Source organism: Syngnathus scovelli, chromosome 10 (assembly GCF_024217435.2).
Source record: "Syngnathus scovelli strain Florida chromosome 10, RoL_Ssco_1.2, whole genome shotgun sequence".
Lineage (NCBI taxonomy): Eukaryota > Metazoa > Chordata > Actinopteri > Syngnathiformes > Syngnathidae > Syngnathus > Syngnathus scovelli.
In genome coordinates this window covers 3,145,264-3,268,257 of record NC_090856.1, presented here as the reverse complement: position 1 = coordinate 3,268,257, position 122,994 = coordinate 3,145,264, and the positions used below count along the sequence as shown (strand labels likewise).

The 122,994-nt window shown below is 45.4% G+C and overlaps 16 protein-coding genes, 3 long non-coding RNA genes and 1 other non-coding gene across 39 annotated transcripts; 14 read left to right on the top strand and 6 right to left on the bottom strand.

Moving 5' to 3' along the window:
- Positions 1-5,374: 5,374 nt before the first annotated feature.
- nrl (neural retina leucine zipper) lies at positions 5,375-9,881 on the top strand. 3 transcript variants are annotated; one of them, XM_049764170.2, is made up of 5 exons: positions 5,375-5,653; positions 6,549-7,269; positions 7,343-7,621; positions 7,981-8,196; positions 8,300-9,881. In XM_049764170.2, exons 2-5 carry the CDS (start codon positions 6,691-6,693, stop codon positions 8,456-8,458), a joined length of 1,233 nt encoding a protein of 410 aa, XP_049620127.1. In that variant the 5' UTR covers positions 5,375-5,653; positions 6,549-6,690; the 3' UTR covers positions 8,459-9,881. The 3 variants fall into 3 exon arrangements, with proteins under 3 accessions (XP_049620127.1, XP_049620109.1, XP_049620118.1); XM_049764152.2 differs by having other exon boundaries at positions 5,377-5,653; positions 7,343-7,630; XM_049764161.2 differs by lacking the exon at positions 5,375-5,653 and adding an exon at positions 5,694-5,805 and having other exon boundaries at positions 7,343-7,630.
- Positions 9,882-10,488: 607 nt separating this feature from the next.
- LOC137840694 (uncharacterized) lies at positions 10,489-12,648 on the bottom strand. The gene is made up of 5 exons (XR_011087601.1): positions 12,500-12,648; positions 12,021-12,143; positions 11,614-11,698; positions 10,738-11,517; positions 10,489-10,630 (listed from the first exon to the last, which is right to left on the bottom strand). It is a non-coding gene; the product is annotated as an uncharacterized lncRNA (long non-coding RNA).
- LOC125994732 (GTP-binding protein REM 2) lies at positions 10,620-13,124 on the top strand. Its single transcript, XM_049764186.2, has 6 exons — positions 10,620-10,714; positions 10,862-10,922; positions 11,236-11,560; positions 11,635-11,708; positions 12,018-12,195; positions 12,430-13,124. The coding sequence occupies exons 2-6, from the start codon at positions 10,869-10,871 to the stop codon at positions 12,723-12,725; spliced, it is 927 nt and encodes a 308-aa protein (XP_049620143.1). The 5' UTR covers positions 10,620-10,714; positions 10,862-10,868; the 3' UTR covers positions 12,726-13,124.
- An 826-nt stretch (positions 13,125-13,950) lies between these two features.
- paics (phosphoribosylaminoimidazole carboxylase, phosphoribosylaminoimidazole succinocarboxamide synthetase) lies at positions 13,951-20,445 on the bottom strand. The gene is made up of 15 exons (XM_049764126.2): positions 20,236-20,445; positions 19,236-19,673; positions 19,109-19,168; positions 18,507-19,040; positions 18,350-18,427; positions 18,004-18,134; positions 16,533-16,572; positions 16,255-16,452; positions 15,561-15,739; positions 15,295-15,474; positions 15,044-15,157; positions 14,884-14,967; positions 14,602-14,782; positions 14,331-14,489; positions 13,951-14,253 (listed from the first exon to the last, which is right to left on the bottom strand). The coding sequence occupies exons 1-15, from the start codon at positions 20,288-20,290 to the stop codon at positions 14,087-14,089; spliced, it is 2,598 nt and encodes an 865-aa protein (XP_049620083.1). The 5' UTR covers positions 20,291-20,445; the 3' UTR covers positions 13,951-14,086.
- Positions 16,717-23,503, top strand: ppat (phosphoribosyl pyrophosphate amidotransferase). Its single transcript, XM_049764141.2, has 12 exons — positions 16,717-16,882; positions 17,091-17,355; positions 20,937-21,003; positions 21,071-21,277; positions 21,346-21,458; positions 21,523-21,668; positions 21,743-21,815; positions 21,884-22,035; positions 22,135-22,262; positions 22,328-22,549; positions 22,852-22,972; positions 23,033-23,503. Exons 2-12 carry the CDS (start codon positions 17,228-17,230, stop codon positions 23,203-23,205), a joined length of 1,530 nt encoding a protein of 509 aa, XP_049620098.1. The 5' UTR covers positions 16,717-16,882; positions 17,091-17,227; the 3' UTR covers positions 23,206-23,503.
- Positions 23,504-24,103: 600 nt separating this feature from the next.
- Positions 24,104-28,549, top strand: aasdh (aminoadipate-semialdehyde dehydrogenase). Of its 2 annotated transcripts, XM_049764114.2 has the most exons (12): positions 24,105-24,478; positions 24,552-24,923; positions 24,997-25,189; positions 25,279-25,624; positions 25,700-25,872; positions 26,098-26,314; positions 26,377-26,489; positions 26,908-27,427; positions 27,492-27,655; positions 27,744-27,869; positions 27,942-28,079; positions 28,155-28,549. In XM_049764114.2, exons 1-12 carry the CDS (start codon positions 24,237-24,239, stop codon positions 28,527-28,529), a joined length of 2,979 nt encoding a protein of 992 aa, XP_049620071.1. In that variant the 5' UTR covers positions 24,105-24,236; the 3' UTR covers positions 28,530-28,549. The 2 variants fall into 2 exon arrangements, with proteins under 2 accessions (XP_049620063.1, XP_049620071.1); XM_049764106.2 differs by having other exon boundaries at positions 24,104-24,478; positions 27,744-28,079.
- Positions 28,550-28,682: 133 nt separating this feature from the next.
- On the bottom strand, positions 28,683-37,659 carry cracd (capping protein inhibiting regulator of actin dynamics). 4 transcript variants are annotated; one of them, XM_049764086.2, is made up of 10 exons: positions 37,335-37,659; positions 34,386-34,470; positions 33,363-33,510; positions 33,167-33,299; positions 32,933-33,091; positions 32,647-32,859; positions 30,547-32,563; positions 30,275-30,465; positions 29,984-30,158; positions 28,683-29,893 (listed from the first exon to the last, which is right to left on the bottom strand). In XM_049764086.2, exons 2-10 carry the CDS (start codon positions 34,444-34,446, stop codon positions 29,733-29,735), a joined length of 3,258 nt encoding a protein of 1,085 aa, XP_049620043.1. In that variant the 5' UTR covers positions 34,447-34,470; positions 37,335-37,659; the 3' UTR covers positions 28,683-29,732. The 4 variants fall into 4 exon arrangements, with proteins under 4 accessions (XP_049620043.1, XP_049620041.1, XP_068508304.1 ...); XM_049764084.2 differs by lacking the exon at positions 34,386-34,470 and adding an exon at positions 35,048-35,163 and having other exon boundaries at positions 37,335-37,458; XM_068652203.1 differs by lacking the exon at positions 34,386-34,470 and adding an exon at positions 35,048-35,163 and having other exon boundaries at positions 32,933-33,088; positions 37,335-37,458.
- Positions 37,660-38,306: 647 nt separating this feature from the next.
- Positions 38,307-39,834, top strand: chst14 (carbohydrate (N-acetylgalactosamine 4-0) sulfotransferase 14). The gene is made up of 2 exons (XM_049764181.2): positions 38,307-38,704; positions 38,800-39,834. The coding sequence occupies exons 1-2, from the start codon at positions 38,465-38,467 to the stop codon at positions 39,628-39,630; spliced, it is 1,071 nt and encodes a 356-aa protein (XP_049620138.1). The 5' UTR covers positions 38,307-38,464; the 3' UTR covers positions 39,631-39,834.
- Positions 39,835-43,682: 3,848 nt separating this feature from the next.
- On the top strand, positions 43,683-51,411 carry LOC125994654 (centrosomal protein of 135 kDa-like). 2 transcript variants are annotated; one of them, XM_068652202.1, is made up of 30 exons: positions 43,683-43,794; positions 43,945-44,069; positions 44,174-44,334; positions 44,393-44,560; positions 44,641-44,756; positions 44,831-45,043; positions 45,115-45,180; positions 45,361-45,469; positions 45,535-45,710; positions 45,786-45,911; positions 45,985-46,215; positions 46,278-46,415; positions 46,477-46,605; positions 46,693-46,830; positions 46,915-47,052; positions 47,155-47,283; positions 47,368-47,505; positions 47,596-47,733; positions 47,820-47,948; positions 48,059-48,169; positions 48,293-48,426; positions 48,532-48,647; positions 48,710-48,864; positions 48,949-49,110; positions 49,173-49,283; positions 49,438-49,614; positions 49,711-49,902; positions 50,112-50,314; positions 50,375-50,467; positions 50,590-51,411. In XM_068652202.1, the coding sequence occupies exons 2-30, from the start codon at positions 43,957-43,959 to the stop codon at positions 50,732-50,734; spliced, it is 4,155 nt and encodes a 1,384-aa protein (XP_068508303.1). In that variant the 5' UTR covers positions 43,683-43,794; positions 43,945-43,956; the 3' UTR covers positions 50,735-51,411. The 2 variants fall into 2 exon arrangements, with proteins under 2 accessions (XP_068508303.1, XP_068508302.1); XM_068652201.1 differs by having other exon boundaries at positions 49,693-49,902.
- On the top strand, positions 49,343-49,414 carry trnap-cgg (transfer RNA proline (anticodon CGG)). The gene has a single exon. It is a non-coding gene; the product is annotated as a tRNA-Pro (tRNA).
- cep135 (centrosomal protein 135) lies at positions 51,027-57,590 on the bottom strand. Its single transcript, XM_049764094.1, has 25 exons — positions 57,318-57,590; positions 56,942-57,059; positions 56,493-56,671; positions 56,254-56,421; positions 56,038-56,179; positions 55,881-55,965; positions 55,675-55,803; positions 55,393-55,599; positions 55,243-55,308; positions 55,004-55,154; positions 54,728-54,936; positions 54,515-54,655; positions 54,303-54,443; positions 54,155-54,232; positions 53,906-54,057; positions 53,708-53,823; positions 53,476-53,630; positions 53,297-53,352; positions 53,062-53,230; positions 52,872-52,982; positions 52,621-52,806; positions 52,333-52,542; positions 52,012-52,214; positions 51,841-51,945; positions 51,027-51,655 (listed from the first exon to the last, which is right to left on the bottom strand). Exons 2-25 carry the CDS (start codon positions 57,052-57,054, stop codon positions 51,523-51,525), a joined length of 3,405 nt encoding a protein of 1,134 aa, XP_049620051.1. The 5' UTR covers positions 57,055-57,059; positions 57,318-57,590; the 3' UTR covers positions 51,027-51,522.
- Positions 57,591-57,842: 252 nt separating this feature from the next.
- Positions 57,843-59,320, top strand: srd5a3 (steroid 5 alpha-reductase 3). Its single transcript, XM_049717945.2, has 5 exons — positions 57,843-58,100; positions 58,181-58,329; positions 58,421-58,606; positions 58,695-58,820; positions 58,987-59,320. Exons 1-5 carry the CDS (start codon positions 57,877-57,879, stop codon positions 59,244-59,246), a joined length of 945 nt encoding a protein of 314 aa, XP_049573902.1. The 5' UTR covers positions 57,843-57,876; the 3' UTR covers positions 59,247-59,320.
- Positions 59,321-59,673: 353 nt separating this feature from the next.
- On the top strand, positions 59,674-62,166 carry tmem165 (transmembrane protein 165). Its single transcript, XM_049717957.2, has 6 exons — positions 59,674-60,026; positions 60,256-60,481; positions 60,569-60,744; positions 60,879-61,067; positions 61,375-61,480; positions 61,608-62,166. The coding sequence occupies exons 1-6, from the start codon at positions 59,880-59,882 to the stop codon at positions 61,682-61,684; spliced, it is 921 nt and encodes a 306-aa protein (XP_049573914.1). The 5' UTR covers positions 59,674-59,879; the 3' UTR covers positions 61,685-62,166.
- A 173-nt stretch (positions 62,167-62,339) lies between these two features.
- Positions 62,340-70,658, top strand: clocka (clock circadian regulator a). 6 transcript variants are annotated; one of them, XM_049717936.1, is made up of 21 exons: positions 62,340-62,676; positions 64,061-64,121; positions 65,503-65,673; positions 65,742-65,831; positions 65,996-66,201; positions 66,323-66,414; positions 66,503-66,592; positions 66,665-66,785; positions 66,894-67,007; positions 67,354-67,475; positions 67,549-67,631; positions 67,716-67,822; positions 67,901-68,048; positions 68,131-68,206; positions 68,273-68,408; positions 68,479-68,579; positions 68,680-68,748; positions 68,839-69,135; positions 69,230-69,378; positions 69,445-69,628; positions 69,754-70,658. In XM_049717936.1, the coding sequence occupies exons 4-21, from the start codon at positions 65,788-65,790 to the stop codon at positions 69,883-69,885; spliced, it is 2,271 nt and encodes a 756-aa protein (XP_049573893.1). In that variant the 5' UTR covers positions 62,340-62,676; positions 64,061-64,121; positions 65,503-65,673; positions 65,742-65,787; the 3' UTR covers positions 69,886-70,658. The 6 variants fall into 6 exon arrangements, with proteins under 6 accessions (XP_049573893.1, XP_049573876.1, XP_049573886.1 ...); XM_049717919.1 differs by having other exon boundaries at positions 68,812-69,135; XM_049717929.1 differs by having other exon boundaries at positions 68,677-68,748.
- Positions 70,659-71,153: 495 nt separating this feature from the next.
- Positions 71,154-73,280, bottom strand: nmu (neuromedin U). The gene is made up of 8 exons (XM_049717881.1): positions 73,079-73,280; positions 72,233-72,288; positions 72,135-72,176; positions 71,944-71,997; positions 71,825-71,854; positions 71,580-71,654; positions 71,418-71,471; positions 71,154-71,345 (listed from the first exon to the last, which is right to left on the bottom strand). Exons 1-8 carry the CDS (start codon positions 73,212-73,214, stop codon positions 71,292-71,294), a joined length of 501 nt encoding a protein of 166 aa, XP_049573838.1. The 5' UTR covers positions 73,215-73,280; the 3' UTR covers positions 71,154-71,291.
- A 3,464-nt stretch (positions 73,281-76,744) lies between these two features.
- On the top strand, positions 76,745-83,020 carry exoc1 (exocyst complex component 1). 6 transcript variants are annotated; one of them, XM_049717823.2, is made up of 21 exons: positions 76,745-76,858; positions 77,306-77,437; positions 77,520-77,650; positions 77,722-77,881; positions 78,069-78,086; positions 78,553-78,740; positions 78,829-79,056; positions 79,134-79,266; positions 79,338-79,447; positions 79,673-79,741; positions 80,007-80,156; positions 80,277-80,385; positions 80,670-80,714; positions 80,831-80,994; positions 81,053-81,160; positions 81,353-81,432; positions 81,516-81,744; positions 81,813-81,996; positions 82,056-82,255; positions 82,315-82,509; positions 82,599-83,020. In XM_049717823.2, exons 2-21 carry the CDS (start codon positions 77,314-77,316, stop codon positions 82,749-82,751), a joined length of 2,778 nt encoding a protein of 925 aa, XP_049573780.1. In that variant the 5' UTR covers positions 76,745-76,858; positions 77,306-77,313; the 3' UTR covers positions 82,752-83,020. The 6 variants fall into 6 exon arrangements, with proteins under 6 accessions (XP_049573780.1, XP_049573790.1, XP_049573802.1 ...); XM_049717833.2 differs by lacking the exon at positions 78,069-78,086; XM_049717845.2 differs by lacking the exon at positions 79,673-79,741.
- Positions 83,021-83,244: 224 nt separating this feature from the next.
- kdr (kinase insert domain receptor (a type III receptor tyrosine kinase)) lies at positions 83,245-92,595 on the top strand. 2 transcript variants are annotated; one of them, XM_049717805.2, is made up of 30 exons: positions 83,245-83,473; positions 83,965-84,058; positions 84,136-84,338; positions 84,413-84,534; positions 84,605-84,773; positions 84,888-85,027; positions 85,135-85,318; positions 85,380-85,500; positions 85,564-85,730; positions 85,809-85,965; positions 86,763-86,883; positions 86,948-87,059; positions 87,123-87,470; positions 87,746-87,892; positions 87,956-88,087; positions 89,061-89,167; positions 89,471-89,606; positions 89,773-89,877; positions 89,935-90,048; positions 90,130-90,218; positions 90,286-90,430; positions 90,498-90,589; positions 90,663-90,785; positions 90,864-90,975; positions 91,051-91,150; positions 91,229-91,334; positions 91,416-91,540; positions 91,624-91,699; positions 91,834-91,907; positions 91,983-92,595. In XM_049717805.2, exons 1-30 carry the CDS (start codon positions 83,419-83,421, stop codon positions 92,206-92,208), a joined length of 4,002 nt encoding a protein of 1,333 aa, XP_049573762.1. In that variant the 5' UTR covers positions 83,245-83,418; the 3' UTR covers positions 92,209-92,595. The 2 variants fall into 2 exon arrangements, with proteins under 2 accessions (XP_049573762.1, XP_049573768.1); XM_049717811.2 differs by having other exon boundaries at positions 83,246-83,473; positions 84,608-84,773.
- Positions 92,596-93,154: 559 nt separating this feature from the next.
- On the top strand, positions 93,155-95,609 carry LOC125967125 (uncharacterized). The gene is made up of 2 exons (XR_011087534.1): positions 93,155-93,397; positions 95,158-95,609. It is a non-coding gene; the product is annotated as an uncharacterized lncRNA (long non-coding RNA).
- A 459-nt stretch (positions 95,610-96,068) lies between these two features.
- On the top strand, positions 96,069-116,346 carry LOC125970940 (uncharacterized). The gene is made up of 5 exons (XR_007482298.2): positions 96,069-96,243; positions 96,316-96,593; positions 113,189-113,520; positions 113,597-113,675; positions 113,752-116,346. It is a non-coding gene; the product is annotated as an uncharacterized lncRNA (long non-coding RNA).
- Positions 101,595-116,489, bottom strand: kita (KIT proto-oncogene, receptor tyrosine kinase a). Of its 2 annotated transcripts, none has more exons than XM_049723724.2 (21): positions 116,341-116,489; positions 113,205-113,459; positions 112,379-112,663; positions 112,169-112,308; positions 111,673-111,865; positions 111,382-111,571; positions 110,907-111,022; positions 110,722-110,833; positions 109,019-109,203; positions 107,581-107,687; positions 107,387-107,513; positions 106,178-106,282; positions 105,801-105,911; positions 105,581-105,722; positions 105,287-105,390; positions 105,091-105,221; positions 104,641-104,763; positions 104,425-104,536; positions 104,257-104,356; positions 103,709-103,814; positions 101,595-103,638 (listed from the first exon to the last, which is right to left on the bottom strand). In XM_049723724.2, exons 1-21 carry the CDS (start codon positions 116,396-116,398, stop codon positions 103,426-103,428), a joined length of 3,015 nt encoding a protein of 1,004 aa, XP_049579681.1. In that variant the 5' UTR covers positions 116,399-116,489; the 3' UTR covers positions 101,595-103,425. The 2 variants fall into 2 exon arrangements, with proteins under 2 accessions (XP_049579681.1, XP_049579691.1); XM_049723734.2 differs by having other exon boundaries at positions 111,673-111,844.
- Positions 116,490-122,994: the final 6,505 nt, after the last annotated feature.

Genomic DNA, 122,994 nt, shown 5'->3' with positions numbered 1-122,994 from the left:
ATTTCGTTGAGCTGATGACCGCTACGCATATTCCTCTTAATCATCAGCCTTCTTCACTGGTTGCCAGGCAACGTGAGGGAAGGAAGCTGGGGATAGAGAATGAGTGGGTAGCGCTAGAACACAAATGGATCCGTTTGCCTTACAGGTCAAATTAATTTGTTTTTTTGTAACGGCTGTGGCAAAAAATTAAATTACATATGTATTTTTTTTTAAATAAAAACATCAAATAAAATAAAGGCAAAAGTAACACCTGTCAAAGTGAATAAAAAAAAAAAGTCACTTTACTATTTTATTAAAATCCATAAAAAACAATTTTTCACCAGCAGACCACTCTAAACGCATTTTCCCCATCACGCCTGCAGAAGGTCACAAGTGGTCTGCTGGGCTCAGTCGCCATGGGAACCGTCTCCTTAACGGGGACGGCGTAGAGTCCCCTGGAGGATCTGGCAGCTGTGAGCACCATGATGTCGTTATAATACAAAAGAGCAGTACGCTGATCTTTCTTTAAGATAGCTAGGAAAGTCAAAATAGACAACTGATGTGGTTGCACAAGTGCACACACCCTCTTACAGCAAAAAAAAAATTAATGTGGCTGTGTTTAGAACCACCCAGTCGCATTCCAACTCCTCCATCCGCCATTTCCTTTTGATGACGGCTAAATCGATTTAGAATAAACTATGTGCTTTGGATCATGACGTTTTTAATTGATGATTGAATAAATGGAATGATAGATCGGATGGGACGGTCATGATGTGATATTCTTTGGAACGAATTCTTATGCTGTTTGTTAAAGTCAAGTAATAAAAATATATGAAATTGCCCCCCCCCCAAAAAAAATAGTAGAAAAAACTTGCTCAAGACAGAAGAGTTGGGGGGGTAATGGTGAGGGGGGGCTGCGCAACTGGGGGGGGGGTCAATTAACAGATTTAGTGTCATCTCTCAGTCTGGGAGTATCGACCACCTTAATCCCTCATCATCCCTCTCTTCCTCCCCCCCCCCCCCTCCCCCACCTCCTCTACTGTCTACCAGCACCCCCTGATTTTCCACCTCTCTTTATCCGTGTGTTTTTCTCCATACCTTCAGATTAAGATAATACTTCACGTTTGTTTGTATGTGTCAGCGTCTACGCTTGTAAGCCTGGAGCAGACCCAGCAGCGTGACGCCGGGGACCGCTGGAGACTGTCAACATATTGATTTATTGGCACCGAGGACAACCCGTCAATTATTGCAAGTGACATCATAGCCCGTTTTACTTTTTTATTGATTGACCTGCAGGGGGTGCCACTTTGCGCTTATGAATCGATGGGACCGGGAGCTAGGCGAGCGAGAACTCATCGATCCGAGGTGGGCAAAGGCGCGAGGAGGGCGAGCTAATATCCTCGGCGGCTTATGTCTTCACTGCAGACGGTTTATGAAGACGGCGTTGCTATCTGTTAATCCGACACCCGTTTCAAGGGGGACAATCAGCGCTAATCCCATGACTAGCCTGATAATACCACTCACAATAAAACCCCACGTGTGGGCAACTCACAACGCATTCATAAACAATCAACAAGGCAGCATTGGGGCGGCTTGGAAAAAAAAAAAAAATCGATTAAAACCAAAAACAATAAAGGGAATTGTTTCAGTATTGGACATTGGAATTTCAGATATAATACAAACAATGATTGGTACAAAATATGTTGCCACTTACCTAAAATGAAGATTTTGCCATTTCTTCAAAAGATGAGAAGCAACTGAGTTTGCAGTTTCTGAAAAAGAAAACACACTTTTAATATTGGACTTTACTAAAAAGAAGACGTGATGCTAACTTAGCAATTTCTGAAAAAGAAAATAATTTTTGATGTTGGATTTAACTTAAAGGAAGACAAACCTGTTATGTATAAATAAATAAGATACTGAGGTTGAAATTTCCCAAAAGATAAACTACTCGGTTTGCAATTTCTGGGGAAAAAAAAACCTAAACTCGTAAAACAAAGACAAACTTAAGAACTTTCCTTAAAAGAAGATAAACTATTCATATCTCCTAAACAACAGAAAAGATTTTCAGTTCCTAGTATATCCGAAAAACCAACAAAGTTTTGATGTCACACTTTCTTGAGACACAAAAGACATATTTAGCAGTTTGCTCAAAATAAAATATATTGTATTTCTTTTTTTTTTAAATAAAAAATTTAATGTTGAATTATTTGTGCGGCCGTTTTGTGCATGCTTGTGCGCACGTGTAGAGAGTGAAGGAGCCCACTCGTGCAGGGCACGAGGGCGGGAGACGGCCCCTCGCGAGGTGAGACGTGTAAGCCTGACGCTTGCGCTGGCGTTAGCGCGGATTAGGTCATGTATCTCTGGGATCAGGCCGCGTTAGTGGAGACCCTGCGGCCCCCTGACGCCTTGCCGCTTCACCCCGAGCGTCACCGCCGCCGAGCACCGACGCGGCGGCGCTCGCCTCACATCCTGTCTGTCCCCCCGTACGTCAAAAAACAGCTTGAGATTCGCTTGGCTACTGTTTTATGACCCCAGTTGAACTTTAGAGCCACTCGGGGGACAAAGGCTGAGAGGTGACCGGGTCAGATTGTCATTGACAGCAGGCGGCGGGGAAGCCGTTCGGCAAATTTAAAGGGTCAATCTAAGGCGAGGATGGGCAACCTATGGCCCCGGGGCCACGTTGGGCACGCTCTTGTATTTAAACGGGTTTAATCAAGAGTTCTGTAATGTTTGAAATGTTGTGCTAATATGGATAGTAGCGTCGGACAATAAATAAGCGGGGTATAGTCAACAAATAAAATATCATACAATGTGTGCAGTAGCCCAGAGCTGACACTAGATGGCAACAGCAAAGAGCTACAAATACAATGATAACAGATGATTTTATCTACGACTACTTCTCATTCTTCTTTGTATTTGTTTATACAGTCTGGATGGCGGTACTGCCTCTCACAGGTCAGCCTCGGTACTACAACATACATGTAGTTTGCGGGACTCGACATGGTTGGTGAAGATATTGCACGGTAAGCACATATATATTGTAAAATTTCAGATGTTACAGAAGTTTATTACGACAATGACATTTTGGGGCTTTGTTATACAAAACAAGAGGGAGTTGTGCCAATAAAATAAGTTGACCCCTAGTTGACCCTTTTGATCCATCATTGGGTCATTTTTGACCCAACTGTTTTTAGAGTGTAAATTGATATGAAATGATTGGCTGACACGTCGCCTGATTCTTGCGAGATAAATGTGTGTGCAGACGCCGGAGGGATGGCGGTGTGCCGTGGACTATGAGGTAAGTTCCTCTGTGTGCCTCCCACTCTTTTTGTCCCGAACCCTCGCTCACCACGCCGGAGGCCTTGTTGTTTTTGCCGCTAAGCTTTCCTCCGGAAACACAAACGATTACAAGATAAAGAGGTTAAAAGACAGAACAAGAGGGAGAGGAGCAAAAAGAAGCGGGTGGAAATGGTAACTAATGGGAACTTTAAGCAGGCGATGAGTCTTTGAGAAACAGAAGTGCAGTCGCATTTTCATGACTCAGCGGTTTGTTTGTCGTTACAAATCAGATTTGTACAAAAAAAAAATCATCATTAACTGCTTAACAAGACAACGGTAAAGCGCACACAGACTCGGGATTAACAAGTTTTAGCGGGCAGAATTGCTTGTTGTGCATTTCTCGACTTAGATGGCTTTTGAAGAAACAGAATTAATTGACAGATTTGGAGTCTAACAGACAGAGGCGGGACCATGGGGGCAGGGGTGGTGGGTGGGAGGTGTCTCAAACAAAGCGCTTCATGGACATTTGAGCAATCTTCCAGAAGACGCCTCACTCATATTTTGTCTACAATTACATTTCATTAGCTTGAAATATTCTATTTGACACTGGAAAAAAAATGATCAACATTTTTTCACACTTGTGAATTATTACTGATTTAATTAGACTAATAAACAGCATTTGTCTTATTTCTAGATATGATTATATGAACTGTATAAGTATTTTACAAATTACATTACTAGCAACAACTCAGCTTTTTATTTGAATTGTACTTTGTTAGCAGAGATACAGTTTACTTGCGGCGCACACTTTTTGACTTGTCCATCCAACAATACATAAAACGTAACAAAATCAATCCCCTCACAATATTTATGAACACGTCTTGTATAAAAGCACTGCAGTCAAGAAGTAAGCTAATGCTAACATTACCGCTAACATTAGCGCTAGTGATAGCGCTAGCTTTAGCGAGAAGCTAATGATCGCATTTAACACATTATAGTGTTACCCAAGAATAAAACAGCACATACGATGCAATTCATTTGAAACAACTACTCAAAATACATCCACAGGAAGTGAAAATATAGAGCACACAGAGCTAAAATCAGCAGAAAGACTCATGCTAATGCTATAAAAACGAGGGCATTATACACACACAATAATATGAAAATGAAATAGTTTATTATTTTTGTGCCGTCTCAAGCTTACCTCTTTACTGTGTCCGTCATTTTTATAGATTGAAGGAACGAAGTCTTTCGGCAAGTGCTTCGCACAGACTTTGCCCACAGATTTGGGAACTTCGTCCTGAAAAATGAAATGTATCCAGAAACTTCTTTGAGTTTCTGATGCGGAGGAACGGTGTAATGAGTAAATAAAGATGGCGGACCTCGTTTGGGTTGTCCCGCCTAAACGGATGTGACGTCATGGTTAGGAATACGTAATAGAAAATGGATAAAATTGATAATAATATATAATATATATAATATTATATAATAATAATATATATTAGTAATGTATATAATTTTATTCATTTACTTTTGCATAATAATTTATTATTACTTGCAATTTATGTAATTATAAAACACAATTTAAAGCTATGTAAAATGAAATGTCAAATTCATTCATTTTTAAAAATTGCATGATTAGCTATATTTTACTCTTTGTATTCAAAAGGTAATATGAAAGTCTTATTTTTAGCAGGCTCATTTTATTCGATTTGGATCAATAATTGCTGTTTGAGCAATGACCGAAACACAAGATGAGGTGCAGTAGCCGCCAGTGTCCACACTGAGGCTATGCTGAGTCAATTTGCCAACGGTCCCAAATTTGCAGCCAAAACCAAATGTGAGCAACAAGTGTGTCAGGAGTGAGTGCAAGGACACATCACAGGCATCACAAAATAATTAAACTTAAAACGTGTGTGCGTGTGTGTGTGTGTGTCTGTGTGTGTGTGTGTGCGTGTGTGTGTGTGTGTGTGTGTAGTGAGGTCTGACAGGTAGCCAGATAAACTTCAAAAACAGACAAAGGGTGACAAAGGCCGATACAGAGGAGAAAAACAGTGGTGGGACGGGACGGGGGGGTTGGTTCTGGTATGGAGAGGGGGCACATGCCAGTGAACCATGTGAGGGGACGCTGTGGCTGGGTGGAGGGTGCGAGGGGATGTGGGATTGTTGCAAACAGGGATTTGCATCAGCGGGGAAAGAAAGGAAGGGGGCAGCGACACTTTAGCCACTCGCACACACCGACCGACACACTCACACACACTCGGTGTCCGCCTGTCAGTCACGCAGTGGTGCGTCCATCCTTTTGTTGTGTGTGTGTGTGTGCGTGCATGTGTGTGTGTGTGTGCGTGCCGTCATGTCGACCCCGGCTCATCGTTCATCTCTATGACGGACGGTAAGTTCATCTCATACTTTTTTTTTTTATTCATGTGTGAGTGTACAGTGTGTGATGATGGAGGCCTCCGTCGCCGCTGACGACCACCGCGGCTCATTGGAGACCGTCGGGGTCCCAACTAATGAGGTGTACCGCAGAGGCGCGAGTCAAAGGTGGATTTTTTTTCCCAAACTTTCATTTTGATGGCAATTAAAGGTTTGTAATTAGCGATCACGCTCGCTTCAACACACCCGAATGGCATTTTGTGAAAAACGTGCTAGCCAATCAAAACAGTTTAGATCCATCATAGAATCCTTAAACCTGCTTTTGCTGTGTTGTCAGGTCATTTTGACCCGCTGTGTGTTATTTTCATCATCAAGATATGAAGGGGTCATTTTGACCCGCTGAACGTGACCCACTGCAAATGTGTGATTGTACTTCTTTGGAGTTATTTGAAATGGCGGCTCGGCAAGAGCGTACTTGCGTTCCCGTTGAAAGTGTCCGCTGTGGATTAAGCATCCGACCTTAATTGGATTTGGCCTATGAGACTTGTGAATCTTTGTGTCAAAAATGATTAAGCCTGCTCAGTTATCACACTGAACAAGACATCTATGAGTGTGTCTAATCAATAGTCACTAAGACCTAAGATATCAAAGTTAATCAATTTAGTTTATATTTGTTTTGAGAATGTTTTGAGCGGGAGGTTTTCAATGGCTGACGCATTTTGGTTTTAGCAATTGATTGTTTTTGGAATTATCAAGGCACCATGTGTGGAAAAGATCTTTAACCCAGATTATGTTTGATGGGGAAGCTGTCAAACTGAGACTTTTTTGTGGTCAAATCATGGATGGATGGTCGGGCTATTATTGTGTCAGTGGACAAAATTTGTCAACTTTTTTGCCTTGACTTCCTCCAGGAGCAGAGAAGTACACGGCCAGAAGGAATCACGCTTGGAAAAAGAGGAAGATCCTCACCTGTCTTGCTTGCCGCTGTCGTCTATGAGTTGCCCCGAGGCTCTCCAGTGGACTTTCCAGCATTCCTGATTGACAGCAGACATCATGTCCTCACCCCCCCTCCCTATGAACTCCCTCCCCCCCAGCCCGCTGGCCATGGAGTACCTCAACGACTTTGACCTCCTCAAGTTCGAGGTCAAACCCGACACGCCGCCGCTGTCCGCTCAATGCGGGTACCCAAAAGCGGGCGGCTCGCCGTACGGCGCCCGCCCCCCGCCGGACTCCAGCCTGAGCTCCAGCCCTTACGACTCGCTGCCGCCCTCGCCCACCCTGAGCGACGGCCAGCCGCCGCCGTCGGGCTCGTCCTCGCTGTCCTCGTCGTCGTCCTCCATCTCCTTCCCGCTCTCCGGCTTCACGTCCGCCGTCGGTTCCGGCGGATCACAAGGGAATCCGGACGCCAGCTCGGGTCACGCCGGCCATCCTCAAGGCGCCGGACCGGCCTCGCTGGAGGACCTGATCTGGTTTGCGGCCCTGCAGCAGCAGTTTGGCGGCGAGGTCCCGGGGCCCGCCACCCTGCTGGGCGCCCTGGGTGAGCGAGAGAGGGCGCCCGGCAACGGCTTCCTCGGCTGCGAGGACGCCGTGGAGGCTTTGCTGAACTCGGCCGCCGCGGCCGTCAGCTCCCAGGTACAGGTCTCCAACATCCTTGCACAGATAGTTGAATGGACGGTTGATTAATCGAATCCATGCATCGGTTCAGTTTCCAGGTCTTTCTCAGAACTCCAGCAGCACCCTGTGCGACTCGGGCAGCGACAGCGGCGCCGACGCGTCCTGCTCCAAAAGCGGCGACCTCTGCCACCGGCCGCTCCTCTTCCTGTCCAACCCTTCCCTACCCAACGCCGCCACCTCGGCGGGGCCGGCTCCTTACCCGCAAGCCCTCAGCCCCCAAGGCCAACTCGTCCCCCATCAGCATCACCACCATCAGCACCACCTTCATCACCAAATGCACGCCGGCCTACACCATCATCATCACTCGCAAGTGAGTCAGGTGGGTCTAATGAAACAGATGAAATGATTACAATGAGATTTTTTGGGGGGATATTTTCACCTAGGGGTGTGCTCACTTTTGATGCCAGCATTACTGGCTTCTACAAAAATGTTGGATGTCTTGGTGGATGTTTCTGAGCTCTATGTGGAGCGTAGTTCCGTCTTACATTAATATCTGCTATTATTGTTGGCGTAATCCCGATAACTGTCAGGCACACTTAGGTCAGATTACGTGACAGATTATTGGACAGCCAACCCACAAACAAACATCCACCATGACACTACATACATATTTCATTATCTTCAACCGGGTAGGAAAAAATAAATTATTCTCATTTCTGTGTGCGGCAGTGCGACGGGAATGATCGTTTCTCCGACGAGCAGCTGGTGAGCCTGTCGGTGCGCGAGCTCAACCGCCATCTGCGTGGCGTCAGCAAGGACGAGGTGGTGCGCCTGAAACAGAAGCGACGTACGCTTAAAAACCGCGGCTACGCTCAATCGTGCCGCTACAAGCGCTTACAGCACCGCCACGCTCTGGAGTCGGAGAAACACGTGCTCACGCAACAGGTACGCCGATGCTGCCCGGGTTCGTTCGGCCATCCGGTTTGGACCACGGTTTCTGAGAACCACCCACAACAGTCACAACCATGATATCTTTTTGCCCACTCAGCTGGAGCAGCTCCAGTGCGATCTGACTCGGGTGCTGAGGGAGCGTGACGCCTACAAGGCCCGCTACGAGAAGCTGCTCAGCGCCAGCCACGCCGAAGCCCCGACGGGCCGCGGCGACGGCGGCGGCGGCGGCTCGCCTTCGCCCGATTTCTTCCTCTGAGGTGACCCACAGCCGCCACCACAACCACACAGAGGAAAAGACAAGAGCCGACGTGGAGCAAACATGGATGCTTGTGACTCTTCATTCGTTGGGTTTGCTGCTTGGACTCACTTTGACTACACTGTGAATGATGGTTGCACTAGCTTAGGGGACAGCAGTGCAACTGTGGACGGGGACATGCTACACTATGTGGACAAAAGTCCTGGGACACACCTCACCAAATGTTCATGTAAAATTATTATTAATATTCTAAAATGTTTTTTCCTAAAAGTACACCAAAGAAATCCATGGAATATTATCATTATTATTATTATTATTATTAATCTATGAGGAAAAACTGCATTAACATAAAATCAAGTTACAAAAAATAAATAAATAAGTAAATAAATAAATAAATAAATAAATAAATAAATAAAAGACCTTTCATTTACATTTAAAAAAAAAATTCTTTGGTCATGTCCGATTGCATTTTTCAAAATTTTGTAATGTCTAGCCGTATTTCAATTTGGGAACTTCAATTGTGATTTCCACTTTACGTCCCAATACTTTTGTCCATATATTGAATTTGATATGGATTTATCTTGCATTAACACTGCTGAGCATTTTAGTCTATGCAAATTTCACTCAGCCTGCATTAGAGGCTTCGAGGCTGAAAACGTCGTTATTTTTATATATGCCGTATCTCAAAATGGTTTACGAGGCTGCTTCTGAGATGCGAGTCGTGCAGTGGTGCTGCTGGCTAACCAAGTTTGAAAGAAGCGTCCGTGGCATGCAGTTAATATTTCACAGTTGCCTACCAAAGCGTTTCAGCTCTTTCTGTCAGATTGACGAATGTACCACGGGAATCTTCCTGCATGCGATTGTGCTCAAGCCGGAACAAGACGCACCTTTTTATTTTTTTCCTCCATTTTCCTTTTTTTGGTTTTGTACATATACAAAAGAGTTGCTGCTTGAAAGGTGTTATCGCTTTAGACTGGGATTTCAGTCCTTGGCATCAAATTGACCACAGGCAAAAAAAAGAAAAAATAATTTACAAAATTATTACATTATTACATTAAATTTCCTGTCTGGTGCTCAGGTCTTAATAATAAGTCATGATGCAGCGAAACAATCTACTCATGGAGACATGAAATTCTTTGACAGGGTGGATACATTAGAACTATTTATTTTGTTTGAGGGTAGAATAAATAAGGTGCTGTTTTATTTATTCACTTATTTATTCCGTATTTATTGATTGTTTCCTTTTTGTGCTGATTCTAATCACTCATTTGATCTTATTAGTGTGTAATTGACTTTCCTACTCTTGGTTTTTGCCCTGCGACAATTAGAAGGAAGACAAATGACGACAAAATGTGAAGGGATCTCGCTCCAACTGTAGTGTAGTGTGATTTCACGGCAAATAAACGCGACATACTTGACCATCTACTCTGACTCGCTGCCATTTTATCAATTGACACAATCAATCAGTTTTGAAATACAAAAACGACATTTGAAAGAAAAGCCACACCGTCATTTTTGTAGCTTTCCATTCAGCGCTCAGCACGCGTACCTCTCGGCCTATTCTTTCCATCCATCCCTCCATCCCTTTATCCACGGCCCTCTATGGGTGGGGAGGAGGGGGGGGCTGGGGGGGGGGGGGTCAGTGACCCCGGCTGTGCGCTGTTTGGGATGACCTCATCTTCAACGCCGCCTCCCTTCTCTCTCTGTGTGTCTCTGGCTCTCTCTCTGGCCTGCAGGATTAGGCCTATAATAGCGTCCTGGCAGTCCACTGCCGGACTCTTTTGTGCCTTTGTGTGTGTGTGTGTGTGTGTGTGTGTGTGTGTAAGAGACTCACACGGCCACACGTTGCATTCTGACTACAGGGAGCACATAGCAAATTATGATGTGCAGAGTGATCCATATTTTGATAATAATATTAATGGGTTGTTTCATCAAGAGGATAAGTGATGATGAACAGAACTACACAAAAAAATAAACACACAAAAAACAACACAATTTTGCCTTTCATTAGCTTCTTGCTAACACACAATGCAAAACACAATAGACTGGCTAGTAGATGTTTTAGAGCTGGAATAGCCTCAAAAGATGGGGAAAAAAAAACTCTTCATCATGAAGACATTGTACTTTGCTGCTCTCTAGCGGTACGTTCTTGAATTGACACAGAAAGGTCAACTCGGAGAGAGCGAGAGAGAAAGAGAGAGAGACAGAGAGAGCGCTCAGATCATCTTGTTGTAGTTGCAGAAAGCCGCGTGACAGGTGAGGACGGCTCAGGTACTCACTGAGTGGCTGCGTGAGTGGGTGAAGACGGGATTGAGGGTTGAGGGGGGATGCGTCTGTTGGATGGTGTCTTTTCCCCAGTTTGTCCCCCACCCCACCGAGTCCTCATCCAGCGTCGTGTCTCAGCTTGCAGATGCCGACAGATGTGCCCCAAGACGGACTCAAGACCCAGGAGGAGCCCCTTAAGGTAAAGAGACGATCAGCAATCAGTTAATTAGTTGCTGCTTTTGTGTGTGTGTGTGTGTGTGTGTGTGTGTTTGTTTTATGGTTAGTTTGACAGAAATATGAATTGATAGCAAAAAAACTGCTGTCTAACTGCCAAACAGCCACTCCAAATCCTTTTTCTTCTCAATATATATATATATTTTTTTCTAGAATATGCTTTCTTTTTACTAGGTTGCGACCTTTTTTTTTATCCTGACTCATTGGCAAGCAAAAATGTACGGTTTGAACGCCCACTCAAAGATGGTTCCTTGCCAAACTTCCAACATCTCTTCCAGTGTGACCCCATGACCCTGACGGGCACGCCGACCGCCCGCCGAGGCAGCACGCCGCTGCCCATCAAGCATCAGCTCAGGCGGGAAGAGGCCGTGCACGATGACTGTGATTGGTCCTCGGAGGCGGACTGTGGAGCCGCCGCCGCCGCCACGCCGCCCATCCGCTTTAGCCTGGCGCCGGACGACGTGGCACCAGCGGAAGAGGCGGGGAGCAGGCCCGACGGCCCCCTGAGGATAGCCCTTCTCGGACAGAACGGCGTGGGGAAGTCATCGCTGGCCTTCGCCCTAGCGGGGGACGTGGACAGGACGGCGTCGGTGGATTCAGACGGTTGTTTGTTTTGCTCATTCCAGATTTCGTAGTACTTAATTATCCAGGCTCACCTGTGCACTTGTTGTCTTCAGGGGAAGGTCGCGTCAGCGCCGTCACCGTGGACGACGAGGAGAGCGACATCGTCATCTATGACAACTGGAGACACGTGAGACAAACATGCAAATGAATCCTTTGTTGCACTTCTCCTGGGATCAAAATAATGGCCACATTGTGATGCTTCAGTGTGCTCATTATCCGTTTGTTTTGCGTGTTCCATTTCTCGGCGGCACGACTCAGGTGTGTGTGTGAGTGTGTGTGTGTGTGGGGGGGGGACTGCCAACAGATGTGTGAAAAAACTGCATGGTGTCAAATTCCAGAGGGAGTACTCTAAAAACATGAATAATTGGATTTTGTGTTTCTATTGTGACATTCATTTCTCGTGTGTGTGTGTGTGTGTGTGTGTGTGTGTTGTCAGGACCTGTCAGCGTTGCGTTGCGAAGTGTGCGTGCTGGTGTTCTCGGTAACCGACCGGCGCAGTTTCCATCGCACGGCGCAGCTTCGCCTGCTCCTGCGAGAGACCCAGCCGCAGACTCCCATCATCCTGGTGGGCAACAAAAGCGACCTGGTTCGCTCTCGAGAAGTCACCACTCAAGGTCAGACTAAAGTACCTCGGGAATTTTCGCCTTGCTGTTTTATAGGTCAGATTAAAACTTTTGTTTGAAGTAAAAGTAGTGCATTGGAGCCATCTTGTGGTCTCTTGGTGCTAAGGTGCTTTGTGTACTGCCATCTATTGGTTGAGAGTGGAATTACAACCGCTATAACAGACCCAATTAAAGTCTGCACACACAAAAAAACCTCATGTGACACCCCGCCCCCCCCTCCCCTAGAGGCCATGTCCAGCGCCACCCTCTTCAATTGCCTCTATCTGGAGATTTCGGCCTCTCTGGACCACCGCACCTCGGAGCTCTTGGAGAGTGTTGTACGGCTAGCGCGGGGCCAACCCCCGTGGCCCCCGGGAACCAGCCCAGAGGAAATGAGTGCCGGGGGCCAGTGGGAGAACATCACTTCACGCGCCAAGCGCTTCCTGTCCAGCCTGGTTCCTCGCTACCAGCGCGAGCGAGGGGACGCCGGACGCTTCCTGCGGCAGAAGTCGCGCTCTTGCCACGACCTGGGGGCCCTGTGATGAGGAATAACATTGAAAACTTGCTCACTTAAAAACTAGGGTACCCTATGTACAGTTAAACCACATGCAGAGGATATAATAAGTCTACACACCCCTTTCCAAAATGCCAGGTTTTTATGGTATAAAAATTGAGACAAAGTTTTTTCACCATTAATGTGATGTGTACAACTTCACTGGAAAATTTAAAAACTAATTCTTTAAGGCAGAAGCTAAGTTAGTGAGGTAATGTGGCTGCATAATTAATTTACCTAAAGTTTTAAAATGCCTTAAAATTGACACCTGAAGCGTAATGTTATATTTATCCACTCATATTTTGTACAAAATGGACAAAGACACAATACTTGTGTATAAATAAGCTGCTGTAGTGATACTTCAATGTGAATAAAAGGCTTTTTTATAGTCAAATAGTCTGCCTCGTTCATCTCCGTGACAACGAGGAGGAAGCAGCAGTGCTCCTGTTGACCGAATATTCCAAAGTCATTAACAAAGAGGGATACCACGCTGATGATTCATTTAGTCTCATTGTGGTCTCCATGGCAACGACGGTCGAGCAGGGGAATCCACTGAATAGTGAGGAAAGAGATAAAATGAGGATGGAGGAAGATGTACGCGGATGCATTGTTGCTACGTTACGGTCGTCATGGAAACGTGGGCACCATCATAACGCAATGATGACGTCATGGACGCTTACCTCCTCTGCTGCTGCGATGCTTTTGCAATTTCAGCCAGCAGCTTCTTCTTCCTCCTCCTCTTGATCTTGGCGCTCGCTCTCTCATCCGCTGTCCTCCCACGTCTTCAGCCCACACGTGCACCGTTTTTTGGAACATCACAGGTCGTTTTACCCATTGTTTGTTGCCAACAAAAGATTGCGGAGCTGTGATATATTGGAATACTCAGAAATGTTTATATTTAGTAAAAGTGGCAGGAGGTTCTGAGTCATTCCCTCGGCTGAAAACTGCTGGAAAGACAAAAGAATAAGATTCATTGTAGGTAAAGCGGACAACGAGCTCCGTCTTGTGGTTGAAATGGTGTACTGCAACTAGATGAGACGCATAATCATCCAAATACATAGAGAAAACTAGAAATGAATTAAAAACTTTTTTAAAGGACGCAAAGAATAAATACAGAAAAATAAATAAAATAGAAAAACAAATTTATAAACAGAAATAAAAAATTTAAAAAACATCACATCTTATCTAAGTTTGGTTGTATAAGATCAGAGACATTGTGTTAGAAATTATTTTTAATGGAACGAATGATGCACAAATTCATGTTAAAGATTTTCTTGCCAAGACGAGCTGAATCAGCAAACTACAGGAGGAGGAGGATTATGATGATGTCAACATCAATGTGACATTAGCTCAGAGGCTGCAGGCCTGGAGCTTCTTGTCGGCCACCTTGAGAGCCACCCAAGTGTTGAGCATGGAGGCCCTCAGCTTGCTCCACACCAGGTGATTGGTCAGACCAAAGATCTGAGCTGCAAATCGAGCAGCCGCATCAGGGGAGAGGATGGTGGAACAGCCCAGACCTGGAGCAAACGAGAGTAAGATGCTTTTCAATTAATGATCTCAATTTAAAAAAATAAATAAATAAAACATCACTCACCGCTGGGCATTCGGAGTGAGGACCACACATCCTGGGACCCCCAGTCAGGTGTGATCGGTGGGCAGTTGATGACGGGGTATGCCGTGTTACCCGACATCACGGGGCCGAGCCCGTTGCTCCTGCCGGCCACCGCCACAAACACAGTGGGAACGCCGTCTCCTGGTAAACAATAACAAAAAAAAAAGAAATAATCTGCTTTCTTGTTTTATAATGATTAAAAATATATCTAAACTATTTGCTTACGTCCCACTGCTGGAAGGACGATACCAACCTTCGTATTCCGCTTTGATACGCAGAGTCTCGTCCGGGCCTTTGTGCGCAGAGGTGACGCGCAGCACGCAAGGAATTCCATAAGACTCGCAGGCCTTCTTGATCTTCTCGCAGTGGGCCATGTCCGAAGTGGAGCCCATCAGGACCACCACCCTGCTGGTGGCTTGGGACTCCAGCAGAAGCTAGACAGGGGCAGCAAATAGCACAGTTGGTCATCCAAAGCAATGGCACCCACAAAGATCAAAATCTTCTGATAAGTGAGGATAAAAAGGTTTTGTCGCACCTTGACCCTTTCGGAGACCCACTCAAAGTTTCTCTTCACCATTTGCATGGCCTCTGGGGTCACTTCTTTGAGGTCTCTGTAAACCTAGAGAGAGGAGCAAAGTCCTTGACTTGCTCAAGTCAATGAGTTCTTCAGTGAAGACGAGAAAAAAAAGACTGACCTGCTTATCTTTCTGCTGGCTTCTGTCTCCAGCGGGCCACAGCCTCCACGAGTCGTTGTCGATCACATCGGCCAGAACGATCTCCTGAGTCTTCACGTTCACGCCGAACTCGATCTGGGGGGCAAAGAGCCTTTATAACTCTATACAGCCAGCAGGGGGCAGCAAATCAGCCAAAATCACTCACTCATCAGGATTATACTAGTTTGGGGTTTTTCATCACTTTTTTGTTCAAAATACGTACACACACGCACCTTCATGTCCACCAGCGTGCAGTTCTGCGTGGCCCAGGCCTTCTCGAGGATCTCAAAGATGGCCACGGTGCTGCGGTTCATGATGTCCACCTCGCAGCGGCCGATGGCGAGCCCGGCCAGGCAGAACTTGGCCTCCAGCAACTGCTCCTCCGACCACTGTGGGTCGTTGTTGGCGTCGTCCTGGAGAAGCCATGTACGTAATCGTTTAGGAACATTGCAAAGACTGTCCACATATCACAGCTGCATATTACAAAGCATGGACTGACTTTGAAGAACATCTCCATCTTCAGCGGGGAGAAGCGGTAACCCTCTTTCACACCCGGGTTCCTCTTCAGGAACGAACCGGTAGCCACCCTGCGACACACCCATTCAATGGGAATCATCTCGCAGTGGGCCGCCACGAAGGCCGTGTCCGAGTGCTTCCTCACAAAGGCCGTCTTGATGCCTGCAAGAATAGTACAAATTGGGGCACGGGGGGGAAAAAAAACCAAGTGTCAAGTAAGGAAAATGACATTGTGTACGTTCTGCTTGATTATAAGTCACACGGTGCTCATGTGCAAAATTTGATGGTCTCGTGAGTAGCAAACGGGTTACAGTTAGACAATTAATTTAAGCAGAGGGCCGAGTCACGCAAGAGTCCGTAATGCCATGGCACATGACAATGTTAAAGTTGGCTTTGAACGCTGCAAAATGTTATTAGAGCTCATTATGGTCATTTACAAGACAGCAGTTGGGTTGCCAGCAAAATTATGAGAAAAAAATAAGATTTTTAGATGTTTAACATTTAGATGTAAATGTTTCTTGTTTCCACTGTTACTGCATTGACGTTTCAGCACTGGCTGATTAAGTAGTGTACAATGTTAAACTCATCTTGATGTAGGATTAGTAATTTAGCGTTTTTTCTGAATTAGTCATCGCAGTAAAGTGTTGCACGCATGTAGTTTGAGTATCATTCGTCACCCGCTTCCTGCAGCAGTTCAAACACGCAGCTTGTGGTTTTATTGGCGATGGCTGCTTTGCCCTCCATTTGGTCTTTCCTCACAGCATTCCCGGCGGTGATCTGGTCCTTGGACTGCACGAGAACGAGTCCAGGCTGATCCACGATCTCGAAGATCTGCTTGGTTTTGCCCTCGTTCAGTTTCTGGCCGATGCTCAGTTCTTAAAAAAAGACCACATGAGAAGCTATTTTAAAAGTGCGACGTTTTAATGGTTGCATAATCGGAAATATTATACCCTACCTTGTGCTGAGGTCATGTTTATCTTCAACGCGCCGTATAACTGCACGAAAAATAAAACAAACACCAAAAACTGTGAGCCACGCGAAAAGTTGTCAACTGAGGACAGTCAGAAGCGTGCAGGCAGAAGACGGAAGACTGTTTCTTACGTGCTGTGAAAGCCAATCGCTGCTCTCCCTGAACTATTTGGACCAATCACAAGAGCGGATTGCCGTCACGTGCGAGGGGAGACGCCCCTGATTTAACACTGACACATTTTGTATTACATTTTGGAACCTTCTTTTTACCGACTCAGTGAAAGAAAAACGAACAAACATACAAACAGCTCAACATAATCGATTCACTCGATCGAGGTGATTTGTTGTCAACTTTAACCCACAGCACGTCGAGATGCTTGATTACATTCGTCGGACATTAATTAATGGCGCCCGAATTACAAAACTGCAATCTGTGTGTGTTTTTATAAGACCATGCTTGATCTCGACGATAAGTTATCACGCCGAATTGATTTCGTACCATTTTTTTCGTGTGGTTTTGATCGATCGTATGTTTTTCGTGTAGGAAACAGATTCTGTTGCAGCACGTGTTCTGGAAACGAGCTCCTTCGTCTTCCGCATGCGCAGATCATCCTCGAGGCCACTTAGGACCACCAGCTGCAGCAACAACACTGGGCTAGCGAGCGATCAGGCAGCGGCCAGATGGAGTTCGAGGAGTCCGGTATCGGGGAGGAGTGCGGGGTATTCGGCTGTGTGGCTGCCGGTGAGTGGCCCACGCAACTGGAGGTGGCTCAGGTGCTCACGCTGGGACTTGTGGCGTTGCAACACAGGTAACCCGCTACACTTTCAAATTACTCGAGGCACATGTTTTTTTATGCTTTCAAAATGATCCAAACGGTCCAACTGGAAACCTTTTGCTGTTATTCGTTCAATCGTTTTTACACGTGGGGTTTAACATTGACAACGAGTTCTGATCTAGCATGCAAGTGTGAAGGTTTTTTTTTTTTAGAAAGATGCGTTCAAGGACCGGCCCAAGTCGTCGTAAAACAGCGAAGTCCAAACTGGTTTGACATTATGGCAATTAAAACCAGAAGCCAAAAAATGTGAGTGAGCGTACTGTTCAGACCTGTCTAAAATGTTCAGTACGTTCTTTACTCATATAGTTGGCATTCAAGAAGAATTCTGTAGGACTTTAAGTAAGTCAGTAATGTTTCCAAACTACAATCAAAGTAACGCAAGGGGGGGGGGGGGGGGGGGGGGGGGAATGAAGTGGGGGTCCCAAATTGGTCCTCACTTGTTCAACCTAACATCAAATTTTGATTAATCAAGTATTCAGATGAATTCGCTCCACCTCAATATACTAATGAACCCAATGAAATGTCACCTCACGTGGTTGTAATTTGCTTAAATCCATATTTCCCCAAGCACTGGTCTGGTGTGACCTCCCACAAATTATGTGAAATTATTCTCATAATTACCTGCGCCTCTGGAGGTGCATCTTGATAGGCCATCGAGCAGACCGAAAGGACTTCAAATATCGGAACGTGAGTCTGCTCATCTTTAACGTTCGCGCTGTCCTCGTTTTTTTTCACCGCTGTCAGGAGATCATCTGTAGAGAGAGAAGAATTTTTAAAGAAAATTTAAGAATGCAAAAGATTTGTTTCTGTGGTTGCCTCATGAGCCTGGCCTTTTGTCCATGGTGACAAACGTACTACTATCCGTACTAATTTAATTAAGAGGCCAGTCATGGGACTCGGTCGGGCTGCACAAAGGCTTGTGGCTGTCATGTGAAGTCATTACGCAATCAGCGGACACTCTTCAAACCTTCGTCGTCCGCTTTCCTCTTCCTCCCTCGGCCAGTCGACAAAGAGTCGGCGTGGGTCAGGCTGCTCTCACAACATCCTGCAAACGATACATAATGTCTTTATTAGAGATAAGTTTTCTTTGAGATATTTTCAAGGATAAAGAAATAAAGGTGTACCTAATGAAATGCCCTGTGGGTGCCACTGGTCCAAGTGATGACTACTTCTTGTTTTCATCCCTTGTTCCTCCCGCGGCATCAGTGCGAGTCGCGTGGGCGAAACCGACTCTGAGCGACAGATTGGTTCCTCCGCCTCACTCGCTGTATGAGCGTCGTCCCGCGGCATCGCGGTTCGGCGGAAGTCCGAGCCCCTGGCCTTGCGGTTCATAATGGCGTCCACCTCGCCGTAATACCTCATGAGGCGTTTGGGGTCGGCGTCGTCCGTCTTGCCCTTTTGGAGCGAGCGGTACAGGTACTTGAGGTTCTTGTACTTGGTGTGGCATTGCTTCCAGTCGCGTTCGATGCCCTGCTGCATCAAGCGGTTGGAGATCTGGGTGAAGACGTCCCGCTTCCTGGTGGAGCTCTCCAGCTGGCGCCGAACCCGCTCGTCGGACCACACTTGAATTAGCGCTCGCACCTCCTGCTCGCTCCAGTTTCGCCCCGTGTCCGACACGGTCACCACTTGGAGCTGGTCGGCGGTGGACGGATCCCCGGCTGTTGGAATGAAACCGGGAGGGAGTCAACATTGGCGGCTCGTCGGCATGAAATATTTGAACTTTGACCTGCCGCTCTCCATTTGGAATCCATGTCGGCGTCCGGGTCGTAATGGTCGCTGTTGTCACCTGCCGGCGCAGAAAAGAAGATCTGGGTTTTCTTGGATTCCGAATTGAAAAAACACGGCGTACATACCGTTGTCAATCTCGATGACGACCTCGCTTTCGCCAGCGGCCATCGCGTTCTCCCCGTGACCCAAGCTCCTCTGCATCCCCAGAGAGCCCTCCTCCAAGTCGTGGTCCAGCAAAATGGCCTCCACCTCGTGGAAGAACTTCATGTACTTCCCCGGGTTGCTGGTGGCGCCGCCGCGGGCCGCGTGCGTGCTCTTAGCCATCTTGTAGTCGTACTTGAGGTTCTTATATTTGGTGCGGCACTGTTTCCAGTTGCGCACCACGCCGAAGGTGTGCTGCATCTGGCTGGATATCTCCTGGAAGATGTACTTGTTGTGTAACGTGCTCTTGAGGCTCTCCCGGACGCGCCGGTCGGCCCAGACGCACAGCAGCGCTCGCACTTCCTCGTCCGTCCAATGGCGGCCTTCATCTATCCCAACTGGACCCTGGTGAACCTGGACTCCTGGTTTTTGAGAAATGTACAAATGTTGACAATATAGCTGCTACTTCAGCAATAGAAGAAGAATTAGCTTGTATGCTAGCTAGCGGCTAGCGCCTCTTGCTGCGACACCACGACAAGCCGGTGGAAAGTAGTTTGGAAACCTAAGGTTGTTCCGGGTTAAGAAAGATGATGCAGACGTTGTGCGATTTAATTGGCAGCTGAGTGGGCCACGTATTGTGAATAATTTGGCGGACACGCCCACGATCTTTTGACATCGAAACAGCGGCTTGATTTGAAGCCTCATTTCTATTCTAATCAAATTTACAAAAAAGAAATTCACTTAAATATGTATTTACTGTCAATTTAATGACGAACTGAATGTTTTTTTTATGTCGTATTTAAAACATCGATACAAGCAGCAGTAGTATTCAAATAATACAATATGATGCTTTGTAGAAGAAATACTTGAAATGGATTTGAAGCAGAACAATTGAGGTGGCTCCAGTTTCTCACATGACCCCTTTTGGACAAAGTGGACCCCCCCATGCCTCCCAACCGCCCACAGTTCCCTCTAAATATTTACCTTCAAGAGCTGAGGAGGGGTAGATGGCTCTCTGCTGTGTCCCCACTTCCTCCATTGTTGTGTCCGTCTGAGGCCTCTTGTCGCTTTCAAGGCCCAGGCCGTCCTCCCAGCCACGTTCGACGCTGAGCCTCCTCAGACGCTCCGCCACCAGCTCAAATGTGACTCTGCTCTGAGCCTGGTGCTGAGCTGCCGCCTCGTCCCTCCCCCACGCCAGAGCCAGTTTGCAACCCACCCCCACCCCTCCGCCGCACTGTCTGCTCAGATCTGACGTGGAAACGCTTTCCCCACCCCCCCTCGACCCATCTGGCTCTACTGCTCAGTTCCCTAGGCAACCAGGCGGTTAAGCCCGAAAGCAACGCCCCCGCGCAGGAAAGCGGCCTCACCACTGGCTTAAGCTATGTGTCGACGGGGAGGGCCCCGAGTGTAATCTGAGAAGCAGCTTGGTAAATAGAATGCAACTGCAGCGAGGCAGTGAAGATGTCACACCCCCTGAAAGAAAGGAGAAAAAAAATACTTTTTAGGATTCCCCTTCCCGCTCTGTGAAACCTGTCTGGTTTGCCTGCAGGCTTAACGGATCATCTGCCCTTGGATTGGCTGGTGCATGTTTAATCCTGCAAAAATTCACGGGCATGATGACAGGGAATACAGTCTTCCCTACTGTTGTTTTTCCTCCATTGACCTTTGTGATTGTTCCTTCACAGAGGTCAAGAAAGCGCCGGGGTCGTCACAAGCGATGGCGCCAGTCCACCGACGTACACGACCCTGAAGGTGAACCCGGATCCCCTCGCAAATGACATCTCCGCTTGACCACATGCGATTTCTTTTTTTTCATCAGGGCATGGGCTTGGTGAGCACGGCTTTCCCCCCCGAGGCTCTCGTCAAGCTGCGTTACGGCAACCTGGGCATCTGTCACACGCGTTACTCCACCACCGGTAATTCGGAGCTGCAGAACTGCCAGCCCTTTGTGGTGGACACGCTGCACGGGCAGATAGCGGTGGCGCACAACGGAGAGCTGGTCAATGCGCTCGCCCTGCGTAAAAAGGTCAGTCGTCCGCCATTTTGATCGGTGCCTTCGTTTCATCGTACTGAATCGATTGTGCTCGCGTGCAGGTGATGCGTCACGGCGTGGGTTTGTCCACCAGCTCGGACAGCGAGCTCATCACCCAGCTGCTGGCTTTTACTCCGCCCGAGGAGGAGGTGGACGCACCCAACTGGGTGGCCAGGTTTGTGCGACAATTTTGCCGCTCATCCTGCCAGCCATCAAATTGTCTTCCGATGACTTCCTAGGATTAAAAACCTCATGACGGAGACGCCCACGTCGTACTCGTTGTTGGTGATGTACAAAGACGTCATTTACGCCGTGCGGGATCCCTACGGGAACCGACCCCTCTGCATCGGACGTGTGGTGCCCGTCTCCAAACTGCACAACTCTGGTAGTCAAGCGGGAGGAGAAGGCGATTTTTTTTTTTTTAAAGCTTCTGATGATTATCTTCACGGGCCTGTTCAGGTGGCGGCGAGGCAGACACAGAGGGCTGGGTCGTGTCTTCAGAGTCCTGCAGCTTCCAGTCCATCGGCGCCAAGTAGGTCCATACCGACTTGAACTTGGCACGTATCCCATCTTCTGACCGCTCTCTTTCTTGCCACTCAGGTACTACAAAGAGGTTCTCCCAGGAGAGATAGTCCAGATATCCCGACATGGAGTCAAGACTTTGAGCGTGGTGCCTCGTCGCGAGGGGGACCTGCCGGCCTTCTGCATATTCGAATATGTTTACTTTGCCAGACCTGACTCCATTTTTGAAGGTTAGTGTGCTTGCCTTTTGTACCTCTTTTGCTTTACTGTGGAGTCTCCAATTATCATTCCACATCCTCCAAAATATATGTCAACTCTTTATGCAACAGGACAGATGGTGTATACTGTAAGACAGCGCTGCGGCAGACAGCTGGCCATTGAGGCCCCGACGGACGCAGACGTGGTCAGCACCGTACCAGAGTCTGCGACCCCCGCCGCACTGGGTTACGCCCAGCAGGTCGGCCAGAGTCCAAATCTGCACCAAATTGTCCCCCTCGGTTCTCAACTGTAATGTTCCCACAGACAGGCCTGCCCTACATCGAAGTTCTGTGCAAGAACCGCTACGTCGGGAGAACCTTCATCCAGCCCAACACCCGCCTGAGGCAGTTGGGCGTGGCCAAGAAGTTTGGCGCCCTGACGGACAACTTTGCGGGCAAGCGGGTTGTGCTGGTCGACGACTCCATCGTCAGGGGCAACACTATCTCGCCCATCATTAAACTACTGAAGGAGGCGGGCGCCACACAGGTTTGACACAATCCAACCTGCCATTTATTCCATTAAATCAAGGTTCCACTGTATATATTATTTCTCCTCTGCGAAAAACTAGTTGTGAAACTGTATTATACTGCCCCCTGGTGGCCAAAGCGCACAACTTAATTGTAGCAATTGGGTAATTTCCTTCAGTTTGTATCGTGATCTCTCACAAATCACTAATTTGCCTCAGCACAGTAGTTAGGAATCATTAATCTAAAGAAGATTTTATTCCTGTAAATTTTAGCTGGAATTACCAATTTGACCATGTGGATTGAGCCGCACCTTTCTGACAGGTCCATATCAGAGTGGCTTCGCCTCCTATCAAGTTCCCCTGTTACATGGGAATCAACATCCCCACAAAAGAGGAACTCATCGCCAACAGGCCAGAGTTCCAGGACATCGCCGGATACATCGGTAAGCGCACGTGCCGAGTCAGCGTTTGACTTACGTTAACTTTTGCCGTGTTGCATTCAGGCGCCGACAGCGTGCAGTACTTGACCGTAGAAGGGCTCGTGACGGCCGTCCGGAAGGGAATCGCCTCCCTGCAAGGGGACAAAATGATCGATTCAACATACAAGTCCGGCAGCAAAGTGGGGCACTGCACCGCATGTCTGACTGGAAAGTACCCAGTAGAGCTGGAATGGTAAACTGCCAAAGTCAGTTTAAATGTTACGCTCAAGATCCTTCTTACTACACCCGAGTGCCTCTAGTGGTTGGCTTTATCTGAGTTATGTACATATACCATTAGAATGAGCCCAATTTTATTCAACCATATTTGTTACGTCAAGGAAAAAAAAAAAAAGCAGAAATAAGCAACCAAAGATTTTCCTTTAAGGTCATTTGAGTTTTGTATTAAAATGAGACAATGTGTAAAATGTCCCTGTGGTCCTGAGTACAATGCGTTAATATTCTGTTTTCTCACATAAAATAAACTGACGGAATTCACCTATTTGTTTTAGTCCTGTTTTTTTAAACTAACAGTAGCAGAATTCAGACTTTAAAGTGGGAATTCTCACTTTAAAGTCAGAATATTGTCACCTCGTTTTTTTTTCTTCAATGGCGCTAATCCTCTTCCGTAATACACAAATGTTAAAACATATTTTTCACGTAAAGTGCAAATTGAAGCTGCGCTATTTGAACACCTTTACAATGGCAACATTTTAGACGGCAACGTCTTCTGTTTTATAATAATATATATAATATAAGTCAGTATTTAAACATTTAAAGCAATTCTCGGTTGTCTTAACAGAATGCTTACCAAGTAAAGGATTCCTCCGGTAAACCGTGCACCTGACTGGAATCCTCGTAACTTCAAAACATGCTGTACTTGAAGACAACAGAGAGGCGTGTCAGACGCTAATAAAAGTTATAATATTTTATGTGTGTAATTATTTCAAAATTTGTCATGTCCTAGCATAAATTATCGCATTATAGGACTTGAATGAATTTTTTTTTCAGTTGCGTTGGTACGTGCCACGTCATCAAAAAAGCGACAATATTATCGCGCCGGTCGTGCTACGTCATCAAAAAAGCGACAATATTATCAAGCCGGTTATGCTACGTCATCAAAAAGCGACAATGTTATCGCGCCGGTGGATCCAAACAATCTTCAGTCCTGAATCTTGTCCGATATTAAATAAGCACGAAAAGGGAATATTTTGTTGTGGGGTGCGGTAGCATGGAGTCTTGCGTAACTCTGCAGGGGCTCGTAGCCACCGCTGCTTCGGATCATTCCCAGCGGGTGGCGGTGACTTTTGACAGCGGTTCCTCGTCGGACGGTCCGGTGTCATTGCTCTACAAGGACCTAGTGGAGCTTTCCAGCGAACTCTGCCGCCTTCTGCAACAACACTGTGGGGATAACAACGGCGTAATTGGGCTCTACTGTAGCGATGATCTCTTTATACCGGTGTGGATCATTGGGTGAGCTCATTAAACATGTTTTAACATAAGTGCAAGTGGTGCAATGTTTATGTCCTACATTTTGGTGATGCAGGATCCTGCAGACACCCGCTGCCTATGTGCCGCTTGATCCAGGAGCTCCAGGACTTGTCTCCTCTCGGGTCATGAGCAAATGTCACCTCAGGTTCTGTGCTGTGAAGAGCGACCTCCTGAAGAGATTCCAGGCAGCCTTCACCCAGCACATGAGCGTAGAAATACACGCGGTGTGGCCGAAGTTCAAACTCACTGTGGTTCGGGTGCAGCCACCAATGGACGCCGTGCAAGAAACAACTGAACCGCCGCCATCCCTCCCCGAAGCAGCTGGAGGAGGTTTGGCGTACGTGTTGCACACATCTGGAACGACGGGCTTGCCCAAGATTGTGCGGGTGCCACACAACTGCATAATTCCCAACATTTTACACCTGAGGTCAGGAACAACATGTTATATTTCTTCCAACTTTGGTCTACAATTGATCTCAGTCAACCTTTTTCTTTGTCAGACGTTTGTTTTCGGTGAGTTGTGTCGACGTGGTCTTCCTGGCGTCGCCGCTGACCTTCGACCCGTCAGTGGTTGACATTTTCCTGGCCTTGTCATCCGGGGCTCGGCTCCTCGTCGTTCCGGCCGTGCTGAAGAAAATTCCCAAGCGGCTTTGCCGGCTTCTCTTCCGCCGTCACGAGACGACGCTCATGCAGGTCATTGGCATTTCGACATTTTCTTTATTCCATAATGAACTAGAAAAGAAGCAAAGGACTATCATACCACTCATGTTTCTTTTCCACAGGTCACACCCACCTTGCTGTGTCGTTTCGGTCCGCAACTTCTCCAACAGGAGGTGCTGTCTCGCGACTCGCCGCTGCGCGTGCTGGCCCTGGGCGGCGAGGCATGCCCGTCGATATCGGCGCTGAACTCCTGGCGTCACAAAGACAATACCACAGCAGTGTTCAATGTGTACGGCATCACCGAGGTGTCTTGCTGGGCTACCTGCTACGAGATCCCGCTGCTCCGGCAGCCCGAGGACTCGGCTTCCTCCGCCGTGCCTCTTGGGAGCCCTTTGATGGGCACCAGGGTGGAGGTGAGGGGCCAAGATGGTGGCGTGGTCACAGAAGGCGAAGGCGAGGTCTTCATAGGTGAGTGCCATCCACCGAAACTTGATAAAACTAGCCAAGGGGTCTCAGAACTTACGTTATTAATGGTGGAGGTAGGCGGTGACCAGCGGGTTTGCCTCCTGGACCACGAGGACTCGGCAGTGCCCGGGACGATGAGGGCCACGGGAGACTGGGTGGACGTGAGAGGGGGACACATGTACTACCGCGGACGAAAGGATAGAAGCATCAAGCGCCACGGCAAACGGGTCAACCTGGACCACCTGCAACAAGTAAGCTTTTTAATTTTTTTAAAAAAGATAATTTAATTTATAATGCTCACAATAATAGAATCAAATTATTGTAAATAATTACAATTTCACAGTATAATATACATTATTTTGTCATTTGGATTGAATTAAGATTGATGTTTTTGTTAATTGTCAAGTGTTTTGATCAATTCATTATTAGTATTAAATATTAATCGTCAAATGTTGACTCAATTACTTTCATTTCAGCTGGTGTCGAGTCTACCTGAGGTAGAGTCCTGCGCCGCGTGTCTGCACGAAAGCGGCCGACTGCTCGCCTTCGTCGTCCGCCCCTCCCAGGAACACGGGTCCCCATCCTCCAAGGACCTGAGCAAGGACCTCCTCAATCAGCTGACCCCGCTGCTCCCCTCTTATGCTATCCCTGACACACTGGTGTGCGTCCAGGCCTTACCTCTGACCCCTCACGGTGAGCATGGATCAAAAATTTATTAAGCTGCGCTAGAATGTTCCATAGCCTCTTGTGTGCAGGAAAAACAGATATACGAGCATTGATGAAACTATACGAGAGGCAACGCTTGGATGTCAGTCAGTCCCATAAAGATGTCGCCGAACTCAAGAAAACTCTGCAAACTTTATGGCAGGTATGAAAAATGTTTCCACCAACAGAATTTATAGTTGAGTGGACATTTGAGTATAAAATGTATATACAACAATTTAGTAATAATTACTTAGAAGTAAAAGTTTGAGTTTACAAATGAACAAAATAAGCAGTGATCCATATATTACATCATGTTGCAATTAATTTTATCTTAATTAGAAAAATACTATCACTAATAGTCAACATGGACTGCTACTGCCATCTAGTGGCGGAAAAATGAACTCAACACAAATCTGACTGACTCTTTTTAACTGTATTAATGAACTAAAGATAAAAAGCATATTAATATTCCTTCAACATATTGATGATGCCTTCAATGCCACCTTGGGCTCAGTTTCATGCCAAACATATAATTTGAAAGATTAAAATTAAGATTAAAATTCCTTCTGACCTGTCATCAGACCGCCCTCGGTCTCGACGGGAACGCCGATTTGGACGAGGGCTCCCGTTTCCTATTTGGCGGCGGAGACTCCCTAAAGGCGCTTCGACTCTGCGAGGACCTTCTGGCTTCCACCGGAGTGAGCTCGCCTCAGCTTTTGGAGGCGATCCTCGACGGGACCTTTGCTGACGTCCTCCGTCTCCTCCTTGCTCCGGGGAAAAGAGAGCGCGTCGAGGCGGAAGCACCTTCTGGGGATGGCGAAGCGAGGCGGCCTGTGAAGGTCTTGAAACGAGAGGGTGAGGTGACAGAGAGAGAAGACCTCAGCGAGCACTGGTCTTCGGACACGGGAAGATGCGTGGACGCCTCCCCGGTGCTTCTGGTCCGGGAAGACGGCAAGGGAACCAGCGTGTTCATCGGCTCGCACTCGCACAGGCTGCAAGCGCTGGACCTGGACAGCGGACGCCTGCTGTGGGAGCGAGTCCTCGGGGGGCGAATCGAGGCGTCGGCCGCCGTGTCCCCGTGTGGACGCTACGTGGTCGTAGGTCGGTTTTCATCCTTTTCACCGCCGCTCCCGAACAAATGCCGTGACATGTTGGCGTGCTTCAGGTTGCTATGACGCCGGCGTGTACGTGCTGAGCACCGACTCCGGGGAGACGTGCTGGGTCTTTGAGACGGGCGACGCCGTGAAGAGCCGACCTGCTGTGGACACCGTCTCGGGCCGGATGATGGTGGGCTCGCACGATGGTTTTGTGTACGCCTTAGACCTCCAGGTGTGTTGGACTCTAGTCACCAAAGGATGGGTAACAAGTTAAATGTAAGCAAAACCTCAAGGTGCCACTGTATCCATTTTTGTTTCAGGCTCAGCGTTGCATTTGGAGGCATCACTGCGAGGGCGGGGCCGTCTTCTCCTCGCCGTACCTGGACGTCACCCGCCGCCAGCTGTACGTTGCCACGCTAGGTGGCAAGCTGCTGTGTTTACACCCAGTAAGTTTTTTTTTTAAACCCCATCTGGGCAGTGGAGAGTCAAAAAAATATGACACTTTTTTGTGGTGTCAGGACAACGGCGACGTCCTGTGGTCGCACGACAGGAAGGTCCCTTTCTTCTCGTCGCCAAAGTGTGGCGGCGCCGGCGGCCGTGTGGCGATCGGCTCAGTGGACGGAAACATCCTCTGCTTCAGCTACAATGGCACATTGGTGAGAAAACTTTCAATTTACATTTAATTGAAATTTGCGTGGCAGTAAATTCGAGATTTGCCGTTATCCGATCAGATTTGGCAGTTCCGGACAGACGCGGCCGTCTTCTCGTCGCCGTGCGTCACCTCCGACCTCAAGAGGCTCCTGTGCGGCTCACACGACAGCTGCTTATACTGCTTGAACACCGCCGACGGCTCTTTGCTTTGGACTTTCCGGACGGAGAGTAAAGTTTTCGCCAGCCCCTGCGTCTTTGACGGTGGGAAGCGAGGGGAGCTGGTGGGCGTGGCCTCCACCGACGGTACCGTCTACATCCTGGACGCTCGGGACGGACACGCGCTGTGCTCGCGGACGCTTCCCGGGGAACTTTTCTCCTCCCCGGTGGTGCGCGGACGTTCCCTGGTGGTCGGGTGTCGAAATGATTACGTGTATTGTTTACAAATAAACATTTAGCCACAACTCATGTGCTTTGTTTTTGTAAATAAATGGCGGATTTCAAATATTGTCAATTAATATATTAAAATGATGAAAAGTTGATTTTTTTTAACTGCATAAAAAGGTCTTCCAATTAGCAACATTGTCAAAGTAGCATCAACAAGCAGCCAATCAGTTCAGACCTCTTTATTTAAATTCTTCATAACATTTTTTTTTTTCATTGAACAATTCCCTTCATGTTTTTTTTTTTCGGGGGAGACCCCACCCCCACCAAAAGTGCAAATAATACCAAACTTTTTTTTTTTTGTTACACATAACATTGCGTACACCAGCAAGGTTAGAAACAGAAGGCTCCGTCTTACATACAGTACATAAGTTGCACATGGTTACGGCAGGAAGAACATTGACCGAGGAGGAGGAAGTGATGAAGATGATGATGGCCAACAAACAGGATCTACATCAGAGGTAGGCAAACCTTTGTACTCAAGGGCCACGTTTCATTTTTAAAATGGACAGCTAGATTTTGCAACCAGCCCATTTGTAAATGAATTTTAAAAAAAAATGTATACCGTACTTTGCCTACCCCCGATCTATATTGTACAGCAAGCAGGAAGTGACCGGAAGCCGAGCGTGGGTGGGTGAACCCCCCCCCACACGACCCCCACCCCCCCCTTCTGTTCCGTCACGAACACAGTGGAAACAGCCTTGCTAGCCCTTTGCGAGACCCTTCGTGACTTTTTCCCCCATCTTCCCACTGACGAGCTTTCACCGGAAGCTGCTGAGTATTTACAATCCCGGTGATTGGCCACAAAAGCGATCGAAATGTGTTATTTGTGTATGAGCTGCATGCTTGCAACTTTTTCATATCATATTTGAATATTTCAATGCAGCCAAGTGTCATGGGAGTCATTGTGCAGTCGTGTGGTCTCTCCATGCAGAGCTGGTGTGTGTGTGTGTTGCCGAGTGAGTACAGCGGCCCCCAAATTTTTTTTTTTTTTTTAGTGCCGTGGACCAGAAGCAATGTTTTAGTCATTATAATTTTTTATAACTTTTTTATGACTGTGTCAGGAAGATGCAAAGCTGTTTTAATTTAAAAAAAAAAATGTATTTTCTAATTTTGAGGATGAATTAATTTTTTTTTTTTTCAAAATCGGTCCACAGCTTGGTTGTTTGGGGACCGCTGATACGGTGAGTTAGAGGGTGATTGATGGCGGGGTTTTGTTACTTGATGATCTGAGGACAGTCACTCCAGGCTTTAGCCTTTCGCTTGGCCAGCGCCAGCCAGGCGGGCTCGGTTGACACCTGCGGCGAGTCCACGGCCGGGAAGCGCTTGGACACCTCCTTGACAGCAGGGGGCGACGGCGTAGAGTCGGCTATTTCCACTGCCAAAAATAAAGCCAAACTTTCTCATCCAAGACTAAAAATACTTTTTTTTTGGTCTTTCTTATTCCACGCAAGAATCGAGAACCTACCAGTGACAGAGCTGGGCAGCGTGTTGGCTTTCTTCAGTTGCTCTCGCTTTTCGAAGCGTCCCAGCAGGGTGTCCGGTCTCTTGGGTTCTTCGGGCGTCTGAGCTTTAGAGCTCATACTGATGCTGGCGCTTCCACCTCGGCTCTCCGTGGGGCTAACTGTCATCGCTAAGCCTAGCTGAAGACCGGCGCGTGGAAAGATGACCATTCAGTACAAAACAGGAACTATCTGGAAGTTTGCTTGTCTCTCTGACTCCTGGTTGCGGTCGGAAACGACACTCGGACTCAACTCACACTGTCTCGTTCCCGGGCTTGCTTCTCGGCCAGCTTGGCTTCCCGTTGGCTGCGACGGTCCTCGCGGTTCTGCTGCTGTTCCCGGAATCCTTTTTGCTTCTGCAACGCCAGCGTGATCCACAGAGGGCCCGTCTCCTTCTCCTGGACTCTGGCGCTGTCCAGGGAGTGCCTGCTCTGAAGCGACGGTTTCTCTGCAGGGGTATGACAAAGGAAAAAGATCATTTGGATCTGGGACAGACAAGTCCAGGACCTTAGTGGATTAGGTGACTGACCTTTTTTGATGAGCTCGGTCTTCCTGTCCACTTTGTCCCTCCAGGGAATGTTGATGGACTGGAAGAAAGACCTCTTCTCCTTGGGCTCTTCGTCCCCATGGCCTTGGTTGCCCCGCTGGAGCTGGCTGACCGCCGTGGGAGGACTCCGACCGGCCGAATCCTCCATCTCACCGTGGCTCATTTTAAGCAGCGGCGACGCAGGAGGGGTTAGAACTCCTTCGGCAGGTTTGGGCGAGGTGTGGGTTCTGCGATAGAGCAACGACTTGGAGGGCACGTGGTCGTCTTCGCATCGCGGCGTGGGGCTGGGGGATTTGCCCGAGTCTGCCCTCGGGATCACAGGGGAGGCTGAGGCGAGGGAGTACTTGGCTTCTCTCGGAGGCGACTCCGGACTGGATTGGTCGGTGAAGACCTGGGATGCGTCGGAGTCCAGATCGATGGGGGTCAAGGGTGAGGGGACGCCGTCAAAGCTGTCTCCAGCGCTGTAGCGCTTCTTCCGTTTCTCCATGGACTGCTCGCTGTGGAACCGGAGTGAGTAGTTGGTCCTCCTCAGCTTGATGCCAAACGGCGACGATGTGTCCCCGCCGTCCCGACTCGGTTCCTCGGCCTTCACCCTGCTTTCGGGCTCCGCCGAGGCACTACGATCACGAGACTTGACTCCGGAGTTGGGAACGAGGAACGACGGGAGGTCTTTGGCAAACACGCACTCGTCCGCTGCTCTTTCTGCAATGCGGACAGTCTTACTCGTCCTGTTCTGAGTTTTTCGGCTCGCGGCCGGCGAGGCGGAAGCAGACGCGTCGGACGACGCGGCATCCTCTCCCGCTTTATCATCTGACGTGCTGTAAGTGGAACATTCCGAATTCCTATTGGAATCTCCAAATTTGTTCTTGGCAGGCGTGATGGAGAACTTTGCGCTGGCGGACGTGGCCTTCCTCAAGTGCGTGTGGGCAAACTCGTGCTGGTCTTCGACTTGGGGCTGGCTCCTGCTCGGGTCTGGGTACTCGCTGCCCTCTTCCACACCTTTGAATATCTTGGACCTGATGGTGGCCCACTCAGCCAGCACGGCTGCGCCGGCAGGGTCCGTCTCAACGGACTCGGTGAGGGATTTCGTCTTGGTCTTGGCGGGTGGCGTTCCCTGGGACTTCCGGTCCTCGCCGAGACCTAGGAGGGACTTGCAGGCAGGGTCCCTGATCTGGTCCAGATTGACTGCTGTGCCACACAGCTGCGTGCCAGTCACCAAGATGGCGGTGTGAGGGACATAAGGAGAAGTCTGCCGGTTGGGGGAGTCCGGTATTTCAGAGGAGGACTTGGTCCGCTCTCTTTGATGGACAGTGGTTCCGTGAATGGCGGAGGTTGCCGTAACAGGCGTCAGGTTAACCTTCGGGAAGAGGATTTCTTTTTCTCCAGAGGAAACTTGGAAGGAGAAAGGCCGCTGGCGCTCCTCCATCTCCTTCCAGCGAAGCTCCTCGGCTCGCCTCTTCCTCTCCTGAGGATCCGAGCCTCCGTCCGCCTTTTCGTCTGCCGACAGTTTGCGTTTCTCTTGGATCTGCCGCATCTTCTCCTTCTCGGCTTCCTTCTTCCTCTTCTTGCTCTCTTCTTCCTCCAAACGTAGTCGCTGAGCCTCCAGCTCCAACTGCCTCCTCGCCTCCTCTTCCTCCTTCCTTCTTTGCTCCGCCCTTATTCTCTTCGCCTCCTCCTCTTTGCGCTCTTTATCCTCTCGTTGCTTCTTCTCTTCGTTCCTCCTCCTTCTCTCTTCTTCCTCACGGAGCCTCCTCTCTACTTCTTCCTTCTCCCGTTGCTTACGCTCTTCTTCGATCCTCAGTTGCTCTGCCCGCTCCCGTCTCTCCTCTTCCTCCAGCTCCCTCTTCCTCTTTGCTTCTAGTGCATCCTCTTCCGCTTTGTGCTTCTTGAGGGCTTCCAGGGACTCTTCCGTGGATGATTTGCGTCGGCGCTCTGTGGAGACACCTGCCACTTCCGCGTCTTCCTGCACCACGCCAGGGATGGAAACTTCCTGGAGGTCCTAGAGTAAGTCAGGTTGATTTCCAAAAGTATTTATAGGTTGTGAGGATTACGAGGTGGGCCTCGGAATTTCGGATTCCTTACCTGCGTGAACCGCCGATGCCTGCGTGAAATCCTCTGATTCTTGGGTTTGACGGACAGTTTATGCTTGGCGGCCGTGTTGTCCAGGAAAGACGCCGACTGCGGAACGGCGTCCAGGTTGACCGACTCGATGGTACCGCCGGGCGGGAGAACTCTTTTGGACCTGGGGGACTTCACAGGGGTGCCGTGTGATTTTGCTTGCGGGACCGCTTGGACCTAGAAGGTAAATAGATTTATTAAGAACTTCATCACCCAGGTGAGAATGAAGCTGGAGTGTTTTCAGGATTACCGTCGGCTCCGCTTTTGCAGGCTCCGATATTTCAACCTGGGCCGTCACCCTTAGAGGACTCTGGGGAGCTTCCTCCTCATCGGAGCTTCCCTCATCTCCTTCGCTTCTCCTCAGAGAAGGAGGCCTCTGGCCGAACTTGATAGTCTGCGCGATCTGCTTCTGAGTATGAAGAGAAATGGAATAGCGTGGGTTTTTTTTGTGCTCCTCTCATCTCTTTGCTATTTGTCAACTCACCTGCAGATTTTTCACTTTGTCCGAAACGTTTTCCTGGGACATGGCGTGATCCAGGCCGGCCTGCTTGGCCGACTCCTCCGGGATGAAGATGCTATCGTGCGAGAGGGCTCGAGATCCGACGGGTTGCAGCTCCCTACGGACAGCTTTGTTAATGCTCCATCAACACTTTCGATTTTCAGGAAACAGATCCACGGACCTTAGACTTTGACTGGCATTCTCGTCGTCGGACACAACTCCATTGCACACCTGCGCCCCATCAAAGCCCCCCTGGGCCTCCCTCTTCTGCTTCTTCTTCCCAAAGAGGCGCTTGAAAGGTTGGAACTTCCCCTGCCGCCTTCGCTTCTCTGCCGAGAAAAAGTCACGAGATAAGAGCATGATATCATTTTTTTATATATATATATATATCTTCTGTTAGATAATGAGCAAGGGAGGCGGGGTTGTGGTGAACGTGTGGTTTTGAATGATTGACAGACGGATGACAAGAAAGCAGATAGAGTTGGCTCATAGTGGGGAAAAGAAAAACCCATGGAGAAAAAGTAGGCCGGGCAAAGCAGTGAATCTCTTATCAAATGCTAAATCAGCGTCATATTACCATCGTTTGGGGGTAAAGCTCCAGCCGGAACCATAAAATTTGTTAATAAGTCATGAAATCGTTATTTTATAGATGCTTCGATAGAGTACAGGGTTTCCTTCTTCCGTTTAGAAAGTCAGCAATGAATATAGATTTAATTTTGTATAAATTCATCATCAACTAATGTGATTGCTATTTTAGGGACTAATTGTAAATATTGGGTCACACAATTTAATAATTTAATAATACGGCTTCGTACTTCTGCCTTTTTCTCTCTGGCCCAGGAAACAAAGACCTTAATGCACCGCCATGGGCACGCTCACACACTCATGCGTGAAACGAGAAAGGACCAGCTACTCTGCTCGCTCGTGTTCAAGCCCCCCCCCCCCCACCCCCCCGGAGCCTCCTGCTGGTTCCTCACGCCAGATGGACATCCGACGCAGCCGATCAGGTGGAGGCTAAGCTAGCCCGAGGGAGGACGGCGGGAAAACAGCAGGAGGCTTTTTCTTTTCTCCCTCCAAGATTCAAAACCAGCACAAGCAGCTCAAGTCCAGCTTCAACACACACCATGCAGCTCTTAAAGAGACAGAGAAGCAAAAAAAAAAAAACATTGTCTCTTTAAGGTTTTGGTTCCTTTTTTTTTTTTACCTGTGCCTTTGGATCGCTCTATAAGCATGCCGGGCTCGGTTTCCGTGGCGCCCGTCGCCATGGTTGCACCGCAGCACCTTGGCTACTATGGGATGAAGGAAGCGTGGGAATTTACTTAACTGCAGATGGGTGAGGTACATCCAACTGGATCATTGGTCCACATAAATACGTTTAATTGCTTTTTATACAGTCACCTCAATCTGGAATGTATCCCCCCGTAATAACCTGGGTTCACTGCACTATAAAATATATATATTTTTTTTTTTACAGATTTTGGGGGGAAAAATAGATATAGTGGGGCAAAACCGCCATATTCCAAAACAAAAATGGAAAAACGTGAAGCAGAAGCACTTTTCAGATGCATGGGAAGTGACAATTGGTCTTCCATCCCAGCAGCAAAACAAAAACTATGGAGGTAGATTGGGGTCAAAAGTTTTTTTTTTTTTTTTCAAGTACAAACCTTTTGACCCCAATCTACCTTCATAAAAAAATACGCCCCTAGTGGCGATGAGATGGAAGAAAGCGCGGCCATGAATGCCGGACGCAAAAGCATCGCAAAGCTTGGCACCGGTGACTACAGCCAGCAGCAAAAAAGCAGTGTTGCGGTTTTTTTTTTTTTTTTTTTTTTTTTTTTTCTTGCCAGACGGATGTCACAGTTTTACCTAGTTGAGCCGCGCAGTTCGACAGCGCCGCGCACCACTGCAGTAAAACCTTAGGGAACATGGACGGGCTCGTTTTGCAAACTTTGAGGCGGACGCGACGGAGGCCTCTGCGGCGGCTTAGTTGGAAGGAGGAAACGGTCACAAGAAACACAAAAAAAATCAGCAGGTTTCCTTTAAGTTAGTATCACGGTTTACATGGAATATGATGGTGGCGTGGAGGGGGGCGGGGCATGGAGGGGGCGGGGCCAAGCGACAAATAAAAATAATCATAACGAGGGATACATTCCAGAAACACCCGCAACAAGTGAAAGTCTTATTATTTAAAAAAAATAGTTTTTACCCTTCCACACACTTTAAACTCCTTTCAAATACAATAAAAACAGTTTTTCAATCATAAGAAGAAGCACTTGTCATCCAATAATCGCAAACTCCTACGTCATTATGTATTGAGTAGGAATAATATTGTAAATTTTTGGGGGACAGCGCGTCGCCGCGTATCGCATGACATGAGATTTTCCACTCGGCGATTAAGCGGAGCGCCGGAGCGTGCACGGAACACATTATGGAAGCAAAAATAAACAAACGCAGACAGAAGATACAAAGAGCTCGTAAGGGGGTCTTGATACGTTTTGTTTTTGTCTATTTTTGTTTTTTAACGGCAGTCTTACCGTGCAACTCTGTGTGTCGTGGGTCTGTTCCACCTGCCTGCTGTCACTGCGCAACTGGGGCATCACCTGGAGTCAGGTGTCGCGTGCACTGACGTTTGCTTGGGTGTCTGTCCGTCGGTCCGTCTGTTTGTGTTTTTATTTCTCTTTAACTTTCATTAGTTACTTTCAATTAGTTTTGATTTTAATGCATTTTCTTATTTAGTCTGGAGTACTTTTTGAGGAGTAATCACTTTCATTTTAATATTTTTTTTTAACTAAACATTTTTCATTTCTCAACTTTATAATAACTTTGGAGTGCGCGGCGGGGTCAGTGCACATTGCGACTTTATAACGCAGCTGGTCAGCTGATCTACGTCTTTGTGCGTGTTCCGATAGCGATGCTGTGTAAGGAGGAGGCACAAAGTGACACTTTGTCCGGCAGCTGGAAAGGCATAGTGTGGTTGAACAGAAGGCCATTCATCCTTGGGCATAGACCCACGCGCACAAAGCCGTCGGTTGTGTGAACAGGAGGGGGAGCTATTTGATGATGTGGCTCACCGCAGTTAAGTCATTTACACATCTGGAAGCGCAATCTTACTTCGTTTCCTCACATTGTAGCTTTGAGATAATTGGCAATTAAGAAGTGACAACTACTTGAGTGACATCCAAAGCAAATTGATTTTACTTTTTCACACAACTGGACCTATGCATGTTGACCAAATCCTTGAACCTGATGTTATTTCCCACCACATAATGAAATGTCAACATTTAACAACTATTTCAAAGCCCGTTCTTCTACTTGCGGCTACATTTGTTTTTATAATTACACAACAGCCTGACGAAACGCTCCCACTCGCCCCGTATAGTCCCCCCTCCCCACCCCCGCCTTGTGCTCAGGCATCTGTACCTGCAGGATTCCGACAACCTGCATCGGCTGTGCAATACTGCAACACAAGCACACGTACAAACATTTGCTCTTGGGCTTCATAGCAAAACAATCCGTGCTGGGTTTAAAATAACTCAATGATAACTGTGGAAGATGAATATACAGTTTGTCTATGAGAGCTCTATAAATTCAAATGGGAGCTTGTCATAATGTCATCCTGACACCACATGACAGTAATGAAGCTTCGGTTATTAATAACACACAATAAAAAAACAAATGCGTTTTCAGCAGGGGTGGGTGTGGGAGTGTGTGTGTGTGAGGGGGGGTGCAACCATCGGCCTTCCGAACCTCCATATCTCCAAAATGATGCATTGTCTTTTGGACAAACAGACGTCATTAATTAAAAAAAAAAATAAAGGCGTGGATCCATCGGGGAAGATTTTAAATGGCAAATTGATCGCGACGGGTCACGCGTGGATTGCACATCAGCACAATTTTGGGTTGGGTTGTTTGTAATTAAATAGCCGTTTGTCTGGATGTTTGGCATAACAAGCGTTCATTCGCGTACACAAAGCCGTTCGGCAATTAGGCCCGCGAACAAGGGCGTTCACGCGTCCAAAATTCCACGTTTTGACGCACGTTGCGCGTGCCCGCGTCAGAAGGGAGGATGAATGGAGGGGTGGAAGGATGGATGGAGGTGTGGGGATGCGGTGACAAGGTCATCACACGACGGTTAGAAAGCGAGAAGACTCACGGCGATCGCTCGGTGCTTTCTTCCCGTTGTGTCTTCGACGCTTTTGTTGCCGCTGAGGATGAGGAGGATGCGCGTAACAGACAGCGAGAAGCATGCACACGCACCGCTGCACGCGCCTGAAGGAGGAGGAGGAGGGTGTGGTGAGGCACACTAGGGAGGCAGAAAAAAGGAAAGGAGGAAGTCACTATGAAAACATAAAGCATGCATTTATTTGTTAAAACAGAAGTACATGATAGAGACGGTCAATAAAGATTTTTTTTTTTTTTAAATCCCAATCGCCCTATTTTATGCTCCCACAGGGGCGGTCCTATGTAATGGCTAGGGGTGGCCACTCGAGCTGGTCAGATATTAACTGCATATTTTTTTTTGCTGTTAGCTTTTGCGTTTTCTAGAATATTTTGCTTTTACTCTCCACCATGTTAAGGTTGTAAAGAATTTCTGACGTGTGAATCAAAAACATAATGTGCTCCTAGAGCTGTTGCCTGTGCACAACGGATTAATCACTTGGAATTTGGCTTTAAATCATGCTGATAGGCTTTAGGGGAGGAGTTAGAATGTAAGAGCTCAACGTAACTGGAAGTCTGGAATAATTACATATGATCGATCATACATTGTGGTTCTTAACCTGGGTTCGATCGGACGCACCTGATTTAGCGTGTAAATTCGTGACGACGCATATCTGAACTGGTCTCGCGAAGTCACACTGATTTTCAGGTATGTAATTTGTTGCGAGTTCTTGCATTGTGTTGGTTCTTTGAACAAGGTGATTTTTGTGTACGGCTCATTTTGTGCGCCAGTAAAAACATCTATGTCTTGAATTTGAAAAAATAAAATTGACTTTTCATTAAAGAGGAATTCGGTGAATGCGCATATGAAACAGCATTCATCATCACTATTGTATTATCGCCGTTTTTCGCAAACTAACTTGGGGGTTTTATTTTGAAAGTCTGACAGGAAACGCTACTCGTGGTTGTTGTCTGAAGAAAAGTTAACTATGGGTACGTGGTAGATAACGCATCCAACGGGTTTTGTTTTCTGAGCCAGTTATCTTCAAGACTGTTTTATTAGCCAGTTATCTTCAGAAACAACTTCCTCAGAGGCGGCCTGATAACGTGTCGGACGATCCGGCGATGGCTCCCCGATGGCCGGACAGGGCAAACAGAAGCGGCGACTTTCGGAGCCCGTCCGCCGCGGTGCTGCCGTCCGTGCTGACGTTCCTGGTGATCGTCGCATCTGGAGGCCTGCTGCTCATGATCGAGAAAGGAATGCTCAACGGTGTGGAGACTCCTCCACCCCGGGGAAGTAGGAAAGACGATGTCGGCCGGCACATGAGCCGACAGGAACGAGCGGCGGAGGACGTGGACTCGCAGGTAAGAGAGTGGAGCGGAAGTCGAGAGACGTGGGGGGGGGGGGGGGGGGGGATTGAAGATACCTGATGCTCACCTGCAATCCTTTTCCCGTCCAGATCCTGCAGGACATCCGAAACCGGACCATGACGTCCATGTGCAGCCAGAAGAACATGCCGCACAGCCTGTGGTCGCTGACGCCGCAGCAGAGGAAGACGCTGCTGCAGCATGTGCTGGTCAACGACGAGTACCGCTTCCTGTATTGCTATGTGCCCAAGGTGGCCTGCTCCAACTGGAAGCGCGTGCTGAAGGTGTTGGGCGGCACGCTGGAGAGCGTGGACGTGAAAATCAAGATGGATCACCGCAACGACCTGACTTTTCTGTCCTCGTTCAAGCCGGAGGGGATTCGCTACCGGCTGCAGCACTACTTCAAGTTCATGTTCGTACGCGAGCCCATGGACCGTCTGCTCTCCGCCTACAGGAACAAGTTTGGCGAGATCGAGTCGTTCCAGCGCAAGTACGGCGTGGAGATCGTCAAACGCTACCGCAAGAACCCCAGCGGTAAGAGCTCGCAAAGCGCCGGTGACGACGTCACCTTCACCGAGTTCGTTCGCTACCTTCTGGATGAAGACGTCGAGCGCATGAACGACCACTGGATGCCCATGTACAACCTGTGCCAGCCTTGCGCGCTGCACTACGACTTCATCGGCTCCTACGAGCACTTGACGCGGGACGCCAACTATGTGCTGCGGAGAGTCGGGGCGCCGCCGCACGTCAGTTTCCCGGCGAGGCAGTCGTGGTACAAACCCGTCACGGCGGACACGCTGCACTACTACCTATGCAGCCTGCCGCAGAAGCTCCTCAGGGAGCTCCTGCCCAAGTACATTTTAGACTTCTCCATCTTCGCGTATCAGTTCCCAAACACGAGCACTGAGCATTGCCGGCATTGAAAAAAAAATGAACTGGATTAGTGTTTAAAAGGCTTATTTGTAGCAAGGCCATGAGAAGGGGGAAAAAAAAATGGCGGCCATTGTGGCATATATCTTATTGTAGCCAAAATGACACGTTTTCTTCCCCACGTCACGTCAGGTCTTTCGTAAATTTGTACTGTTCTCTATTTTTCTACTTTTCTATAAAGACTCTTCACATTTTCACCCGAGACGTCTCATGACTTTTGTTGATCCGACTAAAGCGCACGGCAAACAATGTCAGCAGGTTGCGGATTATTTTCACTCAACATATCATAATTTGATCCCGTTTGGAATTTGAAGCACGTACATTGCCATGAACCGTTTCAAATGTTTATATTTGTAGATTATGGTAAGAGACTGAATATCTGTCGAAAAGGAGTACACAAATTTTTTTTGGCTTAGTTGCTACTCATTGGCAAACTTCAGGCGTGTCTGCACATGTAGCTCAGTTCTACTATTGGAGCCAAATATACACGGTTGAGTTGTTTATAAAGGCTAAGGAATCTAAAAATAAATCATATATAAATATATAGATATATATATCAAATGGGACTCTATACATTGAGTAACGGGGGTGCTCAGGAAATTCACAAGGGTGTCCACGTATGGGAATAGTCTCATTTTGCCTATTTGAATCCAAAGCCAAGTCCTACCAGACAGAAAGAAAGAAAAAAAAATACATTACCTTGATGTGTTTGAGCGAGACTGCACGAAAGGTATCCGCCTGGTAACTCACTGCTCCCCGGTGGATCCCGCGTTCGTTCGGTCGCTGGGCTCCGTCCGTCACTGAGGTACTTGATTGGTCTCCTCTCTCGCACGGTTGCAGTCGCCGCTGATAAACAGCAAAGTGTTAAAAGTGCGTTTGTAAATATAATCAAGCCAGTCAGTGGAAAAAGTATTTTATGTTCTTAGCAATGACAATTTGGCTTACGTCATATTCTGAGCTGGGGTGAGTCTGTCTCGTAGCGCCCTCAGCTTGGCTTCTCTGTCGCTGACCTTCTGAAGAGCAGCGGCGAGTAACGTCTCGAGGTTGCGCACGGTGGCCTTCTCACTCTCCAGCTCCTTTTTAACCTGAAAAAAAAATTCAACTGCTTATTAACATAATGATTTTCTTTCATAATTACCCAGTTGATACTCACCATGGCGAGCTCCACGCTTTTAGACGTAAGCTCGCAGGTGGCCAGCTCCTTGTCCGTGTCCAGTCTGGCGCAGAGCTCTCGGACGTAAGCCAGGTCGGAAAGGATCGCAGCCGGCCCTTCCTGGGCTTTGCGGAGCTCCACGCCGATGGCGCCGACAAGGCCTTCCACCTGCCGCAGCCTCTGCTCCCGCGCTTGCAAGTCCGATTGCGCCGCTTGCAGGCGTTCCACCAGCTCGAAATTCTCCTGATCCTGCCGTTTACACTTCAGTCAGATGCCAACCCAGAGAAAAAATCTGAGTTTAGTTGTGAATCGCTTACCTTTGTCCTCAGCACATCCTCGATCCTGTACATCGCATTAATATAAGAGCGCACGCTTATCTTGAGTTCATCCCGCTCACGCAAAACCACCTCCATCCCGGCTTGTGCAGCCTAGAGAAAATACAACTTGGTGTTTTGGCCCAAAAAATAAATACTTAAATATAAGGAATAAAAATGATGACTGTTATTACTTGCTTCTCTTTGGTCAGTGTGGTTAGGTCATCTTGTAACCTCATGTTCTCTCTCACGACGCTTTCTTGGGCTTCATCCAGCTGTTTTGGAAGGCCGGTGAGATCCCTTTGGCGGCTGTTTGGCGCCCCCTGCAGTTGACTAACACAAAAGACAATATTCTTCCATAAACGAAAATATAGTCTCCATCCACCAGAGTAACATTTCAAACTTTATTCACAGCAAAGATTTGGGGATCAAACAATTCAACTGAAGTATTTCAAAAATAAACCTTTGAGCACGAGTTGATTTTCTCCGCTTTGTCTCCTTCCTACCGTCCCGGTGTCGCTCGGCAGGTTCTCCATGGTGCTTTCCATCTCTCAGCAGCAAGAGCTGTTCATGTAGCTCCAACCTCTCTCGCTCCAGCTTCAACACACAACACGTCAAAACTTTTCAAGTGAATCTGATTGGATACATTTCCTTTTGTGTCATCGTTGTAATATTTCTGTGTTTCCCACGAAAAGTCCAACGGTGACAAGCAAGACATCTTAGATGAATACAATGGCTCAAATTGAAACTTAACCTTCTGGACGGCGTTTTCCAGGTCAACAATCCGATCCAATCTCAGTAAACTACTTGAACTGGTCTCAAGGGGGTCCTGAGAATACAAAAACACAAGAGGCGGAATTTCATGAGGTCGTTTCAATTCACAAGTTTTTTTATTCTTGACTTACCGCTCTGATTTTTAAAAGGTTCTCCTCTAAATCTTTAATGACTTCCTGCTGACTTAGAATGACTTCCTATGAAGATAAGGAAAATGGATAAGATTATTATTATTTTTTTTTTATCCTCTTCTCTCATTTCCTGCTTCGAGTATTCTCACTTTGGAAGCAGACAAGTTCCGGTAAGCGATATCCAGCACTCTCTTCTTATCCATCTTGGTCTTCTGCATGATGTCGTTCTTCTGCGTCAGCTCTTGACACAGTTGGATGTTCTTCAGGGAGAGGTCGGCCACTTCGGTGGAAGATTTGTGTTGCAGTTCCTCCAGCTTCTGCTCCAATGCTTTGTTGCTCTCTTGCAGGTACTCGACCTGTGTGATGAAATCATTTGCAATAAAGTCATTTAAATAAAAAAGTGCCATGTTATGAACATTTATTAGCTTTAAAAATTCAGATTGTGAACTATCATTAGATTAATAATAACGTGGCTTTACTTGAAGGGTAAGATAGGCGAAGAGTTTCTTATGGGTGTCGTTTTGAGCTTCTGAAGCGACGTCCCGGGGTCCATGAAGTGCATGATTTAGATTGTTGATCTCTTTGTCCCTCTCGGCGACCTAGAAAAAGTGTTTCGGGGGGGAACTCAGTGACAACATGAACAACTCAGAGTTATAGTAGTTGTTAACTGACTTGGGTGAGTAAGAGTTTGATGCACCCGTGGGCATTCTCCAGGTCCGATTTGACTTTGGTGATGTCTGTCTGCAACCCGTGAAGCCTACAAAAATAAAAAATTAAGCAGGGCGCAAGGACAAAAAGTAACTTCTCAACAAACCTTCCATCTGCCGGCCGCTGTCGATCATCTCCTTCCGCATGATGAGGCGATTTAGGAGGAAGAGCTTTGACTTCATGGGTCTGCATTCTTTAGGAACACCAAGCTGCTTTTCACGTGAGCAAAAATGTGACAAATGCGGTTTATTAAATATTTCATTCTACATTTTTGCAAGAAAGGGCAGGCCCCAACTTTAGAGCCCTCTGGAGGCGTGAAACGGTAGTACAACAACAACAATGTTGGCATGGTATCATCAGATTAATAATAGGGTATTTTAATTTGACCTCTGGTGACATGTTCCTGCTGCCTTTCCCGTCCCGTGTGGCGGCTCCGCAGTGACATCACTGCATTTTTCAGAATTTTTCAGGATTCCTAGTTGACAGTTCCGACGTGGGTATATTGCAAAGCCAGGGCGCCCCCGCCCCCCTAACTACTTTACACTAAAAGTGCAATTACGAAAGTATACAGCGCGTTAAATAGTTAAAAATATTGTTTTATATTACACATACGCCGTTTGAAAAACACGACGATAAGTGTTCGCCCGCAAATGAAAGCTTGGTAAATGTTTACGGTCAGCGTCGTGTGACGTCATCGGCTAACTCGCAGAATTGCGCTAGCTACGGTTTACAACGTAATAAAAGGCAGGCGCAACTGTACGGCAATGCCACTTTGGAGTAATTATTATCGTTCATGATAATATTATTTCAATATTATTATTTTTAAGAATATTATTTTGGACAGGATGTTTGCACGTTTCATTAAAATAGCAATTTAAAAAAAAAAAAAAGTCACGAGGGCAATCAACCTTGATCCTATTTAACGCGTCATAAAGGCAACCCGTCATTTTTTTCTTTCTTAAAAAAATAAAATAAATATTCACATTACAAACGCAATGATCCTAACAAGACAGGTCCAACTTTGGACACACAAATACAGTAGTTTTTGCAAAGTCTAGTTGCGGACTTTCCTCACAGGTATGTATGAAATTTTAATTTGGGTTGTCTTGAGTATTTTCGCAAAAAAAAAAAAAATGGATATCTGCCAGTAGACAGCAGCAAGCACATATATACCATTCATCAGAGCAATCTAAAAGTTAATGATTGACAATTCTTCAATATTTGTAGCAGATAAGCACCATGGACAGCAACAAAGATACAAAATGGTCCAAGCTGAGGGCTCGCCTGCACATGCTGGGTTACAACGACAACCTCGGAGAAGAGTCCGTGCAACTTGTTGAGCAACTTTTCAGGTGCAGCCATCATTTCTCCTTTCTGATCATTCTGAGATTGTCAACTGATTGTGAAAGTGACAAAGTTACGCACTTGAAACTCAAATCATCTGTATAATGTTCAGTGATTTGGTCCACACCACGGAAAGCCTGCGCGAATCTCAACGATCAACAGCCAAGTCAGAAAAAGAAAGCCAAAACACTGATGTCCGCCTGACGCGGGAGAACCAAGAGCTTCACTTTGAGCTCATGATGGTGAGGGGTGAAAGAGCCCAGGTGACCAGAGGTAAGTGTGATCATAATTATCAAGCCCTGCGGTGACCCTGTGAAACATCTCAATCCAGAGTTGAAGGTCTACATCACGAAGCTGGAAAATGACGTCACGTTGCTCAAGTCTTTGAACGAGCAGTATTTGCACGAGATGCACAGCCTTGAGAAGGACTGCAAAGAAAAGGCCAAGCTCATCCGTCAATTACGACGAAAAAATGTCAACATCTGGGTGCAGGCAGTAGGTAAAGTCGCAGGGCTTTGGGTTGGAGGGTTAGCACAGAAGTCTTGATTGAATAATTAAACCTGTTCTGTCCTTCCTTAGATAGAAACAATCTATGTGCATCACCTAATGCTGATGATCTTCTGCACGAGGAACTCACAAACTTAAAAGCAGAGCTGGAAAATTCTCAAGAGAGCATACAACACTCAAATAATCAAGTACAATAATCAGAAATGAAAGTAGTTCCCTCTTCAGATATTTCTTTTAACGACATGTTTCAATGTCTCACCAGACACTGATGGATGAACTCCAAGAGACCAACATGGCCCTGGAGCAGAAGCTCAAATCAGCGCAGCGCAAGTCCTCGAGTAAAGTGATCGAGCTCACCTCAAAGAACCACGAACTGTGTCAAGAGATCACGGACATTCGCAACCTCGCCAAGATGATGGAGATGGAAAAGAAGCAAAAGTTGGAAAAGGCTGAATGGAAGTTGCAAGATCTGAAAGTGAGAATGAAGATCACTTGGATTATTTTGGGGAGAAACATCAAAAAACGGAAGATTTGTTTCTCCAACAGGCCGTTATCCGAAAGCTTCAGGGAGTCATTAGAGAATTGGAGGATCAGCTTAGTAAAAATACAATGGTACATATTGCTACATATCGAAGTAGTCATCTCGACCCACCGTCCGTTTCACTCCTCATTCCCGATTGCAGACTTCAGAACTACCAGAGGAACGTGAACGAGAGCTGAAAAATATTGACCATCAGAACAATGTAAGCCCATTGTCTTCTTGTTATTTCTTCTTTTTTTTTTTTCTTCCAGGAAGCTTATAACCTAAGGGAGCAGAATGAAAAATTTGAGGCAATGTTGGAGTTTCTGGAGGAAGAGAATAGCAGGCTGCAGGCCAAAGTGGAGAAGATGATGTCTGTTGGTAAGCTGCAGCGCATTTTAGACTTGGATTTTGTTTGAGTGATCCCACAAGAGACTGTCCACCAGAGAAAGTCTTGGTTCTGGAGTTGGAGGGTTGGCGGACTAAATACGGCATTTGCGGACTGGAACGCTCGCCATCGCGTCTGGATGCCTTTGTCCAGAGTTTGGAAGAAGAAAGGGATCACTATCGTCAGGAGGTTGAACACTATAAGAACATTCGAGGGAGGAGTCCCGTAATTGAGGTAAGAGACCCAGAACATCAATTTGTTGAAAATACAAGAGAAACATCTTGACGGGTGTCTCTTAATTTGCATAAGGCCCAAGACAGCTTAAACATGTCGCCCAAAATTCGAAACCCCAAGGATCGGTTCAAAGAGGCCGAAAACAAAGTCCAGCAAGAAGTAGACCAGGTGACAGAAGATATATTGGAGGAGGAACTTCAGGTTAGTCGACACAGTTTTAACCTAGAACAGCAACAAGATGAGTAAATTTAATGCAAGCCATTTCCTCATCCAGCAAATGCAGGAGAAGCCTGCAGGACCTTCTGTTGAAATCAGAAACCTGAAAGAGCAGCTTCGCCTGGCAAAGGAAAAAATCGCAGAGCTTTCAGAGGAGCTCCAAGGGGCAAAAGAAAATCTCCAGTGTTTGACCTCTGAAAAAGACTCACTGGGAGATCATCTTGAAAAGGCGGAAATGGATATTCAGATGCTGAAATCGGAGAACGACGAACTGATGGAGGAATTGAAGGTCAGTACTGGAGAGTCTCCTGTGTCCATGCTGGATCAAATTATTATTTTTCTAATCCATAGCAAAAGCAGCTGCAGTATGAGGAGCACCACTCCAAAACATCTGCTGAAATGTTGAAACTGGAAGAAAAGCTCAAAGAGGCAAAAGATGAAGTCCAGAAAATGAAATCAGAAAAAGATGCTCAGATGGAGGAAATGAAGGCAAGTACTGGGAGATGCCCAGATCTGCTCTTCACTTACAAATTCCTTCTCCATAGCACAGCTGAAGCATGACGACCAGCAACCAGAAACCTCTGCACAAATCGTGACACTGGAAGGGAAGCTCAGACTGGCAGAAGAAAAAATCCAGCATTCAACGACTGAAAAAGACTCACTGAAGGAGGAACTGAAGGTCAGTGCAGTTTGTAGTTGCACCAAGCACCGCTATCAAGTTAAGGTCATAAACTGAATTCATGTCCTAACTATCCATCAAATGGAGATATGTCAACTGAGGCACGACGAGGAGCACTTAAAAACTACAGCGGAAATCAAAAAACTGGAAGAGAAGCTCAGAGTGGCAGAAGAAAAAATCCAGCGGTTGACAGCAGAAAAAGACTCTCAGAAGAAGCAACTTGAGGTTAGCGTAGTTTGCTAACAAAGGAAAACAAGGTTATAAAATTGCATCAACAGAATTTATTTTCTAACTATCCATAAAAATCAGAAACGTCAGCTTAAGCGTGACGAGCAGAACTCAGAAACCTCGGAGGAAATCCTCAAACTGGAAGAAAAGCTCAGACTGGCAGAAGAAAAAATCCAGCAGTTGATGACTGAAAAAGATTCACTGACGAAGAAACTTGAGGTTAGTGCAGTTTACTAACCAACCACCAGTATCAAGTTAAGATTTTTAATTTGCATACACTGAATGACTGTCCTAACTATTTATTAAAATCACCTACGTCAGCTGAAGCACGATGAGGAGCACTCGAAAACCTCTGCGGAAACTCTCAAGCTGGAAGAGAAACTCAGACTAGCAGAAGGAAAAATCCAGCAGTTGACGGCTGAAAAAGACTCACTGAAGAAGGAACTTGAGGTAAGCGCAATTTGGTAACCAAGCCCCAGTAGCAAGTTAAGGTTATAAATTTGCAAAAACGGAATTAATGTCCATCAAAATCAGAAACATCACCTGAAGCACGACGAGCAGCACACAGAAACCTCAGAGGAAGATGTTAAACTGGAAGAGAAGGTCAGATTGGGAGAAGAAAAAATCCAGCAGTTGATGGCTGAGAAAGACTCACAGAAGAAGCAACTTGAGGTTAGCATAGTTTGCTAACAAAGGAAAACAAGTTAAGGTCATAAAAATTGCATAAACTGAATAACTGTCCTAACTATCCATCAAAATTAGATCCTTCAGCTGAACCAAGATGAGCAGCACTCAAACATCTTTGCGGAAATTGTAAAACTGGAGGAGAAGCTCAGACTGGCAGAAGAAAAAATCCAGCAGTTGATCACAGAAAAAGACTCACTGAAGAAGGAATTTGAGGTTAGCGCAAATTGCTAACCAACCACCAGTATCAAGTTAAGGTCATAAATTTGATCCATTGAATTAACGATGTGCATCAAAATCAGAAACATCAGCTGAAGCACGAAGCGCAGCACCAAGAAACCTCTGCAGAAACCATCAAACTGGAACAGAAGCTCAGACTGGCAGAAGAAAAAATCCAGCAGTTGATCACTGAAAAAGACTCACTGAAGAAGGTTAGCGCAGAACTTTAATCCACGCATCCATCCATTTTCTACCGCTAATCCAGAGTAGATCAGAAATGTGCAAAAACCAAATTAATATCCGAACTATCCATCCAAATCAGAAAGATGGCGATCCGAGGACATCTGCTCCGGTGTTGGTCCAAACATTGAGAGACAGGAGTCAAGTGGCAGAAGAAACAATCCATCCGGTGACATCTGACAAAGAATTGAAGGTATCTGTAACTCCATCAAAGGTTCTTCGCCTAATCTGGAACTTTGATTTGTATTCATCAACACTCCTCCCTCAAAGTTCTTGTGTGACTCCTCACTCATTCTTTGTGTGTTGTGGGATCAAGCTGGAGAACCCGGAGCTGCCTTCACAGGTTCTCGGGCTACGGGATCGCGAACGGCAGATGGATGCTCATTATGTCGGGCTTCTTCACAATCCGGAGGAGACGGCAAGAGAGAGAATAGCAGTCTCCGGTCTTAGGTTGGTTTTAGGGAGTATCGAGACGGGGGAATGTGATGAAGACCAAAGCGGGACCTTGACTTGACGGAGTCTAAGTGCAGTGTGAAAACTTTAAATTCTCTTAAGGCAGCAACAAGAGCAGATTCAATACGCGCTTTTGGACCTCCAACAAATGCTGTCTGTGAAGAACAACGAGTTACTCACCACTCAGTCCCAGATGGAAAAACTGAAGGACATCATCGGTATGGCTGTAGAACTTGTTCCATGAGTACCCAAGTTTCATTCTTTGCAAATATTTTGCTAGAGTCGCTGAGTCAGCAAATTTACCAGCACAAGCAGGAAGCCGAGGTCCTCCGCATTTCTTTCTCAGCGTTGAAAATAAGAAAGGACGTCCTGGAGGAGGAGGTGGTGGCCAAGACTAAGAGACTGGCGCTTCTCCAGGAGCAGCTTGGCAAGAAGGTTGCTTCTGTTGTCATCCATACACGTCTTCAGGAAGAGTCGAAATAATAAAACGCACCTCTGATGTGAGTATCGCCATCACAGATGGACGTGGAACTAAGAAGCCAGGAGAAGGAGCAGGCCGCTCAGAGGTTGCTGGAGACCCATCAGGAAGCGCTGTTGCAAATCAGAAGAGACAACGAATTGATCATGGGAGAATACAGGAGGCTGCAGGACGACGTGGCCGCCATGACGCAGGAGAAGCAAGTCGGTACATGAATACGCGCCGGTCAAGTCCTACTTGATTCAAATCGAATCATCTCGTCTAGGTTGCACATGAAAAGATGGAGGAGGCTTTGCGTGAGCGTGAGGAGCTCAAACTGAGAGTCCATTCTTATGTCAATACGGTGTCCAGGATTGAGAACATCTTGAAGACAAAGGTGAACTTCACGTGGATTCTTACTGACTCTTATAGCAGGAGAGAGGAGGATGAAAATGTGGCTCGTTGGTCTAGTCGTATGATTCTCGCTTCGGGTGCGAGAGGTCCCGGGTTCAAATCCCGGACGAGCCCTCTTATTATAAAACGTATTGCAGGATCAGGAGAACCAGGACCTGGCGGAGCGCTTCCGCTCGGACGTGCAGGAGCGGGAGCAGCGGCTGCAGCAGGTGGAGGGATTCATCGGTACCGTCCGTATGGAGCTCCTCTCGTCCGAGACGGAACGGCAACATCTGCACGAAGTCCTCGGGAAGAAGATGCGGGAGATTCAGCAGGTGAGACCCCATTTTTCTAGCGAGCTTGTCTTCTTGAGGGTCGGAGTGACCCAAAACGAGATTTCTTTGCCTCTCTAGCACATGCATGACTTGCAGACGTACAAGGCGCAAGTGGCGACGTTGGCCCAGGAGACGTCTCAACTCGAGGAGGAGGTCCGCGTCCATCAGGAGGAGAAAGTGACTCTCCTGGCTGAACTGGTGTCAGTCAGAGAGATCTGCGTCAAAATGGACGCGGAGAAGGAAATCGCCGCCCGGCAACTTTTGCTCAAGAGCATGGAACTTGAGAGGGTGAGTGAGTCCGAAAATAAAAATCTAGACTGACAGAAATTGATTTTTAAAAGCTGACACTAAATTCTGATGAAAACATTTTTGTTTAATCCAATTTATTGATTATTCACAAAAATAATCGACTCTATCGATGATTAAAATAATAAACAGAAACCTGAAGTCCAGTCACCAAATATTCGAACTCACCTCGCCGTTTGTGTGTTGCCAAGGCGATGACAAGAGAGGAGGACGCTCTGACAGAGGTGGTTCTCATCAAAGAGCACCTGGCCAGCGAGAAGCTGCTGGTTCGCAACATGGAGGCCATGCTGTCCACCAATCGACAGGAGATGTTCCAAGCCTACCAGGAGGTCAGCGAGAAAGAGGCGGAGCTTAAAGCCCTTCGCCACAAGCTCGCCCTGGCCGATGAGAAGATGTAAGACTTCGGCGCACATTTGTTGAGATTTTGATGATCACAAATGTTTTGCTTCGGCAGCGCGGCGCACGCCAGGGAGGTGACCAATCTCCGGAGGAAAATCGATCATCTGAAGAGCGAGATGGAAGTTTTGAGTCGTAAAGGTCATGAGCGGTGAGCCGTAAGCTGCAATGGGAGATGACTCAGTCTCAATTGTTCAAGTCTTGGTCATCTGAGTTGACACAATTGTAACTTTTAAAAGTGACCTTACATCCCGGTGTGGTCTTTCCCGACAGCAATGCCCTTGAGGACACGCCCTCGCAAGATGTTACCTTCAGACCCCTGAGGGCCTCCTCGCCCTTAGACCACCAGCCTGCTTCTCATCAGCCAGCCCCCGACACCTCAATCCAAGAAGAAGAGGTCAGCTTTGGGCTTACCTGACAGAAGATCCTGGACTCAAGTGACCCCACAGTTTGAACATCTACATGCTCTGCTGCCAGGGAGCTTTGTTAGAGTCAGTAGATGAGTTTCATTGGACAAAAGTAGTGCTTAGCTGCCATTTTGTAGCAGATAGTGTACAAAATATTCCACATTACTTACGGATTTTCACTGCTCGTAGTAGGGCTTGAATAATTGGAGATATTGGAGCATTTTCTCCCTCTTCTCACCTTCTGTTGATGGTTAAACATGCAGCGGGTCACATTGACCCATGGATATTCATGGGAGTAAATGGTATGAAAACACAATCCATGTTTATTCAACAAAGTATTTTATAACATGACGAGGGAAAAATAAAAAAAAATGGAGGTAAACAATGTTATATTGCACAGAAAATCCAAAATTCAAGCATAATTCTACGGCTCAATAAATACTAGTTGGCAAGTGCTGGTAGAGCTATTATACAATTATTTTATGAAGGACGGTGAAAGAAACAAAATATTTCATAATGTATATACATTTGCAGTTGGATATGTTCATATATTTTTGTTGCTCCATTCAAAATGAAACTCACTAAATAAAACACCACCTAATTTATTAGGAGTTATTAATGAATATTGTAATTTAGCTGATGTGTTTTGAATCGAACTACTCCAATAAATGGAAATTTCAACATCAAATTATTATATTATTATTATTTTTTAATTTGAGCTAACGCATGTGGTGATTTGAGGGCCACTCTTAAGTCAAGGTACCATTATGGCTCCTGTAAATTGGAGAAGAATGAAATATTAATTATCTGACTGTGGAGTGGAGCTGTTGATGGACGTGCGCTGCGAGCCCGTTGAGACGTTGAGGGACGATGCGCTCCTCAGAGGCGAGATGGACAGACCTTGCCGACGCATTTCCTGTATCGCCCTCTCGCTGGCAGCACACACACACAATGGCGTCAAACTACTATTTTTTTTTAACAGGTTACAGCAGAACCTCTTAAGCTCCAAACTCAGTTGCTGGTAATCCTTCTACTGTGTATGAGCTTCAGGATATTCAAAGTCAACAGAACTTCAGTGTTGATTCATTCACCACTAGGTGGCGATCACTGAACTCACCGTTCAAAGCGTTCTGATGTCAGCTGTCTGTTGAGGACGTCCATCTCCGTCTGCAGCTGAGAGACTTTAGTGCGGAGGTTGGACACCTCTCTCGCGTGCTCAACGCTGTCATACGGCAATTTTGTTGACATTCATTGCATATCTGTGATTTTCCAGCTTTTGCGTCCTTACTTCTTCTTGTCAGCCAAGGTGAGCCTGTCGCGCAGAACCTTGAGCTCGGATTCCTTCTCACTGGCCGTCAGGTGGGTCTGTATCTCCTTTTGGCGGTTGGTGGACAGCAGCTTCTCCACACTTTGCGTCGCCAGTCGCTCGCTGGCCAGCTGCTTTTTCAGCAGCTCCGCTTCGGAGCGCACGTCCTCCAGCTCTTCGTTCACCTGGATGAGACCAAAGTCAACTTTAGTGATGTACAGCACAGTGGTTCTGGACTTTTTGGAGTTTCTGGAGTTTTTCTAGTTATGAGCCATCACTTGGTCCATTTTCTGCCTCGCGCACCCTCTCGAGCTCCATGCTCTTGGTCGTCAAACTTCGCGCGGTCAGCTCCTTGTCGGTGTCCAGCTTGACGCAGAGTTCCCGGACAGAGGCCAAGTCAGACGTGAGGCCCGCTTTCTCCTCTTGGGCTTTGTGCAGCTCCTCCTCCAGTCGGGCCATGGTTTGGGCCAGCGTCGACACTTTGGACTCGTACGCCTCCAGGGCTTGGACATACTAGAGAAAAAGCAACACAATTCAAAATGGCTGACTTTTTCCAATGTAAATCCAGGACCTAGGGGTTGTGTGTCTCACCTGCTGGATCTCCAGCTCCTTGTGGCTGACAATTCCGTGCAGGTGCTGGCGTTCTGCCTCTGAGGAGAGGAGCTCCAGGCGGATGGAGTTGGTGATCGCCTCAATCTGCTGCAGCCTGTGCTTCCGCTCCTCCACGTCCAAGTGAGCCGTACGGTAGCGGTCCAGAAGGTCCAGTTTCTCCTGATCCTGCGAGGCCCACACGTCACAGTCAGCTGATGCTTTATAATCGTATATCGATGTCGTTCTCTCACCTTTGCCTTCAACTGCTTCTCAACCCTGGCTACGGCGCTTATGTAAGAGTGCACTCGCAGCTTCAGCTCATCGCGCTCACGTAAAGTCGCATCCATCTCCTCGTGGACGGTCTAGACGAGACAAAAGAAGCAAAACTTGGCAGTTCGTTCTTTGCTTTTCGGAAGATAATCGTAATCACATGATCCTGACTTGGTTCTCTCTGGTCATAATAGTCAGGTCCTCCCGAAGCCTTTTATTTTCCTTGGCTGTGAGCTCGTTGGTTTTCTGTACTCCCCCCAGCACCATTTGGGTTTCGTCCAACTGTTTCTTCAGACGGGCGATCTCCCTCTCGCGGCTGTTTAGCGCCCCCTGGAGTTGACTAAAACACAAATGTGTGGGATCACTGTTAGGTATGGTGGCCAAAACACAAAAAAAGTCTACTCACGCCACAGATTTCTCCATCGTGGTGACTCTGAGTCTCACATCCTCAAGTGTCTTTGCCTGAAAAAAAAAAAAAGACATTTGTAATAATAGCAGTGGAAACTCTTATGACATGTTATCAACAAGCTTGTTTGAGAAACAACACTCAGGTTGTGTCAAAAATAAAAAAAATGGTAGCTCTACCTTGTTTTCCAGTTCCTCCTGAAGACTAACCAGCTTCTCTGCTTTTTGATCCACCTCATCTTGCAGGTCATCCTTCTCCTTATCCAGCGAAGAGAAGGAGAACTGAAGGCGTTCCGCCTCCTGCTTGTACTTGGACACCTGCTGACGCAACATTGCTGCCAGACAAAAACGGAGAACCCACTCAGCCCAATTGTTAAAAAAAAAAAAACGGTTTAACAGCAAAAATAATCACCTAAGTTTTCATTCTGAATTTCCATCTGTTCCTGAGCAGCGTGAAGCTCGGAGGTCTTTATAGACAGCTTGTGTTGGAGGTCGGAGAGTGAAAACTGCATTTGCTCCTCCTGCAGCCTGACATATAAAAAGAAGATGTTTGGAGGAATTGAGCAAACAAGCTTCAAAGGAACGACTGTGCATCATCTTGCAAACCAACCTCAAAGCAGAAGCCGTCTTCCTGTGCTGTGCCACCTCCTCCGTGCTCTGAAGCAGCGCGCTAGACTGAACATCCAGCTTCTGCTCCATGTCCCGCTTGCTTTCCTTCAGCGCAAAGAGCTGCGAACGCAGGTCCAGGTTCTCCTGTTCCAGCTTCACGTGGATGATTCATATCCGAGACAACAGAAAAAGATTTCTAATGTGGCAAACACGATGGAAAAGCTGATGAAGCCCTGAACATCAGGCTTACAATGTGAATGCCATTCTGCATGTCAAGAATCCGCTTTTCTTGCCCGTGTCCGTTTGGGAGAGAAGAAGTCTGGCCAACCTAATAAAGAAGAAGATAAAAGAACAAAGTATGAGCGCTTATATGAGTCGCTGGACTGAAGCATACCAACCTTAAATTCCTCCATCAGTAAGTCTCTCTCCGCCTTAACCTGCAGGATTTTACTTTCTGCCAGCCGGAGTTCCTCCTTGAGGTTCAAGACATCATCGGACGTGCTTGACCTTTGACAGGCGTCCTGCAGCTCCTCTTGGGCCTGAATTAACCAGAGCGTTTTGGGGTCCATCTCAATTCAAATATGTTGGGGGAGAGGTCAGAGTGGATTACCTGATAATACATGAGTTTAAAGTGGTCTCTCTCAGCAGTGAGCGCTTTCACATTTGTCTGGATGTCCTCCATGCGCTCCTCCACATCCTGCAGAGCCGCCTTCAGGAAGTCTCGCTCCTTCAGCATGTCGGACCCGCCTCCCTGAACAAAGTATGTTCCAAATTCACAATATAGACAAATAAATTTTGATACAGTGTGGGGAAATCATCTCACCTTGCCCACTGGACTCCTGCTCCGGAGCGGACTACGGATGGGGCTGCTGGCTCTGCTGACTTGTCTGCAGCGTTCAGCTTCCTGGCGGTAGCGGTCCCGTTCCTCCTCAAGACTCTTGACGAAGGCGTCCAGGCGCGACGGCGAGCCTTCCCTTCCGCAGACGCCGTGTTTGGCTCGCAAGGCCTCCAACTCCAGCACCATGTCTTTGTCTAGAAGGGCACAGAGAGGAACATTTCACATCATGAACAAAACAACGAGATGAAAACGTTATCTTACCAGCAGCCATCATCTTGTCCATTTTGTCTTGTAGCCTGACACTCTCCGCCTCCAGGAAGTCCAGCGTTCCCTCCAATGTCTCCTTCTGCCTTTGGAGCTCCATCAACTGATCTTCAAGAGAGGCCTTTTCACAGTCCCGTTCAGAAAGCTCCTGGCATACACACAAATAAGACAAGTGTAAATCCCAAATTGCATCGGTCAAAATAATCGAATAAAAATCAATTACGCCAAATACTCACCGCTGTTATTTTTTTAAGCTTCTTCTCCAAATCATCAATGGCTTCCTGTTGTTTTTTTATGACTTCCTGCGTCAGAGTAAATCAGCAAAAATCATTTTTGGTTTTGTCTAAAGGAGACACGCCGTTAATAACATGCTTGCATGTGCTCACTTTGTGATCCCGCAACTCCACGTCGGCCATTTCCAGGGCTCGCTCCTTATCCATCTCCATCCGCTTGGCCAGGTCGTCGATGTGCGTCAGCTCCTGGCACAGTTCAAAGTTCTTCAAGGAGAGGTCGGCCACTTTGCTGGAGGAGTTGTCCTGCAGTCCCTTCACCTTCTGCTCAAGTGTCATGTTGCTCTCTTGCAGAAACTCAATCTGTTTGGCACAAAGCAATTTTTTTTGTTAACCTAAAGCAGGGCTGAATTTTCTTGATGGGCGCGATGGGCTCACCTGATGGTTGAGGTGGGCGATCAGTTTCTCGTCGTTGACCTTCTGAGTCTCCAAAGAGACGACATCGTGCGGTCGGCCTCCGTGAAGCGCACGGTTCAGACGCTCGATCTCCTGGTCCCTGTCACCAACCTAAAAAAAAAAAAAAATCCAATCACTTCACTCTAGATGTCAATGACACATTATCCAACAAGTTCTAGGCTACTTACTTGGTTATTTAAGACCTGTATGCATTCATGGGACTCGTCTAACTCTGACTTGACTTTTGTGACTTCATTCTGCAGCTCAACAATCCTACAAATTAAAATAATATCAAAATATCAACAATAATAATTTGTATACAATCCAATAAAATGAAATCGCAACCTGTTATCGGCCAGTTGTAGAAGATCTGCTAAGTACGGATCGTCGGGCTGGGCCGCGGGATACCTCGATGTCACAGGTGGAGGGATGAGCTCATCCGTCTGCATCCTCTGACGTCGGAAAGCGATGCGGTGCTTTTTGCCACCTGGAAAAAACAAGTCAAGATGTTCAGTATATGTGTAAAAAAAATCTGTTCATGCCCCCGGGTTTTATCATTACCTGGCGTCTGCACCACCGCTTGCAAGTTCTTTTCCTGCAGTTGCAGGATGCGCTCAGCTTTGGCTTTGCCGTCCTTCTCCAGGCAGCGGATCTTGTGCGCGTACTGATTGTTCAAGAACTTCAGGTCGCACATGTCATGGTCTAGTTTTCTGACATGGTTTTTTAAATCTGAAATAAGATTTTTAGGAGGGGATTATTATTATTCATGTTTATGGCTAAAAAACATCTTTACAGCTTACCTCTAGATATATGCTCCATTTCCTCCTTCAACTTGAGGACCTCCTGGTGAAGCTGGTTGTTTTCCCTGACCAGCCTCGCATTATCGGCTCTGTAGGGCTCCAGGAGGGCGTCACAGTTTTGGCTCGCTTTTTCTGAGAGTTTTGCATTGCGCAGGCTTTCTGTCGTATGGACCAGATCACTGAAATAAAGAGCATTTATTTTGCTTTAATTCAGATGTTTGCTTAGCGTTGCGTGGCAAATTTTAAGTTAAGCTCAAGTGAAAAAAAAAGGAGTAAATAATGTGTTGTGGTGTGTAGGAAAGGAGAGCTAAACAATTTACTTGGGTGTTTTGGTTATGGCAAAACTTTCATATTTACGCTTGAATGATACTGCTCAATTCCCAGCTCGTTTCTTGGGTTTAAATAAACGTCATATATATTAATTACAAGACTCCTTAGGTGTGTTTTACCTGAAAAGCTTCTCGACGAGAGGCAGGTTTTCAATCCCCAGAGGATGCCTATAGCCCAGCTGGTCCAGACGCCTCCTCAAGTTGATAAATTTCCTCTCCGCGCTGCTCTCCATGACTCCTAAGAAAGAGTTTAAAAAAAAAAAAAGTTAAAACAAACAAAAAAAAAACCACAACGTTGGACACAACGTATTAAACTACCACAAATATCATTTAAAAGGCGGGAAAGGAAAACTACTTAGCTAGCTAGCTAACATTCGTCAAAAGTTCCCAACACATTTTTAGTCATTTTTAGCCTGCTCGTTCACCACAGCGGCACAATTTAATCATTTATTAACATGACAAAATTCAAAATATGTCTACATTTAACCCAACCTACCTCCTTAGTCGTAAGGAAGCACTTTTGTCTGACAGCTACGACAATTTGGCATAGCAGAAATGGGCGTTATCGTAACAAGGGAATTATTACACGAGAAAATATTGAACCCAAAAATATTATTTGGGAGTGAGCGTTTTTTTTTAAGTGGTTTTTAAGCAGTTTGAAAAGAGCGCCGATGACCTCAGGTTAGCATTCGTCACCATGGTAGGAAGAAACAAAGAGGGGGGCGCGCGTTTTACCCAACAGCGTCGCCCGTGTAGACAGGCTCAGGGGTTGGTGTATCCATCTAATAGGTCCGACCATTTTGCCTCATACCGCAACTTAATTACTGTCGACTGAAATGACTTTAAAAAATCTACGTGCTCAGGTAACAACCGTCATGGCTCACCTGTTTTTGGAGTTTGGTCCTGTAACGTTCCTACCATTTTGTCAAATATTGCCGCAACATTCACAAGTTGTACAGTACGGCTTTTTTTCCACACCGGAACTATATTTACGTCTCTGTTTTCAGACGTGCCGCTTTCGGTGTGACACAAAACAATAACACGGTGGTTCTAAAATGACTTGGAGCGTTTTAGGCTTCAGTCTGATAGATTTCGTGTGGCTTATTTTGTCTCTTTCTTTTTTTGCGGCACTGTGTGTTCACAAGATAGTAAAGCGCTTGCCCTCGAGATACCAAAGGTGTTGTCTCAATGTGCTTTTCCAGGATCTGGTCCGATACGGGAAAACCAAACAGAATCTAAAACGCGACAACTGGTTGTGCATTTTTGATGTGCCAAAGAGGTAAACTGTTTGTATAATACATAATAAACAATATGGATATTCTTATTGAGACTCAAAAGTTATTTTACCTCCTCATTTAGATGGTTCTGGCACTTCTACGCCACCTCTCTGGTTTGGAATGGTCTCCTTTTGGCTTTCAGCCTCAGCGTGACACTAAGACAATTATATCCAAAATGCCTGTCGGACTTGGTAAATGTTCTATCTGGTTCATCACATACAGAACACCAAGGTAGAATGCAACTATAAATATGCAGCTTGTTAAATATTATGTGATGTGGTATGTTTTGGATCATTTTGTATGTTGTTGTTTCCTTGCACAGCTCCCCATTTGAGCACGGTGCTCCTGCAGCTGCTGCTGTTATCACATTCCCTCCGAAGGCTTGCTGAATGTCTCTGCGTCAGCGTCTTCTCCGACGGCGTCATCCACCTGCTGCAGTACGTCTTCGGCCTGGCCTACTACCTCCTGCTGGGGCTGACTGTGCTCTGCTCGGACTGTCAAACAAAAGGTCAAACGGAACACCTGAAAGTGTCTCAACAGATGCTCTACTTGATGTTCACGTAGGTTCCGCTTTCTCTTTTTTTTATGATTTTTAGGAAATGGGCCTCTCTTTTCCCAACTGGAGTGGTGTCACGCTGTTGGGGTTGCACTTTTCATTCCGGCCTCTTTACTGCAGCATCAGTCCATGGTGCTTTTGGCTGGACTCCGCACTGGAAAGTCAGGTGTCAAGTTTTTGAAAAATACCACAATTTTAATGGAATCTTGTATGTTTCTGCTTTTCTCTTGAGGCAGCTGCTAATGGCCTGTTTAAATCTACTTTGCCATCATTTGCCTCCTGTTACCAACTACTTATAGACTAGTTAATGTTAGTTTCTCTTGTTGATACAGGACGAGTGGAGACACTAGCTCACCGGATGCCAAAAGGCGGCGGCTTTGAGCTGGTGTCGTGCCCACACTACTTGGCCGAGCTGCTCGTGTACATCTCGCTGAGTTTGGTGGCCGGCGGTCTTTCGCTCACGTGGTGGCTGGTGGTCCTGTACGTATTCTTCAACCAGGCGCTGGCCGCACTGCTCTGCCACGACCACTACGTCGATAAATACCCGTCCTACCCAGCCCATAGAAAAGCATTTATACCTTTTTTGATGTGATATGTATATTTTTATTTTATTATAATCTATTGTGTGTATTAATGCTGGGCTAATAATAAATTATAATCTATAAATACTGTCTGGTTATTGCAAAAAATGTTTTTAGTATATCCTTACTGTGTCATAGTGAGAGCTGTATCTAATATATTGGTTATCATACTTTATTAATCTTAAGAGGTAAGATTTGTTACAAATGTCAATGCAAGAAAGAAAGAAAAAAATGTAGTGGAAATCAAAATACCATTCACTATTGTGCAATGTGTTATAAATCATAACAATATAATTATATTGGTAAGACATGATATATTTTTATATCATATACTTCCGTTTCCGTATTTTGTGATTGGCGTTTGAAATCATCCAATCGGGTAACCCCTTAGACCCGCCCTATGTGGCTACGTCATATTTAGCCCAACCAATCACAGCGGCCTCTTTTCCTCCATGCGGCAGTAATAAGAGAACAACTTCCTCTGGAGTTCTCCCTACACAGTCCGATTTGTATCTCATTAAATGACGGCCAAAAGATGAAGTTGCCTTTTTTGACGGGTACCAGTGGGCTCTAGCGAGTTGCTGGAGGGTGGTAGAGACGCGAGCGGGAGGCTAAGAACCCATAAAACAAAAATACGAATAATAATGCCTCTCAGGGTTGGCGGCGGAGATGCCCGGGCAGCATCGAGCTTCTTTCTCCCGCTCGTCGCTTCGCTCTTCTTCGTGTTGCTGGTCGGAGTCTCGGCTATTCCCGAGGAACCAAACGCTGTCAAGGAACAGGCTCCCATTGAGGTAATTTATGACAAATAATTGTTTAATTAAGATAATTGTTTTTCCTGTTACGTTTCTTGCTTTCCCATCTGAGCGTAGCCGCTACATGCTAATTGAGACGTGTCATAAACAAGGCGACTCGGCTAGCTAGCCAATATGGATCGTTAGATAAACAAGTTATACTACACAAATAAGTTATTGACCAAGTAATTTTTTAGGCTATTTTTCATGCTTTTTTCTTTTTTTAAAGAAAAGAACAACTGTCCCTCCTCTGGTACCCGTGGTGAAAGAAAATGACCCCAGCAAAGGGAACTTGGGATTCATCCACGCCTTCGTGGCCGCCATTTCTGTTATCATTGTGTCGGAGCTGGGCGACAAGACCTTCTTTATCGCTGCCATTATGGCCATGCGATACAACCGGCTCACTGTGCTGGCCGGCGCCATGCTGGCTCTGGGGCTCATGACCTGTTTGTCTGGTAAATTAAGTCGTGGAATACCCCATTAAACCCATTTTTGGTGAGGGCCACAACAAATGTCTCCCTCTTGTCTCCTGCCCGCCTCAGTGCTGTTCGGCTACGCCACCACCATCATCCCCAGAATGTACACCTACTACGTGTCCACTGGCCTCTTCGCTATCTTCGGTGTGCGCATGCTGCGCGAAGGCCTGAAGATGAGTCCCGACGAGGGCCAGGAGGAGCTGGAGGAGGTGCAGGCTGAGATCAAGAAAAAGGATGAAGAGGTGCGTCCCCAAAGGATGTTGCATCAAAATGTTACTTTTGTCAAAGTGAAGCTTCTTAACCCATGTCAACAAAGTTCCTTGGCACTAACGTGGCAGTGGAACCAACTCACCATACATCTTTTCTTTCTGCTCAGCTACAACGTTCCAAAATGGCCAACGGCATGCCGGACCTGGAGGCGGGCTCCGGGTCGACTTTGCCGCCACCGTCATCCAGGTGGCACAGTGTCATCTCGCCCATCTTCCTCCAGGCGCTCACCCTCACCTTCCTTGCAGAGTGGGGTGACCGCTCCCAGCTCACCACCATCATCCTGGCTGCCCGTGAGGTGGGGCATGTCACACAGCTCACTTGGGTCTTTGGAGCGCCATGTCAAAATTGTTATGAAATATGTCCTATGTACATATTTTGTTTAGTGCTGGTTTGATGGAATTAATCAGAACACTGGCACCGATGTACTTTTTTTTATGTTTAAAGTAACCAAACACAAAATGACAACACTTACAAGAAGCTGCTGTAGGCCACAACTCACACTCGGATCCTCACACATGAATTAACCGTGTCAGAGATGTTAAAACTTTTGGAAACTGTGACTAATAATATTGAACAATGTCTCCTTTCAAAACCCAAACCAGGATCCATTTGGAGTGGCTGTGGGCGGCACACTGGGACACTGCTTGTGTACAGGCCTTGCTGTGATAGGCGGCCGGATGATTGCCCAGAAAATATCCGTCAGAACAGGTGAGACCACTGGAAGGGGAATTTGATTCGATACAACAGCAGCAGGGTGGGAATGTGTTTAGCAAATTGGCACCGCAGTTGTGAGGTTTGGGGTTCGAATGTCACTGCTTGTCTTCTCATCTTTCAGTTACAATTATCGGCGGGATCGTCTTCCTGGCGTTTGCCTTCTCCGCACTCTTCATCAAGCCCGACGCTGGACCGTGAGAGCGCCGCTGAAAGACTCTTTTGAGTGTACATCCTGTAACCAGTACTCGCTGTAGAGATTGTACAGTGTTGACCGAAAGACCCGAGACCCCTCCGCTGCAGCCTTCTAGCTCCGAGGCATTCCGGAAGATGTAGTCCGAAGTAGACGGACGTTACTGAACTTGAAGACAGCAGTTGTTTGCTTCACAGCTTTTTTTGTGTTGATTTTTATAAAAAAAAAAAAAAAAAAGTGCGTTACTCAATGGCGTCAGTAGATTCGTTGGTGATCTTTTAATTCAGGAACACATTTAATCCATTTCCTTTTTTTCGGCTGTATTGGGGCGTAAATCACTCCAATGTTTTTTCATCCACCTTCTATTTATTTAGTTTCATGTTCTTTTCAGAAAGCGTTGAGCAAAGCGGTGGCCAGGAAATATTTTTGTAAATGTTTGACAAGTCAGTGAAATGTGTAACATGTCGCAATAAATGATGGACGCATTTGATTCAAAGCCTTTTAAATTGCTCAATAAAAAAAAAAAAGAAAATGTTTTAATGTGCTGGGTGAGCCAAATCATTTTTACTCTCCAAGTTTGCATGTGATTGCTGTTGACAGTGCTATTGAATTAATCCTAATGTAGAACCAGGAGCACCACCAAGTCGATTATGAGTGGACCGACTGTCTGTCCAGTCCACGGGGGTAAGTGGAGCGCCCCTGGCCGCTCATCTTCGATGTCTGCATCACAGCCCACAAGCCGGAACCGCGTCGCCTTGCCGGGCTTGGGCTTTTGCCAAAGGCCCGCTGACCCACATTCTTATCTAACGCAGCAGTAGCTAAGCTAACAAGCTAGGCGGCTAGCCTTGGCTGAAAGTAGGTTGACGCTCGCTTCTGTAGAAATTGACGCGTCGCTTTTTTCTTCTTTTAAACTCCTCCGTTTTACCGGGACGAGAAAGCGACGAGTTTTATCTTAACGCCGCACGAGAGATACCCTGAGAAGTTGCCGACAAATGTAAAGGTAAGTAGTGACAACCTCGAACGGTGCTGTTTATTGCAAAAGTGCTGTAAAATAAACCGGTGTTCGTTTGTTAGCATGCGGGCTAGGTGCCATTAGCCTAGCGGTGATTCGCCGGTCAATGTTGCCGGCCGGCGCCACCTCCGAGGCGGCTACTTTCCTGATCAATGTGCCGTGTCACTTTGAGTGGGGGCCACTGTTCAATGACCCGCTACTAACTTTGATTAATAGTTGACTTATTCTTTTTGTTCATTCAGTTTTGGAAGTCGAGGTTTAATCAATGACTTTTTTTCCATGATAGAAAACGAATTTTTTAAAGATATTTTCCGATGTTAAATGATTCATTTAGATATGGATAAGGACATTCCATGAAAGCTGGAATTGTTTTTGAATTAATCTACCTATCAGTTAGGCTTTTTTAACTTTTTATGTTTTTATGCGGGTTGTAAAATGCCATTTCAAAATGGCATTGATGGGCTAATGAATTCCTTTCCACAATTGAGATTTGAAAACAAATGGTGGAGCAACACATGTAGACAGACAGCTAATTGTGCGACAGTTAAAACTGCAAGCGGCTCTATAATGAGAATAATTGTTGAAGGATTCCCATTCTTGGCCTGCATCAGCTAGCGAGACCACGGGGGGGCTTAGTGCATCGAATTTATGCACCCTATAAATTCTCACGTGGACTTCACGGGCACACGCTTCAATCTTTTATACTCGTCAAGTCTAATCAGGTGACATCTTCTGACGTTGGATCTCCTGACATCAAATGTTTGAATCTGATTTGACTATTTATGTTTGCCCTCGGGAAAACTGCACAGATAAGCATCTGGCAGAATTCCCCCGCAAATAGACGTACTGAAGACCTTTTCACAGATTCTAGCACGTGGTTCCAGATATGACAAAGCAGGCTTGTAAACAGATGCGTACGCCAAAGAGATTAGCACAAATGTTGCCATAGCAGCAATTTTATCATAACTGGATCAGCTAGAGGTCTTTGTGATCGCCAATCATTGGATTTAACCTTTTTATTGGCTTGATTTGTTTTTCCAGCGTTGAGTAGTTGCATCCTGAATCAAAACAGAATATTTCCATAAATTCTCTGAACTAACTGTAGAGCAAAAATGGGGTTTTCCGCTAAGCACAAGAAGCTCGTCAGGATTCATAGGTATTCTCGGAATGATCTGTAGCGTAGCGGTTTTTCTAAGTATGGCGCCCGCGCACGTTCCATTCATGTTCTTCCAAGAACAGAGGCTCATGTTTACCTTTCGTTTAAGTGTCAGCAGAAGGAAGGCATACTACCAGGAAATGTGTGTTTGCATGCCTGTGTGCACGTGTGACCTCCTGGCCTCGGTTCATGTAGCCTTTCTTGTCTTTTGATCAGAGGAAGACTTGACACGTGATCTGGATCTGGCTAAGGTGGTGCAACGTAGAAGAGGTCAAAGGTAAGCCCTCATCAGTGCGAACATTCCTTGTCCTGAGCTAAATATCTAAGCGTCCCAAAATGTCCAACCTGAACCATACTGCTTTTTAGTACCTGTCGGCAGTAGACGTACAAACTCATATTTCATTCATGCTTGACTAAGCTACAGCCTGCGTTCTGACGGCGGGGACCACCAATGTTCCAGTCTCGGGTGTCAGCCAATGACGCAGATGATCAAAAAGGCAACAAGGCGCTGCTATGATACCTAAAGTGCATCAATGATCATTTATTTACCTTTTTAATGTAGACTCAATTGTGTGTTATGTGTCTTAGAGGGGAATAAAACCCAAGAATAAGTTTGGCTTTCAGGGGGGACTCGCAATAGCTGCGGCAGAACTATTTTTACACGGCACGGTTGCTATGGCACATTGCCGTTTGGGTAGCGGTGCCAGCTTCAGGCGAGTGGCGAGAAGCATCACTAGGGATCCACCCGTGACTCACATCCTCAGTGATTCGGTGCCCTACATCAGTGATTACAAACTCGTGTGCCGTGAATCATCGTCATCTTTGGCATGAGAAGAAACAGTAGCATAATTTTGTCTGTCTTCAGTTTCATTCTCAAAATCAGATCTCGTGTGCGTGTCAAAAAATATAAAAAAAGATTTAAAAAAAAAAAACATGACCACGCTCTGTCGCCATCTTGTGGATTCAATTGGTAATTACAGTTATTTTGAGAGGGCGTCACCAGTTTGTGGAATTTTGCTATTGGCTCAGTCCCAGCGAGGAGTTCTTTCCCAAATTTATTTATTTTTAATTAATTTATTCATTATAAATAATGTATCTTGGAGGAGCCTTTTTGCACAGCATGACTAGACTAAGCGGGACCACCTCTGAAAGGCGGAATGAATTTGACATGGCTTTGCTGTGCTGGCAGGAGTTGGTCTCAGTTGCCCGTGGTGCCGTGATTAAGTTTGGAAGGCGGAGGAGGATGAAAGTAGGTCATTGGGCCGGCAGGTCAATGAAGCAGCGGTGACATCACAGTTACACAACCTCTGCTCTCCCGGTTATAAAACAAACACTCTGCAACTTCTCCTTCTGCAGGCTGATGTTATAAACATGCCTTGTTTTATGCACATGACTTTTTGTCAGTGACCCTCCAGAGAGGAAAGAGGAACCTGACCTGAAGTCACGCGAGTCTCATGCAGTTGCATCGCTTAACCTGAAGGCACTCGGTCATGATGACACCACTTTAGGTGGCCTCGCATGAACCCTCCCCTATCCCAAGTCATGATTATCAACCCATAAGATTTGAAGTTTATCAATTTGCTTGAACTGAGAAGAAGATTAACATCATTTAAGTTGTGACATATCTACCTGTGCTTTTTTTTTTATCAATCTCATAGATTCTAATGTCGCTGCCATGTGTCAGATTGCAACGCCGAGTCGACGCCAAGACTTTTCGGCAGCTTTCGACGTGCTGATGATCCAGGGCGCCGCCGGTGCCCGCGGCCACCTTCCACCGTCTTCATCGACTTTCCTCATCCTCTCTCCGGACCCTCTCGGCTGTCCGTAAGGTAGGACAGGCTCGGTTCGGTCATCATGCATATTGCTAGGATTTATTTTTAATCTCAATTTCTTCTAGGTATATTCACAAATGTCTTCCTCACGATTGAAAGACCCCATCTGACATGATAACCCTGAAAAGGATCAAAATGACCACAAGTATTGATCAGTGAGTATTTGCTCAAATAGTAGTTTCTATGTCATGCCCGAGTTAATCTTTTTTTTTTTTGTGGATTTGTTTTGCTTGACGTAAAATTGCTGTATGGTGGCAACAATTGTAAATCAACTTCAGTAATCGGATTGGCAACAATTTTTTTTTCATGTGACCTCCAGGGATGACGGAAGTATTTTTGGGTTAATGGACGACGATGAGAAGGACAAAGCAAAACGCGTGTCCCGCAATAAGTCGGAGAAGAAGCGGCGAGATCACTTCAACATCCTCATCAAGGAGCTGGGCACCATGTTGCCGGGCAACACTCGCAAGATGGACAAATCCACCATTTTGCAGAAGAGCATCGACTTCCTGCAGAGACAACAAGGTAATGAATGAATCACATCTGGAGTAATAAAATCCATTTTGTTTATTTTTAAATATATTAAAACTATTTTTTAACAGCATCTTTCTTTGCAATAATTAATCACCCAATCCTCCTCCGTCAGAAATCTGCGCCGAGTCCGAGTCGACGGAGATCCGACAGGACTGGAAGCCTCCGTTTCTTAGCAACGAGGAATTCACCCAGCTGATGTTGGAGGTGAGGTCACCACTAGATGAATGTGAAACCTAAATCCCTCAAGATTTGCTCCTTAGTTGTTCCGACATGACGGTCTGCTTGCTCTCAGGCGCTGGACGGCTTCTTCCTCGCCATCACGACCGACGGCAACATCATCTACGCCTCGGAGAGCGTCACGTCACTGCTGGAGCACCTCCCCGTGAGTTTTGCTCTTCTAAATGTGAATCATTTGGAACGACAGGAGCTTTAAAAGACACGCCGTGCGTTCTAGTGCGATCTTGTGGATCAGAACCTGCTGAACTTCCTGCCCAGAAGGGAGCACTCGGACGTCTACAAGCTGCTATCCTCGCACGTCGCCGAAGGAGAGACGTTGACGCCTGAATATCTGAAGAGTAATCTGTTTTTTTTTTTTTTTTTTTTTTTGGTCTGGTGTTTGAAGTCATTCGTGAGTGCGTGCTGTGCCAGGATTTAGTCATGCCCTGGTTGTCCTCAAATTGCAGCCAAGAACCAGCTGGAGTTCTGCTGCCACATGCTCCGAGGGACAATGGACCCCGAGGAGCCGCCTGTGTATGAATACGTCAAGTTTATTGGCAATTTCAAGTCCCTAAACAATGGTGAGTGACTAAATAATAAAAAAAAAAAAAAATATCCAAATAGACATTAAATTGCATATAGAGAAAATGCACAAATCAAAATGTACATTTTAATTCAATATCAAATTACAGCGATTCAATATATTTTGCATAAGTAAAAGAGAAAATTGGAATTCCATACAAAAAATAATTTTTGATAGAAGTTCAGATAATAGCTGGATTGGAAAAAAAATAGGCAGACAAAAGATTATTCTGGCATTTAATTTTACACCTGATAAATCAATAAGCACTCCATAGATCATAATTATTTGCATGCAAGCTATTAAAAAGTCAAATTTTTTTCCTAACTAATTTGTACACCTTTAAGTGCCTAACTGCACTCCGAACGGATTCACCGGGACCGTCGTTCAGCGATCCCTCCACTCGTCCTTTGAGGAGCAGCTTTGTCTGGTGGCCACCGTGAGGCTCGCCAAACCCAAATTCATCAAGGTACACACACACATGCTAACTGCACATTTGTTAGCATGTAAAGCTCACTTCCGAAAAAAATCATTCCCCGCAGGAGATGTGCACTGTCGAGGAGCCCAATGAAGAATTCACCTCCAGACACAGTTTAGAGTGGAAGTTTCTCTTCTTGGACCACAGGTTGGCTTAACATCTTCATAAGGAACATCAAGTCAGGCCATCAGGTGTTTTTATATGTAAAGTCACGATTGAATTTTTGTCCAGAGCTCCGCCTATTATCGGTTACCTGCCGTTTGAGGTCCTGGGCACATCCGGTTATGACTACTACCACGTGGACGACCTGGACACGTTGGCTAAATGCCACGAGCAACGTGAGTACGCACGATTCTGTTACCGTGTGAGGTTCCCTTCGCTTTTTTTTTTTTTTTTTTATCGTCTTTTTGTTGCAGTTATGCAATACGGCAAAGGGAAATCGTGTTACTACCGATTCCTCACGAAAGGGCAGCAGTGGATTTGGCTCCAGACTCACTACTACATCACCTACCACCAGTGGAACTCTCGGCCGGAGTTCATTGTCTGCACTCACACTGTTGTCAGGTGAAACGGAAGCAGCCATGATTAAAAAAAAAAAAAAAATTGTGTGACTGTTGTGTAATTTCTTTCATTTTTCATCTGGCAGCTACGGTGAAGTGAGAACAGAACAGCGGCGAGAATCGGGGTTGAGAACGTCGACACCGGAGATGGCGGCAGATAAGGTGAGCGTCCGGGGTGCGTCGGTGATCCCCCCTCAGCTGACCTTGGCTTCCTCTTATGAACCTCAGCAAACGCACGACTCAGATGTGGAGTCGCAGCACAACGGCTCCGACCTCCAGGGGGCGCTAGAAAGCCTCGATGACAGAATGACACCCTCGGCATCATTGCGCAGCTTGCGGAAATCCTTACACGCGGAGGCCTCTTGTAAGATCCGGCTTCTGACACCACGATGAGTGCTAAGGTGTTCATTTTTTTTTTTTTTTTTTGTCCTCAGCATCTCAAGCGAAGCTCCAAGGAGGCCAGAATTTGCCGGGTCATCAGTTGGCATCTAACGCAAGCGTGGCGGCGCAAAGAAGATTGTCAGTCGGCAGCCAGGTTAATCCCGAATCCAAACTCACCTCGATTAAACTTTCTATGACTTTATCCTATTTAAAAAAAAAAAAAAACGATTATCTTGTATGGTTGTCTCCAGCAGTCGGTGAGCTCCCAAAGCACAGTCCAGACGACATCGATGGTTTCACAACAAGTTCAGACTGATACCCAAGTAAGATTGAGCTCTTTCTTAAATTCACAAGTGTCATTAAATGGAGGTGTTTGGGTGTGGCAGGCGTCATCGGCTCCGTTCTCCAACCAGCTGGATAGCATGCAGCACGTGAAGAAGCAGCTGGAGCAGCGAACGCACGCCATCGAGAGCAGCATCCAGCGGCAGCTGGATGAGCTGTGCAAGATCCAGCAGGAGCTGCAGAGGGTGCAAGAGCAGAGCCTGCAGATGTTCGTGCAGAAAGGTGCCGTCAATATGGCCGCCGTGCAGGTGGCCCCCCGGGTTCCCCCCGTGCTCACCATGCAGGGCCAAATGGTCTCGACCGGCCCTCTGCAGACCTCCATCCAACATCATGCGGTCCAGGCCCAACAGAACACAGCCATGGCACAGGTATGGTTCTATTTTTTTTTTTTTTTTAATCTATCAAAGGGAGGAGATTTCAGTCCTTGATGGAGGCCATGGTTGGATCTCAATGTTCTCACAGCCCCCGCCGGCGGCGTCTCTGTACAACACGCTGATGATCCCGCAGCAAAACGCCGCCAACATGCTCCAAATCGCCAGCAGCCTGCCGCCCAACACGGGCACCACCACTCCCACCATAACCTTCACGCAGGACCGCACCGCCCAAATAAGGTCTCCATTTTTGATTTCAAGGAAATATATGAAGACATTTTGCTCAAATCTAAAATGCACTACCAGGTTTCCAGCTGCCCGGCAGCTGCTTACCAAGCTGGTGACGGGCCAGATGGCGTGCGGGGCGGTCATGGTGCCGTCCACCATGTTTATGGGTCAAGTGGTGACAGCGTTCGCCCCCCAGGCGGGCCCCACGCAGACCATAAGTATCGCCCAGCAGCCCGCCCAGCAACAGCAGCAAGAGCAACAGGTACAGTAAAATTGATTTTTATCGGATGTTTCGGCGTGAAGAAAAAATTATTATTTCAACTTATATAACTAAAACAAATCCGTGTCATGAGGATAATTCGTCAAATGTGTGACTTGACGCCGAAGGCTCAGCGGCTGATTCACGGAAGTCAGTTGATCCTGCCGGCGGGGGCCTTCTCGTTGCAGCAGGCGGGAGCTTTTGCCGCCGCCGCCAACCAGCAGAAACAACAGCCGCATACCCACAGGACGGACAATTAGACCAGTCACATGGTCACGCAGTTGCAGTAGCTGCTTAAAGCCAACAGGGGGGGCTGCAAACTGAACTGAACTCTTGAAGGACCCTTTGGCTGCATCACTTTATGCCAGGGATCCCCCCCTCCCCTGACTGTTTCACCCCAATCAAATAGGCTATCCGTTGCCATAGCAACCACTTTACAGGAGTAGTCTATAACTTGTTACAACTAACACGTTGTGACCCAATTAAAATGGACCTATGGCCCATTTTCCGGCCCCCGGCCCACAGTTTGAGGAACCCTGCTTTATGCAAAACCTCTCACGAAATCCTTTTTTTTTTTTTTTTTTTTCCCCTCACCCCCGATTAACTATTTTTATGGAAAGAATGGACTTCGAACTACTGTACTGATGGTCATGTGTAATATAGAATGTAAATATTTATCGGGAGGAAAGAAGTGCTATTTTATATGATGTGTGAGGGTGAATATGCTCTTTTTCTAGTGTTTAAGAAGACAATTCCGCTGACAATCCTCGAAGTTTGCCAAAAATGATTTAAATGTGGTGCTATATATATATATATATATATATATATATATATATATGTGTATAAATATATATAAATATATATATATATATATATTTATGTATAAAATTAATAATAATCCTCATATCCACCATCTTCTTTATGGTTTTTCGTGCTACTACTTCTGGTTATCTCATCCTGCAGTTTAAAAAAAACAAAACAAAGCGTACAGCTTCTCCATCATGCTTCAAATAAAGTTACCGTGTCTCTCAAACCAAGGAGGCTGGTGGTGTTTATTTGATCATGCATCAGAATTTGGTCAAAGTATGTTTTATTGTAAGCTGTAATTCTTTTTCCATATTTTTTTTATTAATGTGCTAGTATTATTTTTCTAATCCCTCCTCGTGTGTGGCGTTGTGGTTGCCTTCAATGTAATTGCTGGATAACAGCGACATCTAGCAGTTGAAAGTGGACTTACACCTTTTTTTTTTTTATATTAAAATACATTTCTGATAACGAGTCATAGGGCAAATTTGTGAAAATGTTTAAATAATAAAATAAAATGAAGTTTTAAGTAAATAGAATCATAAATAGATTTTGAAATTTACCTTTTTTATTTTAAAAATCTTGTTAGCTCAATAGCATATAAGAAAACAAGTCATTAATATAATTACAATAATGACTGCTTTGGCTCTATGTTTTCCCCCTGATTTATAATAATATATTATAATTCCATATTATAAGTCACAATAAAAATAACAAGCACATCTGATCGCACTTTTAATGCAAAGAACGTATATATATACATTTTACATAAAGGAGTATTCTTTTTTCATAAGATCATCTTGATGTACTACATTCAGTAAATTACGTTGTCGACTCGATCCGGTGCAGCGACTTGACGTAATCAATTGTTATCTTTTGGCGACTCATATTTTAACGCTCTTCTTCCATTTCGAGGCTGCATAAGAAAAATAAATAATAATCAGAATTTTTTTCAGAATTTTTTTGTTGGATGGATTCCTTCTCTTACCCGATAAAGGAAGTAGCCTCGACTTTGGATCCCAGCAGGTCCTTCCAGCTCAGCCTGTGAGTGACACAAGAGTATGTTTCCCTTTGTGTGAGGATTGGGGACTTCTTTTAAAAAAAAAAAATGTAAAAAATATATATATTTCTTTTCTTTTAGCAGTCGTACCTGCACTGAGAGTCCTCTCTGTTGCCGGGTGTGCAGACGGGTCACCAAATGCAGGAGGGGCTGCAATGCCGAGCTCTGCTTGACACAAAAACAGGAGCTTTCATGAAAAAAATCAATTTTGGTTTAATTTTATTTGTGGCGCTGCTCTATCAGGGGATTCTGACACCAGTTTATGGATTGTAATTAACTGGGAAATACCATTGGGTGTTTTCTACAGGTTTTGGGACCACACTGTTGCATAATACCTTTTTGTTATCCTCTTGTCCTTTGAGCTCCTGAGAAGAAAGATAATCACCTTTTTTTTTGATACACAGCATAAAAATGTCCTCATGATACTTGATGTAATGTGCATTTCTTTTTCTACCTTGGAATTTTGGACCAACATCAAGAAGCAAATTTCCCCTAAGATGTCAGATGGCTGGAAGAGACGATTTTTTTAAATTTGATTTGAAGCATCGAAAAGTTGTTGATGGTTGGATGAATAGTTCTCGCTATCTGATGGATGATGTTATCTGCTAGATGATTGATGCTGTATTTATCAATTGCAAGGGTTACCTGATAGTCTGCAGAGAAGAAGGAGGAGCAGGCTGCACCTATCTGTGGAGATAGAGTGGATGAGAAGGACAACAGGAGAACGAAGCGGTGTTGCTTACCTGGCTGAGAAGCTGCCTTTGGTCGACCGTGGCTCGCAGAGGTTCTATTGAAGCACCTTTTTTTTGTACAACACAAATGCTTAGTTTAGTTAAAAGATAAACATCTAGAAGCTCAACAGCCTCTTGTTCACATGGACAGTAGAAGCGTAATAATTGTGTAAAAGCGGAGTTGAAAGTGCGTTTTGGAGATTGCAATCGGCGTTTGCTGCCGGTTGCCCATTAGCCGCGTAAAGTCTTTTTTTCTTAGAACACATGCACTTATCGTGCTGATGTACGATTAGTTCATTATTCCATAGGGGCAAAATTCTGCTGAAGCCAAACATCACTGAGATAATCGGTCGTAATCTAATGAGCCACAGAGAAGATGGATGGATGGATGGATGGATGGATGGATGGATGGATGGATGGATGGATGGATGGATGGATGGATGGATGGATGGATGGATGGATGGATGGATGGATGGATGGATGGATGGATGGATGGATGGATGGATGGATGGATGGATGGATGGATGGATGGATGGATGGATGGATGGATGGACAGCCCATCAATCAAAGACTAATGAGCACTCGGTATTCATTAAATCACAATGAGGTTAATAAAACAGGTGCTGAAATGAAGGGATCAATAAATGAATTAATAATTAAAAATGAATAAAGTGATTACATGAACTAAAAAACATTTTTTTTACATTTTGATATTTCTAATTGAAATATATTTAGACATAAATTTAGGAAGAGCAACCAAAAGTAACATCTTACCAAAAAAAAAAACATTTTAAAAATAATAATTTTAGCTTTACCAACCAAAAGAAAAGTTTCTTATAGTTTCAAAGTCCATCTTACTGTGTACGAGAGGAACCGTGGCGAGAACCAGGAGGACGGTGAGGCCGACAGCACTCACACTTCTTCGACTAAGCTTCGGCAAGCTGCTGCTGCTGGAGGAGGAGGATGCTGCTCGCTTCTTCTGCTTGGTGGACATGTTTTCCTCTTCTGCTGCGTGGATTCCGATATTTGCGCGTGTGACTCTTGAGCGACTTTGGAGCGGGGAGTCGGGAGTACAGTATATGAAGGCGGCTGTCGCTCACTTACTCTCTGCGTCACTGGAGGAGGCTCGCACGTGGATGAGGCTGGGATTGGACACCCCTCCATCATATCATCACGGGAAACAACAATAGGTACACATCTAAAAGTTTTTGGAGAATTGATTTGAGCACCCCGAAATACCTGTAGTGGGAAGTAACAATTAGTTTGCTACTGCAGTGATTTATTTATTTTTTGCTCTTTCACTTATATTTTGGGGCTGCTTTGCTACATCAGGAACGGCCTTGAATTTTGAATGAAAATTTAAGACGCTTAAGTCATAAATAAATGCGTTAATTGTCGGACCAAGTGGTAATTCCGAGGAGTTTCTGCGGTCCCCACCCATGTCTGTCCTCCTACACTCATCCATCCTCTTCCTGTTTTCCATCAAAAATCTTAACAGTGAAGTTCGCGTGTAATCAATCTTGTATTTAAATTAATTAACTGGCTCCCTCCGGTATGGCTGCCACGTTTCTGCGACACTGGCGAAATGTCAAGACCTTTGAAATGAGTTGATTTTGATTATGACTGGGACTTGCACGTCGCTTGTCTAAGAAGGGTTTGTTTGCGTTGAAGCTTCCGTGGGAGCATATTACGGGATAATCAATACAAACAGATGCCAGCCGAATGAATTATGTAAAAAAATCACTTTTCCGACATTCCAAAGAAAAATACGCTCGGTCGATAAATAAAAAAAATTTCAGCACAATGAGGAAAAATCTTTCTTCCTGACACGGCTAGATTTAATGACTAAAAGTTTGAAGCCCTGCTTAATCTTTCTTTAATCATCTCTAATGTTCTTCTAAGGTTTGACTCATTTTATTTTTTGATGGTGGGATTTCCATCACATGTATTATCGAGGTAATTAGTACACATAATTCATTTAGAATATATAACTCATTTTACGTTCACCACGTGTGTAATATCATATCACCGTGAGCTTATGATTTTAATTAGGACGCTGACTAACCCAACATTATTGACACTCTAGGCGTTTTGATTTGTTCACTGCCGACTGCTGCTCATTGCGAAGTGAGTCGAATTTCATTCACTGCCACCATATTTTTGTATTTTATATTTTTTTGCTTGCGTAAAAAAATATGACTGAAAAAAAGCACACATTTAGTCTGGCAAACAAAAAAAAGAATAAATTGGAGTAAAGGTTTTAGATGTTTTATTTGGATAATAACAGTATACTGTAAAAAAATAATAAAAGCCTTGTGCACTGCCTGATATTTTTACCTTTTCCTTCACAAACATCCACCATGACATCACTCTTCCCTTTATTCCACCTTTTTACACAGACGAAGCAGAGGCACTCTTTGCGAGGTCACACGCTTGAAAATTACATGATTGCAAAATGGCACGCATGATTAAACCCGCAACTCCTAACAAGCGAAGAACGTAATAGGTTCTCTCATGCTCGCTCGGCTCCGGCGGATCCACGTACTTGCGCTTCGTTGACATGCAATTTGGCCAGCGGCTGAGCAGAGGCCTCGCCTCAACGTGGGGTTACCAAAGTAGGACATTCGTGCTGATTACAGCCCTCTAAAGTAGGAATCATTTTTTTTGGGGGGGCTCAAGGTATGCTTGGACTCCTTTCAAGTGGTGCTCTGTTTATTACCTCCTCCAAGTGTTCAGTGTTTGTTCAGTTGACTCGTTTGCTCGTTAGTAGAGGCGCTCTGGAATGGTTTGGATCCAATTTGGCAGAAAGAACCTTTTGTTAGCCCTCTGAGTTCCACTCTGCCCCACTCTCATATGGTGTTCCACAGGGATCAATTTCGGCACCCCTGCTGTTTTATTTAATTTGCTGTCTGAGTTCCATCTTGGGAAAACATATAAGACCAGCATGATTTTGTTGTGTTTTTGTTCTTGAATCTTTGTTGTTTTAATAATAATAATAATAATAATAATAATAATAATAATAATAATAATAATAATAATACAGTTTATTTATAAGGCGCCTTTCAAGGCACTCTAGGTCGCCGTACAGACATAAAGTAGCATAAAAAAATGACCGGAGAGTTTGTTTTGTAATGTGCATTACTGCCAACTACAGGACTGGAGTGGAACTGTCTGACCCCTTGATTTTCTTGGTTGTTTAGCCTTGGAGGATACCAAGTTTCCATCTCCTTCGTGAAACAGGGAGCCTTCTAATATGTGCAATAAAGCTTAATTTGCAAATATATTTATGTGCATATCGATGAGACTGATGATGCAAACTGCAGCCCCCCCTAAAATGCCATCCAGATAGAAACTTCAAGCTGGCTGTGATAAGAAAAGCTATCTGCCGCTCATCGGCAGTGTGAATGTCAAATGGAGGCTGCAGCCATGACGGAGGAGACCCTCTGTTTGCCACTCACCTGCGTTTCATTTGACCGCTTTTCGGGGCCTCCCCGGTCCGTTCAATAACAAACTCTCCCGCGTGGCGCTTTGACCGATACTCTACCTCAACGAGCTTTCACAGTCATGCCAATTTGGAACTTTTGTTGTGTTTTGCGCCGGCCGTACCGACGTCAGGGCTGACCTTTTGACTTTGAGCAAATGAAAGCGTCAGAAGTGCACATCAGGGTAAATGAGTCATGATGACTGCGTAAAAAATATGGCAAATGCTCAAAGTACAAGAGGAGAAAACAGCCATGTGCATTTGTTCACTTGCTGAATTATTTTACTGTCATGTTGACCCAAACACACATTTCTTCCCTAATGTGAAATACTACGACAAAGAATATTTGTGCTTTGATTGCGTAGGAGTTTTATTATGTTTTTTGGGAGAGGGCAATATTTTAATCTTCACTACCCAAAACTCCCAAATGCCAATCAGCATGTCCAAATTAAATTGTCAACCCAATTTTCTAGGTCCAAATAACAAATAGTACTGTCAGACATTTTTTTTCTTCATTTATATGATTGCAATTCCGATTCTCTCACGGGCATTTTGTGAACAAACTTGAACAAGTTTAATGGGATTGATGTCATTTGGTGTGCCTGTGCAAACTAATGAGTGCATTTTATCGCAAAATGTCATCTTATCATAGGAAACACCACCCGGGGGTGCACCGATGATGACAAAGACATGAGGTCATGCAAGTGACATTCACTATGGTGAGGAATGCGGAGTCTCCTCACAATAACACCTAGGAAGGAAATGGGACCACCAGGCATTTTCTGCAGAACACTTATTAAACATCATATGACTCACTGCATTCTGTGTCATTCATAACATAAATAGTATTAATTGCAACAAGGGTTAGGGTTAGGGTTAGGGTGAAATCCAGTGTTTCACATGCAAACATCAAATTTAATGCCCTGTAAATACTTTACAGGGCAATTAAAGCTTTTCTTTAGTTTTGCAACTAATCAACGCACAAATTGTTTTTATAAACAACAAATCATCATCAAAACTACGTCATTGACCAACTCCGTGTACGGCGCATGCGCAAATGTTGACGTCAGCAATCACGTGATGTTGTTCCACAACCCGGAAGTGAAAGGGGCGGGGCTTCGCGGACGGACCGCTGTGGTGGATTGAACTCCAACAATGTAATGACTTTCCTTCATGTCACTCATTTATTACAGTTTGCTATTTAACCCTCCATTTTGGGACGGTAACATCTTGTTGTTACGCTTGTATTTATCATAACCGGGAAGTTTAAATGTAATGTCGGCTGTCGTTAGCGCGTTCCAGCTAGCATTAGCTGGAGTCAGTGAGGATGCTGTCATTAGTAGCAACGTTCTCACCGCAAAAAATAAAAAAAATCTGAATTAAACTAACGTAAAACACCACCGCATTTATGTGTACTTAATCTGATATTATTAATTAATGTTATTGCTTATGGTTGTTTAAAAAAAACATGATTAGAAGTCCTTGATAAAATTATCGCATATTAAATTGCAATTCTGATGATGGAAATGGTAGTCAGAGTATTTTTCAAAATCTTTCTTCCCAAGTTTTTCTTGTAATATGTATTTTCCCATAAATTCTGACAGCATCCACCATGACGGCCATCAAGCACGCCCTCCAGCGAGACATCTTCACACCCAACGATGAGCGTCTGCTGGGCATTGTCAATGTTTGCAAGGCGGGGAAGAAAAAGAAGAACTGCTTTTTGTGTGCCACAGGTTGACATTTATCTTCTTCTTCTTCATCTTCCACTAAAAAAAGAGAACGGGAATTTAATTTCCTTTTTCCTTATCGTTCCAGTCACCACCGAGCGGCCCGTGCAGGTCAAAGTGGTCAAGGTGAAGAAATCCGACAAAGGAGATTTTTACAAACGACAGCTGACGTGGGAACTCCGTGATTTGACCGAAGTAGACGCCAAAGATGCAAGCAAGGTTGGAGAAGGCTTCACCAACTAATCTTCATCCTTTCCTTAAAAGTGATACCAGTCTTTCATTTTCTCCAGGAAAACCCCGAGTTCGACCTTCACTTTGAGAAGGTCTACCGCTGGGTAGCCAGCAGCACGGCCGAGAAGAACTCATTCATCTCGTGCATATGGAAGCTGAACCAACGCTACCTGAGAAAGAAGGTGGAGTTTGTCAATGTCAGTTCTCAGCTGCTTGAAGGTGCGTCAAGTTTCTCCCCCTCCCATCGGCTTGTCTTATCTTTCGAAATCAGACTCGACGTTGTGACTTTTATTTTGAAGCATGTTTGTTGAGTGCCTACTCAATCCTCCTTCTCTGTATTTTCTGCTTTCTGGTACGGCTTTCTGTGTTCAATTTCTTCTTTCACTCTTCAACTTTCTCTGGCCAGAACTTCCTAAAGCGGAAGGTTGGTAGGACTTAACTCCTTCCCACCATCCTCACAATTCCTTTCCATTATTCTTCACGGCATCACCGGCCGCCATTTTGTCTCATTCCCATAATCATGCCACCAAATTGAAATAGTTGTGTATTATTAACTCCTCACGTTTTTTTTTAACATGCCGCCAATGTATTTGTGTATTAATTCTCTTCTAACCTAATTGAACCAAAGTTCTGATGTTCATGATGTTTCGTGTAGACCTCCTTTAGCTGATAAGTACTAAGGAACCAGAAAGAACACGTCTAAGATGAACAGTAATCTATTTTGGTGTATTTTTATAAAGTCATCTTTGTGACCTTTTCATGAGCTCGGAAAATGTCCACTCCCTGTCACTCAATATCTTCACCCGTCAGTCCAATGTGTGTAGATCAGAAGAGAAAACATCTAATGTCCTCCTCCATTTATTTATTGATATGTTTGTGTGTGTCAATAGAGTCGGTGCCCAGCGGCGAGAGCCAGAGTGTCGCCGGCGGCGACGAGGACGCTTTGGATGACTACCAGGAGCTAAGCACCCGCGAGGAGCAGGACATCGAGGGCATGATGGAGGTGTGCGAGTACGCCATCTCCAACGCCGAGGCCTTTGCCGAGCAGCTCTCCAGGGAGCTGCAGGTCCTCGACGGGGTGAGTGTCATACCGAGCAATTTTACACTTTGTAATACTCTTCATCACATGACTTTGCTCTCCGTCCTCCTCATTTGTGACTTTGCAGGCCAACATCCAGTCCATCATGGCGTCGGAGAAGCAGGTCAACATCCTGATGCAGCTGCTGGACGAGGCGCTGGGCGAGGTGGACACCATCGAGGGCAAGCTGAGCAGCTACGAAGAGATGCTCCAGAGCGTCAAGGACCAGATGGACCAGATCTCGCAGAGCAACCGACTCATCCAAATCAGCAACACCAACAACGGCAAGCTGCTGGATGAGATCCAGTTCCTCGTGGTGAGGAACGTTGAAAAGATTGTGGAATTGCTGATTGTCCTTGTTGCCTAGCGACCGTGTCATCTTTTCCCGCCTAGCACAACATGGACCTGTCCAAGGGCCACATCAGAGCCCTGCGAGACGGCGACCTAAGTTCTCCAAAAGGCATCGAGGCTTGCATCAATGGCACCGAAGCCCTTCTGCAATGCATGAACGTGGCCTTCCTGCCCGGTAATTTTTTTTTTGCTGGCCGTAAATCATGTCGGCTTTCTCCGTGTGTCATGTAAGAAATGTCGCCACAGGTCACGACAAGTTGATGGCTGTGAAGCAGCAGCAGGAACTCTTCACCGAGCTGAGGGACACATTCGCTCGCCGCCTCACCAATCATCTCAACAACGTCTTTGTGCACCAGGTAATATTTTTCGTTTTTTTTTTTTTAAATGGCAGAATGAAACAGTATTTGGTTGACACTAAATTAGACTGGATCTTGTTGCTGCTTAAGACTGTGGACTTCCTGTTTTGCTCTCCGCTCGCTCTTTCCTGGACCTCCTCACTTCCTTCCTCCTCATCTTCTTGTGGATTGTCCACCCTCCCCCCCTTTTGAATTATTCCACTCTGCTCTTTCTGTCTCTGTCAGTTCAACCACTTCAGTCACTTCAAAATGACCATCCCTCACTTCTATAGGTCCTCCTGTTTGTCACTTCCAGTGAGTAGCCACCCCCCCACTCCCTCCACAACTATCTCCTGTGCATGGAATTGGTCTCTAACCACCCTTGATCCAAAAGTGGAGAGGAACCTCTTTTGTTTTGCCGCTGAAGGACTCACATCCTTAACAAGCAACCAACATGCGTAACACGAGAAGTGCAGATGACAATAATAACCGTTTGTGATGGAAAAGTCACATAAGTGCTGTCAGTAGATCTAAAAAAAATGTTCTTTACGATCCTAATATTCCTTTTTGTGCCATTTAGGGCCACGACCAGACTTCCACCCTGTCCCAACACACTATGGAGCTGACCCTGCCCAAACACAGCCCCCTCCATCGGGACCTTCTGCGCTACGCTAAGCTCATGGAGTGGCTGAAGATCACCCACCGGGAGAAGTACGAGGGTCTGTCCAGGGTCAGTCCTCTCGCCAGCCCTCTCCGCTCCGAGAGCTCCTCTTGAGCTTGTGGAATTACACGTTGTTTGTATTCAGTCACATAATTGCAGTCCGTATTTAATTTTTTTTTTCTTCTCCAGACCTACGTGGACTACATGAGTCGACTGTACGAACGAGAAATCAAAGACTTCTTTGAGATAGCAAAGATCAAGATGGCGGGAACGAGCAAGGAGGCCAAGGGCAAGTTTGGTAAGATGGCTGATGAAGAACCTTACGACACGACTCTTAATTAGTCCGCTTTGTGTTTAAACCAAGTGAGCGTCATTTAGACAAAAGTAGTTTTGGGTGCTACTTTCTCCATCTGTTTAATATCTCAGCGGCCAGTTCTGCTTTCCACCTTCCGTGCGTCAAAACCATTCCGGGGGGAGATGTTTGTCGTCTTGCCGTCTGTCCTCTGCAGCTTGGCTTTAACAGCATGTTCTCAGCCTAACCTCTTTGTGTCTTTGATGGCCGCCCTTGCTAACCTGCTGCAGCCACGCTTCCGCGGAAAGAGAGCGCGCTCAGACAGGAGACGGAAAGTAAGTGGAGAGAGAGCCTCCCCCGGCCCGCAATGCTTTCTGCCCGCTTCTGTTACCTTCACATCTACGTGTTTCCTCGCACCTCGATGCTTATCTTCAATTTCCCTCCAACGCAGGCCTTCACGGCAGCTCAGGAAAGTTGACGGGGTCTACTTCCAGCCTGAACAAGCTGAGCGTGCAGGGCTCCAACAGCCGGCGCTCGCAGTCGTCCTCGCTACTGGACATGGGCAACATGTCGGCCTCCGACCTGGACGTGGCCGACCGCACCAAGTTCGATAAGGTGAGGCGCCGACGCGGGAAGGTCGGACCAAAAGGGTTTTAACGAATTTTGCTTGCAGATATTCGAGCAGGTCCTCAGTGAGCTGGAGCCTCTCTGCCTCGCCGAGCAAGACTTCATCAGCAAGTTCTTCAAGCTGCAGCAGAACTCGAGCGTCCCACCTCCCCTGGTGCAGTTTCAGTTTCTTGTTTCTAACCCATTAAAGTAATGTCAGACTTTTATCAACCGCTATCGCATTTTCAAAGATCTCTTGGCGATCCCACGACGCTTTCAGTTCTCCTTCCAAAAAACAAACGGACTCATAAACGCCTTGAATTGTCTGGCAAGAGTTATGATATTTTATTTCCATCGCTTTTGGCAGCAAGAAGCCAGGGAGTCGGATGGCAGCGTGCAATCAAGAATGCCTCCCCAGGCAGAACACAGACACTCCTTATCTTCAGAGTGAGTCCTCACATTATCTTCATTGACGTCAATTATCTTCACACCATCCCTCCTGTTTTTCTCCGGCTTCCTCCGCCGCGAAGCAAAGACATGGTCCGGCTGATGATGAATAAAGTCTTCCAGAGTATCGAGACGGAGCTCAACAGCCTCATCGCTCTAGGCGACAAGATCGACAGCTTCCACTCGCTCTACATGCTGGTGAAGATGAGCCACCACGTGTGGACGGCGGAGAACGTCGACCCGGCGTCTTTTCTCAGCACCACGCTGGGAAACGTGCTGGTCACAGTCAAGAGAAACTTTGATAAATGCATTGTGAGTAGTTCAAGTTTGAATTTGAATAGGGGTGTGTAGACTTTTTATATCTACTTTCGTCTTCGCAGTCCGGCCAGATTAGACAGATGGAGGAAGTGAAAATTTCCAAGAAGAGCAAAGTTGGCATCTTACCTTTCGTCACGGGCTTTGAAGAGTTCGCCGAGTTGGCCGAGACCATCTTCCGGAACGCGGAACGTCGCGGGGACCTGGACAAAGCTTACGTCAAGCTCATCAGGGCCGTCTTCATGAACGGTGAGTCGTCGTTTTCACACTTAATCCCGAGATCTGACGAGCGCTTCGTGTTCCTCCAGTGGAAAAAGTGGCCAACGAGAGCCAGAAGACGCCGCGGGACGTGGTGATGATGGAGAACTTCCACCACATCTTCTCCACGCTGTCTCGGCTGAAGATCTCCTGTTTGGATACCGAGAGGCGCGAGGCCAAGCACAAATACACGGACCACCTGCAGTCCTACGTTATCAACTCTCTGGGACAACCTCTGGAAAAGCTCAACGTAAGGCAAAAAAAAAAATGTTGATCATCATCATCATCATCCTCATGGCTGTGTTGCAGCATTTCTTCGAAGGCGTGGAAGCCCGCGTGGCCCAAGGGATCCGCGAGGAGGAGGTGAGCTATCAGCTGGCCTTCAACAAGCAGGAGCTCCGCAAGGTCATCAAAGAGTACCCCGGAAAAGAGGTCAAGAAGGGACTGGATAACCTCTACAAGAAGGTGGACAAACACTTGTGCGAAGAAGAAAGCCTGCTCCAGGTAGGGATGAATTCAAATTAAAATGGAATTCATTTTTTCCCTCTCTTTTATTTTCTTAACGTTTCCTCCCTCGTTTGCGCTCGCCGCAGGTGGTTTGGCACTCCACGCAAGACGAGTTCATCCGACAGTATAAACACTTTGAAGACTTGATCGGCAGATGTTACCCCGGTTCCGGAATCACCATGGAGTTTACCATCCAGGACATGCTGGAGTATTTCTCCAGCATTGCTCAATCCCATTAGACCTTCTGACGGTGACTCACTACTGACACACTCTGGATAAACATGCAAAATATGTGTTGATTCATCCAGCCCCCCCTGGAGGTGAACTTTAGAACTGCAAGGCAAATGTGCTAACTATAAGGTCACTACGCTGACCTTCACTTTATTCTTTCAATTTATTCCTTTGCTCCATGCTCTTAATAAAATTGTAGTCATCAATTTTTTTTTTTTTTTGAATCGAATAACCTGACAAAAAATATTTTCCTTTCAAATAAATGAAATGTGTCATATTCTTGAGTTACCCATTATTAAATGTATTAATATTTGCAGGTTGTTGGCTGGAATAAGTATCTGATATAGCTAATTGAAAAGATAATAATAATCTAGTTTGTCTATTTAGCTAGTTAACCTTTATTTATCCAAGGTATTTTATATCAGCAGCAGATCAAAGTAAAGTCGTGGTGTCTGTCCTCTCAGCCTGGGATGCTCCTCCCCTGCAGGCTGGCCAGCTCCAGTGCCTTCCCTCTGCCCCTCTCAGAAGCACATCCACCTCCAAGGGGGACCTGCAGCTGAGCATTGGCCGCCGGTTCTTCAGCACACCGCTTCCATGGATCGCTTTTGAAAGGATTGGTTTATTTCCCTCCGTCGACTTTTTCCCGAATTATTCCCGGAGTCCATTTATGGGCAAATGGCTCGGGCACTTTTTATTGTTGTTTTTAGTTTGGAACTTTGCTATGGTGCTGGTAAGGCCATTTCATTCTTATTGGGTCTTGTTTTAATGGGATTTAGAATTTACTCTGTTTTAAATGTAAAATAGTTTGCGTAAGCTTCCATTGTGTGACTTGTTTTTTTTCCACACAATGTCTGCTGACGTGAGCTGGGTGGGGGTCAGCCCGTATCCTCTGAAACAGGAACTCCACCTAGGCCGCGCTAGGGCTCGAGCCTATTGAGCCTGACCCGGCCCATCTTTCCCGGCTTCCTGTTTTGACACAGATCCGCCATTTTGTTGCCGCTTTGGGATGTAGGAGCCACAGGCGCACAAAAATGTGTTCTTGTGGGTTGATTACTTGTGATAATTGCTGAAATAAATGTTTGTAATCTTTCAAGCACTATAAAGACAAATCTATGAGACCCAACGTGTCGGCTTCAAACCAAAATGGCCGCCCTCCGTTTCAATTTTGGCTAGGCAACTACTATTCATTGTACTAACTCCTCCCACTTTGTCTGCGTAAAGCTATCGAGCTGCGCTTCACCTCCGACCCACCGTTGCTGAACATCCACGGCGTCCATCGGATGAACAAATCCGACAACCTGGAGCTCACGTGCAGGTACGTCCGCCCTTTAATGCCCCTCCAGTTTCACACCACGGAAAACCGCCTTATGAAACCCTATGGACCTTCCGCAGCGGCCGCCAGTACCTGCGTTGGACCACCCCTCCCACCAGCGCTCGCTTTTCCATCAGCGACTGTAGCGGGTCGGGTCTCTTTTGCACGGAGCTGCGGATCACCAACGCCACCGTCAACGAAACGGGACAATACCGATGCTCCTACCGCAATCTCAAAACGGAAAGCAGCAAGACATCAACGGCGGTTCACGTTTTTGTTCATGGTGCGGTCTTCGGTTCGAGATGGCCCTGCCGTATTTGAAGGCGATTTTTCGTGACAAGTCGTTTGTGGTTACAGATGACAAGGTGCCGTTTGTTCCGTCCGAGAAGGAATACGAGGTGGTGTTCATCCGGGAAGGCGAGCGGGTGGTCATACCGTGCCGAGGATCTCTGGAGAACCTCAACGTGACACTTCATACTGTAAGTTTCTTTTGACCTTCTATCTCAAGGTCTATTCTCTGTTCAAACTCAACACCTCCCTGTCTGTCAGAAGTATCCAAACAAAGAGTTCCATCCAGATGGGAAAGACTCCCTGTGGGACGCCAGAACCGGCTTCACCATCCCTAGTCATCTAATCAGCTACGCCGGCGTGGTCTCCTGCCAGACCCGCATCGGCGACGAGACCTTCAAGTCCCCCCTCTACGTGGTGGCTGTTGTGGGTGAGAAACAGAAACATCTAACAAGTCTCGGGAGAACAATGGAAGCGGGGCGGCCTGCCGACTGTCCGTGCGTAGCCCCCACCTCCCTAAACACCCGTCCGCCCTCTTCCGCAGGATACAAGATTTACGACCTCATTCTGACCCCCGCGCAAGTCAGGCTGTCCGTCGGTGAGCGTCTGGTGCTCAGCTGTACCGCGTACACTGAACTCAACGTGGGCATCGAGTTCAACTGGACGCACGCCGGCCAACCTCTGGTGAGCCATTTTTATTCCAGCTAGTGGCTCGTAAGTTAGCCGCTAATGCTAGCTTTGTTCGGCCTATCATCTGGCCATATAATCACCACCTGGATTCTCACCTTCAGATAGCGGGGAACGGTTCAAGGGCGGCTCACATGACGCCGTACAAGAAGAAGCTGTGGGATTCTCTGGAGTTATCCAACACACTGGTGGTGGACAACGTGACCGTGGAACACACCGGAGAATACACCTGCACGGCCTCCAGTGGAGCCATGGAGAAAAGCGTCACAGCCTTCCTCAAGGTTTACGGTATGTTCGTTCAAAATGAATCAAAATGATTCACCCGGCTGAATTTTGGGACCGTTTCCAGAAAAGCCGTTCATTGACATCAAGGAGCCTTGGACCAAAGTATGGGAGGTGAATATGGGAGGCTTGTCACCCACCACCATACCCGTTCGCTACACAGCCTACCCCGAACCGAGCTTTAAATGGTAAGTGGAGACTCGATTTTCTGTTTTTGAGGTCACTCCAGATCCTGATGTTTGTCACTGCAGGTTCAAAAATGGCCTCCCGCTGAAGGAAGACCACCGGATCAAGCAGAGAAGCGACGCCCTCATCTTTCGCGGCGTCACCGAAACCGACATGGGGAACTACACTATCGTCCTCAGCAACAAAGTCACCAAAGATGAGCAAAGGAGATCTTTCCAGCTTCTGGTTAATGGCACGTTTTTATCAGAACCTGCAGTCATTCCGCCCGTGGGCCTGCGGTGTCCGTAACTGTCGTTTTCTCCCATTTTAGTTCCTCCTCATATCATTGAGAAGGAAGTGGCGGTGGACACGGACGTTTTTTTGTACGGCAGCACCCCGACGCTGCGATGCACCGCCCGAGGTTTTCCCACTCCCACGTACATCCAGTGGCAGTGGATGTCCACCGACAACTGTCCCGAGGCTTTTGTGTGAGTTTGAAGAACTTCAGTAGATGTTCCCGCCACCGGGAAAGGGAATGTTGACAAAACACAGGTGGAGACAATGACCAGATGCGACTTGGAAGACCACACAGTGTCCATTTTGAGACAAAGCGATTACACAAGAGCCTGAAGAAGCGCACGGAGAGGGTTCCTTATCTGCTGGCAGCACATCTCGCCGCTTCCTTGTAGCCATCCCGCGTTAGCTTTCCTGTTGTGGTCCCATCTGTCTTTTTCGGTCGTCCTTGAGAAGTCGGTTTCATTGAAGCTCAAAATGCAGCGTAGCAAAACAAGGGAAGTTGGGCTGGGCGGACATTTTGGTGATGTTTTTGACATGTAGAGGGAATTTTTTTAGGTTTTTTTTTTTTATCAAAGTTTGTCAGATTTGTCAGGTTATTTTGGGAGTGTTTTTGTCAGTTTTGTCAGATTCAATATTATACAGTATTTTTAGTTTTTCACCGGCAGACCTTTGTCTTATTTTTTTTGCCAGCTTCTTTTTGTCAAATTTAATGTTTGTTTTCTATTTTTTATTTTTTTGGTAAAACCGTGTTTTGACATATTTGTCAGATTTTGGTCAGATTTGGGGTAATTTTATCTGGTTTTATTTATTTATTTATTTATTTATTTTATTTTTTTTTATGAAATTTCCACATCTTTTTATTAGCTTAAATTCCTGCACAATGTTTTTTGGGTGTAATATTTCATCATCTTTTTGCCTCTGCTGCTTATTTGGACAGTTTCTATTATAACGCTTCACCTACTTTTATTTGTTTTTTTTGGTCACACAGGCCAGGACTGTCCAAATCTGAGGAGCAAATAGTCTACTGCAAAGCTTGGCGTGACATCCATAACGGCACCGCGCACAACCGTGTGGAGCAGATCTCCACTGATGTGGATCATGGCCAGAAGGTACGTTCAGACTTTTATTTTAAGCTACACTGCCCAGGAAAACAAAAAACTTTCTGGCTGACAGAAAATGGTGAGCTCCTTGAAGTTCCACGAAGCCAAAGTCGACGCCCTGTACCGATGCACGGCCGCCAACAAAGTGGGAAAGGATTCCCGTGTTATTTTCTTCCACGTGACACGTGAGTATGATCTTCTACGCACGCCGAAAATTTTGGGTTTAACTCTACCACTTGTGTCTGCAGGCGGCCTGGAGCTGAGCATGTCTCCGTCCAACGAACCTCTGGAGGAGGACCACGTGTCTCTCCGCTGCAAGGTCGACGGGTTGATATACGGCAACCTGGCCTGGTTCCGCGTTTCCAACAGTTCCGGGTGGGAGCGGGCGGCGGCCGCGCAACCGTGCCGCTCGTTGGCGCTGCCGCCAACGCCGTTGCTTCGCCTCGACACGTCCAATGGCGAGCGTGGCGCCAACGTGAGTTTGGAGCTAGTGCTTCCCTATGCTTCCCGACGGGACGAGGGCCTGTACGCCTGCCAGGTGGAGAGCCTCAAGACCAGGGAGAGGACTTGTCTGCTGCGCCACCTATCACTCAAAGGTGGAATAACACTTTGAATTTGTCAACCTACAAATGCTGCATTTTGTTTTTATGAACTTCAGACAAAAAAAGCGACCCAAAATCAGACCCAAAAATTCAAAATGTCCAAAAATATGACAGAAATCATGCTAGCAGCTATTAAGCGAGCATTTTGTCACGCCATAATCTTATCTAGACGACAAATAGGCTTTGTCGCCCTCCTGTGGCATCTATAGGCAATTACAACCCTTTGGACATCCGTTTATTACTTTCAGTCAACTGTCAATATATTGCAGGTCTGGAGGCGCCGAGGATCCTCAACAACCTCACCGACCAAAAAGTCAACGTGAGCGCCACTGTCTCGCTCCTGTGCGCCGCCGCCGGCACGCCCGACCCGACGGTGGTGTGGACCAAAAACAACCAGACTGTGGTTGAAGGCTCCGGTAAGACTATTCTATTTAAACCCATGTCAGGCTTTCTCGAATACCCTCGTGACTCCTTTTCAGGTGTGATCCTGAGTCGGCGTGGTCATCTGCTCACCATCCAGCGTGTCAAGATGGACGATGGCGGCTTGTACAGCTGCTCTGCTTGCAACAGCCGAGGATGCGACACCTCGCAAGCCGTGTTGACTACAGAAGGTCAGTCTGGAGCTAGCTTATCCATTAGCATAGCTAATTGGCTGCTTCCAATTTATCCTTGATATTTGGGAGTGTAGTCATGTCAATTGAATCTGCCCAGAACCTTCCAAATCAGTAGTGCTGGCCTATTTTACTTTTAGAGTTGATGATGTCATCATTTAGCCGTCCTCTGATTGGTCAGAGCAAACGTCTACTTGCAAAACATGACTAAAATGACTTGTTTATATATTTGTTCTGCTACGATGTGGCATTTTTTAATCTTATACACAGCTTAGAGGCGGAATTTTATCTCCAGTATTCCAGAATGGGAAGCGCCATTTCCTGTTTGTTGACATTAACATATTGTTCAGCCTGAATCCTCCTGGCTAAAGTAATCTCATTTATATTTAACCTCAAGGCTAATTTTATTTTTTGTATTATTTCATATCAAACATTTGAAAGGAGGGGAACTTCCTCATGACAGGAAGCTAGCTCCATTTGTGTACTCAATCCTCCCGGGAGTTTCTAAATCCAAAACAATGGGACGACTATAGAGGACAAAGAGTTGTGGTGTTTTTTTTTCGGGGGGGCTACTCGGGCTTCGGTTCTCTCGTCTGAGGCGACCACCGGGAGACAAAGCCGTCTACGTGACCCGGGCCTTGCCAGCAGAATGTGGACCTTCTTCGAACAAGGGGCGGCGCCTCTGCTAATGAGCTAGACACCACAAATTAGCACGCGTGCACAAGAGACAGAGAGAACTCTTTGTACGATTGACTTTGGCCAACGAAAACGTGTTACGATGACCACATGAAATATTTCTGACACTAATGCATGCACGAGCCAAACACAAATTGAACCGTCCCTCATTGGGGTGATGAATCCCCGCATCGACATATTTCATGACCATCTGTATTTTCTGGGGGGGGATTTTCGGGAAGTCCAAATTTTAGTCATTCCCTCCATTTTCTGCATTTTTGCTTTGTGCTGCTTTCAGACGCGGAGGAAAAAACCAACGTGGAGCTGATCGTTCCCATCGGCTCGGTGGTCTTCGCCATGTTTTTATGGCTACTCCTCGTCTTTGTCTTCCGTAGGAGAAAACGAGTAAGAACTTCCACCTAAAATGGCTACAGAAATATTCTTTACTGAACACAGATTTTATTTTCTCACAAAAGCTTCGACACGACCGCAATGTTCTCACGCACGATTCATTCCATTTCCAGCACTGGTGAAACACACACACTTACACACAAGTATGACTGATTAGAAGCGACCGCTGTCTTTTGTGTCCAAGGGCAGCGAGGTCATTTTCTACCCTCAGAAGTCACGTACACCCATCGGGCCCCTTTTCACTGGCTTCACTGTAAACCCGCCAACAATACCGCTCTGTCATGCAAACCGTTTCAGGCCAACCGTGGCGATCTCAAGACGGGCTACCTCTCCATGATCCTGGATTCGGAGGACGTGCCCATGGACGAGCAGTGCGAACGGCTCACTTACGACGCAAACAAGTGGGAGTTCCCTCGGGACAGGCTAAAGCTTGGTACGTGAAGAATACACTTTGGATTCCCAGCTATGATTTTTAAATTAGTTTCCAGTTAGTAATGTAAAATAATTAATTTATGTCTACTGGTAAGCTCTAAGTGTGATATTTCCCAGTATCATTGAACGCAGCATCAGTCCAACAATCAGATTGACTTCGTTTAAAGGTGACCCGCTGGGACGAGGCGCTTTCGGTCAGGTTGTGGAAGCCGCCGCCTTCGGGATCGAGAAAATCGCCACCTGCACCACCGTGGCCGTTAAGATGCTTAAAGGTGAGTTATAATCAATATTTATATAGAAGAGAGAGGTCAAACGTTGTGGTGTGGCAGAGGGAGCCACGTCCAGCGAGTTCCGAGCTTTGATGTCAGAATTGAAGATCCTGATCCATATTGGACATCATCTGAATGTGGTCAACCTTCTGGGAGCCTGCACCAAGCCTGGTGGTGAGTGCTCGCCCCCCCCCCCCCCCCTTCCCCATGAGAGTAACTTGTGACGCAATGACGTTTCATTCAATGCCACTTTAGGCCCTCTCATGGTCATCGTGGAGTACTGCAAACACGGAAACCTCTCCAGTTACTTGAAGAGCAAACGTGGAGAATACAGCCCGTATAAGGTAGATGGATCAAAGATGGCACTTGATGGTGACTAGATCTTCATTTTTGTTCTTCTGACCTCCTCAGAGAAAGAGAACAGACAGCCAAAGGTGGACGGCCGCAGAAGTCGACGTGACCGAAGGTGATCTCGGCCTGGGGAAGATCGCTCAGCTGGACATCTGCACCGGGACTGCCGACAGAGCTTCAGGCAGCCACCTGACACCCCAGGATGGTACTTAAATCCCAGTTTGATCTTCTCCTCCACGTCTGTTGTTCCTAACACCCGCCATGCGTTACAGAGAGCACAGATGATGACCACCTGACCATGGAGGACCTGATCTGCTACAGTTTCCAGGTGGCCAAAGGAATGGAGTTCCTGTCCTCTCGCAAGGTGAAATCCGAGAACACGGAGGTCCAACCAGATTTCCTCCACGTGGACGTTAACCACGTCGATGCGCTTTCAGTGCATCCACAGAGATCTGGCCGCCAGGAACATCTTGCTCTCGGAGAACAACGTGGTAAAGATCTGTGACTTTGGCCTGGCTAGGGATGTCTACAAAGACCCGGATTACGTTCGCAAGGGAGATGTGAGTTCCCTCGGGCTTGCATGTGAGACGAGTCACGAGCGTGGCAAAAACAGCACACATGTCTGGTTTTCCCTGTAGGCACGGCTTCCTTTGAAGTGGATGGCGCCAGAGACCATCTTCGACCGGGTGTACACCACCCAAAGTGATGTCTGGTCCTTTGGGGTCCTTCTCTGGGAGATCTTTTCGCTGGGTAAACTAACTCGATTAAATCTGCACAGGCTAGTCTTTGTTTTGGTATTAAAAAAGACTTTTGTCCCATCTCCAGGAGCATCTCCCTATCCTGGCGTGTGCATCGACGAGACTTTCTGCCGACGGCTTAAAGAAGGCACCAGGATGAGACCACCAGAGTACGCCACCTCGGAGATGTGAGTGATAAGGAGATTCTCGTGACTTACTCGGATATATTGTCACTCTGAGTCCTCCATAACCAATTATTTTGACAGATACCAGACCATGTTGGACTGCTGGCTGGACCGTCCCACGGACAGGCCTACCTTTGCGGACCTGGTGGAGCATCTGGGCAATTTGCTGCAGGCCAGCGCTCATCAGGTTCCAACATTTGCCCATTTAAACTTAGAGTCTCCCGAGAAAAAAATAGCCTAACATGAAAACCGGCGCTGTCTCCTCCAGGACGGCAAGGACTACATCCCACTGAAGGCAGAAGGCGACGCGGCGGGAGCTCTGTCTTACACCACGCCTCAGAACAGAGACAACCTGGAAGCTCAGCCGCACTATGACAACGCTCTTGCTCTCGGGTCTGCGTAATATATACTAAAAATTTTACGTTCCTGGTACGTGAGCTCATCCGCTGACATTTGGATGTGTTGTCGGGGTGCAGGCAGGGCGAAATGTGCAGTCGGAGGCTTAGCGTGAAGACCTTTGATGATGTCCCTGTGGAGCACAGCAGCGTCATGGTGAGAAACAGTCAATACGATAAATACTGACAAAATAATGTCAATAAATTCTGGAATATCAGAAATATATTAGAATAGTTGTAATATTCTGATTTTTTTTAATATTATATTACAATTTTTTTCATATACTTTAGGAGGGTCACATGGACTGTTCACCTGAGGAAGTGATAAGTTCGAGTCCGCAGCTCTCAATGACGCCCAACTTGAGGTAAGCACGCCACTCGACATCGAGCTAAAGTGCTAATAAATGATCGAGTGACATCATGTGGTCTACCCCCATCAGCCAGCTGATGCGTTGCAAAAGCAAAGAATCCCTGGCGTCCGAGTCCTCCAACCAGACGAGCGGCTACCAGTCGGGCTACCACTCGGACGACGCCGACGCGCCCATCTACGCCAACGAGGAGGCCATCGTCAAGCACAGCATGCTCCTAAAAAAGCAGAAGACTCCACCTGCGCCTCCCGTGCCCAAATTCGGCGCGGAGATCCGTTACAGCACGCCGCCCGTCTGACCCCGGAACCATCCGCTTGTACATTTTTTTTTTTAAATTGTTGAACAATGTGTAGAGCTGCAGCGCTGTTGTTGTTGGCGTCATAAATCAACCGGAAGAAAAATGAAGGTTGACTGACGAGTGGCTGTAAACCATACGCGGTTATCATGTTTACTCAGTGAGTTAACAGTAGGACTCGCTTCCTGTCCGGCCGGAAATGCCGCTGGAAATTTTGAGATTGTGGCGTCATGTGGCGGAATGCTTTTGTGTGCCAGAGGAGGCAGTTCTCATTTCTTCTTTGTGTACAGTCTCTTATTTGTACCTGTATTACAGTATGTAAGCTAAAGAATTCACGTAGGTAATTTTCTCAAATCTTTCAGAATTCCCCACTAATAAATATAAAAAGTACTTTAGTGTAGATTCTTTCAACTTCAGTGTCATTTTACCATTCCATACTTTGTCAACAAACACCCAAAATGGCTGCTTCTAACCAAAAACAGGATGCATAAGGCAAACGTACAGGAGCTTAACCCTTGTCTTGTAAGAATGAGTGTTGACGTCATCTCTCGGGATCTGACGAGTGACGAAGGTGCGTGGGAACGTACTACTAATGTGTTTTGTCTGCCATCTCAGAAAACAAACGGTGCTAATTATAGCTCGTTATCGTACGACGGACTGTCATTATCGCTCTGTCTCTCTCCATTCCCTCTCTCTTTCTCTCTTTAAATATACCCGCGATAAGTGAAATCCACAAAGTACGGTCATCAACAAAAAGTACTGGGCAGGCTAACGAGTTAGCAGAAAGATGCTAATTCACAATCGTGCTAACACGCGAAAACGGACTTCTAAAGGAATGTAAATAAACATACTACATTGCCCTAAAGGTTAGACACATCTTTCCTCAATTTAGAAGTATTTTTTTAAATTGTTTTTTAATTTGAAAAAGAAAAAATCCGCGATGTAATGAAGCCGCGATAAACGAAACGCGAAGTAGCGAGGGATCACTGTATACGCATGGCGGTCATATGTGACGTAGGAGCTTGAGGTGTAAAGAGCCTCTCAGTCCAGCAGGTGTCACTGTAGTTAAACAAATAAGTTGAGCTTGTTTATACGTATGGAGATGAAGTTGTCCTGAAGTGAGCGAGAAAACGGACTTCTCTGTTTTTACTAAATACAGACATGGCTGGCGTGCTGGAGCAAAGTGGAGAAGGTAAAATTTCATGCCGCATATCTTCAAAAGTAATCGAGGTACCATTTGTGGTGTAAACGGAAGCATTTGACTTTACTTCTTTGTATGCATCAAAAGTTAATAATTATGGGTAATTTACTTCCAGGAATGCTCAGGTATGTTGCTGTATAATCCTTTTACGGACACCGCCCCGATTTGAGTCTCTTGCATGATCACGCAGTGCACCTTTCCACTCACCTGCCTGATCATATCACTGAACCCACGCACGCACACACCTGCAGCTGTCAGACGCCTTGTTTAATAAATAAGATTGAAAAGAGCGATAACAAATCTGGATATTGCAATCAGGACGTCTGATATTCCCGGAGGAAAAAAAAAACTGTCTATCAACGCTGTCTGATGGGGGAGGGTTGTCTCCTTTGTTTATTCACTGCCACGCGACATGCACATGAGCTCACACAAAATTTATTGTGACACATTTATATAGAAAAACAAGAGCACATGAAATGTCTGCAAATGAGGTAAGTTGCCAAAAGTTGAGCAAGATGAAAAAATAATAACACACCTGATAGCACGATTATTATGAAAGTCACTATATTTCCAAATCTTGCCAAAAATGTTTTTTTCTTGTTTTACATTAGCATTAGGCTATTGACAGTTGAGGTTGTGCCATACGAGCAGAGAAAGAACCGATGCAAGGGTTGTGTCATGAAAAGTTAGATAGGCAAGAGCGCACACACGCTCATACACACACACAGACCACATCCCTCAATCTGAAGGGTTGTGCCAAATGTCGATAAAGAGACAAGAGCACCTACACACATGCACGTACAGTGATTTGATTGACAGACACGCTGCAGATAAACTCCCTGGCTGCCTTATCTCAGGTTGTCATGTAAATGCCGCTTGTACAGGCCCATCAAAAAAGTCTGTCAGAAGGTCAGACGGTTTGTGTCACAAAGCTATCGGACAGACTTGCACAATTCTCTAATATAAAATATAAAAATGAAGGGTCTTCAGATTTTTTTTGTAAGTTAATCGGTGCGGCAACCTTTTAGTGTGGTCATGACATCCTGACAGCTGCTCGACCCCTGCAAGAAATTTGTGAATGGACGTTACCGGCACTTCCTGCTTTGTCCCACACATAATAATAGCCAACTGTTTCATATAAACACACGACAATGCAGCTGCACATGTTTACGCTGCGCTAAAACAATGTTGGCCCACATTATTCATTTCCTCTTACGAGCTGGTGAAAACCACCATGGGAAAGTCTTGACCAATTGAATTTGGCTGGCCCCCCACACACCTGAAAACACCACCAAACACATCGATATTGCTACAGACGTACAAGAGTTAGTAGCCCGTGTCCATGTGTTACATAGACCGTGTCCGCCAAGGAACGTGTTCTTGCACAAGATTCCTTGCATGCTCCCCATAGTTCAGTGAGTGTGGTACAATTCCAGCCCCGACATGTTACGTGACGGCTTGGAAGCTGGGCCGAGCTCTTATTTTGGGAAGTCATTATTGGCAGAATCATGTAGCAAAGTGGAATTTGGTAGAAAAAACTACCTTGGGCAGATCCACAAAAAAAAAAAAAAAACTGTCAACAAAGCACACCTGTTTTTTTGTTTGTTTCAAAGATTTCCTTGATGGACCATTTCCAAGTGTCTGTTGTTCAGTGACAAACCTTTCCTAGAAAATTGTTTTCTGACAATGGTGAATTATAAAAGAAACTTGAGTTTTTTGTCATTGGGAAGTTCTGTTTTTTTATTCTGCAGGTGTACTCAAACCAAGCATCCATGTGTCTTCATAGAACTAAAGGTTGAGAAAATAGCAAAGGCGCTGATCACAGAGGAGTAGTCTCGCCTTACAGGTTTGCACGAGTGACACCAGACACGGGCCATCGCCGTCGTCTGTCATCGGGATGCCTCACGTCCGTATCTCCCTTCAACTGAGCGATGGACTGGCTTTGTTCCGCCACAAACATCATGACGGATGACTGATGGACTTGCTCTGACTCAAAGATGATGTTAGCCTGTCACAGGGATGGAGACATGTGGGTGATGGATTGAGGCGAGCGGCGATATGCCTCATTGACCTGAAGCTCCGACTCCTTTTGAAGGCCAAGAAAAATATGTAGAGTTTGTTTTTAATCTCTGTATTATAAATTTTATGTTCAGGCCTTGATGTGAATTAAATGAGCAAACGCAAATAAAGGAAAACAAGAACACTTTCTGACCGTTTTTTTTTAATTATGGTACGTTTTCACATTAGTTAGCAATATTGCACTCCGTATGATAATTTATGATAATTTATAATTTATGCTAATTTGTTGGGTGTGGTGTAATTAGTCCAATAAGAGTTGCCGTAGCGTGACGTCATCATAAGGCGCAGCCGATCTGACCACCCAAATTGTTATGATTGTCTACACCAGAGGTCCCCAACCGGTCCGTGTGTTACTTGGTACCGGGTCGCCAAGCCGCACAGAAAAAAAAATATATATAATACATTTTTTTTTTTTTTTTTATCGACGATCAATTAATTCAGGTCAAGACGCTCGTCCCGGTCACGTGACATGCTTCCCCAGTCGAGCCCATAAAGCTAAAATGAGTAATATTATTTATTATTATTATTATTATTATTTATTATTATTATTTTGAAAAAAATAGAACAATTTGGCGATTCTCTTCTAATTACATTCGTCGGTGCATCTGTGTCTCATGACGCTCGTCCCGGTCATGTGACGTCACTCCGGTCGAGCCCGCGAAACTAGCAAAAATTAGCAAGAAACAGATGTTTGGAAAGCTTCTTCGGAAAGGGATAAATGTCCAACGAGGAGACGGAAAAAGAAGAGGCTATAACTTGTAAGTAAAGAAAAGCTGTGTTTAAAATAAAATTTCTAGAGTCCTACTTAAAATATGGATTTCTCGACACAGGTAAAGACGCTCAGCCCACTCTGCATATGTGATGACAGGCTAGCTAACGAGGCAATGAAGCCTTCAAAACTGCTTCGGTTCATGGAGACCAAGCATACTGCATTAAAAGACAAAATTTTGTAATTTTTTGAAAGAAAAAAAACGAGAAGGACAGAAGCAATTTCTGAAGGTCACCACAACCACGTCAACAAATGTGAGTGCACCGTATTGCTAAGGCAAAGAAACCTTTTACTATTGAAGATTTTTGAGAAACAAGCTTCCACTAATTCAACGTAAAGGTGAGTTATATTTTTTATCTGGTTTATATTTGTTTGTTATATTTGTTATAAAGGCCGGTCCGCTAAAATATTTCTGACACGGTCAATGGCGCAAAAAAGGTTGGGTTCCACTGACCTAAAACAATTTAACCATTGCTATGCTTCCTCCTACTCCTTCTCGAACATTCTTTGTTGTGTATTTTTTTTCAGTTTATTGTTGGTTTTTGTCTATTTGTTTGTTTCATGGACTTAGATATGACACTTTAAAGTTTTAATTGTTTTATTTATCTTTAACCCTATTTTTCATGTTTTAAATATGTTCGAAACAAAGATAGATAAAAAACTAATAAGATTTAATAATAAATATAATAATAATAAACAAAATAAAAAAATAATAATGAATAGATTTAATGCTAAAAATATCTTATTATTGCAAGCATTTAACCATGTGGATGGATGGATATGATATTGAACGAAAGATGACACTTTAAACTACAGTCTGTGTTCGCATTAGCATGCATGCATTTCATCAGTTCAATTGCATTCCATTCTTGTTTTTCCGAGTCGGTTCCTCCCGGTCAATATCGGCCAACCAAGGGAGGAGAGCGATGGGATTAGTAAAAATAATAACAGCATAATTGCATTATGGCGTGTAGCTCAAGGCCGGGTCCCCCTGGTGTGTATCACTGAAGCAAACTAGACCTTCCTCACACGTCCGTGACTCATTGCTCCATGGTGACTTGTTCATTTGCACCATATGTGAAGAAGAGGTCGAGGGACTGCAGAGGCGTCGCAGCGGTGTGCGACTCGCAACAGGACACTGACACGCACGAGTTGTTCGCAATTATTGAGGCCCAAGTACAAAACAATTTTGCAGCAATGTACTGCTGCTTCATGTTTGTGCGCCTTGGCCACCAGGGGCAGTACAACACATATAATGCACGAAGATTTGATGATGCAAAGGATTGCATCAAAACAAAATGCCATAATTTTATGCAGCGGATAAAGGTAAGCTAAGAGACTTTTATAGGGCTAAGTTTTGAAAACGCAAAAGTCATAATTCTTTTGTTCAGTAAACTGGCTGATCTGGGAGTGGGAGGTCTGCGCCGCTGAGGGAGTGGTTACAGATGACTTTATTGCTGGGTTTTAACTGATTTGACTTCTTCCATATCACCTAAATAAATTGAGTTGAGTATTTTGTTCCAGATTGATACGTAGGAGTGTAATTTTGCTTCCACCGTAACGTCTGACTTGTTTTGCTCTGTTATGATACTGTTTTGCTTGCTTGCTCACACAAATTAGCGCATGAGACAGTGACCAAGCAATTATTTCCTCACTGCAAACTTCCTGTAAGTCAATTTAATGGCTGCCTTTTCCTTGCGGTGTATGCTAATGAGCGATCATTTTTATAAACTGCGGTCTATGGCTTTGGGCGCAGGGGGACTTCCTGTAACTCCTACACCAGACGTTCCTGTCTCGTCTGTGGCGTGCTTCATTTTAATATGATGAGTTTTTCATTCGTTTTTTTTCCTGGTTTTACAGAGCCAGCGCCAATTTGCGAGGCCCCGCAGTTCTTATCAATGGCGTCTATCAATACACAGAATTGTGTTAGGCTGGTGATCATGCAGATGAGGAAACAGGAAGTCTAGGTTGTGCTATCTATTCCAAGTGAATTATGTTGAAAAATTGTGTTTATCCCCACAAAACTTGAAAACCGTGAGATTTGACCACGTAACAACAGAAGAAGAAATCGGAAAGCGTGTCCCTTGAGCTAATTTCCAAGAGGCTATCACCTGTCCTATCCTCTACTGCCCTGTCCATTCATCAAATATTGAGGCTTAGCATGAAGGTATCCAGTTCGTTTTTCTTTTTTTTTTATCTCCAGTTTCTTTGTATGCGGCACACCACAATAGAGCTCAACGAGCTCCACTTGCATGCGGTTGTTCTTTCCATCCGTGCAATCCAAGCTACTTTACATAAGCTCGGGTCGGAAAAAATTCCCCGTACAAAAACAGTGATTGCGCTATCAGATAACCGCTTTTCTAATTGTGAGATTTACAAAAAAATATTTACCTAATACGAGTCCAGTCGATGATTACTTTCATAACTGCAGTTACTTTCCTGACAATAAACATGCCATCCAATCGTTCGCTCACCCATCAGGCTTGTTGCGGTTCATCACGGCAGCCATCTGTTAAGAGCCCGTTCTCATCCCTAAACAGAAGGTCCCCCTCGGTGTACCCCAGGTAGCCCCCCCCCCCATCCTCTTAACGACCACCTCTCGAGGCCTTCCAAGCCACGGAGGGGTCACAATTTCCTGAGCAGCTCGAGCAGAAAATAATGAGAAGTGACCCACTAAGAAAACCATACGCGGCCTCCATATTGCCGTTGCAAATCCGTACGAATTTTACATCGTTTGTTGACTATACGATGATGCAGGTCAGTCCGTGTGCAACAATAGCGAGCATTCATCGACTCGCAAAGTCTTGTGGCCAACAGAATGTGACCCACACTTGTGATGGAGTACAAGCATCACATGGTCCACATAAACTAACCCAGATAAATGCACCCTCAAGATAAATCGTGTCTCAAACTCCCCCCCCCCCACCCCCAATAACCTCTATTAAACATAGCTAGCATGTTGTCTGGTTAGCTAGCTAACCCGGTTAGCGCCATGCTCTTTTGCGCACGGAACTTTTGCTCTTTCTTCGCTTTAACTGTTTCCTTCTGTCTTAGAAGAAAGACGTTAAACTGCTCGGAAGGAGAATGACACGCCGGGCAAATTTATAACCGCAAGTTGAGGAGAACAGTTGAGCGGCCGCACCGCACACAGACATAGCGGCAGAACACACACAGGTTAACGTCCTCTCACGTGACACCAGAGGAGAAGTTGAGGAGAATGGAGAAGGGGTAAACAACTTGTTGCGTAACGGGGCTAGATGCTAACATTAGCATTATGTTAGTAGTCGGAGTACCTTTGATTTAGTTTATAAACAAAATGGAGCTTGGAAATAGATACCTATAATTACATTTGCAATCAAAATCGATTTTGAGGGTCGTTTAAAGAAAAACGATGCAAACAAATACACTTAGCAACGATGTAATGAGTTTTGAACTTGCTAACCTTCACAGAGCAGGACTAGAGGCAAACCTTTCATTTGGAGTCTTGAATGTCCTATTATAAATAAATGGCAGTATAAATGTCAGTATTAATGAAGGTTTGGTCGCTTTCCACGAACCGGAACATTTTTATATTCTTACATGAATTTTCTTCTCTGTAATCTCCCTTCAGGAATGTAAAAACCTGATCAGTTATTACCAAAAGAACCCACCATGAATGTGATTTAATGAACGATCAGATTAGTTTTTATGATCAGAGCGATGTCTTGGAAGGGAGGTATTGAACGGACATGTTTTATGGGCTATTTTATTAAACCGCATGGCGCCGTTAAAGTAATTATCTAATGACTGGCGCTTCCTCTAAAAAGAATAAAATAAAAAAAAATCCGACGCTCAATGGCGGGATTTCCTTCTCGATCTCTTATCAGCTCTTTTGTGAAAACAATGGACGCTGCCCACGTGAGCTTGTCCGCCGTCGTGCTCGTGACGTTCTCGTCAGTGCCAGATGTCTGCCTTCATGGCCGTGAGCCAGCCACCGAGCAGATAACATCCAACACTTGTTTGGACCGATACGCTTTTTTTTTGTTTTAATTGTATCTGGACTTCTCTTTCTGATAACATCGTGTCATACCCATCGTTCGAACATCAAAGATCATGTTGTCTAACCTCAAACATCGCTACATCGAGCTAACTTTAGCACAGATTTGCACGCTAATACCACAAATACTGTCATCCCATTTATTATATATGAAGTACTTGCAGCATTTTTACGAGTTGTTTACTATTCAGACTCAATGCATGGTAAATTTCAGTTGATCATTAATAATATAAATTGTTTACACTTTAGCGATACATGACGGCGTATCCATACTAAAACAATTACGCCGGGGATTCCCAAACGTTTGGGAATGAGATTAAAGGAGCTATATAATACAGTTTTCCACTTACAATTTAAAACTGTTCCCAGATAGCCTAATAACACGTCTGTAAAGAGCAAAAACGATTATTCAAAAATTAGTATTCAGTCTTTTTTAGTGAATCTTTTTATTCACGAAAAGCAGCTAGCAATTACTAGCGACTTGTTTCACTGGAAACTTTTGGAGACTGTTGTCTAGGGATAGGATTCAAAAACATTATTTTTAACAAACGGCTCGCAGTGCATTCGTTTATTAGCTTGACTAACACTTTTTGATTCCTCTCAGAGGGAAAATAAAGAATCAGTTCTGTGACCGCCTAAAGCGCCTTCATTCTCAGCCGTGATTGGGCTCGAATCACGGAAGAGAATCTCTTTGGGTGGCAACTTTGCTTGTTGTTTAATTTCACAGTGCAGCAATCATTTTCCCACAAGCCATTCAAAATCAGTGTTCCGTTATGTACAAATCATTAATCTGGAACTAAAACCTGACGGTGATTGTACTGGCGCGCCACTATTAAATGTTTTTTTTTTCCCCTTGAGTGAATCGGCTTCTGACTGGAACGTGACTTGAGACATTTGGAGGCATTTGGAGATAGCGGGAACTCGTTCAACTCCACTTGACAACAAACGATACACTCGGTTGTGTAATTTCAGTCTCGCTGGGTGGCCAGGCGCTTTGTTTTTAATCGTCAAGCAAATAAAAAAAGTATTATTTTTCATAATATTACCTGTTTTAAGTCCCAACAGTATTCTCGTTGGGATCTAGAACCTCCTAAGAGGCCGTTAAGCTCCATTTCACAACAAAGAGATTAACTGAATTACTTGTGACATGTCCTGTATGGGACTAGCACCTATTGGCACGCACTCAAGCGCGACTAAACAAATGCATCCGGCCACACACACACACACACACACTTGCACACAAACACACCGGATTAATGGGAAAGATTCCTGTGGAGGACAGAAAGTATCTCCACGCGTTGCTATTTCAATATAGACTTTTTTTTATTTACATTGACACATGTAACACATCCATTATGCACAGCAACAGTAAATAAAGCCTCAGATTTAATAAATACCAACGATGGATGGAAGTCCAGTGAGATATATATATATATATATATATATATGTGTGTATGGTCCAATTATTTCTTACGCTTCGTCAAATGAGAAATGCATTGTACAAAGGATGATTCTCCGTTACCGAGGCGACAAAGTATACAGTACACGCAGAGAAAACCAGCATGGAAACATTTCCTATATGTTATGTGTACCGCGTATTTATTAAGATGGTCCCATTCTGATATGACTTAACAAAAAAAATGCAAATTGAAAAGTATATTTACACAATGCGGAGCAAAGCTTGTGTTTGGTGATGTCACGTTGTAAAGAAACATTGCGCAATAGCCGGTTGCTTTCGCCATTTTTTAGCATTTCGATGGAAAAAAGCTTCCACCTGAAACTGATTTTTGAATCGTTTTACTTGGTATGGGCTTTCGATGAATCAGTTATTCAATTAATTGTACGCGCTTCATCGTTGCACTACTTGGCTACAACCAGCAGAGGCACTGTTCTTTCATACACCTGTGTCGGCTAGTTTTTCACTATTTGTCGTTTTGGTTTACTTTTGTTGCCGAAGCAAAACGTCAATGTCACGAAAACGCAGGGATAAGGATGAATAATAGTGCCGCATCTAACAATAAAATGTTAATAATAATAATAATTAGCAGTTTGGATAATGAATGGATAATTATTATTATTATAAGATTATTTTATAATCATTCACAGAACAGGCACACAATCACAAACATATGTTCGTAGACACCAAGAGAACACTTTTCCCGGCAGGAACATCGAAACTGTATCATTGTGGAGGGAACATCTGGACTCAAAGGGGAGAATGTGGAAAAGGAACAATGATGGGTTCCAGTCCATTGAATGGCAAGTCCCAAACAACCAGCTATTTTGTTTCCCGGGTGATCACCAAAAAAAATAAAAAAATAAATCTCGGAAATGGTAGTACCAGCATGTAAACAGTGAGGCGGAAACCCAATTTTTTTTTTTTTTTTAAACACTTGAAGTTCAGTTGCTGAAGCTAGCCCCGCTAAAGCTTTGTCGTCGTTCCCAGCATCTGGTAAAGAAGCGCAACTATCAGCAAAACAAGCTAGCGTAGCATAGCGTACCGTGACGTTTAGCCTTTAGCCTGTGGCAGTGAAACAATGGGCAATCTCTTAATAATAGCTTATAAAAATCAGTGTGCCAGCCGCTCCATTTGAAAAGTTGGACCCTGAATAAACATCACCTTCATTTGAAACACGTAATACTGACAGTAAAAAAAAAAAAAAAAAAAAGCCAAATAAAGCTGCACTACAGGATGTGTGGAATGACGTGAAGTGCAATTTTTTTTTTTTTTCTTTCCAGACAAAATATGACATAAGGGTAAGAAAAAAAATGGTAAAAAGGAAAAAACTTCAGAGCGCTGATAAAAACCATCATTATGACAGACATAAGTATGTAATATATATATATATTTTTTTAAAACTGTCCTCCCTTGAAAGTCACAGACAGTCACGTTAATGACAAAATGTTCTACTTCCTTTTGTCCGCAGTATCCCCAAAGGGCGTTGTCGGCAGTGTTGGGGCTACAAGTAGTATGTTGGGGCACCCAGTGTATATATTTATTGATATTTTTCCACATGGGGCAGTCTTTTAAAGGATGGGGTGAAAGGGGTGGCAGTGTTTTTGTTGTAGTAGCAGAACATGAGAGGCACTTCTTTTATAGAGGCAAGGAGGGCCGAGGGGGGGCGGCGGCGGCGCTCACACCCTCTGAACTCCGAAGCCTGTGCCTTCCAGAAAAACCTCCTGCCGGGTCAGTAAGGGCTGCGTCGGAGCACTGCTGCCGTTCGAGCTGAGCTGGAACGTCGTGTTCGGAATGCTCGGCTCCTCCTCGTCGTTCTCCTCCATGGGGGTGATGGTGGAATTGGCAGCTCTGGGCGACACTGTAATCCTGGAGCTGAAGTTCAGATAGACCTAAAAAAAAAAATAGCCTTGTAATTGACGAAGAACATCAGTGAATTTCGTCTGAGGTGTCAACACTTACGTGCTTGGTTGCATCTGACAGTTGCTGCTCAATTCTCTCCACCACCTTCCTGAAGGAGGGCCTCTGGAAGGGGTTGGCGTCCCAGCAGGACCGCATGATGTGATACCTGGCGTTGTAAACATTTTTTATCTGTTTTAATCTAAGAAATTTACTTGGTGGGGTCTGTTAGAGCTGAGGCAACAGTATCTAAGAAAATATTTTGCTGTCCTTCGGTTTATTTGATTTAGTTCTGCAATGCGGCTTTGCTGAGTTTGTTTTGATTCTCCTTAGTCTGAGAAATGAGCCGTTCGTTCAATTGGAGCACAAAATACAATTCATAATTGTAAAGAGCAGATCAACAATCAATCAGTGTTTCCGGTATATGTTTTATAGTCGATACAGAGCGCTGATAAATGTTGTCTTGAATAAGTTAATCGCTGTCTGCCAGTGAAACAGGATGAGAGTGGGCCGTCGTAAAAATCTCACATTTTTTTTTGACGCATTCACCACCATTAACACGTTTAAAAAAATAAATAAAATAAAATAAAAACACATCCTTCCAGTCTTACATTTCACAAGGCGCAAACTCGGGAGAGTCCAGCCTGTATCCTTCTTTAATCAGTTTGTAGAACTTGGCGTCCACGGGCATTCCGGGATAAGGACTGTTTCCTACGTGAAGGATTTCGGCCAGTCAGAAAAATGACAACATAGACAAACGGATGAAGGGATGCGCGTACCTAGCGAGAAAATCTCCCACAGGAGAATGCCGTACGACCACACGTCACTCTCAAACGTGTACACGCACTCGAAGATGCTCTCCGGCGACATCCATTTGACCGGCAGCCGAGCCTGAATCGACATCGGTAAATATAAGTTCTGATGCGATGGTCATATTGCAACAAAAATACAAATTGAATATAAAAACGGTATTACTTAATATGAACCAGACTCACATTGCCTTTGACGACATAGTTGGAGTCGGTGGTGATGTCTCGGGCCAAGCCGAAATCGCAAATCTTTGCCACTCGTCCTTGAGTCAGCAGGATGTTTCTGGCCGCCAAGTCTCTGTGGATGCACTTGAGGGGGAGGGGGAGGGGGGGGAGCGCTAATGAGGCATGTTGTGTGTGTGACATCGGCCAAGTGTTGCATATTTTTTTTTTCGTTTTTACCAGCTGACACTTGACTCCGACGGTAATTAAATTTTCAACAGCGTGCCACGACATGCTTTCTGGATACGCTTACTAGCGACGGAAACACGAGCCGAGCTTTGCGTCGAGGGCAGAAATCGGATAAATCACAAACGCCATCGCGAAAGGCGTTGAAGACGTTGAACATATCGCTCAAATTGGCTGATGGTCTGATCAATTTGTCCATTTATCAGTTTGATGAATGGGAATACTCACATTCTTGGAAGCCAAAAATTCCATCCCCTTGGCCACCTGATAGGAAAAGCTGAGGAGATCTTCGGTGTCCAGGGACAGGCCGTCGTCGTCGAACATTTCCCCCTCGGCGTCTCCTTCGCCGTGGAAACCGCCTGAAAAAGGGAGCAGTAGATGTTAACTCAAATCCTTTTCTTAACTCCACGAATGTCCGACTCGCCTTTGCGGAAGGAGCTTCTCTTCTCCACGGCGCTTGAAGATGAGGACGAAGGCGGCTTGCCAGCGGCAGAAGGCTTCATGGTCATGTAGCCGTTCAAGCTGTCACTGCGAGGAAAGGAAAAGGAGCATTCTTGAGAAACAGCTTCCTCCTACGCACGTTCTGGATAGTAAACAACACTTTGACGCTCTCCAGGACTTCACGCTCAAGTCTGCTTTTGCGGTTCGGATTTTGTTTTGACTGCGAAATGCTCCGCGGCTGAAAACGCAGCTCAGCGAAAACTTAAGTACAACTGACCCGGCGGAGATCCTCTCCGACGTCACGTTGCGGTAGTAGCAGTCTTCGTCCGTCTTGGAGAAGAAGAAACATTCCCTCTTCCTCCGTAGAAAGTTGAGCAGGTCACCGAAGCAGCAGTACTCCGTAATCACCAGTGTGGGGCCTTCCGCCGCAGACAAACATTTTTAAGACGTCGGTCGGAGGGCGAGATTGATTTGAAACGGAAGAGACGCGCCTCTACCTCCTACGGTGCAGGCTCCGAGCAGGTTAACAATGTTCATGTGGTTCCCCAGGTAGCTGAGAACCTTCAGCTCGGACATCAGGGCCTCCTTTTCGGTGGCGTGAGCACTTGCTGCGGGAGAAAAGCCCAGATGAAACATTATTTTCATTGACAGATGCGTTCCTTTGCGCTTAACCTTTATTTAGCACCAAAACAATTTCAAGATATTCAGTCTTGGACCCACTGTGACTTTTTTTCCCCCCAATTCCCGACTTCTTTTTGATTTATTAGCTCCTCCTGATAATCCAGTCTGGGTTTTTTTTTTTGAGACTGGAATACACATGTCTGATTCATTGCCCCGCAGCAGACTTATCCCATCTTACTGAGCTTCAACGTACATTTTAGCATCTTGACCGCTACGGTGGTAACCGAGTCGGCCTCGGAGATTCCGTACGCCGTAGCTTCTACCACTTTTCCAAAAGCGCCGGAGCCCAGCGTCTTCCCTGCGGAAACAGAAAGAAATCCAGAAAGCTGTTTTATTGCCCCTGCCCATCCTGTTTTCCCCTCCCTTCCCTTCCACTGGCTCTCTGCCAGCATTACTGGGACAACACCAGTTGAGCCCCCGGGCTGTGTGCTCAAGCACCAGGACGTGCAGGATCCTGTTGGAGGAGGTTGGCGAAAAAACAACAGCCTGGGTATGTCAACAATATGATGTTAGCAGTGAGGGAGGGAAGCTTTTGGTCACGATTGAGCTTCGGACACAGTCAATTGGGCTCGACTCCAGTTTTCCCATGACCCCGAAACAATCTAAATGGATTAAAGCGCTTTACTGTCTCAACAGATCAATGTGTGTATTTTCTATTTAATACATAGTAGCTCCTCTCATATTCTCTCAACTGTGTGGAGAAAAAAAAAAGGAATAGGCTTTCCTGTTCCTGTTCTTGGCGGGCTATTCAAATAGTGGGTGTGACTGATATAAAGTAGTTTTTCCCACAAAATGATCGTGCCAAGCAATGGCTAGCATGTGACTTGATCGGGATTGAAAAAAACGATTGGGTTGCGCGATGTCGTAAACAAGAGGATCAAACTGTCAGACTGAAAACAAATCATGAAGATGTTTCTGGTCTCCGTGGAGGTTTTTTTTCTGCCTTTAGCTGTGTTAAAAAAAAACTGATGTAGGATTTGTGACATTATTTTCGCATGCTGGCGAAAAATGGTTAAACCGGGCTTTAAAAAAATCAATAAATTCACTTCTCAATCTAGTGTGCCAAAAATAATGAGCTCAAAGGCAGCCATGATAGCAGACTATCAAAAGGTAGCTAGCTAGCTAGCTATGTTACAATTGTGCATATAGAAACATATATATCGAAATTCACTTTACAAGGTCTGTAACCATTTTGGAAATCTCAAATCCGTACTATCATTTCGACTCCACAGCCAAAGACATCAAACATGATCTGAAATCTTCTTCACGTGTAGCCTACGTTGGTACTTTGAGGACCCCGGGCTCGTCAGACATGACACGGTCACGCGATAAGCAGAACCACGCGCCGCATACTCGCGTGACACATTTTTACGCCTATGTGCGAGAAGTGCCGTCGGCTCACCGAAGCGCAGACTGTTTCTGGGAAACTCCCACTGGTGATCGTACGGAAGCTGGGTGGGGTCGATATAGACGTAGTTGTTCCCGTGGATTCCTTCGATCACCTTCCACTGCACTTGGTATTTCGGTTTCTGGAAGGGGAAGACAATCACAGTGTGACAAACGTTCCCTTGTTTGATGAATACCTTCGGTAAATACCTGCATGTACTTGTAGAAGAGCGCGATGAGGATCAAGCATAGGACGGAGGCTGTGGATAGCACACCGATCAGTAGCGGGGTGAACAGCCTGTGAGGGATGCTTCTTTCTGTGGGGACAAAATAAAACCAAATATTTTGACTCATTATGGCAGGATTAAAATATAATTTTCAAAAGAATCTCCCAAATTTGACTCCTAAAACCTCACAACGTTCAACCGAGGGACTATGATTGAGTCTAAACCAAATGTCCTGAAAGTGTCCTTGTGTCCCCTTGTACAATTTTTGTCAAGACAAAACAAAGTGTCTCAAGTCCAAATATTGACAAAAGTACAACTAAGTCACGGCTTTACCCTTTAGTGCGCATCTTCCGTAAACCGTTTGGTAAACAGCAGTCAAGCCAGACATGATCGTCTGCGATAAGATGTACGGCTGGGAATTAGCTGGAGTCCATTGTTTACGTTGACTCCAAATCCACCCGGTGTCATAACAGCTTCCCCATCTGCCACGATGTCCCCCACCCCCTCAAAAGGTTGTATGGCCACTGTAGGGGGGCTAACGTGTATGCTCGAGGCCCCTTGGAGGTGTCAAGGAACCGCACTTTGGAAACCAGTGACGGGTATATCGGCAGATTTGTTCTTGCAGACTCAGCGTTCTCCGAAGTGGGGAGAAAGCTCCTTATCTCTATAAAGAGCTTATTACACACCAGTGGACAGAGGAGTAAATAATAAGGCCAGGCCAGGCACGGAAGGGCGACTGAAGACATACAGACCGACTCGCCACAGCTGTAAAAACACAAAAGCGCTCTTTGTTGTGCGGGGGAAAAAAACGTGGAAGTGATTCTTGCGCTTACTAAAGAAAGCTAACGCAGGTGTAAAGATCAGTGCAAATCCGTTCCTTATGTGTCCGTAATTAGTTTGTGACTTGCCAAGTCACGGCTGTAGAAAATGCAAAATTATGACATCACAATGGGGCAGAATTTTGAACGGTTAGCTCAAAGTAACCGTTGGGGAAATAGTCAGATCAATAGATTTACTCGTTTGTTTGATTCCAACTTTTTTGGATACAAGTCATTAGAAAGTCAATGTTACATGTGTTCTATTTAAAAGTCGTCTTGTTTGAGGATTTCAGACTGTAGAACAAAACAAACAAACCTACAATGACTCCCAACGGTATTAAACACTGTACCAAAAAGTACTCTCTAATTTTAGTAAATTAAACGTACCACCCCTTAAAGGGAAGGTATGTCTTAATTGGCTCGGGTTTTCCCGTTGACATCCAGATTGCGCCATAAAACAGATGATTCAGACGTCGGAATGAAATAATGGAGGCGACCATCAATGTTGGCTTGTTCCCATGAAATCTTCAGAAGCGGTTTTGCGTTTGAAAATTTGAAGTATGTATATATCGGTGTTCTTGTTATGTTTACGGGGTGGCTCACCGCTGATGGAGAAGAGCGTGTAGGCCTGCTCGCCCTCCACGGTGGCCACGCACTCCAGCGTATTGAAGCGTCCCCGGCTGACGTTCACCCGGCTCTCCACCTCGGTTTTACCAAACATGGGGCTGAACAGCGTGATGGTGATGATGTCCGTTTCTTCTTTGGTGGCGTTCACCTGCTGGGAACATCTGGGGACGAGGGGAGGGCAAAGATGAATACAGTCGGGATACATGTTGATAGGAATCTGGCAGGATTAGCAAATTAGTTAGAAATCATCCAGATGCTGGATCAGCATGCAGCCTTGAGACCACATTGTACTGTTGGATCATGATAACAAGAGTTGTCATTTTAGTCTGGCGAATGTTGACAGCAGTGGTTCTTATCGGGACAATTTGTGTTGTTATAAAACACAGCTGTGTTGCTTATTGGCATAATCCGTTTCTAGCTCTGTTTATGATTTATTTGGATGATAATATTGTGCTACCATTTAGGTTTTAATACTGTAGCGCTGATGTTAATTGAGCTAATGCAAACTGGGTTTGGGTTGTCTAGATATAAACATGCAAACCGTGCATTTAGAAAGTCATAATAAGGGTTAAGGCATATATGTGGACTACCTGGGATTCTAAAGTCTTATCAGAATGATTTGTGTAGTTATATAAGACAGCCGTGCTGCTAACTGAGCTAATGCTATGCTAGCTATGTTTTATAGTATAGGCTGTATGACGGTTTTGATGCAATTGTAGCGATACCAGTGTGTTATCGTCTTGCTAATGCTAATTTAGCTAATGCAACACTGCTTCTGCTTGAGATGTGTAACGTGTTTTTTGCATTGACGCTGTGACACTAAGCAGTAGGGTTTTGGTCAAAAACATTCCCATTTCCTCATGTTAGCATTTCATTTTTTGTGTGTGGAGACATTCCTTCCATATTAATGTCTTCCAGGGGTTTGACAGATTATGACGTGCGTAAAATGAACACCAGACTCAATTTCTGACACCAGCGCACCACAGGGTTTATTTTGGGTCGCAGGCAAGCTCAGGTCATGTTTCTCTTGTTGCACTGACTTGCCAAATGGTTTGGAAAGCTTTTCCAAAAAAGCAGCCGGGTCACCCCGCCCTTTGCCGTTATTGTCTTGTAGTATTTGTAGAGTGGTTTACTTTGGCATAGCTTTGAGATTCATAAAATGGCAGTTCAATGTAAGAGAGTAAAAGCCTAAAACTAATTGGAAAAAATGGGGAAAAAAATATCATAGCTTATCGTCGGGTTTAACATAAAAAAAAGCACCCTAACCTGAACTCAAAATGAATTATCTTCAAAAGTACTGTAACTAATTTCCTGAGGTGCAAATTATTCATTAAAATATTTGATTACATATAAAGATAATTTTTTTTTTCTAATTCAGAAAAGTCAACAACATTAAATAGTCCAAACAGACACACCTATATTAATGAGTATTATTACAAAAATGGGTTTCATAATTGTAACTTCAAAGGTCGCCAGCCGTTGTTGACACAAGTGTCTTGGCGGAAATTGAAAGATTATTATTTTTTCTAATTCAGAAAAGTCAACAAAAAGAAATAGTCCAAACAGACATGCCCATATTAATGAGTATTATTACAAAAAACGGGTTTCATAATTGTAACTTCAAAGGTCGCCAGCCGCTGTTGACACAAGTGTCTTGGCGGAAATTGTTTGTCGCTCACCTGATGTACTGCTCGCAGTAGTACCATGTAATCTTGGGGGCCGGGAATCCTTCGGCCACGCAGCGCACCTGCCCGTCCACCGGGCCCTCGTGCGACACGATCTCGGGTTTAGCTAATAACGAACGAGGCATGAATAAAAACGTGGCGTAACACGTAGTAGTTACACTTTTAAGAAAACCACTCACTGGTCACAAAGATGGTAAAGGTCTCGTTCAGGGAGATGTCGCGGTTAGCGGCTTTAAACGTGTAAACACCGCCTTCGGAAGTCTTCAGTCGCACTAACCTCAGCTCGCTGCTGTACCTGAACACCAGGGGGCGACATTTTGCTCACTCAATAACCAAAAAAGGATAAATCCCAAAATTCAAAAAGCTGATCATTTTTGTCCTGGCCATATTAAAAAGAACACCCAGGTAAACATGTACACCATTACGATATTACGTCATATTTCCCTTAGTGCTCTTGAGTAAATATTTTCTGTTTTTCTTTGCACGCATTTGAATGGCGACATTGGGTTCAAACAACCCCAGGCGTTTATTACACTTTGTGTATTTGTCAAAGAGTTGCCAGGCCCGCGGTCAACTCTATGCTAAATTCCACCCTCTGTGGTTGTGGGAAAGGAAGCTCAGGGTGGGATGGGGGGCGGGGGGTGGCGTTCATACCTGTAGTCACGCGTGCTCTGCGTGGTGATGACGTGGTCGCTGTTGTTCTTCAACTCGTGGCCCATGAAGCTCCAGGAAAAAACACCAGGCCTGGGGTAAGCTTCCATCTCCACCAGCAGAGATAAACTATCTCCCGAGCGCACGTGGATGGTCCTGTTGCTCGTTGACGTTACGTTGATGAAACCTTTGTCTGGGGGGGGGGTAGGAAGGAACCGCCATAGCAGGAGGAAGGTAAGTCAAAAAGGATGAGGGCTTGTTTATCAGCGGAATCGCTGCCGGTATTTCCCTCACCGTAGACGTCGAGCCACACGGAGCTCACGCTGATCCCCTTCTCGTTCTCGGCCTCGCAGCTGTAGCGTCCGGTGTCGCGGAGCGCGGCGGCGGCCACGCGCAGGGTGGCGCTGCGCATGTGGTCGAAGTGCTCCGCCCGGATACGCGACGCAGTGTCAACCTTTGCTGGTTGCTGTGGATACCAGACGGCACCCTGTCAACGCCCAGAGATCTCTACAGATTAACCCCGTCTGCACGGCTATCCTCGCCAACCACACTGACACGCACACGCATGCAATACACACACAGTCCAGATCTTGAAGCTTTGCCCCTCATGCCAGGGGTGTCCAAACCCGGTTTCCTCCGAGGGCCGTATAGGGAAAAATCAAAAGATACACGGGCCGCTTTTAAATTCCGCCCTCGGGTCCTAGTTTGGACACCCCCTGCCTTCGACACGCATTGATAAGCCAGTGTTTGCAATCACGCAGAGCGGTAGAAGAATGCAAAGGTGTCTCACCGAGCTGGGCGGGGCGACCCACTTGAGCTTGATATCACTGTTGACGTTGGTGGTGTTGCAAGTGAGGGCCAGAGACTCGTTCAGGGTCAGGATGACCCGCTCGGGGGCTTGCATCCCGATGACGGGGGGCGCCTCGGGGACTAAAAAATGGAGAACGATGGTTAATGGAAATTGAAAACGTGACTGTGATTTTGGATATGACCGGTTTACCTGGCTTGACGGTCAGGTGATAGTTGTGCGAGCGTACGTGTTGCCCCCGCAGCACGCCGGTGCACACGTAGCAGCCCTCGTAGCTCTTTTGCGCGTTTCGGACCACCATGCCTTGCTCCAGGCTGGCGGAGAAACGCAGGCCGGGTTCCAGGGCCGCCCCGGAGCACGTCTCCAGGTGCAGGTCGGACAGGCTGGGATCTGTTGCCAGGCAGGGGATGGATGCGGCGTCGCCTACGCGGGTGAGGATGTTGAACACCATCGATTTTCTGAACGGGTTGTCGGGATCTGCCAAAACAAAACAAAAGCGGAGGGTGAAAGGGGCAGATGAGTGAGCAGATGTTTTTTTATCCGTCTTTTAAATCAACTGCAACTGTACGCCTTGGATCGACGATCATTCATCGGCTTCCAATGGAGCTACCTGGACACGTCTGATATTTGTCGTAAAAATCTGCATCTACTTCTGCGGCGTTGCCAAAGAGTAAATTGTGTTCCCAGTGGCACTTTGTCTTGGCTTTGCTCATGAAAATAGTGCTCTCTTGTTTACCGCCTGTGAGGAAGGAGTGTTTCGACGGAACTATTAGCAGCACATGATATCATCCTGCAGCGATGGCTGCCGGCCAAGGCAACGTGCAGGTCAAAACAGTCATGCCTGCTCCCTACCTGCGCCAGGCCATCACGCAAACGTTGTCACGGAATTCAAATTTTATTCAAAACATTTTAAGTTGAGATGCGATATATAAAAAAAATCATGTGATACAATAACAATATTTATTTTAAATTACAATTTTCTAATTTATTGTCATTCTCCAGCGAGGCGTGCATCTACCTTTGACGAAGACATAGACGGACGTCTGCTCGCCGCTGGTCCTCTCCAGGCAGACGTAGCGGCCCATGTGGGCAGGCAGGGCACGGGGCACATGCAACGCCGACGCGCCCTCCGTCCGCCGCTCCCCTCGCACCTTGGGCCGCTCCTCCCGCTGCCATTGCATCTCCTTCTCACCCTGGCAGCGCAACTCAAATGGCGCGTTAAGCGGGACCACCAGGTGGGGTCCCGCCGGGGTGATGCTGGGCTTGGTGTGGCCTGTCAGGCAGAAATAGGACATCTAAATTGGAAGCAAATGAATCTGCTTCTACCGTTAAAGGTGCCTCTAAATGACTTTAAATGAATTTTAGATTTGTTGTAGGCTTTTCCTGACATTTTTCTTCTCTTTCTGGTAGAAAATATTGTGCGAAGGATGTGATTTAAAGCTACCAGCTCCAGCAGAAGAAAATCACCCACCGCCGTTCTTCTGTCTAGGTAGGCTGTCCGTTTGGTGGTGAGCGGTGTTTGTGCAAAAACGGGCTTGAAAATATTTTTTTATGCCTTTGGACAGGGTCTGAAAAAGCTGAATGCCCCATTTTGGAATTTCCCCATGTGGGCCAAATAAATAAATAGCTTATAACCAGTGGGCTCATTTACATAACATTGCTCCCAAGCCAAGTTCTTGCACTCATGACTTAGGCTGGGCAAAAATTCCGCTATTTTTATGCTTTTGTTCAAACTTCCTGAAAACACAATCGTGTCCAAACCAAACGCTTAATTTTACGACACCCGCAGTGTTAATGGATGCGCCGCTTAGCATTGTTAGTCTTAGCATCTGTTTAGCATCTCATACAAAAGTCATTAAAATAAATTGTCTCTCAGCTACACAACACCGACTTTCAATGCCACACTCCTTTCACATTTTAAAACATGATGAAGACTCCAATGAATTATTGTTGAAATAATTATTGCATCGTAAACACACCTAAAAGTAATGACGGCTCATCGGAGGCGGTGAAAGTACTTAGAGCGTGTGAGCGCAGATACTTGTGGAAAAAACAATCAACATTTACTGACTTATTTCCGCCAAAAGTCTCAATCTATCAAGACTGACTTCACCACTCCGTCTTTTCAAAACATAAAAATGTAACAAGCTTATTTTGACAAAACAAAAGGTAAGTACAGATCGCATTTTTGAAAAGTATGGAGTAAAAATAAAAAGGTGTCTGGGAAAAAAAAAAAGAAAACCTGAAAAAGTTCTTAGTTATTTCCCATCCACAATCTTATTCCTGTGCGTTCCGGAGGCTTCACGCCTCAATCTCCAACAAGAACATAAACCGGAGATTGTACCTGCATTGAACGGATAACGCGCTTTGTAGGGGCAACACCAAGACAATATTTCATAAACAGAACGCAGGTTCCATGCAAAAAGCTTCCGATTTTTTTTTTTTTTGTGTGTGTGTATTTGCTAAACTATTGAACTGGTTGAGGAAACATTTTCAAGTTGTATCTGGATCAAGATTTTAATCCAACAAGGGCTACAAACTACCCAAAATGAATTTAAGCTATCGAGAAATGGGTTAGCAGGTTATCAGTACAGCTGTGGTTTAAAATAATACTAAGCGTTTACTCAAAATAACCTTTTTTTTTTTTTACATTGCTAAAAACAATGACTGTGGTTTTGTTTTGGTTCAATTAAAGGACAATGACAGCCAACATTGGCATTATACAGGTTGAACAAAAGTGGCCCTAGGACAGACCCTTGAGGGACTCCACATGTAATGGCCGTTCGATAAGAATGAAACTTCCACTGATCGTAATTCATTCGAGATAAATAGCGCCAACAACATTTTGATTAGCTCTGACACTGTTGCCTTTTTAAATTCCTCCATGCATTTTCTTTAGAGAGGCACCTCGAAGTGATCCTCAGCCAATCACAGGCCACATATGTATCGACAAACCGACCATTCACACCGCTAAGTTCATCTCTATCTTTGCGATAGGACATTTTCACACCCTTTTATCTCCAGCCCGGTCTCCAAGGTAACCGCTTGTACCTTTTCCCAGACCTGCTAAGCAAACAAGCACGTTCCCAAGTTGTAAAAGTGTCACCGGCCGCAAAAAGCAGAACCTTTCTGTGGTAAATTAAACTACCCCTGCGTGCGTAGACGGGCTTAAGGCAAAATTGACGGCGGGTGCCTTGTTGTGTCACATGACGGGTAAGCCCGAGCATGCAGGTCGCCCAGCAGATACTCTCTCTACTGCTACAACAATATATAAAAAAAAAAAAAATGCAGCAAGTCTGCTAAAGTTGCATTGCTTGTCTGAAGCTGAGTTTCGCACCTTTGCAGATTTGTGAATTGTATTTCCCACTCGTACTTAAATGCATCTCGGATTGCATAATTTTGACACAAACTAATGATAAACATCACAAAAACATGACTTGGCTCCAGTTCCAGCGTCCTTGAAAATCAATAACACAAGGGCTGTCACACTTAATGAGTCTTTGAAATAAATCAATCAATAAATAAACAAATAAAAACAATACATGTGTGCAAGAATGTAAATAAATACCTCCTTGAATTGATTCCACCACATTTATTGGTTCTTGTTATTAAACTTGCGACAACTCGATGAGCTCCCTTTGGGAATAAATGCTTCTCTGGATCTGAATAAAAGGCGTTTAATTTGAATCAAAAGATTTTATGAAACTCTGCTTGCAATTTTTACACTGATTTATTTTTTTGTGTGGACTTGCTTAATAATTCCCCAAAATAGTGAAGACAAGTGCCCTGCAGTACAACAGCTGCCCGTTTGCATGAAATCAAAAGTGATCGCTTTATTTTATTAGTATTTATATTTATTTAGGGGGGGGTGGGGGCTGGTTTTTAGGCACTTTGCACTTTATTTTCTTCACGACGCCCTCGCTTGCCTCGTTTAAATAATGCACGCGACCGTGTTCGGTGTCCACGGGTGTCCACTTGCCTCGCGTGTCAGTTACTGCCTTGACAAAAAAAACACCTCACATGCACATCATAAAAAAATAAATAGTAGTAGTAATAAAAAAAAAAAAAAGTGCGTATTTACGCACGCCGTGCGTAATTCCAAACCAACTTGTTGCGCTTTGTAAATGTCGGTTTAAAAGCTGAGCAAAACCTACCTGGGTAGAAGGTGAATTGCAGCACGACACACAGCAGCGGTATCAAGCGGTAATCCATAGTTAGACTTCCATGGATGGAGCTGCGTGCGAGAGCCAGTGGAAGGTGTGAGAGGCGGGCGCGAGAGGCGGGAGCTTAGCTCCACTACTCCGCAATACTCCACTCTCGTGGACAAAAAAGAAGAAAGTGATGATGAGGAAAAAGAAGAGCTGCTTTTAGAAGTCTTCCAAAGCGCAGTTCGGAGTCTGTGGACATCGCCGGGCCAGCGTGCGCTCCACGACGAGCAGGTGTGCGTGACTGACTGAGTCGGTCGTGGACATGTTCTTGTATTTTTGTGCGCGCGTGCGCCTGCGGGTGTGCGTGTGTGCAGCCGCCACGCTGAGCCCAACTGCTTATAAGCGAGGGAGGGAGGGAGGGAGGAAGAGAGAGAGAGAGAGAGAGAGAGAGCGTCGAAGCAAATTAATTACATGACAGCATAATTATTATTGACCATACTTATTTTATCAATAGACTACGTTTCTTATTTCAGTCTAAAAAAAACAATTCAAAATAAAAGCCGAAAAATAAAACTTTAGGAGTTTTACCCAAAATTTTCACGATTCCTTGTTTTGTTAGGGCGGGGGTGGATTTCAAAATAAAATCCCCAAATTTTGAAATTGCACAAAAATGTTTAATTGCTGACCAGCAATTGTTGGAATTGGAATGGACTTGAAGAAAAACTGACCTTCGATTAGGAAAAGCGGATTGGAAAAGGGAACTGAAACCCTGCAAAAACCAAAAAAAAAAAAAAAAAATCAACTAAAATGTTAGACCGCCGATGTAAGATTGAAATTTCACATGAAAAATTCTAGAATTGGAATCCCAATTGAAAAACTTCAATTGTGAATTTTGGACCTTCCCGCTCAGCAGAGCGTTGTAGCAGTACAATTTTTTGCAACTTTGCATGTTTGAGGATTATTTCTTTTCAAATTTTTTTAACCATCTGTTGCTGTTTTTGTGGATCAAAACAATAGGATTATTATTTTAGCGCCCTCTGGTGGAATTCTACTGCACTCAGTGACTGAGTTTACATTTGCCATTTTGTGGCATCCAAACTAATTACGAATCATTTTTAGGGAGGCAAAGTTTGGATTTTTTGGGGAAACATTGATTTTTGTGCACAAATTTGATTACAGTGTGCTTAACAAATGAGTTTGAAAGTAATTTTAGTGTAAGGGAATTATATTTTTTCCTTTTTCCCCTACCACAGGCAAGTCTTTATTAATATCCATCAAGTTTCTAGATTCCGTTATATTCCAAATTCTCAACGTTGTGGACTTTCTGTACCCCGGCGCAAATAAACTACAAATTTACAATGACGCTTTGTGTTTTGTTCCCTCCTGAAATCACATGTTGCACCATTTGAACACTGGCACACAAGCTGACACGCCCGGAGGCCGCCGCTTCAATTGTTGACACAAATACGGACGGGATGAGTAGGGAAGGGCTGGCTCTTAAAGAAAAAAAAAAAAAAAACAGACATTATGACGCTTCTTTGCTTTTTCTGGTGTCCTGTGACATCTGTTGGACCAACCACGTCCAAAAAATGGCGCATCACATATCTTAGTATCGAAACCAAGCGAGATATCAAACTTTGTGCCGGTTGCACTTTACGAGGCATTACAGAACATTTTATATTAAAAAAAAATGCAGTATTAATTATTTTATATCATGGGAGGTGCCTTTGAAGTAAATTTTCTTGTCAATTTTTTTTTGTGTTGCCCTTAACCACAGAAGAATCTCAAAAGACTTAAATAAATAACACAATGCCTGAATATTAAAAAAAAAAAGTCATGCCTTGTAGCTGTAACTGCACTGCCGCATTGTATTTTATTTTTCATAAAATTTTATTTTTAGCTGTTATCTGGAAGTCTATAAAGGCGTCGCCAAATAAAATGTATTATTACTATAAAAATTCGTGACACATAAAATGAGCCATTGTTTGATTTCTTCGACAAGTTCCACCAATCGCGCTTATGTCGCTTTTTACAAGACTCGTGATTTATGGCAACGTTTTTATAACAAGCCGCTCTGTCATACATTGACTAACCAGAGGCCACATGTGATCGCCGTGCGCCAGCATGACCTGCGCCCGAGCAGGTCAAGACGTTTTTTTTGTAGCGCTCGCTTTTCGCCGTCGTCTTCAGAATGTTAAAATTACCTCACTTGTCCGTTGAGCACTCTTAACGGCTCGGGTGGCTCGTCCCGCTGAAACCGTACCTCTAATTCAACTTCCTCAACACATTAACTCTTGGAAATGACACATCAGTTATCACGTATTGATTTTTTCTTTTTTTTTTCTTTAATTCACATTAACACCCCCGCTGGATCCCGTTGGCAGGTATGGGGGGGAGTATCATGTGCTTCAAAATTCAAATCCATTAAAAAGATGACAAACAGCAACAAAAAGGCGTTGTCGGTGTTTTGGGTCAGATGTGCTTTCGTAATATCCATCCCCAGCGACTGACTCTACTTGTGATAGACAATGTGACAGGATTTTGGTTTCAAGTTAAAAAATAAAGCGGCATGTTCATAATTGGCCATAATGGCTTCCATCACTCATTTTTGAAAATGTTTCACAATGGGAATAATGAAATGTTGGATCCAGATTCAAACTGTCGCCATCGTTAAAGATTTTATTCACCCGAGAGAGATTATTTGATTGTTGCGTAACTTTGAATTCCTTCTGTTGGAGCTAGCTTGAGTGCTCATTTCGCGCTTAGCATGTTTGCTTCCGAATTTCGCTTTGGTTCCTTTTGTCAAAACATCACAACTGGATTGAGACAAATCACCGAAGATCAAATCAACAACATCCGTCTGCCGGCTGCTTGTTTTGCGGATTGGTCGTGCGCCGTGCCGGACGAATCGGCGTGACATTTTATTAGATACACCACATGATGACATTCATGTTTTCTGCGGTAAATAATCGGCTCAGTCACGCTTCGGTGGCTTTAAATCCAATTCCGAACAGAAAATACCTTAAGTCAACAAGATTTAACATTATATGAACTGAAATAAGACTTTCTTTTTACTCTTATTTAGTTGGTCCATCACAAGAAGTCCATTCTCTGCGGAGAGAGTAGGAACTAGGAGAGTTCATTCCTTTCTCGTGGCATGGCAAAGTCGTACATATCTACTTTGTCAGTTTTGTTTTCCCTCCAAGATTTTATCTCATGCCCACAGCAACTGTGCTGGCGTTAACACGTCCTCCTCGTCTGCCATCGCGCAGCTGTGAGAAGTACGATGCGTGTGGTCCGACTTGGTGGCCAACCCTTTTTGGTTTTTCAGCTGGAGTGTTTCAAGTGCCCTCCGAAGAGATAGGTGGCGCTGTAGGGTCTAATAAGTAACCATAGAAGAGTTTTAGCGGCTTCATAACGACTCCAATCGAGGAGTTAGGAGTCTAAATTTGAAAAGCACACCTAACGTTCTGCCTTAAACTGAAAAAGTGAAACAATCGATCAAACCAAAGAGCCAAAATTTGAATTCCCGATACTGAAATTTGAAAAGCAGCATGGGCTTGTTGTAATAATTTATTCCAGATCCAAAAAAGTGAGAATCATTTTAACAAGACATCCAGAAAAACACTCAGACATGGTCTTTGGACCTGTTGACTCATCTTTGACTCACTCTAACATAATCACATTTCATTTATTTCTTTTCTCTTATCTCTGTTTTTTGTCTTTGGCCTGCTTTTCAGTGGTGTGTCTGATTTTTGGTCCAGATAAGAAAATCGCCTCCAACGCACAACATGAAGCTGACCAAATATTCCACAAGGACCTAAAAAAACACAAAGCAGGGTGAAAAATACAAGCGGAGCAAAACGAGTCAAAGAAACGCCAAAATGATAATCCATGATAATCATTTAATTGCATTTGCTTAGTCAGCACTTATTAGGTCGGTCTCTAAAAATACCATAAAAAGCTTGTCGTTGTTGTGGTTACAGTGGTTTTGCACATGGGATGTTTGGACATCACCAAGTGGTTTTTTTTTGTGGCCCAAGAAGGCGCTACTGTGTTTTTCTGGCTGTTGAATAGAGAAAAAAAAAATATTTCACAATTCATGTGACTGTGTTGTTGCCTAGGAGTGAGAACTTTTTTTTAATTCTTGATTGCGTCTCACCAATGAGATGCATCCATCTGGAAATGTTTCGTTCTTTTTTTTTTTTTAGCCTTGAATTCATTGATGTTTGGGTGCTGCTGTTTTGGTTAGCAACAAAGTCAATCAATTGGCGCTTGCTAATCGTCGGCATTCTGATATCTATTTTTTTAACTCGAGTCTGTCGAGCCGGATAGAGTACAATTAGGCGCCACTTTCTGTAATTTTCTCAAGGAATTTGTTTTTTCTTGGCAAGTCTGACTTCCCTCCAGGCAGGTGAAAGACAAATCGTGAGGATTAACATAAAACTTTCCCTGCAGGTCTTTTTCTGCATATCCAAATATTGTCCTAGTCAACGAACCGTACCGTGCTAACTAAAAAGTAGTTTCAACAATTTGGCGTTTCAAATTGTCACATAAGAGAAATGAAGTTCAACTCGCCTTTTTGTATATAAAAATACCTGAGCATTTTCTTCATATTCATCTCAGTACTATTATAATCTCTGTTCGATAAATCGTAGTTTGGATATCAAAGACATAGCGTAAGTGCTCACACCCGCTTCCTTGACATTTTGGCTGAAGACTCCTGGCTATTTTCCCCATCTGTTCCATTTTACCGCTTTAAATCTTATCATCTCATATATCAACCGTTCAGAAATGCGAAGCATGTGTTGTTGACTGTGTTCCCCGTTGCTCACATGTTGGGGTAACTCGATGCCATCTTTGCTATATGGACGAGTTGTACTTTGGCGTGAAAACACCGCACTGGAATGCATCAACTCGTCGAACTGCCCCTCCCATGCTTAAAACAATGCATGATGAATATGTTCTGGACAGTGTTCGGTTTTTGAACTATGAAAAAAATGTTATATATGAGATTTGTAAAGTAGTATGACTTAAATTGTTGTGTCTTCAAGATATTTTCAGACAAATTCAATTCAGCAGCCATTAAAGGCCGCATTCATAATTCATACCCCGGTTATGAAATAAAAATGTATTCATCGCCAACATGGACTGCTGAAAATGAGAAACACAACAAACGCGCTTCGATAAATTCAGCGAAGGAATTAATGGGTTTCTTCACTGGAGCCGAACTGTTGTGATTGTAGCTTTGGGCGTCTTCGGCGTCTTGGATGCAACAATTCTTTTCTCGTCTGTATACATATATTCATAAGGAACACCAGCCCGAGTCGGATTTGCCCAAATGTACTGCCGTAAGAATGACAATTGGAAAAATGCCCCGACCCCTTTTAGGAAAAATCGTGTCAGGCCGTTACAACAAAGAATAAAGTTCTACCCTCAGAGCGACTTTGAAACGTCTCAAGGGGGACTTGAAGTTCTGTTTGACGTCAGGCGATGCATGGTAAATATACCTTAGCATTATTTTACATTTGAATGTCAAATACATAAGAGACCCGTTGCCTGTACGCTACGCTAGCTCTTCGGTTTGGCTACAATGTTAGCATGACTCGAGCGCTAACGTTGATCATTTTAAAATCATGACCAATCCATCCCCCGCCATCAGGAAAACGTTTCCAACCATCCTGTTTGGGTTTCAAAGACCACTCATGAGATTTGCATAGCAACAGTTGAACGTTAGCCACGCCGAAAACGGACACAAATACATTTATCATATAGATTAACCTAAGGGCTAGCTCGGGACTGATCGTTAGGATAATGATCAGGACATAAAAAAGGTTTTGTTTGTTTTGAACGGCCACAAATAAATGTCCTTTTTCAAATGCAGAACAACCAGAAACGTTTATCAAAAAGAAACAAACAAAAACGAGATTGCGCACTGATAATGACCATGACAACTAACAAAAAAGGAAATAAAATTTCGCCTCACACAACCACAACACCAATCAATAATCCCGCGCAAAGTTTCTACCTGTGACCCTTCATTTAATCAAACGCACTCACTCACTTCCATTGACGGCTAAAGACGTCTAAGATCCATTTTTAATCTGTGTCAGTCCATCTTATGAAAGCCGAGGTTTCTCCCCGGTGAACCCCGAGGCTCCGAGTGCCTGTGACACCCACAGCTGCCGATCACATGAACGGCGGGCGGGGTGCTGTGCCCCCCCCGAGGCTATCGTCTGAAATCCAAAAGCACATGACACGCAAGCTAATAGCGTACTCATGAGCAAGTACACAAAAAACAAGACACGCATATATACTCATAAACTTCTTCAATAAACATTGTTGTTTGTGGTCAAGCACTCGGGAAGCAACAAGAGGAGAATTGTTCCGGAAATGAATGGAATGAGTCGAGAAGGATGTGGGAATACACACAGCAAAAAAAAAAGTCATGTATGAGGACGAATTTAGCCAGGCCATGGGGGTAACATTTAATCTTTGTGTAAGTTTGGAAGCAGCTAGCGGCAATCGCTTGCTATGTTTGGCATATTTAGCTTGGGGAAGAAAGACAAATTTTTGTGGCCGATTTATTACATTTTTCATATTCAATACCGCTAAACAAGCTCACTGGGAATTTATAACGCCGTTCCTGAAAGCTTCTCC

Excerpts from the sequence above, each read along its gene's own strand:
- nrl (XM_049764152.2), top strand. The coding sequence starts at position 6,691 with ATGTCCTCACCCCCCCTCCCTATGAACTCCCTCCCCCCCAGCCCGCTG. Across the intron at positions 7,270-7,342 it reads CCGCGGCCGTCAGCTCCCAG|TTTCCAGGTCTTTCTCAGAA; the intron begins GTACAGGTCTCC and ends GCATCGGTTCAG. Across the intron at positions 8,197-8,299 it reads AACACGTGCTCACGCAACAG|CTGGAGCAGCTCCAGTGCGA; the intron begins GTACGCCGATGC and ends TTGCCCACTCAG.
- LOC125994732 (XM_049764186.2), top strand. The coding sequence starts at position 10,869 with ATGCCGACAGATGTGCCCCAAGACGGACTCAAGACCCAGGAGGAGCCC. Across the intron at positions 10,923-11,235 it reads CCCAGGAGGAGCCCCTTAAG|TGTGACCCCATGACCCTGAC; the intron begins GTAAAGAGACGA and ends CATCTCTTCCAG. Across the intron at positions 12,196-12,429 it reads TCGAGAAGTCACCACTCAAG|AGGCCATGTCCAGCGCCACC; the intron begins GTCAGACTAAAG and ends CCCCTCCCCTAG.
- ppat (XM_049764141.2), top strand. The coding sequence starts at position 17,228 with ATGGAGTTCGAGGAGTCCGGTATCGGGGAGGAGTGCGGGGTATTCGGC. Across the intron at positions 17,356-20,936 it reads CTTGTGGCGTTGCAACACAG|AGGTCAAGAAAGCGCCGGGG; the intron begins GTAACCCGCTAC and ends GTTCCTTCACAG. Across the intron at positions 21,278-21,345 it reads CGCTCGCCCTGCGTAAAAAG|GTGATGCGTCACGGCGTGGG; the intron begins GTCAGTCGTCCG and ends GCTCGCGTGCAG.
- paics (XM_049764126.2), bottom strand. The coding sequence starts at position 20,290 with ATGGAGGAAGTGGGGACACAGCAGAGAGCCATCTACCCCTCCTCAGCT. Across the intron at positions 18,428-18,506 it reads CCCACAGGGCATTTCATTAG|GATGTTGTGAGAGCAGCCTG; the intron begins GTACACCTTTAT and ends TATCGTTTGCAG. Across the intron at positions 14,968-15,043 it reads GCCAGCAGAAAGATAAGCAG|GTTTACAGAGACCTCAAAGA; the intron begins GTCAGTCTTTTT and ends TCCTCTCTCTAG.
- aasdh (XM_049764106.2), top strand. The coding sequence starts at position 24,237 with ATGGAGTCTTGCGTAACTCTGCAGGGGCTCGTAGCCACCGCTGCTTCG. Across the intron at positions 25,190-25,278 it reads ACGAGACGACGCTCATGCAG|GTCACACCCACCTTGCTGTG; the intron begins GTCATTGGCATT and ends TCTTTTCCACAG. Across the intron at positions 26,490-26,907 it reads CTCTGCAAACTTTATGGCAG|ACCGCCCTCGGTCTCGACGG; the intron begins GTATGAAAAATG and ends ACCTGTCATCAG.
- cracd (XM_049764082.2), bottom strand. The coding sequence starts at position 37,428 with ATGCTTCTCGCTGTCTGTTACGCGCATCCTCCTCATCCTCAGCGGCAA. Across the intron at positions 32,860-32,932 it reads CTGCAAAAGCGGAGCCGACG|GTCCAAGCGGTCCCGCAAGC; the intron begins GTAATCCTGAAA and ends TTTACCTTCTAG. Across the intron at positions 32,564-32,646 it reads GGCATCGGCGGTTCACGCAG|GACCTCCAGGAAGTTTCCAT; the intron begins GTAAGGAATCCG and ends GACTTACTCTAG.
- chst14 (XM_049764181.2), top strand. The coding sequence starts at position 38,465 with ATGGCTCCCCGATGGCCGGACAGGGCAAACAGAAGCGGCGACTTTCGG. Across the intron at positions 38,705-38,799 it reads CGGAGGACGTGGACTCGCAG|ATCCTGCAGGACATCCGAAA; the intron begins GTAAGAGAGTGG and ends TTTCCCGTCCAG.
- LOC125994654 (XM_068652201.1), top strand. The coding sequence starts at position 43,957 with ATGGACAGCAACAAAGATACAAAATGGTCCAAGCTGAGGGCTCGCCTG. Across the intron at positions 45,470-45,534 it reads GGAGAAGATGATGTCTGTTG|AGAAAGTCTTGGTTCTGGAG; the intron begins GTAAGCTGCAGC and ends ACTGTCCACCAG. Across the intron at positions 47,734-47,819 it reads CACTGAAGAAGGAATTTGAG|AAACATCAGCTGAAGCACGA; the intron begins GTTAGCGCAAAT and ends CATCAAAATCAG.
- cep135 (XM_049764094.1), bottom strand. The coding sequence starts at position 57,054 with ATGGAGAGCAGCGCGGAGAGGAAATTTATCAACTTGAGGAGGCGTCTG. Across the intron at positions 53,353-53,475 it reads AGGAGGAACTGGAAAACAAG|GCAAAGACACTTGAGGATGT; the intron begins GTAGAGCTACCA and ends TTTTTTTTTCAG. Across the intron at positions 53,231-53,296 it reads ACGATGGAGAAATCTGTGGC|TCAACTCCAGGGGGCGCTAA; the intron begins GTGAGTAGACTT and ends TTTGTGTTTTAG.
- srd5a3 (XM_049717945.2), top strand. The coding sequence starts at position 57,877 with ATGACTTGGAGCGTTTTAGGCTTCAGTCTGATAGATTTCGTGTGGCTT. Across the intron at positions 58,101-58,180 it reads ATTTTTGATGTGCCAAAGAG|ATGGTTCTGGCACTTCTACG; the intron begins GTAAACTGTTTG and ends CTCCTCATTTAG. Across the intron at positions 58,821-58,986 it reads ACTCCGCACTGGAAAGTCAG|GACGAGTGGAGACACTAGCT; the intron begins GTGTCAAGTTTT and ends TTGTTGATACAG.
- tmem165 (XM_049717957.2), top strand. The coding sequence starts at position 59,880 with ATGCCTCTCAGGGTTGGCGGCGGAGATGCCCGGGCAGCATCGAGCTTC. Across the intron at positions 60,027-60,255 it reads AGGAACAGGCTCCCATTGAG|AAAAGAACAACTGTCCCTCC; the intron begins GTAATTTATGAC and ends CTTTTTTTAAAG. Across the intron at positions 60,482-60,568 it reads GCTCATGACCTGTTTGTCTG|TGCTGTTCGGCTACGCCACC; the intron begins GTAAATTAAGTC and ends TGCCCGCCTCAG.
- clocka (XM_049717891.1), top strand. The coding sequence starts at position 65,788 with ATGATAACCCTGAAAAGGATCAAAATGACCACAAGTATTGATCA. Across the intron at positions 68,207-68,272 it reads CGGAGATGGCGGCAGATAAG|CAAACGCACGACTCAGATGT; the intron begins GTGAGCGTCCGG and ends TATGAACCTCAG. Across the intron at positions 69,629-69,753 it reads AACAGCAGCAAGAGCAACAG|GCTCAGCGGCTGATTCACGG; the intron begins GTACAGTAAAAT and ends TTGACGCCGAAG.
- nmu (XM_049717881.1), bottom strand. The coding sequence starts at position 73,214 with ATGTCCACCAAGCAGAAGAAGCGAGCAGCATCCTCCTCCTCCAGCAGC. Across the intron at positions 72,289-73,078 it reads CACGGTTCCTCTCGTACACA|GTGCTTCAATAGAACCTCTG; the intron begins GTAAGATGGACT and ends TACAAAAAAAAG. Across the intron at positions 71,855-71,943 it reads TGTTGGTCCAAAATTCCAAG|GAGCTCAAAGGACAAGAGGA; the intron begins GTAGAAAAAGAA and ends CTTTCTTCTCAG.
- exoc1 (XM_049717823.2), top strand. The coding sequence starts at position 77,314 with ATGACGGCCATCAAGCACGCCCTCCAGCGAGACATCTTCACACCCAAC. Across the intron at positions 79,742-80,006 it reads CCTCCTGTTTGTCACTTCCA|GGCCACGACCAGACTTCCAC; the intron begins GTGAGTAGCCAC and ends TGTGCCATTTAG. Across the intron at positions 82,256-82,314 it reads AACCTCTGGAAAAGCTCAAC|CATTTCTTCGAAGGCGTGGA; the intron begins GTAAGGCAAAAA and ends GCTGTGTTGCAG.
- kdr (XM_049717805.2), top strand. The coding sequence starts at position 83,419 with ATGGCTCGGGCACTTTTTATTGTTGTTTTTAGTTTGGAACTTTGCTAT. Across the intron at positions 84,339-84,412 it reads GGTTCACGTTTTTGTTCATG|ATGACAAGGTGCCGTTTGTT; the intron begins GTGCGGTCTTCG and ends TTGTGGTTACAG. Across the intron at positions 90,431-90,497 it reads CCACCTGACACCCCAGGATG|AGAGCACAGATGATGACCAC; the intron begins GTACTTAAATCC and ends CATGCGTTACAG.
- kita (XM_049723724.2), bottom strand. The coding sequence starts at position 116,398 with ATGGATTACCGCTTGATACCGCTGCTGTGTGTCGTGCTGCAATTCACC. Across the intron at positions 104,537-104,640 it reads ACTATGTCGTCAAAGGCAAT|GCTCGGCTGCCGGTCAAATG; the intron begins GTGAGTCTGGTT and ends ATGTCGATTCAG. Across the intron at positions 103,639-103,708 it reads TGTCAGATGCAACCAAGCAC|GTCTATCTGAACTTCAGCTC; the intron begins GTAAGTGTTGAC and ends TTTTTTTTTTAG.